The sequence below is a fragment of the Oryza brachyantha genome, chromosome 8 (assembly GCF_000231095.2).
Source record: "Oryza brachyantha chromosome 8, ObraRS2, whole genome shotgun sequence".
Taxonomy (NCBI): domain Eukaryota; kingdom Viridiplantae; phylum Streptophyta; class Magnoliopsida; order Poales; family Poaceae; genus Oryza; species Oryza brachyantha.
The window spans coordinates 12043085-12163123 of NC_023170.2; the positions used below are offsets into that span (position 1 = coordinate 12043085).

The window sequence follows — 120039 nt, forward strand, 5'->3', positions numbered from 1 at the left end:
TTTTTTTTATAATTTTATCTCTATATATATTCCCACGTCTATTCATTCCTTAGTTACTGAGACGTTTATATTTGTTTTTCTTAATCTTAACCATACAAAATAATGTAAAATTATTTATATTTAGAACGGAGTTGAACGCCAAGTACCAACGCGGAAGGAACAAACCACATGGATGAAAGGGCAACAACCGATGGCTATCTGCCGAGGGTGACATTTTCTGTTAACAAACAGTGAAACATCTGATGGCTACCTGCCAACGTATGGATGATCAGTCATGTCATGCCAATAAAGATGGAAACTACACTTACCATTATCGTATTACGCGTTTGGGGCCCTCTTCGGTTTGGAGGAATATTACAGGAGTTTTAGAGGAATTGAACTGTTTTCATTGAAATTTCTGTTATCCGAAGAAGCTCTGATTATGTTTATAAGCAAAAATTTAAGTTTTTAACCTTTAATTTTATGTTGATTTTAGAGTTTTCATCGTAGTTATTTTTTTTCAGTTTTTATCGTAGTTATTTTTCTAATTATTAACGTGCGGGCTAGCAAGAAACACGAAAGAGGCAAGACAGGGAGAGAAGAGAACGTTGTTTTGGCCCAGCCGGAATGTGCTATTGGGCCTTCATCTTCGATTGAATAACGCGCCCTTCTTTATTGTTTTGGCCCACTAGATAATACTACTCCTACATCCTATTTTATTTTCTTCTTATTTTGGATCCTCCCCTGACATAAATTGTATATATGGTCATCGTTACATGATCCACGTAGATTTTTCTGGTTGATGTGACATCTTACAGAAAGTGTCGAATTGTTTTGGCCCACCCCATAAATACATATAATGCATAACTATAAAACATTATTTTTTTTCATAAGACTAGTTAGAACATAAGACTACACAAAAAGATAGATATAACCATTAGTGTTTAGTGTGACCATCGATCCAAATTCTCTACTAGTGCCTCCAGTATACATAGTGAGACCTAGGAGTATAGATATTAGGCATCGATTGGGAGATTTGATAAAGCAAGACATTCAAGAGCGGAACACCCTTATGTAATATCGATTTGAGGTTCATATTAGCCATCCCAATATCTTATCACCAACATGCCATGTCACATGTACGAGTGGCATCCATATGATATAATTGGCATAAAATTTATCATCCTGATCTAATTTCGGTGTATATCAATATGAGAGGAAATTACATCAAACAATACAGTGGATCTTCCTACTAAAGGATTCATTGAGATGGAGGATGCTATGGCCCGGTAGGGTACCGGTACACGATGCCCAAGGTATTGATCAATTAACCACTTTGTATGGTATCATCGGTAATTTATTGATGTGATAATGCTAATATTTTACTTCCTAAAAATTTATATTGGGTTCATCTAAAAAAATATTAGACATAAAAATTACACACTCCTCCAACAGAAATCTAAAAATGAATAACTTGTATTAGGAACACATATTCTTGCCCTAAATTTAAGATACAATTAAGCTAATTTTATGCATGTGTAAATATTAGGAATAAATTTGGTAACATGTTGGAGATATATTTTCTAGCCTAATTCCTAAAATTAAGTTATAGGGATCAATTTTAGACATCTCTTGGAGATGCTCTACGAGCCCAAGAAAAAAAGAGAGATTGTAAAAGGAATAAGTCCACTTGAGGTCCTTAAAAAAAAAAGAGAGAGATTGTAAAATCTGTTAGTAATGTCTTAGCGCCTACACAACTTCCTGGCCTCAGCTCAAGCCCAGTGAAATGCATGTATGTTCCTCTAGTTCAACTGCCACGCATATTGCTCGAGTGACTTTAGATATGTGATATGTCCTTCAAACAGTCATGGCCAATGAGCCGAGCATATTCACCAGATCCTTGTATTATACTGTAAATATATAAATGAATTTTTAATCTTTGTCCAATCCAAAACTGACAGCTTATTGCGTCGAAACCTTCTTTACGGAAAGCCCTTGTCCGTGGTTATCTTCTACACTCTCCGTCAGAATAGCATTCACCCTTTTGAAGTGGTAACACTCTCCAATAACTAGTAATAATTAATTAATTTAAAATCTTAAAGCCCACAAGGATTTGAGGCCTCCAGAGCGATTTCGCTGGCATTGACGGTTCGCGGTTGCGACGCGTGGTCCTTGCCTGTCTGGGCTGCTGTGTGCGCTGCGTGCACGGTGTGCCGTCTCGCTCGACGGTGGGGTCAGCTGGACCGCTCTATGGCTGCTATGTTCGATGGCTCACACCAATTGCTTTCTTTCCTTTCTATTCATAGTCGCTGTTCTAGTTTCTTGCCTCTTGCTTTTTGCTGCTTCATGCTCTGCACTATTAGTCACTATTAGTCAGTGCTCTGTACTGTTAGTCAGCTTTTTCTTCTGCGTTTGCATGTGCTTGGTCCATGCGTTTTACCCCCTGCCATGTGGGCCTTGTGGTCACTATTTTTTATCTACCTGCCATAAACCTAGTTTATTTGGTTGGCTGCTCTTGTGTGTCCATGTCTGCGTCCTATTTTTCTGGTTTTTTGTGTAGACATGTTCCATGCATTTGGTTCTTTCCTCTCTTTCCCTCTGTGTGTGAGCTGTGCGCTATGTCTACGGGTTCACCATTTTTGCCCTCTCATACTGTCGTGTCCTATAGAGTAGTCTGCCTGCCTGTCAGAGGTGCTGCTTTTACTTTTTTTTTTGCTCCTCCCCGATGCAGAGCTTGCTCGCGATGTAGAACACGGCGAGAAAGGCGCGAGAGACAAGGAAAGAGAGGCGTTGGACAAAGGGAGAGAGATAGAGAGGGAGAAAGTCACCGAGGCCCGCCAACGCCGCCGCCCTCGACCTGTCGCCACCGACATCGCCTGGCGGCCGCCGCCGCCGAGGTCGCTCGCCCCCGACGCGCTGCCCCCGAGATCTACTGCCGGGACACGGCTGCCGCCGAGCTCCGCCGCCCCCGACGCGCCGCTACCCCTGAGCTCCGCGGCCGCTATGCCGAGGTTACGTGCTGCCGATCTCTACCGCCGTTGGGCGAGCTCTACCGCCCTGGCCCGAGCTCCACCGTCGTTGCCCGATCTGCGCTGCACGAGCTCCATCGTCGTCGCCCGAGCTCCACCGCCGTGGCCTGAGATCCGTCGCCCCGAGCCGAGCTCCACCACCGTCGCCCGATCTGCCGCCGCCGGCCGAGATCCGCCGCCCCGGCCCAATTTGCTCAACATGACACCGCTGATAGCAGGACATGTTGTACAAGAGACTGGACGAGACGGATCAGGAACAAATACAAGGCGATGTTTATCTTCTTCCTGGCACCATCTTTGAGATGTAGACGTCAAGCCTTATTTTGTTTCTAGGGTATCACCTTCCCTTTTACTACATTATGTTTGCTCTCCGGTTTTATGAACAGCATTATAAACTTGCATATTATTGCTTACATCCTACTTGCTACATGTGCAGATTGACTCTGTCCAACTTGAATTCTATTAATTGATGCTGAGGTGGATTTCCAGAGGCAAAGCCTTTTGGAAACCTACAAAGTGGATTATCTTGCAGCCATTTTACCTATTGCAAAGGCTTGCCTTCGGGTCAGTAAAGTTCTCCTATCCCCAAACTAAACTCAGATGCACTTTTTCTGTAACTTTTTTTATGCATGTTATTTATTGTTGACGGGCTAAATTGAGTGATAACCCCCCAGAGATGGTTTTACGTGTTCCTCCACCAAATGATCTTGAACTACAAGCTCCTTTGGATGTGATTCTCCAAATAACTTTTGTTTGCCTCATTCAGCTTTTGATATTTCGTTATAAGTTTACTCTTCTCTTATTTTTCTCTGCATATCTGCAGTCCTTGTGGCACATAAGGAGATCCCATGATACTGTCTAGAAGATTCCACGTGAATGCCCCGATTTTACAGCTGCAAACTTTCAAACTAGAAAGAAATTGCGTGAAATCTTCGATTCTTGGGATCATGAGAAAGACCGCAAACCATGTGACCAAGTGGTTCCACAAAACTTACAGATTTGACAAGCTGTATGGTTGATAGAAAGGTATGTTTCGCACCTATCTAATTGCAATCTGTGGCCCCCAGCAAAAGATAACAGCTCACTTTTGTAACCAAATGGTATCCCGTCGCTATGTTGTCTACAGTCCACTCAGTTATATTAGATAAATTGTTAACATAAATGATCTACATAGTTCCGTTGGGGCACTCTATTTTAGCCATTTTTTGTACATCTCAATCTGTAGTTCTTCGAAGTTGGTTAGATTAAAATCCTATTTTGCAAATGCTTCTGTAGCTAATTTGGTCCTTGTGTTGTCTTATTTGTGCCTAGGCTGAAAGCTTATGACAAAACTGGTTTTTGATTGCAGGATAGAAGAAAGCCTGCATCTAGAGTTGTGAAATCAATCCTTCAGATGCTGCAGTTGTCACAAGCTCCTTTGCATTTTAAGTTGAAGGGTGAAACTTTGGAACAACAAACAGTAATCAGGCCTAGATTGTTGGGTTGTATATGCCTAACGCATGAACTCTTTGGGTTACACATTTATGAAAATAGATGCAACTGTGTAAATAAGGTTGAGACCAAATTTGGGCACCATATTGATTGAGCATTGTTGGAAAAACTAAGGTACTATAAAGCGTATAATTTTCCTTGTCCTTTGCCCTTTTTTGTATTTGGTTCCATTAGTTAGTAAACTAACATCTTTTCACTTATTCAGTTGAAATATTCTAGTGAACTCTTGAAAGCTATTGAGTCTGGGACTGGAAGTTGTGGGCAGGAGGTGGCCTGGCACTCTCTTTTATATCCACCACATTTCTTCATGACCGGTAGGCTTGCCTTCTCATCTGACATTTCAATGTAAATTGTGTGTATATGCTTCCTCTATTTACGAGAAAAAAGGAAGGTCAATGGACGAAATCATTTGATCAGTATGCCATATGATCTTTTATTGCTCAAATGTGAAAACCAAATCAATCGTTGAATATAACCAAACCAAATCATCATAATGCACATTTTTGACTATTCTTTAAAAATTGTGATGTATATATATATATATAATCTCTTTTTTTTTCTCCAAGAGAGTTTAGGTGATTACACAACACCCCTCGGAGTGTCTTTCAAGACGGACACTAAAACGAATAGTTCAAAAACCACTTATGTTTTCTGCTTACTACTATCGTTTCCTCTTTAGAAGTTACCATTTGCCAACCAGGTTGCAAAGGAAAATCTTTTGTACTTGGGACAATTGTACAGACATGCTTCAAAAACACACAAACCCACAAGGCCATGCTTTAGGTGGTCCCTGAACATATTCATTATGTTCATAGTGAACAAAAATATGTAAAGAACGGACTTTTCCTTTATTTAAAGTAATTTATAATAGTTCATATTTATGGTTATAACCATTAAAAAAAGAATAAAAATGGTCCATCCGTAATTACGCGCCGACGTGCATCGTCTTGGTACAGTAACCTGAGCGGAGTGCTGCTTGGTTACCGTGAGGCGTGAGGCCTGTGACAAGCATAGTCATGCCAGCCAACATGTGGGTGCACCCTTTGCATGCATTGACCAAGGGCACTGCTTTGACTGCATGCCATGTGATTGTATGCATGCGTTCATATGGTCCCATTCTTCCTTTCTTTTTTATTGTTTCCTTCAGTATCATTCTTCCTTCTTTTTTCTGCCGTTTCCTCCATTTTTTATATGACAATTGATTTTTTATCCACGTTTGACCATTGTTTTATTAAAAAATTATAACTATTAATTATTTTGTTATAATATAATTTATTATTATTGGAACTTCAAGTATAACTGATAATTTTACATATTTGGGTTCAAAAATTGAATAAGACGAACAACCAAATGTAGATTCAAAGATCAACGACGCCATATAAAAAATAATAGAAGAAGTATGTCTAATTCCTATTGAGTATCATTGATCTGTTAAAAATATAAAGTAACGTTTTTTTTAAAAAAAAAACGGAGATGTGGCAAGAGAGCGTGCGTTGTCCAGTCTAACAACATGTTAGGTTCTACGTGTTACGCGCGCCTTGCCCTACCACAAGCACCAGCGACACCAGCAAGAGTTCCCAGTCAGGTTACACGGCCTAATTTATGCATCAACAAAACAACATAGTATATTACACATCACCTGCTGGTATAGCTCACTAATGCAAATAATTCTGTTTTTACAGGCACTTTCACTAAAGGGCATGGAACCAGGACCCAAACCAATGTAGGGACGTCTGGTACAGGTATCGCTCCTACTAATCTGGTTACAGCAAATAGCACATACATCTTCAAACGCTTAGTTCTATGCCATCTGGCTATATGCCAAGCAAAGCACATCAGTGCCCACACTATTTGATTGGCTGTGTTTGGAAACACTGTTTCTTTGACAAATGAAATGAAATGTTACCTGAAAGCCCACAGCTCAGGAACGCACCCTTTAGAGAAGTTGTATCTATCCACCATGAATAAAACAGTATTAATGGTTACTCTTTCTGTCAATATTTCAGCACCGACTTCACCGAAGCCCATATTAAGCCACACTTGATGGGTAAGACAACAATCAGAGTTGACACACCTAGAAGCGAGCCCTCAACGATGACAATCAACATATTGACTAATGGGCACTTCAACATTACAACCAGATGGACCAAATTTGTCATAAAGAAAAAAAACAATATTAATACAGTATGTGCTTTCTACTCCAGCACCTAGAATGAGGATCCACATGCAACCATCCATATACTTTAAACGCATCTTACATAAAGAAATCAATCATTTTTTGCCTATGTATATGTAATTACCCCCGTAGACCATGAATGTGATGGATTATCTATGTGTAATTACCCCCGTAGATCATGAATGACCGGCTATTGTAAACCAACCCTATCCATATATGACTGCATAGTGCAGCCATCTGTTTGACATCCATTTAGTCCTGCTAAATATGCTCCTCTGTGATCTCACATCATTCCGCGCGCATGGCGCGCGCATAGTAAGATATTAAAGTCACACGCATGTCTTCATGAGGTGAGTTTTTTAATTTTATTAGAAACTATTCTTTATATGCTCTTGGCCCACAAAATGATTCTAATACTCCGGTTAAAAGTATTTGTCATTCAGAACAAAATTCGATCAAACTTTTAAGATCCCAATCGTCGATATTTTTAAATACTTAATCTAAATATAATACAAATTAGACAAATAGATTTTTCTTGAAAAATACTGTCATAATATCATAAACTTATTATATTTTATAAGTTTATTTCAATATAAAATTATTTATCAATATTTTAGAAGTTTGACCAAATCTTATTCAAAACAACAAATATTTTTCTTAAGGATGGAGTAGTTGATAATTGTACCTTCGGCCTTCGCTGTCATACGATCGTATGACACATAAATTAGCCTACATGGAATTTATCAGCGCTGAGTAAATTTATGTGATATACATGGAGCTTTCCCTATAGCAATTGATGTTATATGGTGATCTCTGTTACGCTCAATGAAGATCTCCAGTTTACTATTGCCATAATTTTTTTTCAACACAGCGTCTGCCACAGTGCAGGAGGGAAGAAATTCACCTGTTTCTCCAAGTGGAGCAAACCAAATCCAAATGAAATTCTCATACATATGAAGGCTGAAATTTGTCCCTGAGACCTTGATTTTTTTATGTGATCTTGACAAGAGGTACCCGTTGGAAGCTCCCTTTCAGATGTGAAATGTGTCACATTTGTCACAACGCAACGCAACGCAACATGAGGAACAGAAGTTATGCGATCAATTTCTTCTTCTTCTTCTCTTTTTCAAATAAAGGAAGTAGAGCTTTTGGCCTCTGTAATCAATACACGCTATCCAGCTCCAAAAAAAAAAAAAACGCTATCCACGCTCTGTTTTGTCCTTTCACTCGAGCTGCACGACAGAGTGATGCTCGCCATGGAAAATGGCAAGAAACATTTTTTTACTTTTCAACAAAGTCATCCACAAATTACTCCATCTTTATTTTAATATACAAAGCCATTGATTTTTTTAGCGCACGGTAGAACTTTGAACATTCGTCTTATTTAAAAAATTTATGTAATTATAATTTACTTTGTTGTGATTGGATTCATTGCTAAATGTATTTTAATTATAACTTAAATTTTTATAATTTACACAATTTTTTAAATAAAACTATGGTCAAACATATGACAAAAAGTCAACAACACTGTCTAATAAAATACGAAGAGAGTATTAAAAAGTCTGTTTGGTTGAGAGCTAACATTGTCGTGCATTCTTCTAACTTTAGTTTTGCTATACTTATGTGACAAAAAATGATAAACTAAGCTTAGTCAAAGTTAGAGAAGAAAACATAGTGAATAACATGTGAGCCAAATGACTAAGGGGTTGTTTGGTTGGTTACCATAACTTACCTAAGCTTGCCACACCTTAAGCCAAATTTGACCATGTTAGGTGTGTGTTTGGTTTGTGCCACACTTGTGACAAGATTCCCTTTTCAATATATAGGACCCACATGTCAATGACACAATAAAGTATGTCAAACTTGTCACATGTTAGTTAAAGTGTGGCTTTATTTTGTTAGCCAAAACTTAGCCAACTTAGCTAAAATATTGTGGCAACCTTAGACAAATTAAGTATGTCAACCAAACACCCCCTAAGAGTTAGCTAAGTTAGTGTTGGGATAGAAATCAAACACTACCCGTTGAAACTATAGTTTACCTAAGGTTAGATGTAGCAAAGTTAGTTGTCAACCAAACATGACATAATTTATCAACAACAATATATGGCATCAACGAGCTATTCACGGTGAAATTTGGTATTTACGACCGCTAAAGACATGCGTTAATGAACGAACTAGAGGTTGACCAAGTCAAAGACAATTGGAAAGAAAGAAGGAACCAAATAGCAAGAAGGGATAGCAGCCGATCGAATCCGATTCAGACATGATCTAGAAGATGGTACCTGTGTTGAAAAGAGAGTCCAAGGAGGAATCGACTACAGGAGTTCATATTATATAAGTTGATTTAAGTTAATAAGACATGTCGAGTCTTTATCTTTAAATGTAAATTGGAAACAGATCCTAGTACGAGTTCAATTGGGACGGTGCCAAACCAACGGTATAAATATGTACATACTCAGTTCCCGAAACTCAGATTTTAATCAATACAACTTCGTTACGTTGCCACTTTAACACTTTTGATAGAGTGAGCTATCGACGTAGGACTACATCAATTCAGTTTAGTTTCCTGTAACTTAAGTTAGCTTTGTCACCCTATTTGTTAGATCGACCAGGACCTTATCGGTTAGGTTTGACATTCTAGTTGATTGATCTGATGGGTTTATCCAGTATTTTGTCATTATCTAGATTGTTTTTCATGTTCAGATCAGTTTCATTTTACCAATCACAACTCATATATGCTATCGACTTGTTTCTAGTTCGCAACTACTTCAAGCTTAATTCTCCATCGATTTGGTCCAATCAATTATTTGTTGATTAATGTCAATCTAAATCAATCTGTATGCATACATGATCTGTCTTATAAGAGTTTAGGCAATAATTTATCTAAGTGATTTATTGGCTAGGTATTTAAGCTAATATAATTAGTGGTTTAAACTTTGTTTTGTTAATTTCAACCCTATACTATCTTGGTTTAATCTGATCTGTCAGAATTATTTTTTAACAATATTAATGTTTGCTAAGAATTATATGTAGTTTAAAGATTCGGGCCATTAAATCACCCTGTTTAGAGTTTATCCTCGCTAATTCAATTTTGTATTATATCGGTTTAGTCAGATCTTCGAAGATTGTAATTAGTGATCATCTACTTACTAGATATCATGTGTTGTTTATACTTCTAAATGATAGAATAGGCCTTTATGCCTTAATTGTCTATTAATATAATAATATGTCAAGTTTACTTTTGTTAACTACCATCTTGAAGTGTCTCGGTTAAGTTCAACCTTTTAAGATCGTTTTTAATGATATCATGTTTTACAGTGGATTATATTTTATTTTAACCGATGATAGTTTTATTTACATTATTATATTACACATAATTTCATGCATGGCCAATTTCTGCAATCGACTAGATTTTGAAGTATCCATCGGCTTGATAACCGGTCAACTGCTTTTTGTTTAACATTATTTCTTCTTTGTGTTATTAGTCGTAGGATCACGTCTAACTCCCATTGTTCCAAGACTTAGGACCTGTACTGAAGCTAAGAATATTTTCATGGCCTTCCCGTAAATTCATCGCATCAAATCAATAGATTTGATGTTAACACAAAGGTTCTTAATTAAGATGGAGCTCATTGGACTTAGCTAAACTTTGAGAAATCAATGCCACATATAGGTTGCCTTCCTTTGTTAGACGAAGATAAATGATGAAAAATTATCTGATTTTTATGATAGCTTTTCATGTATAAATGATAGAAATAAATACTACAAAGTTAAAATCTACTTTCAAAATATGAGATGATCAACATTTATACAAAAACCATTTGTAAAAAAACATCGGTTGACAGTTCAGGAAGCGTACATGCAAATTGTGATAGGACATAGTTCCTCTCCTGTAGTCCCTATGGGTCTTTTTTTAATAGTGTGAACTTTTAGTTCTATGTTTGATCATTTATCTTATTTAATTTTTCAATGCAAATATATAACATTAAGGGCTTATTCGGTTTGGAGGAATTTCAACCCGAAGGAAATGGAAAAGTGGAGAAATATGGATGTATGACAGTATCAATGTATCGGGGAATTTTTTCAAAAGGTTTGAGTAGATAAAAATTTTCCTATATTTTCTCTCTATGTCTTGTAGGAAGGGAAAATTTTCTTTGACTTTCCTATGGTTCATTCGTACAAACCGAATAATTTTTAAAGGAATTTAATCATTAGGAATTGGATCCTTTGGTTTTCCTTCGAAACGAATAGGCCTTAAAAGTCACACATGTTTAAACTATCTTCAAATGATAAACAAACAACAATAAAATAATTATTAATTATATAACTTTTAAATATAAGACAAACGATTGACAAAAATCGAGCGCGTGAAATAATAAAAAGGGAGTTACTAATGGTTGCTAAATACAACACACTGTAAATGCGTGGTTATGTTCTCCGTGAACACCCAACAATGTTCGCGTTTACATAGCCACATGTCACACCCAAATCACAAACGAAACATACATAAACGGGAGAGAAAGAACAGTCGAGAGAATTTCGCAACCTGCTGAAAAGTTTAAAGACGATAGGCTATTCGGCTGAATTATGGCCAAATTATTCGAAATATAGTTTGTTCTTTTTTTTTTTGAGTTTACATATCACTTTAATTTGCAGTGGCAGCTTCTACCCCGCAGAAGGCCTTGAGCGGGTCGCTGAACTTGCGCCCTTCCTCGGAGTAGCGGAACAGGCTGTAGTCCTCGCCCTTGCACGGCCTGTACGCCGCCGGGTGGTCGCCGTCGACGAGCTCCTCCATGGCGCTCAGCACCGTGCCGTCCCTGTACCGGCAGCCGAACAGCACCGAGTAGCGCTCGCGGCTGCTCGGCGTCCTCACGCGGTGGAGGCACGGCGGCACGCGCCCGTTCGTCACGACCTGCAGCGCGCGGGGTGGGGGGGGGGGGGGGGGGTCAAATCGATCTCTTGCGCGGGCCGATGGATTGGCTCGCCGGCGACGGCGAGGATGGGTTTGGGGGGCGTACCGTGAACAGCTCGCCGGCGACGAGCGCGATCGTGTCCGGCTCCGGGGGGATCGGGTGCCAGCTCCCGTCGCTGGCCTGCACCTCGAGGCCTTCCACCTCGTGCTGCACGATGATGGTGGTCATGCTGTCGTCGCGGTGCGCCTGCATGGACACGGCGGTGGACGCGTCCGGCGGCGGGCCGTAGCGGGACAGCCGGACGCCGTGGCTGAGCGCGTCCAGGTGCGAGGCGATGTGCTCGTCCCCGACGCCGAGGCCCTCCAGGGTCATCCTCACCACCGTCCCCTCCAGCTCCCTCATCTTCTTGGCAAACGATAGGATAGTGTCACTGCAATCCCCCGGACGAACACCCACCATGAGAAGACCCCCGAGCTCGATGCAAGAACAAGAGAGGAGCTCGGCCTTACCAGAATTCCGGGTTGCCCTCCGGCCACAACAGGTCGGCGAACTCGCGGACGCGGGCGGCGTCGGCGGCGTCGCCGACGCGGAGGCTCTCCCAGTCCATCCCGGGGATGTTGCTGATGTACCCCCTGAAGGGCCCCAGCGTGGAGACGTTCCGCTGCTTGGCCTCGACGGGGAGCGCGAACAGCTCCGGCACGGCGCGGCCGAACAGCGCCTCCCGGAGCTCCGGCCCGACGGCGCCGTGCGCGACCACGACGCAGCCGTGCGCCACCATGGACGCGGTCACCGCGGCCCGGGCCGCCTCCCACCCCGGGGTGCCCGGCTCGACCTCGCGCAGGTCCACCTTGGGGATCGCCGTCGCCATGGGCCCGCTCGGCGCCGCTGCTCGGCGCCGCCGGAGCTCAGCTGAGTGACAGCGCAGGTAGCAGAGAGAGAGAGTTGGTTAAAAAGTCAAACGATGGTGATCTGTAGCGCAGTTGTTCATGGCGTGGCGGCGAACGAATTTATAATTTTATTATGATACTTTTATATTTGAGGTTGGTAGAGTCACCGATGTTAGTGTACTACCTGTTAACCATAATTTATACACACAAGTTTTTACTGGACATACGGCACACATAAACTAAACAATGTTATGTTTTCAAGAAAAATATGCATATATTTTTAGTCTTATCTTTAAATTTGCTATATTTAGCTGTAACTAAAAAATACATTTTGTCTTTTTAATATTCTCTGTGTATAAGAAAATCAAAAATGAAAGTTTACATATAGGTGTAATACTATTAAATTATACTCACTCCTTCCCTAAATGTTTGACACCGTTAATCTTTTTATAAACGTTTGACCATTTGTCTTATTCAAAAAATTTGCATAATTATTAATTATTTTTATATCATTTAATTTATTGTTAAATATACTTTTATGTATATATATATATATAGTTTTACATATTTGACAAAAAAAATTTAATTAGTATGTGTGATTTTTATATCATTTTACATATTTTACATATATATAGTATGTGTGATTTTTCCAGAACTTTTGTGCATGACTCGGTCCCCAAATCCACATTGAGCACTCTAAACGTTGACTAAACCCACGCTTATATAACACTCCTACTATCATTCATACTTTGTTCGTATAAAAGGGTGAACTAGGAATGCTATTGGTTAGAGTGAAAAAGTTTATATAAGCTGTGAATTAATATCACCATGGAACACTAGTGTTTAATAGCATCTCCAGCAGATCAACTATCCATCCTACATAAAAGTAAAGAATGAAGATTAAAAGTTCAGCTCTAGCAGAGCATACATCATATCTTCTATTTTTGGATGTTATCTATATTAGAAAAGAAAAATCATATTTAGGTGTTCTCTCTATCGTCCAAATATATATGAAGAATGTCATATATGAATGACTGCTAGAGTATAAAGAGATATCAAGAAATAAAATTGTTTTAGATTATTATCTAAATTAAAATATGGATGACGAAATTTAGATGAGCTGCTAAAATACTCTCTAATGGGTCTAATCTAGAACTAGCAAAAAAAAAAGCACACACTTGAACTGGGCCATACTAGTATTATCTTTTTACTTATGCTCACGTTCACATGTCAAAATTTAAATTTTAAAACTTAAATTTTGAATTGATTTTAGTGTTTTTATCATAGTTTATTTTTCAGTCATTGCTTCTAGATCAGTAAGAACATTTATATAAAAGTTTAACTCACAAAATACTCATTATTCATTAATAAGTTGTTTCGTTTATGGTTAAAATAAGTGAACTGATGAGGCTGTAGGAGTCGACCGGGGTATTAGAGCATCTTCAACAGCTCTTTCATCCTACTCTTCAAGTAAAAATTTAGACATTTTGAGCAAAAATCATATTTCAACGGGCTCTCCATCCCACTCTCTAAGTTATTTGGATGGACAAATGCCTTCCCTCACTGGCCAAATTTGTCTAGTCTACTCCACTTGCCAAACGTGGGCCCCATACATCCCAATCCAGCCTCCTAGGCTGATCGAACAAGATGGCTGCAGGTCGTGGTGCCGAGCAGGTGGTCGCTGTTGAGCATCGTCGCCGACGTCGCCGAGGGGCCACCGTCGCCGAGCAGCAGCCGATGCCGCCGAGCAGCCATCGTCACAATCCGCGGAGGCCGCCGCCGCTGCGGCATCTGGGCGATCGTCGCCACCGCCGCCCCCTTCCCCGCGTCGGTGCCACGCCGCCTTCTGCCTCCCGCAGCCGGCAACGTCACCTCCTTCCACTACCCCGCGCTGCACCGCCAGATCTGTCGCCGTCACAGCCCGCGGAGGTTGCCGTCGCCGCGGCATCCGAGCGTTGCCTTCTGCCTCGCCGCGCCACGCCGCCTTCCGCCTGCCTGCGCCATCACCCGCCGGCGCCGCACCGCGCTGCCCCGGCGCCTCCCTGTGCCGCCGCCATCCTCACTAGTGAGAGCAAGAAAAGGAAAGAGAAAGAAAGTGAAAAAAAAGAGGGAGAGAGAAAGAGGAAGAGGGAGAGAAAGAAAAAGGGCTAACGGGTAGGGCCCCAACGTCATTCACTCAGAATAGAGGATGAAATGGAGACACTGTTGTAGTAAAGATGAATTTGAGTGGCCAAATGAGATAGAGATTGACTAAATGTGTATTTAGAGAGTCTAATTTAGGCTCTTTGTTAGAGATGCCGCGTATACGGTGCTTCGTGTGCACAGGATACATCATCCCCCGTACCTGAATTATACTCAGCATTACGTAGAGGACATTACGTTATAAGACTACTATGCATATAAAGCTCGTATGTTTATTTTATAATTTACATTTGTTGTGATGTACCACACTCCACACATGATGTATGCTGACTTTTTAAGATGTCCCCAAATTATTTTAAGCCATCCATTTTAGAGAATCCAATGGGTATATAGCTCTTACTATGTAGGAAGGTAATAAGACATTTATGGTCTCTCAAGGGTATTAAAGACTTTTGACAGGGTATATAGAAGGAAATATATAGATGCTAAATTAAGAGTCCACCAAATATTTAACTTTTTTGACAGTCCATTTCCAATTAATAATGTATACTTTGATTATTTAATAATATCCTCCAATGTAACATGCAAGCATCAAACGTTGACAAAAATAATGAAATATATCAAAATTTGAAAATGTAATATTGGTGTTCGGACATCCAAGCATTTTTTCTTAATATATTAAAAACAGAAAACCAGTAAACATATGTGAAAGCCAGGGAATAAATTTTTGGTAAATTCAATCTTGATTTTCCAACATTCGTGTTTAAATTTAAAATCATTACCAATATAACTCATGTCCTAGGACAGCCAGGTTCAATATCTGAAAAAGAAACATTTACAATTTGTATTTTCTTTTGTCACGTCAATGTATATGTATTTTGAACTCCAACTTCATAATTGGATACTAATAAACCTAAGGGGTGATTGTTTGGTTGTTTTGTGAAAAAAGTCAAACAACATATTTATAAACAAAAAATAATTTGTGAATACACGTATACCTAGCAATTTAAAAGCCAATGTTGAAAAATAAACTTCGATAAAAATCCAAAATTAACTCTAAATTAAGGTTAAAAATTCAAATTTTAACTTATAAATATAAGCGAAAAGATGGAGACGTGAATGTTCTTCGTTTAGTGGTATGCTTGCCGTCGATCTATATAAAGAAATAGACTCATTCACTGAGTTGCCCTTTTTAAGCTCTCATAGCCACAGCCACTATTGAGCACATTTTGTTTCCCAATCTGCCCCTGTGCAATCCAAGGCTAGGATTGACCCAAATTATAACTTGGGAGGTAATTTGCGGTAATTTTATTTATTTGTTGCACCCCTTTAATATTTAAATTTAAAACAAATGCAAAAACTTATTTTCAAATATGTACCATTTAACCCGCCATCTTGTTTGCATGACAAAGATAATACTATTACACCATAATTCATTAATCTAGGAGTGTGATACGACAACACCCTTATCATGGGCATGTGGTGTAACAACAATTTTTTTTTTCCACACCAGCTAGATTGTGGTGGCAACCCACTGGCTACTGCCTGGGTGGCAATGTTTTTGTGCCATACCAGTTCCGCCGGGATGGATAAATTGTGTATTTTTGAAAATAAGTTTTAGCTAGATTGTTTTCAAAAATAAATACTTAAAAATATATTAGAAACAAAAAAAAACCGAAGGAGCGTCTTAGAATAATCGGTGGTGAACCACTGCTGCCATCTTCAGTTTCAACGAAATACATAAATCCCTACGTGATAATGCTTGTGCAGGAGCAACTGCTAACATAGTGATGAGACGATCAATTCACTACTTAATTTTTGGATAAGTTTTATGGTACTTAGGAAAATTAAAGTGTCTCTAGGTACCGAGTATTTAGAGGGTATTTTTATAATAGAAAATACTATCTCCATTCGTAAATATAACTGGATGAATTAATTTGGACAAGTCCCTAAAATCCTTACATTACATGACAGGGGGAATATAATATCTTCAAGTAACTTGTTAAGGATAGTAAAAAAGCCCTATTACATGCCTCTTATACTTTTACACCAGAGAATATATATTTTCAGGTTCTTTATTAAGAACGGTAAAAAGACTCCTCTAGATACCTAAGCATCTGAAAGTTTTCTTAGCTAGAAGATATAATATCTTCAAAAAAAAACTATTATTCTACACATGCTGTCTGCCATTTGGTCTAAGGAATGGACGTGTTTTCTGCATCGACCATTCTTTTTTCTTTTTACTTATGCTTACAAGTCAAATTTTAAATTTTAAATCCTAAATTTGGAGTTGATTTTAGGGGTTTTTTCACTGAAGTTTATTTGTCAGCCTTATTTTTTATGTCATAAAAATACTTATATAAAAATTTTATTCATAAATTATTTTTTTTCTAAATATGCTCACCCCCTATTCGGGCATGAAAATCAACAAATCCAAAGGCCATTTATTTTTCATCTCCATGGAACCTTTCCAGTCTACCTATTCGGTTGCCGGCCACATGATGTATGCATATACTACTTACATTATTAACAACATGGTCAAGCATCCTGTACATCCCTGTACTGCGTCGAATCTTCTAATAATAGTTTGGAGTGGTCCTATTGTAGTGACTCTCGTAGGAATCACGTCGATCATCATGTGACTTTCAGAGTATTTGTAACTCGGAATCGTGCTACCTGATTAAAATTAGGTTGATGAAGTCAATGGTCTTACATTTTATTTTACTCCCTCCGTCTCTAAATATTTGACACTGTTGACTTTTTTATACAGATTTGACCATTCGTCTTTTTCAAAAATTTTTAATAAAATATGTGAAGCTATATATATGTATAAAAGTATACTTAACAATAAATGAAACGATACAAAAATAATTAATAATTATGTAAATTTTTTAAATAAGACGAATGATCAAGAGTATATTAGAAAAGTCAATAGCGTCAAACATTTAGGGATGGGGTAGCAGTAATTAGTAACTTTCTTAACGATCCCGTGTTGAGAATGCAGTAATTGTTTATAGAACTTATTACTCCTCCTTATTGACCGGCTATATATAAAGACATGTGAGTACATTGGACATGCCATCTTATTTGTATATCACTCCCTACGTCGTTGACTTTTGGATATACGTTTAACCGTTCGTTTTATACAAAAATTTTATTTAAATATACAAAACTATAAGCCATACTTAAAGTTCCTATAATAATAAATCAAATTATAAGTAATTATTAATAATATATTTTTAATAAAAAATAATCAAACATGAACATAAAATTCAACGACATCATATAAAAATCATAGATGGAGTATTACTTTTTGTGCGGTTGAATAGAAGGCATTACTCCATAAATTATGGTAGTTTTGTACTTATTATATTAAACAACACTAAAAAACGAAAATTGATAAACACTGCTAAGAGAAATAAAATACAGTCAATTTAATTACAATTTCAAACCGCTTTAAAGAAAACCCATGTTTATATTCTGACGAGCTTCCTCTGTCGGAAATGATTTCCTTGCATTTGTAAAGTTACTTGGGCCTTGAATTAGGATTCCAGGAGGAGGTTAAGTGATTGGGTCCATGCAAACTTATTGGGCTGGTTGTGAAAGCTGGGTCGAACAGGCCCAATTAAAGAGCCCAATTGGCCTCTCGCTTCGAGCTAGGCGCTGTTTGATGTTTCCCGTCGATTGAATGGGCAATTTGTTTGACGTAAGATCGCTGATCTCAAATTGCAGATTACATACGATGATCTTCAAGCTGCTCCGGTTTAGTTGTCCATGTAATTAACATTCCTCTAATATAATCCTAACAGCAAGTTGTAGGGTTAAGAGCAGAGTTAATTTGGTTCTAGCTGGGGCATATAGAATGTTGGCATCTTCAATTATGATTTTTATGGCAAAAAGAATGGCCAGATAATTGATTCGTTATCTCACCAGATGTCATTAAATCATCCGTAGTACAACTACAACCCCCTCCATCAAGAGAGGCTCTGTTTCTTTCCACTTGAGATGTACAGAGATGTCTGTTTTTTCAGTTCAAAATTGATATTTCCTCTAATGATTTAGCTTGATAAACTGCTAGGTCTCAGCATGATCCACACACCGAAATAGTTTGGTCATGTAAACTGACATGCATTTGTCTTGTTTCAGTTGCTGACTTGCTGCTATATATGCTGAAGAGATGGTGTAGCAGATGAGATGGTCAGTCTGTGAAAAACCTTGAAGTCTTTGATGGTAGTTAGTTGCTCGTCGACGTTTTTTTTTTCTCAGCACTTAAAGAAGTGACGATGAACACTGTGGCCTCAGATTATCCTGTTCAGCTCAAAGGAGATTTTGATGTTTTGTTGTCTGCCTTTTTTTTTTTTATGTCGGTACATGAGACTTCCAATTTGTAACTACTTCATGTTTTCGTGTGACCGTATGCATCTAAATATCTGACAGATTTGGCCTTGTTCTAAGCTGTTCGTGGATGATCAAATTATTCGTGAGATGGCGTCAATTTTGAGGTCGGTGCAAATGTGCAATTATTGAGTGAAGCTTCTGTGCACGTTTGATTTTCCAGGAGGGGTGTCATGATCAAGTTCTGTTGAAACGATTTACAGTATATATTCTTCTTCCATTAAATCCTGTGGAGTCATTACCAACATGTTTACATGTGATTAAATCCCTAGGAAATCTAGATGTTTTCGCACCCTTTCTTTTGGATATTAAATGGATTGGCTGCTTCATGTTGTGGATATACATGTTGTAGTTGTCCATGTTGGGACAAAAAAACAGGGGAACAAAATTTGGTGGATAAATAGAGTTTGAGAGTAAACTGCAAACAAAGGCATACACATGCAAAGGATAACTGTTCAAACTGCCTAAAATTTAAAATAGATCAAAATAACTGAGTTTTCGGAGGGGGCAAAAAATCGCCAAAAAACCATAAAATTTCACCAACTGTCGGATGAAAAGCATTCCTGGCTAGACGACGGCAGTGGGACAGTCTCTATAAAAAAAAATTGTATTTTCCTACATCAAACTATTTGTAATGTACAGTCTACTATTGAACATTTTGAACGAGATCCTCTAGTGTAAAATCAAAGGGACCCTCACATGTCGCTAACGACGTCCCTCCGACTTTATCTCATAGGATTTGCTTTCAATCATTTTGTAGGTTCACTTAACTCTCTAACAAAAACCATCTAGATTTTTTATCTGATATATGATATGAACTTATATATAGTCAATAGTTCGAAAAACATATGTGCAAAAGCTAAGAATAAGCTTTAAAAGGAACCCAATCTAAGTTAAGTAGTAATATAAAACCGTGAATAGTCTTACGGAGAAATGGTGATGGGCTGACGGCGGGCAATCGGCAAGGAGCCTTGACACAGCCTCGCCACACGACGGCACGAGCGAATGCATCTATAGGGTGTTAACTAAGATGATAAAAATAAATCAACAGGAGTGAGTCTAAAAAATGTTTAGTGGGTTTAATTGCACAATGAAAATAGTTTGAGGTAGAGTAGCAGGCATTTTTTTTCCAATTTTGGCCAACCCAGCAGTGCTGGTATATGATATCGATTCTGGTGTGCGCCTAGCAAAATTTCTGCTCCACCCAGTCGGGTCGGGTACGCTTTGCAACCCGCTTAATCACGACCTGATAATAATCACTAAGCACAGCCACCTCCTTAAACCTCCTACTAACTCCTCCTTCTGCAGGAAGCTTCTAGAGCCTAGGGTTTTGCGCTCCCTCCCATCCCATGGCGGACGTCGAGGCGGCGCTGCCTCTGCCGGGGGAAGGTGGTGTCCTCCGTGGGCGGGACCCTGCGCGGGCTCATGGCGCTGCTGGCCGCCGCCGCAGCGGTGTACGGCGTCGTCAGTTAATTCGCCGTGGGGTGGGGTGGCTGATGAGCGCCGCCAACGGCGCGCGCCATGATCGTCGCGCGCAGGGCCTTCGGTTAGGGCTCCCCCGGCCGCGGATCCCTCCTTGAACCTCTTCTGCGTCTCCGTCATGCATGGCCATGAGTCTGCTCATGTTGGTTGGTGGCCCGCCTAATATATGGCGCTCCGCCATGGAGGCGCTGCCCGTGAGGTGCGTCGACTTCTTCCTCCGCTCCTTTCCTTCACCCGCCATCTCCCCCAAAATTTCCTTCTCCCGGAACATCTCTAAGGTTTGGATCCTGCGGAATTGGTTTTCTCTTGGTGCCCGTAGGCCGTAGCAGAGTGGTGATGGAGGAGGCGCCGCCAAGCCGCATCGCCGTGACAGCGCCGCCGTCAGAAATGGATATTGCGTAATCCCCGCCATTCTCATCGCCATCCTCGTTGCGATATTTGTGGGTGTGATTCTGTCAAGAGAGGCTTGGTTCCACATCGTAGGCCCGGCTAACTCTGCATTACCACCCTTCAGTTGCCAGCAGGGAGAGGTCTAGTAGATATATGCTATCTGCAGACAAATTCTACTAGAAGTTAATAGGTTCAGTGAAGAATATAACATAAGAAACGCCTTGTATAGTTGCATTCAATTGATTTTTCTTTACTAGCTTATGTGTCCCATAGCCAATTGTCCATAATTCCTGATGAATATTAATTCTTGTGTGTGCAAGATGGAACAAATAATCAGTATATATGGCAGCACGCATACTTTAGTTAATTAGAGCTTGTGTACAGTGGCCCCAACGATGTGTACATCTAGAGATTAAAATTTATTCAATAATATGAAATTGTCTTCACCTATTTCATTGGTCCGTTTTATCAGTTCCTTTTTTGAGACAAGTCAATTTTATCAGTTGTGTTAATTAAATTACCACTGTAAAAACTTCTGCTGAATGCCTTCTTTATATGGGCCTCAATCCTGGGCTCCTGGGCCATCAAATGCATGGGTTGAGATTTTGAACTAAAAATCCTGGCCCATGCACATGGATAGGCTGGATTTGTTGCCCATGCCAACAAGGCCGAAAGGAGAAAAAACAATTACGGATTCTATAGTTTACCATGAGGTAGGCATCACCTATATATACATATATTTGGTGTAGCCTGTTTTTATATTAATTTAATCAATGTAATTCTCCAATGTAGTAACATTGATTGCACAGTTAATGTCGATATATCCTCTCACTCAAGCAATATGATATGGTTGGTGTAGCCTGTTTTAATATTGTTTTAATTAAGTTAATTCTTTCAGCTGTAAAATTGGTTGCTTAATGTTCATATCGACATATACTCACTAAGTGATATGAATGCAGCTTATCTAACAATTTGGCTAAGCGAAGGGGAAACTGCTACAAGCTATATGAGTAGAAGCTTCACATTTCTGATTTCTGAAGAGTATCAGCTTGTTTAACATACTTGCAGCTTCCTCAACACCTAATACATTTTTAATTCTCTATAGCTATGAGCTCTATTTTGCCATTGTCACCATGCCTTATCAGTCCATCACTAGTTGGTCTAGTGATTGTACTCACTACTCGCTATGCTAATTTATCTTTGTGATATTCTGCTAAGTGCTGTACATGTTCGTATCCTGGCAATGAGGCTACGAGCCATGACTGCATGACCATTTTGTCAATGTTGTTATCAACGTCGTGTTCTAAGACATTTATCTGTTGAAATGAAATGGATTTTGTATTATGAACATGTTTATGGTCAGTGAAACGGTGGTCTGATGATCTCAATGTTGATTTGTGCGCATTGATCATGCTGCTCTCTTTGGTTGTCCTGCTATTGAATGCTAGCTTGATCAGCATTGCTATTGGACTACTGAGCAACACTGAATTTGGCCTCCATTTAGAGCCAATTTCTTTGGACCGTTCATGGTTAACAGACAGGCCGGCCCAGTCAAGTTGATTTTGCCATCCATTATTCTAGGAGCATGGCTAGAGTACGGCGTCCCGTTGGACGGGATAATTAAAAAATGGATATACAGCAGTCCGGCGTCGGTGCACGAGACAAAGTCATTAGTAAAGTGATTTAACAATCTCGTCCGAACGGAATGCTGTTTTTTAGTCTTTCTGTTATTCTAGAAGGATAATCAAAGTACAATATAAAAGACATACATATCAGTCTCTTCTACCGTGCCCTAGAAAGAATTAATTTTAAGCTTCTCCTGTATGTCACACGAAGACTTTGTTTTAAGCGATTATTATATCGGAGTTTGATAAAGTGGAAGACAATCATAAAAATGTGGGAAACAAATACATTGTGGTTTGAAAAGGTGAACAACATTTTAGTTTTTATAGTGGACTAAAAATAAAGTCTTTTTGTTGGCCGAGGGAGGAGTATCAACCATGAGGTATCCATGTCCAACCTAAACATCATCCGTCTAACCGTTAAACAACCGCATCCACTAACCCTATTCTATTGGCACAATCAAAGGAACATTACATCTACGCATTTCACACCAAACCATTGTTCAACATATAATAGTATGGTTTACATGATAACTTTTATAAATTTGTAACCTAGTCTGGAGATTCTAAACATTTGTGACCTTCTTTTCGTATTTGTTCTTAGAGCATTCCCAACAGCTCATCTATCCCATCCTCCATCCTAGAAATAGAAGATGAAAAGTAAAAGTTGAGCTCCAGCAGAACATTTATCTCATTATATATTTTTGGATGTCATCCATATTAGGAGGGAGAACCTCTATATTTAGATGTCATCTCTCCAATCCTCCAAATAGATATAGAGGATGTTATATATAGATGATCTGCTAGAGTACAAAGGGATATGAAGGATAAAAGTGTTTTAGATGATCATCCAAATAAAGATATGGATGACCAAATTTAGATAAGCTGTTGAGGATGCTCTTAGGGATCAAGTTGGATGTGCTTGAGGGTTTTAAGGCCCGCTCAACCACAACTTGTAGGTTTTTTTCATCCAATTATTTACCGGTGGTAGAATGCTACTCCTACCTTTTTTGAGCGAAACAGGAAGAAGAACTGCTGAGGAAGAAAGGTAACGGAGTTTGGTTTAGAGCAAGTTTAATAGTAAAGCCAACCTACTAGCTATAAGCTTATATTATAGTCAACACATATAATAGATTGGCTATAAGGTTGGCTATAATTTTTATCTCTTATCTCTTTCTCTTATCTTTGCATTTAATGTATTTTTTTAGAGCTGGTCTATAGCTGGCTCTTGCATGAGAGCCAATCCTACTCCTTTTTCATTATCTCTTTCTTCCATATCAGCTTATAGCCAACTTATAGTCTACTATTATACTTGCTGTTAGGGAGACGAGCTCCCCAAAACAACAACGAAAAACAACAGTGAATTACTCCCTAAATTCTAGCCTCCAATCCTGAGCTAATTATACTACCTTTTCCTGTCTCTAGGATAAGCATTCTAGTTGGAATTGAAAATCATATCATTTCACTCCAACCAGATGGATCACGCCATGCATACAAAAATCCCATAAAAAGAGCTTATGCTGGTAATTTACTATCCTTGATCAGTAGGATTTCCACCATTGTAGGTGTTCTCCCTGAAAGGTCGAGGCCAATGGCAAGTATACCCTAGGCGAGAGAAATCCGAGGCCTACACTTGTCTAGCAAATGCATAGTCCATGATTAGGTGACGTGCAGTTTCATTCTCTACGCAATATAGAGGGCAGACCATGCTGTTGGCCAATTTCTGAGCTAAATCTCGTCCGTCGTAAGGATTTTATTGTGCGTCATTAACCAGTTGAAGAATTTTCACTTTCCTTATGTCTTGGATTTCTAAATGTAGAGACACATGTTATCCGAAATCCCACCGATGAATTGCATTTGTAGGCGGAAGCGACAGAGTATGAACCGCTCGCCGACCAATTCCACAAGATTTTGTCCTTTCTAATGTGTTGGAGGTCAACCTACTGGAATTCAAATTGCATGTTTTGGTGTGCTTAGGGGCTATTTAGTTCCCAAAAATTTTCACCCAAAAACATCACATCGAATCTTTGGACACCTAAATAGAGTATTAAACATAGATAAAACAAAAAACTAATTACACAGTTATGTGAGAAATCGTGAGACGAATCATTTGAGCCTAGTTAGTACGTGATTAGCCAAAAATGCTACAGTAACCCACATGCGCTAATGACGGATTAATTAGGCTCAAAAGATTCGTCTTGTGGTTTACAAGCCAGCCGTGAAATTCGTTTTTTCATTCGTGTCCGAAAAACCCTTCCGATATTCGATCAAACGTCTGATGTGACATCCAAAAATTTTCATTTCACCGATTAAACACTCGACCGGATCCATCTGTTTTCATACAACTCCTGCTTGACCAACCTGTTCTACCTGGAAGCGAGCGTGAAGAGACATGATGCTAGCATCTACCTGGAAGCGAGCGTGAAGATGATCCATGTTGAATGGGATGATACTCATACCTGCTTGAGTCCCTGGTTTACTTTAGTTAAATAAACATCCTCCTTACATAAAGAAATAGTTAATCTTTTTCTAACTTAGCTATCATTCCTTATTCCTTTCAGCTTATTCAAGCATTACTAAAATGGATTGTTTGCTCCATGTTTTGAGAAATATGCTTTCTTAAAAAAAAACTTCTTTCTACCACACTACTTAAATCACTTGTTTCAAGTATTCATCAACTTTATTTATTGAAATATATCATTTATCTATGTAATCAAGTAGATAATCTATGGATTAGTTAATAATCCAATGAAAGACGATTACTTACTTGATTGTAGAAACAAATTAAATATTAATATATGTTTTAAAATGATCTAAGTAATGCAATAGTGGAAATAGTTTTGGTAATATTATTTTTAAAAGCATGGAGAAAATACTTCGGTGTTTTTCTTCAGTAAGCAAACTAAAATAACTAGACCTTAATAGTTAGTGCTAGTATAAGACAATATAGTCCTACTCCTTTAAAACGTAGTATTGAAAAAACATAACAAGGTTTTGATAGAAACAAATATGTAAAATAAAGGAGTAAAAAGGAGAAACATATAGGAATGTTTGTTTGAATATAGAAAAAACATAGAGTAGGAGTTAGAGAGGAGCGATACACTCGAACAAAAGTTTTCATGAGAATAGACTGTATGCTAACTTTATGTTAAAATCAGGGGCGGACCACGGTATAATGAGTGGGGTCTATGACCCCACTTAAATTTAATACTTAGTGTATTACTAACATGTAATTAAGTAAAAATATTTCAGCACACTAACAATCCTGATAAGATGCCTGGTCTCCACTTGATTTTTAGGCTAGGTCCGGCCCTAGTTAAAATCTCCTCTTTTTTTGAGCTATTAGGATGTCTTAGTATTTTTGAAAAAATTAAGGTAGAATAAAAGGTATATAATGTCCAGAGTAGAGAGTGCTTGAGAGTAAAATGTATATAAATTTAAATGAGAGGTAATCGATATAACAAGTACTAGTGTAGTATACCTCATATTTGAGGACAAAATTCAAATCTTAAAATCTCTTCTATGGGAGGTCGGAGGGGTATGAATTTCATAGGACTGTTAAAGGTAGCGGCATATTAAAAAATTATATATATATATATATATATATATATGTGTGTGTTTAGCGATATAAAAGCAAATGCTAAAAAATAAACTACGGTAAAAAAAACTCTAAAATCAACTTTAAATTCAAGATTAAAAACTTAAATTTTGGCTTATAAGCCTGAAAGGAACAAAAAGATGGACGCAAAAGTCTCAAAGAACATAATCGAAAATTTTTCTTTAGGATTTAAAACGTACAAACAATATTCTTAGGTTTGTCTGCAAATCAAACAAGCCTAGAGGAGAAAACAAGCAAGTACATTAGAGCAAGTTCAATAGTATAGGCAACTAGCTCCAATTTAGCTCCAATTTATCTATAGTCATACACACATTTTGTCTTGGAATCCGTGTGTAGCTGGCTACAAATTAATAGCCCATCTCTTTTCTCTCTTCCCTCTTATCTTTTTAAAATATGTTTATAACTAGCTTATAGCCTACTATTTGCTATTGTACCCGCTCTTAGAGCAAGATCAATAGAAGAGTTGCTGCTTACTCCAATATTTGTCCATGTCATTAAGAGTCAGCTAAGAGCTAACTCATACAATATATCAGCTGTAAGATGGCTACAAGCATCGGCATCTCTTTTTTCTCCGCCGGTGTGCCGTGTGTTCGCTCGTCGCGTGGATCAGATGGAAAGCAGGAGATCGCCTGGATAGCTATGGGACTCATAAAACCTGCTTTCTACCATATTTTCAGGCGCTACCATCCGACTGTAGATTAGACGTCCGTTCTCTTCTTTTCTCTCAATTCTCTCCGTTCTGTATATGTAATTTTCTGGAGCCTTGGAGCCTGCTACATACTACAGCGCCTAGTCGTCTGCATTGCATCGCGTGGTGAAAATTGTCAGATCGAGACCATGGCAGTGCTGCAGAATCGACGAGGCGGCAGCAGCAAAAACTGGACCTATCCTATCCATGGCGTTGGCTACGGTTTGAGCTGAGGAATGAGATCCTGACCGGATTCGTTCTTCCTAGGGCGCGGACACCAGCGAACGCCGAAAGTTGTCAGACCCAACGGAGCAAAAAAAAAAAAGGCAACGACTGGTTGCTGGTGGCCGGGATGGGGATCATTTCACCCGCCGATGGTCGTCGCCGCCGCTGCAAATTTTGGCGTCACACCTCACGAAATGCAACCAGGACTATGGGAAGACCTTTTCTCTTCAGAGATAGTAGTAACTCTGACAGGATATACTTCCCTTTTTTATATATTTTATGCTAATGCTACGGTTCAATTAAATAATGCAATTAAGATGTTATAAATTATTTTAAATTTATTCATACATAAAGCATACCATTAGAATTTGTTTGTCTATTAATCATTTATTAATCTGATTATTTAAACAAAATTCGATAAAATAGCAGCAAGCCACCGTTACTAGTGATAATTTTAATTAATTATAGGTTCGATCACACTGTAATAAATTACAAGCTTTCCAATTTAAACGGTAATTGCAGAACTTCCGAGACCAATTTCATATGCTAATTTCATAAACATTGCAACAACAAATTGTTACACTAATTTCATAATCACTACAATATCAAGTTCACACATTTCAAGGATAATTTTAATTAAATAATTTATTCACGTTATTTAATATTAACATAAAATTTAAACTCTATAAAACTAAATATAGTGAAAATCACTATATACAAACATGGGTTGCATCGCATACAACTTTCCGTCTTTTTATAATAAATGAATTTTTTTAACGTTTGTATATATAAAAATAACAAAAAAACTATGCAACTCTCAGATAATACGTAATTTAAAGTCTAAATTTATTATAAGTTTAAAAATATATTTCATCGTGTCTTCTTGTAATATATAAAACGATTCCACATATTAAGTGATCATATAGTACCTAGCAAATATTTATCACACAAGTTCTTCGTATTTTTTTACAAAATATATGGCAATTTTTAATAAAGTAAAATTACTAATGATATTTTTCATTAGTTCTACTTCAGGTTCATCATTACCAAGAGGTGCAAATATCTTTTGGTGATTTAAAAAATATTCCACATTCACGCATCATTTGACAGATCAAAAAATTTACATATTTCACGTAAAAATAGGGCGCTAACAAAAAAAATTAAAACACCAGATATCATTCCTATTTACAAGAAATTTATCTCTGTTATTTTTATTAGTGATTGGACTATTTGGGTGTCCAACAAAAGTGGTATAGAGCTTTAAACGATGTAATGTTTAGCACAATTGTCACAGTATTGATCACAAATTTCATTGTCTTGGTATTATTATCGATGCTCTAATGGTATGATTAAAAAAATTGTGATTAAACTTTGGCTCTACAAATATATATTGCATGTCTGTAGAAACTTTATTATAAAATATATATTTATCTTTATGTAGAATCTAATATATAGAAAGTGTTTTTAATTGGATATATATTTTCTAACATATGGAAACTCTATAATTGGTAAGATAATTTATAATTTAGAAAGTTTTCGATATATGAAAAGTCTACGAAAGGAGATGTGGAGTCCTCCTAGCCGTCTGATCTTACGAAGATGAATTTAGTCGTCGGATTTAAAGAATGGTGAATGAATGATGTAGAATGAGTAAAACACGTTTGTTCACTCTATGGGAGATGTTCAAGGTGCTTTAAATAATACCTCATATCATATTAAGTAATTATTATATAATTGTTTAACAATACAAATGAGATACACAAATAAAAATAGGAGGGGTGTATATATAGAGAGAGATATAGGGAGAGAATCTAGCTACGTGAGTCGCGACTCATGGGCTGCTCCGTGAGCCAGTGTCCAAAAATATATCAAATCATCTATAAATTTTTGATTTATGTGGCTCAATAGATTCTTCATATCAAAATTTTATAGCACACAAACATTTTTCATTTTTGGAGAATTTTAAGTATTTGGTTGAGATTTTTAAAAGTGGTTGTATAATATTAATAAAATAATTAATGTTTTATGATTTTAGGGATAATCCCTTGTATACCCTAAAATTTTAGCTAATGCCTTATGTGCCCCTTAATTTTGTTTGATTTCTTGTATATTCCCAAAATTTGATTTTGATCTCTTCCATGCTACTGCCGTCAGTTGACCGTTCTTCCATGCTCCTGCCGTCAGTTGACAGTTAGTTGACCGTATAATTTCTATAAAATTGACCATTTTACACTTTGAATGAGCATAGAAGTTTATTAATTAGATTATTTAAAATATAAAAATTTATCGCATGAGACTATTAGGGCATCACCAATGTTTATTACCTACCTTGTGAATAAGGGTGGGTCATGCGTCAGTAGGTATTAGTTGTTGTTGTAGCCACAATGGTGAAAGAACAAAAGTGGGGTAGTAAGCTAGACCCCACCATCACTAGCTTGAGAGAGAAAAAGGAAAGAAATCATTTGTTTATTCATTATGACTAGGTAGTAAGCATATTATCTGATATTAACTACTTACTACTCCCACAGTGTATATAACCTGGTAGTAGTACTATTTTATTCCTTACTACCTACCTTATATCCACATTGTGGATGCCCTTAATAGTTATGAGTTTGTTGTGTGATTCATTATTTATGACAAAACTTATTTTTAGATAATAAAATAAAAATATGTATTTATTTTATTTTATATAAGTCATAAAAATGATGTGTGTTCATACGAAGATAGGACTACCAATGCTCATGATATTTTTTTAAGAGTGCTCCAGGCTCTTGTATTTATACCAGCAAGTACCCTTCCCTAAATAGAACATAGTGAAGACTTGAGGCAATATGATTAGGTAGGTTAAATCCTACCTGGATTAGACAACTTATCATTCCTTGTCCGAGTACAATTTCCTTACTCTACCATATGTTTTCACAGTGTGAGGATACATATCCATAATCCATAACGATTCCTGAGTAAATGTTACCTTAGGTAAACGAGGTACCCTTGGAACCAAGAAGCATGGTGATGTTCCTCGTTGTATGAGTGTTCTCCATGCCTTTGTTTCCATAGGTGTAGGGTTTCGACATAAAAAAATATTTTGGCAACGAGTCACTCAACTTTGGAACCGGCATCATTGTTGTCTAGCTACATGTTCATTTTCTCAGTTAGGGGTTCTGATTGTAAAATAAGTTTTAGAAAGGACCAGGTTAAATATTTCAGCTGAGTGCGAAAAAATTCTGCATCGTCTAAAAAATATACTCAATCTACTTTATATGTAATAGTTTTTAGTATTGTCTAGATTTATATTGACGATACTAATAAATATATATCAAAGTTTTATAATATGAAGCAAATGGAGCATCTTGTTACGTGTATGTGCTCTTATGAAAACTTCATAAGATTTTCACCAATGATGAATTAATTGATCGGGGAACAAAATACTGGTGCAATAGATAAAGATAAGATCTGAACTAGCGCTTACGAAACTGTTATTGGAGTCGTTACCACCACCTGCTTGTGGCTAGCGCGGTAACCACAGGAACTACGACAAATTTGTCTTGAAATAATTTGAATTCAAACTCCACGGTGTGCGCAGTTTCACACCCAAACCGTGTTATTTACGGCTATTATCGCACAGTTTGGACACAAAACCTTGGCATGTTTGGTCCAATGGTAATATAAATGAAAAAAATATTAAAAGTTTAGAAATTAATAAAAACTAGGAAATAAAAAATATATTATATTTAAGTACATGTAGGGCATTTTAGTTGGTAAATAGACAATTTTGACATAACCTTTGCTAAAAAAATTTGATTTTTTTTCTAATTTTTGAATTTGGTCGAACTTTATTGGGATCAAGCCCAGCACTGGTGTTATGGAACACACGCCAGAGCACAACCGTTGAGACAAACACATACGGACACAGGAAATTAAGGAAGCATCAGTTTTATTCTGAACCAAAAGCAGGAAGCAGCAGAATGTTATGCACGGACGGCAAAACGAGAACGAACCGGAGGTGGACGAGGATGAGGATGCTGCTCCACATCCACAAATTCCACATGCACTGCAGCAGCAACATCGACGCATCTCTCTGCGTGCCCTACCTACGTGAAAAATTAACGAACCCGAGGTCGTTTCATTTTTTTTATAAAAAAAATCAAATGGTATTTTTATAAATCTTCTATACGCATGTTCGGAGTGGTTTTAAAGCAAAAGTTGAAAAATAAACTATGATAAAAAAATCTCTAAAATTAACTCCTAATTTAAGACTGGAATTTTAAATTTTAGTTTATAAATATAAACAAGCTTTCGATCACGAGTAGCAACATCAACGGCGCCGATCAAGCAGATTTCAACGGGGGACCACGGAGCATGCAACAGCGTACCGCAGCTTTACCCAAGTCCAAACTCCAAAGGGATGAAAACCATAGGAAATGACGTTAATCGTTTTCATGACCTTTCTTTTTATTCCTTAGAAACGGAATTAAATACTGTAAACCCAAAAATGAAAACAATATAGAAAATAACGAAAAATCGAAGCTGGTATTATATGATCAGAAACATTTAGCTAACTTAAGGGGATTATGTTATCTATATGGCCACGTAAATTAAGGGTTTGGTTGAGTAGTTGATAACAGGGTACCACTTGCTCTCGGAGCTACCGAAGCCGTGCAGGAGATTACTGTGCAGTTTTTTGAAAACCATGGTAAATTAAAATTTAAAAAAATTGAATTCACATATGACGTTACCTGCGGTTTGAATGAGAAAACCACATGGTTTTGGCAAAATCATGAGCAGTTCAGTCCGAGAATAAAAAATAAAAAAATTATAAATCAAAATAATAGTAGATAAATAATATAATATATTTGGAACAACTAGGTCATAGTATTTGTAAACAAAGAAATTTGGCATGACATCTATTAAAAAGGGGACATTCGAACCATTATATTGACAATTTATAATTAATATAGAACACAATTAGACATTATAATACATGCCTATATCATAATACACTAATAACTAGCATAAATATTATAGTTGTGCTAGCACAAATATTATAGTTGTGTCTTCATGGGTCATGAGGAAAATTCTATTATTCTTTTTTTTCATTTTTCCTACAATAACACTCTTTTGGACCTTAATCTCCATTAAAAATTCACATATTTCATAGATTTCCTTTACAAAATGGCTCTATAAATTGATCCCTATCACTGTTATTTTTCTTTACAAAAATTCTCAAATACTTTGAATTTGGATGAAATTTAGCAACTCAAACTGCGTCCTACCGTTATCGTGCCCCGGCGAAGCACGCGGTAACCGCAATTATCACGGCGATTACCGCGGTTTCACGAACTAAGCTTCTAAACTAACAGAGTTATGAGATACTAGTGGAATTATTTAGAAATATACTATCATCGTCATTAAATGTAAGGGATTAAGATGATTAATCTGAACAAAATCCCTTTAAGGATGGGGGTAGTTGTAATTACTGTGTTACCAAACCGGTAAGTTTCATGAAAATACTGGCCAATCGATATCACTCGCTAAGCGTGGGCAAGTGAGGTTAACGTTTTATATGAAGTGACGACGAAAGTGTAAGTGGGATGCTACGTGAACATGGATCCACTCACCATGTAGAATGGACTATGCGGATATGGGGCCTGGGTGTTACACCAACACCATGCTTATTTTGGCAAATGTAGTATTGAAGAAGGTGTGGTTTACTCATGTTGGTCATTAACAAAACCTAGATCCTTAATTTGGATCAAATGATTTTCAGAGAAATTACGAACGACTCAAATCCTATAGAAATTTTCCTACGTGGGTTGTTTAGAATAGAGAACTTGAGATAGTCACTTTTTTGGGGAATTACGCTCCTATGCCTCAATTCTATTAAAAAAAGCATATAAGCTCAAACATCATTTTATTTTCCTTCTCAAATGTCCGTTTCTCTCTTTATATCTTTTCTTTCTCTATAGAACCCTTTAGACTTTACTTATTATTTTTCTGCAAGCTATCTAAACACACGATCTTTTAAATTTCGTGCTTGTTTTGTTCTTGTGGAATTCATTTATGGGCCAATTCCCTACATGCCCCTGTAATTTCACCCAATCCCTTCTACATCCATGAAATTCTCTTGATCTCTTATATGCCCTTGAGTTTTAATTTAGATCCTTTACATACTCGTTCCGTTAGTTGATCATCAGTTTGACTGTTAGTTATTGTATAAATTACTTTATTGTCCTTGGTATATTGCTAAAAGCTAGAAATTTTTTATGTGTAAATTATTTGAGTTATCAAAACCAATAAGGAATAAATTACTAAATATTTGTTATGATTTTTTAAAAATAAAACATTATTATTAAAATTAAAAAGATTTATTGTAAAAAAAGTTATGCATCAAATTTAAAAATTACTTTTCAACAAATATGTAGTGAAAAAAGATTCATTGTGAAAAAACAAAGGGGATGTAATTAGTTTATCACAAATTAGAAAACATATTTAAAATTTTTAAATAAATTTTAGAATAAATTTGATGAATTTCGTATATCCTCCCAAAAATTTAAACCTAAATAACATTTAGTTTTAGTTCTTAATTTTCTGGTGAAACTAAGTTATGGATTTAATCATAATTTTTAAAAAATAAAAAGTTTTATTGTTAAGTTGAACAGTAAATGATTATATCGCTTGTATTTTAGTATAACATATTTTTCTGTCATATGAAAATTTATTGGGTAGGTAGCACATTTTAAAGTACTTAACGGTCAACTAATGGAGATGGGTATAGAGGAGATCAAAATGAAAACTCGGAGTTATATAAGGGATAAGGTAAAATTCAGGGGTATTGAAGGGATTGAGCAAATTTTCAGGGGTATGTAGGGAATTTTCTAAATATGTATTTATTCTGTCCCCCTACTTTTAAGTTGTGTGTTTCTATTAGGAAAATAGCTACCCTCTGATACCACTTGTTTAGAAAATAGACACATAATGGAGACACAAAATTTTTACGTGAAAACGCTTGCGCGATAAAACCATAGGTGCCAGCAAACAACAACTATTATCAGATGATTTTTTAGAGGCAATATGAGGAGATGATTACAACACAAGGAAATAACAATGGGTCGTCGCACCCATGTTGCTTACAAGACATATATAAAGGGGAAATCTAAAACTTATAGTAGAAAAAGACTACAAGTCTTATTAGGAAGCTCTAACAATCTTAATAAAAAATCTAAAGTTATATTAGGAAACTAATAATATAATCTAAATATATTGTATAATAAAATTCAAAACATATATCTAAAAGTCGACGAATTCCTCGTAGCATAAAATTCATAAGTCACAAAAGAAACCTCATATATATAAAATCACCATGAGTCATCTCTTGGACTATATTGAGCATGAACCAAACCTAAGAACAACGAGGATCTTGCTTGTTTTGAACATGAGCGGTAGTTCATACTTTAAACTCGCCACGAAAATCTGCTGGTATAAATTGTTGGAACCCAGGAGAGATACGAACCATGGTATACTTTTTTACACCGAAAAGAAGTATTTTGATCTCCTGATAAACCTCATGATAGATTGGTTTTGTGTTGCAATTAGGCTAGAATTGCATGAACGAAACAAGGGCAACGAACATACATCAAACTCGCAACGAGATTAAATTTTGATTCTGCAAGTACGAATTTGGTGAAACCTAGTAGAAACACCAAATGGTTTTGGTATAATCAAATATGATTTTCTGAATTTGGGTCTGAATGAACAGTGACATTCTAGGAACTTTTATTCATTTTTACGTTATTTAATCAATTTATCTTAAATTTTGATGGTAGAATTTTTTTTGCAAAGTTTCGTCACCAAACTAATCTGCAACTCCACGTGTATTACCATGTTTTTTTCCCACAAAATTTTCCAGTTTTTTTAGATTTGATTGAACTTTATTTGAATCTAACCGCCAGTAACCATGGCAATTACCGGTGGTTTTGCAAACCCTGGTTCAGCTAGGGTTAACTTTCAGAAAAAAAAAATTCAGACGAACACATTTATGTGAGTTCTACTCTGGTCCTTGTTTAGTTGCCAAATTTTTTTGATAAAATGGTCACGTCGAACGTTTGATCGGATGTTGAAAAAGGTTTTCGGACACGAATTAAAAAACGAATTTTAGATTCCACCTAAAAACCGCGAGTAGAATCTTTTGAGTCTAATTAATCCGTCATTAGCACATATTGGTTACTAGCACTTATGGCTAATCATGCACTAATTAGGCTCAAAAGATTTGTCTCATGATTTCTCTCGTAACTGTGTAATTAGTTTTAATGTTCATATATATTTAATACTCCATTTAAGTGTCCAAAAATTTGATGCAATGCTTTTGGGAAAAAAATTAGAAACTAAACATGGCCTAATAAAATAAAAGCTATCCAAATCACAAAATATAATAACAAGGGTTTTTTTACCATCCTTAAAAAGTACCTCAAGGTACCAAGAATTTTAGTATAAATTTTTATTATCTTAAGGTACAATATATTTTATCTTAATGTACTACACTTTTTACACTGAATAAGTGTACGTTAAGATATTTTTAAAGACGGTAAAAAAACTCAAATAACAAATGATATGCGGTGGCTGCAGCTGACGGCAAAAACACTCGTCCTGTCTTCTCAACTGTGCTCTGATTCCATTGATGGTGTGTGGGCGTGCTACTGTGCTTGCCCGCGATGACACAACCAAAGCAGCAGCCTTCTGCAGGAGAGATCCCGTGGAGCACTGCTAACGGTAATGGCTGCATTCATGTTTATGCTGTTTCCGTACGTCTCTGATCCTCTGCGCTTTCTTCGTCCCAAAATAAACTAATTTTCATCTTTTATCTATAATATTTAACTTTTATCTTATTTAAAAAATATTTATGAATAATATTTTTATTTTTATTAATGATAAATTACGAATATTTTTACTTGTGACTAATTCTTTTTAAAATTTCTTAAAAATTTTGCAAATAAGACAGATAGTTAAACTCTAGACACATAAACCTAAAACTTGTCCTCTAGAACGGAGAGAATATATACTAACTTCTAAAATATAATAATGTACTCGTATGCGTTCTCTTCTCAACCTATTATAGTATTATATTGGATTCCTTCGCATATTTTGTTCGATCAACTAAGGGGTGTTTAGTTGGTGAAATGAAAATTTTTATTTTTGATGTCACATCAGACGTTTGACTAGACGTCGGAAGGGGTTTTTTGACGAGAATGAAAAAATGAATTTCACGCCTGGCATGGAAACCGCAAGACGAATCTTTTTTAGCCTAATTAATCCGTCATTAGCGCATGTATGTTACTGTAGCACTTATAGCTAATCATGTACTAATTAGGCTCAAAATTTCATCTCACAATTTTTCACATAACTGTGCAATTAGTTTTTCGTTTTATCTACGTTTAATACTCTATTTAGATGTTCAAAGATTCGATGTGATGTTTTTGGGTGAAAATTTTTAGAACTAAACAGCCCCTAATCATAATATTAAACATCTAATTCCAACTGTTTTATGATATCTATATCCATAAATAAAACTTCTTATATTTTGGACGGCAGGAGTTTGTAAGGAATTTTTTTTACATCCTTTTATTTTTTAATTTTAAAATAAGTATCGTAAAACTTATTTTTATATATGGATCTTTGAGTCATGTTATAACATTATTTTTGTCACACCAACCAGAATTGTGTTGCAAAGCTATTTGGTCTGCTAGCAAGACTAACGTGATAGACGAATATTGTCATGCTAACTACTTATAACTGCAATGTTATTTGGTTATACTAGACCAAGTGACACGGTCAAAATATTCAAATATGGAAATACTAGAGTTTAATGTTATTTGGTTATACTAGACCAAGTGACTCGGTCAAAATATTCAAATATGGAAATACTAGAGTTTATGAATATTTAGTTTTAAAGTTAAAAACTAAAAAGTACAAAAATAATAAAAAAAATCCATGTTGGCCGACCGTACGCTTCAGTTTTATTCCTTGGTCTATGTTAAAGGCTTAAAGGCAAGATGCTTTCACCAAATCCTCTGACAAACTTGTCCTTGCAGATATAGTGTTACTCCAGTACAGCACTGGTATTTACTGTTACTCGTTGGAGCTTTACAATGTTTTAAGGGCTATTCACTGGGAGGAATTTCATAAGAATTTTAGAAATTGAGCTTTTTTATGAAAATCTAACTTTTGTGTTTCAAAGCTGGATACGACATATAACATACGTATGCATAAAATAAGTTCATATAACTCGGGATAGATTAGAATTAGAGTTTTGTCAATGTTTTATATATGAGATTCTCCACGTATATGGACAAATCTCGATGGAGCATTGCATTCAAATTTCTATTTATAAACAAACCCTATGGATACTGGCTATGGATAGAGCCTAGAAAAAATAATGAAGGTGTTCCCAATAAATGAAGAGACACAAACTCCTACTTAAACCTAACCAAAATAATTCGGATTGTATCTATACTTACATCATTAGTTCTACTTTAGAATCTAAAGAGAGCAACGAGGATATAAATATAGGACCCCTGGGGAGGGAGAGAGGAGGCCACAAGAGATTTGAACCTAAGATGAGCCAACACAATCTACATGCCCATTACATACATATGTGCTATATGAACAGTGCAATAAGGTCACATATAGCATAGACTCTCTTGATGATGGAGTTACCTTACCCTTAAGCCATGCTATTCCATGAAAAATGGCTACCTAACTACTTATTGACATCGTCTTAAAAGCTAAAGGCTTTTTCAATATAAAATGAGATCCTAGTCTTGGTGACACCTTTTTAGAGCCAACCCGAAGAAAGAGTAAAAGGGAGAGGCCACACCTGGCCTGAGGGGCATTAGCTCTAGATCCCGCCTACTTACATAAATGAATGAATGAGAAAACTTGGACTATATTTTTTGTTTGTTTGGAGGGATAAGATGGAATGGAGTGAACTTGTCACATGTTTGATTCGAGGGGTGGATGTGTGATGGTTGGATGTGATTATCTCTTCACAGTGATGATGTGATATCCAAAATAAAATATTGAATACTAGGATTATTAATATATGAATAACCTAGAGTAACTAGATGTATATTTATACTAGTAATATATTTTAAATAAATTTAATAAATAAAATGGAAAATCCCTCTGTACGTCATGATCATCCTATGATGGATCGATCTGGTTATTTTGGCAGGACGAGTTGGACCAGACCCGGATCTGAGAGGAATATTTTTCTCTAGGATCCAACCCATCCCACCCATCCCTAACCAAACATGGTCAAGAATAAATTGGCTATGTCTCAACCTATCCCAAGCCTGGAACCAGACACATCCTTAAAGAATCAGATTCAATCGGTTTTACCAGCCAGCTGTTTTCCTTAGGTTTTCCGGAGGAGACATGCTTTGAGTGAAGCGGACCGTTTTAAAGTATAAATCCTTATGCCTCTTAACTATTCAATTTATCTAAAGCATACGCACTTTAAAATCAAATATTTTAGATCGCTCATCTAGCTATTAAAACCATACAAATACTCATGTTTTCTCTTATGCTTATGTTTATATGCCAAATTTTGAATTTTAAAACTGAAATTTAGAGTTGATTTTAGGGTTTTTTCATCATAGTTTATTTTTCAGCATTTGTTTTAGATTATTAAGAATACACGTATAAAAGTTTTACCCACATTTATTTTTAAATCGTTAATAAGCTATTCCCTTTATGTTAATTTCATGTGTATCACATCTGGTTAATAAGAGATTATACATGTATAAAGGTAGTTCAATATTAAATTAAAAACATATATTTTGAATATGAAATAATATAAACCATAGTCAAAACCGGGTCGAATTGTTCTTAAAGGATAGTTCAGCCAGTTTGATGGTTGTCAGGTGTAAATTATCCGATCTTAGTTGAGGAGTGATATATTGATGAACCCTATAGTTCATGTTAATACGAATTTATCCCATATAAAATTTATAGTAATTGATACATAAAAATAATACCAGTAGATTTGTCATTAACAAAAATTTTCTACAGTTATACTTTCAATATTTTTATTAATATATAAGAAAAAGCTAGCTGTGAAAGAACATGTATGTCAACCAGGGAGTGATGCCATAGGGTATATAGGCTTCTCTTCAAAAATTGTAGACATATTATTGTAGTAGGATTACATGCTAAAGCCCAAGATTTGAGGCAAGATTACTTGGCTACTTGTGTTGTGTTGCTTGTGCTAAGTAAGATTCTGCATGTTTTCAACTGGTCAGTCCTCGCGGTCCTGGCTGTACTTCAACTGATATATTAATCCAGCAAGATTCTGCATGTTTTCTTCACAGTGGCAGTAGGGTCTACTCATCAGTGGGGCATTCTATCCTTGCATTCTATCCTGTCTAGAGAGAATATAAATTCCATGTTCCCAACCCCCTATTATATTAGAGAAAATATAAAAAATATTATTGACAAACGTCTAAGTTTATGAAATATTATTTATGAGAGAGAGTTCTACGAAATATTACTGTACAAACGACTTTATCTAAGAAATGTTATCGTGGTTGTTAGAGTTTCGTCTATTTCTGTTATTAAATACACCGTTCATTTTATATCACTTGATGAAGAAATGCTGATGAAACCTTAACGTTGATGTTATTTTTTAAATAAATTATTTTATACAATGACATTTTATAGAACTCGTCATTTGCTAGATTTTCTCATTATATTAAGGCTCGTTATATTCTGATTACGGCCGAATTATCTTGCACATAGTTTTCCAACTTTTAAAACAGTATGATTTCTTGTATAAAAGTATTAGTATTTCTTCAAAAATCTTTTTGAATAACCTACCAACTTTCTAATGTTTAGTCATTCATTTGTGTTCTCAAATAATTATCGTAAATTTAGTTTTCTCGAGCATCACTTTCAAATGGGTCCAAACATAGGATCTATTTAAAAATGATGTTGGATGAAACTAAATTTTATTATCAGGCTAACAAAATTTCCCAAAAAACTTAACTTCTATTTATTGCAACCAATAAATTAAGGCATGCACATTTAATTGAGTCTAGTAAATACACACCAAGAATATTAATAAGAGGCACCAGGTATTTCTTACAACTCCTAATTTGTCTAAACACGGCCATAAATGAAGTCGCTGTGAGGTTAATGGAATATTCATCTTATTGGGTTGCACACTCTTTTGCAAATTTATAAATAATTGATGTTATGACATATTATCAAAATATATTACATCATGAATGCACCCATGTAACTATCCTTGATTGCAATCTAATTATTTCCTTCCTCGGCCCTAAAATAATTTCATTTTTCGCGCATCTCATATGTACCAATGCGAAAGCAAAATATCAAATCTCAATTTAATTGTTCACGTATTTCTAGTTTCAATGCATTTATTCCCTACTTTTATAAACTTCAGTGCATTGATTGCTTAAAAGGTAAACTTGTTTTCAACAAATAAGGGAGTGAAGATAAAGTTACTAATGATCAACACCCTAATCTTTTTGCTTTTGCTTAAATTTGGAGTTGATTTTGAGGTTTTTTCATTGTAATTTATTTTTCAACTTTTATTTTTAAATTGCTAAAATTACATATATAAAAGTTTTTCATTAATTACTTTTTGTTCGTGAATATACCGTTTTAACTTTTGTTGTTAAAAATGACAAGCAATCACTCCCAAAGTTGGAACAACTATAAACAACCCAAACAAAAAGAAACAACACTTAGTTTAATTGTTGGCGACAAGGCGAAGACTATAGTAGTTTGACTTCATATAGTAGTTGTTTAAAGGAATCACTAATTTATTAAAAGTACGGTGACGAATAGTACTATGGCAGGAATGTTGTATTTTCCTCCAAACATGACCAGAACAGTTGAGACTATTGTGCGTGTGAATGTTTGTCTGCTCAGACATGGACTATTTGGAACATCTCTCAATGAAAGCACAAGAAAAAAATGGTACAAAATGTACACGGAGCAGTCCATTTTTACATCTATGAATTTTTGCAAGAGTCTAAGGCCTCAGTTAGTTTGCAAATTTTTTTTTTAAAAAAACATCACATCAAATTTTTAAACACACATTTGAAGTATTAAACGCAGTCTAATTAAAAAAATTTCAGATTCCGTCTGGAAATCGCGAGACGAATCTTTTGAGTCTAATTAATCCATCATTAGCACATGTTGGTTACTGTAGCACTTATAGATAATCACGTCCTAATTATGCTCAAAAGATTCGTCTCACGATTTTCTCCATAACTGTGTAATTAGTTTTAATGTTCATGTATATTTAATGCTTTATTTAGGTGTCGAAAGATTCAATTTGATGTTTTTGGAAAAGTTTTTGGGAACTAACCATAGCCTAAATTTCATCTATGATATTTAAACTGGAAACTATTCATTCATTAACTTTTCATCATTTGACAAATTCAAAACGGTTTTGGGTGCCATGTGCCCATATGCCCCTAACACGGCGCTATGGCAGCATGATATAATGCTGAATGTATCTATTTATTATAAAAACTACTCGTAAACGGCCAAGAAAAAAATTCTCACTGTCTTCCATGCTGCTTCGAAAACAACATGAAAAAACAAAACATTTCTCCACAAGCAACACGTAATATAATTTGAACAAAATTATATTTCAGGTGAAAATTAAAATTTATTCCACATTGGATCAGATCTCTATAGGTTCTAATATCTCTTGCAGGTTTTTTTAATTCAATCTCTAAATTTAAAAATTCAAATACATAATCTGTGGTTGAAAATGTCTGGATTTTTAAAATTTATAATTTAGTTCTAAAAATACAGAAATATCATCACCTGGCATTTTTGTATATTAAACTTAAATAAATTAGACCATTCAAAAACAACGGTTATCCAAAGCACAAAAAACAATTTTACATATTTTAGTTCGAGACCCAACATTACCCGGTGATGGGAGTGGAATTCATCGATTTAGAATTGGCCGTTAATTTTGGAGTTATGTTTTATTTGTTTAAGTAATGCAAGTACTACACTCAGTTTTAAGTAGTTTTTTAAGTCAAACTTATTAATTTGTAATTTGCAATCAATCTCTGTAATAACTGTAAACAACTTTTATAAAGAAAAAGCTGAAATGGATGAATTAGATTACCTAAAAACACACAAAGAAACAATTTTATATGCATCATGAAACTATTTTATTGCTGTGTGATTATTCTTTATATACTGACAAAAATAATTTAGGTTGTACATATTGTATGTAATAGATGATAAATTTTACACAATGTTTTCATTCATTCACATATTTTCAAAAGCTTAAAGATTTTTTATCGTCAAATCATAATGCCATCCATCAAAATTTTCTTTGATCTGGTCAAAGGATAAAAGGCTAACGATATGAAAAGTTGAGGGATGAATAGTGTCTTGTTTTCATGTTTAGAGAACAAATTTAGATTGTAATTGGAGTTTCAAGGATATAAAATAAACTTTTATCAGATAGGAACCCCCTCTTTCTAAAATATATATAAGCAATTAAAGGATTTAAATTTATATCATAACATAAACATTTATGCAACATTTCCTATGATTTCAAAGTCAATCAGGTGTTGAGAAAGAGTAGCTAAAAGTGAATATTTTGATATTATCCTATCCTTTGCTAAGCATTATAAAATGATTATATTTTGAAATGAAGGCATCACATAAACGCTAATAATACGGTTGTTTCGAATCTTTCAATAGCTTGTGGAGGAAAAACACTCATTGGTGTGAAATTTTCTCAAAATTTCTCTAATCCAAACTTGCATCTTAGAGCATCTTCAAGAGAATTACCAAATTTTGACTCTCCAAATCAAAATTTAGCCATTAATTTTAGTTTTGGCAACTCAAATTCTAATAGCATCTCTAAGAGACTATTCATCTCCACTCTCCAAATCTTGGCAAGGGGAGGATGACAAGAGGGTCCCACCTATGTAGGACCACGGATAGCAATTGTGTTAGTAGGGAAATGAGTTGCTAAATTTGGTGATTGATGACTTAAGTTTAGTCATTCAAATAGCATGACAAGTCAAATAGCCACTCTCTTGGAGAATATTTTTTATACAAAATTGCTAAATTTATATATAACAAGTGAGATATCGCTATGTTTTTTTTGCATGTACCCACGTAAAGAGCAAGTTCAAATCCTCTGCAATGCTGCTAATATATGGACCCTACGTGTCAGAGGTCCTATTTGGGGAAGAGCTGATGGTGGCAAAGGCAAACGCCAATGCGTGTACACGGTGCGTTTCGCCACGAGCAGAGGAGCAGCAGCACGTCGTCCATTTCTGCCAATGGATGTATGGAGGCGGAGGCATGCCATGCCATGGCTGGTCGCGTCGCGTCTCGTCGGTCACATGCGCTCGCAGCATTCAAGTCCACGCACCTCCCTCCCCTTCTTCCATTTTAGCGCAGCAAAAGCAGCAGCCAAAGCAGAAGGAAAAGCTTTTGCACCGCCGCAGTGGCAAAAAGTTCCCTGCTCTCTAGAGTCTAGAGCGAGAGAGTGAAATTTCTTCTTGGCGTTGCAATTTGCAAGCTGCAATCTTTTTTCTCTTTCTCTGCCATCTCCTTTCCGGTGGTGGGAAAAAAAGATTACTCCTTGGGAAGAGGAGCGGGGCGCGGGGTTCCGTAGAGGCGGTGGCGCAAAGGCGAACTCCGATCCCATGGCCAGAGAAAAGCAGCACCATTGCTGGTATGGTAGTAGCAGTAGCAGCTAGTGAGAGAAAAAAAAAAGCGAAGGGAAAAGGAGGCAAGAAAGCTCAAAGCAGCAGCAGCAGCGCCCTTCTCCTCTCTCAAGTCTCAACCGCTGTAGATTCCTTCGAGCTGCTTGCTGCTCCTTCACTCCCAGTGTGCACCGGGAGAGTGGTAGTGGTGTGGTGGTAGTGGTAGAAAGCAAGAAGCAGCAGTAGCTGCAGCTGTCTCCTTTTCTTTTGTTCTTGCTCCTCTTTGCACGCAAAGAATCGATAGCCAGCCTTTGTTTGCTGCTCTCTGAACTTGTGCTAGCTCTGCACTGCACTGTCTGGTTCTTGGGACTCGCTGTTCTTGGTTGCTGCATTTTTTTTCTTTTGCTTCCTTGTCCCATTTTGGATTTTTGGTGAGGTGAGGTGAAGAGATTGGGTTCTTGGGTGGAGGAGGATGGCCGGAGGAGGGGCGGCGCCGCCACCGAAGCAGGAGGAGCTGCAGCCGCACCAGGTGAAGGACCAGCTGCCCAGCGTGTCCTACTGCATCACCAGCCCACCGCCATGGCGTACGTCTCTCCCTCTCTCTCTCTCTCTCTCTCTCTCTCTCTCTCTCTCTCCAATACCATTTTTACCTTTTGATTTTGATGGTGGAGTTGTTAATCATTCACTGTACTTCGGCATTTATGTTATCTTGCCGTATGGTAGATTTGCAGCATTGATGCCGATGTCTCCTGTGTTCGTTCGTTGTAGTTCGTGGTCACTTTCACCTAAACTTATTCATGAATTTGGTGCAGCTGAGGCCGTCATACTTGGATTCCAGCACTACATTGTGATGCTGGGCACGTCAGTGATTATTCCTAGTGCTCTTGTTCCGCAAATGGGAGGAGGAAATGTGAGTATCCAATCACCTGAAAAATCAATGTCGCGTGCTCTGAAGAAAAAGTCTGAATCTTTTTCTTGCCTTCACCTGTCTGACATATGTGCATCTGAAGATGTTAGAGATAACTGATGACTGAATGAATGAACTGTACCTGCATTTCGTTGCTTTCCTGCTGTCAGGATGAGAAGGCTCGGGTGATTCAGACGCTGCTGTTCGTTGCCGGCATAAACACCCTCTGCCAGTCGTTCTTTGGGACTCGTCTTCCAGCTGTGATGGGTGGATCCTACACCGTTGTTGCGCCGACGATCTCCATCATACTGGCTGGCCGTTACAGCAATGAAGCAGACCCTCATGAGGTAGTTAGTCCCTGCTGGCTGTATCCACGCATTGCTGATGTCGCAGCCTGCCTCGAAGTGTGAATTTCCTTGTAAAGTTGATAAATTTTTGCTCCTGCTATGAAGAAATTCTTGCGGACAATGCGAGGAACGCAAGGCGCTCTCATCATCGCATCGACAATCCAGATCATACTTGGTTTCAGTGGTCTCTGGCGCAATGTAGTTAGGTAGGCATCCTTGTTAAACTTCTGAATGTGCATTGTAGAGTTGCATTGTTTCAGCTTGCAGGCTTGCCAACTGTAGTGTTTCAGTTATCAGGTTTGGCTAGGCCACTCTTTGCACATTGTATTGTTTTAGTTTGTGCCTTGACCATTGCTTACTGTTTGACAGATTTCTTAGTCCATTGTCTGCTGTTCCTTTGATCTCACTTGCTGGATTTGGCCTCTATGAGCTTGGTTTTCCAGGGGTAAGAGTTAGCTTAGAGATCCTTTTATGTGCCTACGATTCCTTATGTCTTTGCTGTTCCCTAGCTCATTGGAAGACTGATTGTAGTACCACTGTTTATCCAGGTTGCAAAATGTGTGGAAATCGGACTCCCAGAAATCATTCTACTGCTTGTGTTTTCTCAGGTGATTGCAGCAGTCATAATGCATTTTCACACAAGTATAGCTGCTGTTGCTGAAAGTTATGTACTAACTGCATGTGTCCCTTATGCAGTATTTACCTCATGTTATACATGTGGCAAAGCCTGTGTTCGACCGGTTTGCTGTCATTTTCACCATTGCTATTGTGTGGTTGTATGCATATATTCTCACTGCTAGTGGTGCATACAAGAATGCTCGACCGAAAACACAAGTGCACTGTCGTGTTGATCGGTCTGGAATTATCAGTGGAGCTCCATGGTAAGCAATTCATAAGTATTTCATCATTTCTCTACCTGGGGGCCCTTTGTTGTTAAAACTCATCATAGCAGCACTGAAAAAATCTTGTAGGATAAGAGTTCCTTTTCCTTTTCAATGGGGGGCTCCAACATTTGATGCTGGTGAATCTTTTGCCATGATGATGGCCTCATTTGTTGCTCTTGTGGAGGTGTGTCTGCGCAGCTTTACCTGACAGTTTAAAACAACTTTTAATTGTAACTCCTGGCTTATGCTACTGCTAGCAATCTAATACTCTGCTAACTTTCAGTCAACTGGGACTTTCATTGCTGTGTCAAGATATGCAAGCGCAACTATGATTCCTCCATCAGTTCTTGGTCGTGGAATTGGTTGGCAGGTAAATATGTAGACTATTTTTCCGGAGAAACTTCAGTTTTATCAATCGCTATGTTCTATTGAGCGCTACTGATTGCTGAGTATCATCTACAGGGTATTGGCACTTTGATAGGTGCATTTTTTGGGACAGCCAATGGAACTGCAGTTTCAGTGTAAGTGTAATGTTACCATCTAATGAGATTGGTTACTGTTTTTCTTCATTTTTGTCTCCTGAATATCTTATCATCCATATTGATCTTTGCAGTGAAAATGCCGGTTTGCTAGCTTTGACACACGTTGGCAGCCGTAGAGTAGTGCAAATATCTGCTGGCTTCATGATCTTCTTTTCTATCCTTGGTAATGCACAGTGGTTTTTCTGAACTTTAGCACACCATATCAATTTCCAGAAGAATCTATGTGCATGAACGAAACTTTAGTAGGCTGTGCAGTTTGTGACTATTATTGACCATGTGTTGTAGAATTGCATCTGCTATGGACTATAAGTTTATAGTTTCCTCGTTATCTCTTGTTGGTTTATTAGGCTGATAATGTTTATTATGCTAAACCAGGGAAATTTGGAGCAATTTTTGCATCAATTCCATTACCGATATTTGCTGCCCTGTACTGCATCTTCTTTGCATATATCGGTAGGTGGTGTAGATATCCAACACCCTTTACCATCGTTTGATTATTCCTGTGCTTTCATTTGCGCACGGCAGTTTCCAAAATCGTCGATGCTTCGATTTTTCAGGTGCCTGTGGTCTGAGCTTCCTTCAGTTCTGCAATCTCAATAGCTTCAGGACAAAGTTCATCGTGGGGTTCTCGTTCTTCATGGGCTTATCGGTTCCTCAGTACTTCAATGAGTATACATCCGTTGCAGGCTATGGCCCGGTGCACACAGGCGCTCGATGGGTATGTGAAAAAAATGAAAACGCCTCCAGTCTTCTTGTGCTACAACATGTCTTTCGGTTCAGGGTGGTGATTGCGAAACATCATATTTGCAAACGAAAAATAATCTGTGAATAAAACTTTTATATACGTATTCTTAGTAATATAAAAGCCAATGCTAGAAAATAAAATTCGGCAAGAAAAAACCTCAAAATCAACTTCAAAATTAAGGTTAAAGATTCAAACTTTATAAGTATAAGCAGAAGCGAAAAGATAGGGGTGTTCATTTTTCAGCTAAACCCTTTGCAGGTTACTGATGTTAATCATTTTGGCATTGCAGTTCAATGACATGATAAACGTACCCTTCTCGTCCAAGCCGTTCGTCGCAGGCCTGGTGGCATACTTCCTAGACAACACAATCCAGAGGCGCGACAACGGGGCGAGGAGAGACAGGGGCTACCACTGGTGGGACAAGTTCAGGAGTTTCAAGACGGACACCCGGAGCGAGGAGTTCTACTCTCTGCCATTCAACCTGAACAAGTTCTTCCCTTCCGTATGATCTGCATTTTCTCGGATTATGGCAGAGCTGCTGCTTGCATCTGGCATGTTTGTCTATGTCAATTGAATTCCATGGTTCTGTAAATCTTTGGATGGGTGAATTTTGGCTGGTTGGGGGTGTTCTAGTCTAGCTAGTTTGCCATGCCACATATTGTTTGCATTTTGATTCAGTACAGAGCTCAGTGAGGGACTGAAGTTTGGTTGATCTGTTTGTTCAGAGTTTCCTGCTAGGAGTTCCCCTTGTGTAAGGTAGATTCAGGCTTCTGTAGTTCTGTTTTGCCCAAGAAGAATCACAGTGCTTAGTTGCAACATGCCATCTTAATCTGTGCGTTTCATGGATATTAAACCCTTTAAACCCACCTTGATATGTATGCTTTCCAGAGATCACAAGCGATACATAAGGTTAAGTTAACAGCTTATGATTATCGCATGCATGAGATGTAAAAAACGCCTGTCAAGAATCAAGACTAGAACCAGCAACAGGTGCAAACGCAAATCTTGTCAAGTAGTGCTATGGGAAATACACAAGACTGTAAGGCCCAAAAAATCTAACCTAACCCCAACCCTGTTAGCTCTCTCCCACACGAGACCTCACGACAACGGGGGTGGACCGGCGTGGTGGCCGTGTTCGGGTCCAGGGACCAACCGGGATCGGGGAAGAAATTCTGACCCGCCCCGTTGCTGACCAGCAGGAGGATAGTTCACTTTATACACGCCAATGCTCTTCTAAAATAAGACAGAAAACTCGAGACCTCTGGCTCTAAGCCCATAGTAAGCTTTATTATACATCTAAAAGCCTAAGTTGATAGAAAAAGATGTGCAATTCACTTTATATAGCCACCGCCAGCGCGGGAGACGGCGATCAATGCGGGCATCACCGACGGCTCAATAATGTTTGCTGCTAATAAGTTTACTACTCCTAACTTTCCGTGTGAGTTTGGATATCTACCGAATTGAGTCTTACCGATCCTTTGCAAACTGGATACTGAGTTATCGATTATTTCCAATATAGGAGTACCAAATAGAAAAAAGAAGAAGAAGATTATTTGGTCTTATTTTGGTACGAGTGGAGATTGGCAGGGTTTTTATTTCTGTTTTTTTTTGGGATGTGAGATATTTTTTTTTTTGGTTTTTTGATAGGAGCATAGTACGCGCAAAGGGAAAGATGATAGATGCCTATGCTTTTTAAGCAGTAACTTTCTCCATCGCATAATATAAGACATAACTATCACTAATACAGAGACCGAGAGAGAATTATAACCACCTTCTCATTTAGATTATCTAGATACATGTATGTATGCATGTAACGTGGTTCAACATTTTGATAGTAAAAATGTGCTAGTTACATGCACGCCTTATATTATGGGACAAGAAAGAAATTAATTATGCATTATATTATGGGATGGAGGGAGTATAGATTTATGAATGTTTTGATTTTTAATTTTAAAACTAACAACACTAAAATTTATTTTCTGATCTCAACCTCTGACTATGCCAGTCTAAACAACTACGACACGCTAATTCCTCTTTAACGTGGCTAAACAGACATGTCGATGATGTTTGGTTGTGTCATTTGGTCGAGGAAGGCATGACCAAAAGATTGGCCATATATTCGCAATAAAACTTGATGAATTTTAATTCTAAAATTTAGAATAACAGAGTTCACAAAATGAAAAAAAAAAGTCCTCCGCGAGCACCACGGCCCATGGGCCACACAGCCTCTGGTTCGGGGGCCCACATTTCACCGCAGCTGCCGGAAATGTGGGCCTGCGAATGTGCATTTCAAAGTGGTTGACGCCTCTCTGTAGCGTCGTCCCAACAAGCCTACACGGCCCATCCAAATAGGCCCACAGTGTACGGATGAATTCACCGTGAATTCAAGGAAATGGGTAGATGACTGCAGAGGTGAACAGTCTAATGAATTTGGACTGGGTTTTTATTGCTGAATCAGAAACGGATGGACCAGATCTGAGCACTACAGCAATGTTATAGTATTACTGTGGAGCCAAAACTCTGCAGCTACAGTATTTACGGTGCTGTTCACAGAATTTTTTACGGTTGCACTTGCATGAACAGTGTTATCTGCTGTGATGCGGAGGATCCGGACCCGAATTCAAGTGACTAGCTCGTGTAAAAATGTTGTGTTTCGGTGCTCTGTACCCGCCGAATTACCATGCTTAAACTTAATGAAGGCTGTAGAGACGGTGGCGGATCAAGGAATTTTTTTAACCTGGATAAACTTAATAAAGACTATAAATTATACTTCCTCCATTCCTAAATATTTAACGCCGTTGACTTTTTAATGTACGTTTGATCATTCGTCTTGTTCAAAAAATTTACATAATTACTAATTATTTTTATATCATTTTATTTATTGTTAAATATACTTTTATGCATATATAACTTTACATATTTTATAAAAAATTAAATAAGACGAATGGTCAAACGTGTATAAAAATCAATGGCGTCAAATATTTAGGGATGAAGGTAGTACACTTTTATAGAAGGATATTTTTACCTGGCCTCTATATCCGGTTGGTTATATACAGTCATTTTCATTTTTTCAATTTTAGAACTTAGCCCCTCAAATAACCAACTTGAAGTTCATGTTCTTATAAAGATTTAAACCCGAAATCTTACGTGCTACTTAGATCATTTCAACCACTAGACTACATGCTATAATATAATATAGTACTAGATTTGTTATTCAAGGCTCGTAAGCCCTGGCAAAGGTCCATGATCGTCAGGCCTTGAATCCATCACTAACTCACTGGGTAGAGATTAACATAATGCGCGTGGCAGTGTGACTGTGAGCATGAAGTGTAATGGTACATTCATACCTTCCTCCCTCTACTCCATGCTACTATATCTCTTTTACGTATTATAGGAGATGGATTTCAATTACTCGAGAAGATATTTCCTCGCTCTTTTAAGTCGTCTAAATAGTTAAGAAAAAACTCAAAAAATTCACAAGATATATTAATACATGACATGTCACTTCATAGACATGCACGTCTAAATTTGAACTCTATAATTTATAATAAAAATAACAAATTAAATTATGATTAGTTTATGCACATTTATAATCATTTTTTTATCAAGTTGTAGAAGTTAAATGTGATATTGTCTGTTTATGTAGAGGTATGTCACACCTTAATCTATTTTATCAATTTTTTTCCATAATCATTTAGACAAGTAACTAAACATACCATCAAACTTTTTTTTTGCTCTGATCGAGTCTATAGACAAGTAACTAAATATACCATCAGAACGTATTTCATGGTGGATTTAATAAACTTATAATACTCACTCTGTTTCACGATGTAAGGCTTTCTAGCCCTGCCTAGATTCATATGAATGCTAATATATATATATATATATATATATATATATATATATATTCATCAATAGATGAATTTAGACAATGCTAGAAAGTCCCACAATATGAAATAGAGGTAGTATGAATCAGATTAGTATATTTGAAAGTAGAAAAATAGGGGAAGGGGGGCATGCGGTTGGTTAAAGGAGCCAGTCCCAATAACATAGATTTGACCAGTTATGATGTACAAATGATATGTGATCCTGGGGGAGCGTTTGTTTCTAGGGACTTATTTTTAGTCCCTAGTCATATCAGATGTTTGGACACTAATTTGAAATATTAAATATAGTCTACTAAAAAAACTAATTTCATAAATGAGAGCTAATCCACGAGACGAATTTTTTAAGCCTAATTAATCCATAATTAGCAAATGTTTACTATAGCATCACATAGGCTAACCATGGATTAAAGGCTCATTAGATTCGTCTCATGAATTAGTCCAAGATTATGGATTTAATAGTCTATGTTTAATACTTCAAATTAGTGTCCAAACATCCGATGTGACATGGAGCTAAAAAGTTTAGCCCCTTAGTACTGCTTTTATGGACTAAGAGCACGTACAACGCGTCGTCGACTGCCGTCGACATGCACGCCATTTTTGCAAAAACACCCCCTACGGTGTGAGTCAATGCCTAGCTGGCTTCTCGTTCGACTACGAGTCGAGCTCGTGCTCCCAGGCGTCTCGACGAGGAAGAAGGCTGTTGTACGGCTCGCTGCTGCGAGGAGACGACGGCGGCGCGGGATCTGCTGCGCACTGCGGGGGTTTTGTTTCGCGCCTTCCTCACCCGCGCAATCTCTCCCGCTCTTCACAAATACCTCCGCGTCGCCCATCCCGATTTCCACCATGTCGCGGCAGGCACGGAAGTAGGCGGCGGCGGCGACGCAAGATCTGCTGAAGATGGGTGCGGCTCGGAGGCGCAAGGCAGCTGCAGCAGCGGTGCCGATGCGGAAGGGTGCGGCGGCGCCGATGCGGAAGGCCCAGGATGGAGCTCGGGTGTCGATTGTGCTTGAGCAGAGCAGTTCAGGCCAGTTGGCAAGTCCACCACCAAGGGCCTTCACTGACGGCAACTGCTTCTTCAACGGGAACGGCGGCGGCTTCTTCAGCAACGTCGGACGATGGGATTCTCAATCTTCAGATCCTGCCACATGGTACGCACTCTCAATTTTGCTTGTGTGATGAAATTGCAAAAATTCGGAGATGCATCCATGATTAGCTATAGCAGATTATTTGGCTTTGTGTTGTACTGAAGAAACATACCAGATTAGTTGGCTTGGTGTTGTACTGAAGAAACTGAATTGCTTGTGTTCTGAAATTGCTTGTGTTCTCCGATTAACATGCTGGAGCCATAGCCTTTATGTATCAAATTTGGTAAAATTCCTGCAAAAATAGATGTATTTTACAGAACAAACAAACTGTGGTTCCTATGCCTATGTGCATAGGTTTATCAAATGGGATCATTAAGTTTCACAATAGCCTTTCTGCATCAACATTGGTAAAATTTCGGTGTATGCACTTGGTAAAATTCAGAGATGTGATGTAAGTTTGAGCACTTGGTAAAATTGCTTTCTTTGCTGATTAGACAATGATTAAATGTTATTTGCACATCCTGATTGCAGGGAAACAATGCAATACCTCCTGGAGGCTTCACAAATTATATCCAATCTAACTTCTCTGAACAATTTAATTTTGTTTGAGAACATTCTCAGCCAGAAGAATTCTCAACTCCTATTTCAGCTAGGGACAATACATATGTTTCAGTTGACAGTGGTGATGAGGCACCTAGGACTGAGAAGCGAATCTTTTGGACTCAAGAAGAAGGTGTCAGGATGGTGAGTACCATTGCAATGCCATGGTGTTTGAGGTTTTTTACTTACCATACTAGCCAGAACATAATATAAGCTTATTACATTTACAGATGAGTTCTTGGCTGCTCAATTCAACAGATTCAACTGTTGGTGCTGATAGGAAAAATGATCAGTATTGGACTGATGTTGAGGCTACTTACAATGAGACTACAGCAAGTCATAGGAGAAGAAATGCCAAGCAAATCAAGGACCGGTTTTATAAGGTAAATAAGTGGACTGACCTTTTGCATAGTGCTTTGTTGAAGGCTAGAATGATTTACACTAGTGGCTATAATGATCAAATGTGAATTGAGAAGGCCCATGGATTTGGTTAGAATTCCATTGGATTTGAATGAAAATCCAAGTGCACCCATTGTCCTACCACCGGAAGTGCAAACAAATGACAACCCTAATCCATGCTTTGTCGACGTGCTTAACCGAAACTTGGTTATTCGGGCTGGCTCTACACATCGACAACTCAAGAATGATTTAGTTGAGCACATATGGTAGCGTTATGGGCCAAGAGGAGGTTAGAGCCATGTGTCCAATGAAATGGTGACTTTATTATTATATCACATCATGTATTCCTAAGATCATTTCATATATATATATATATAATTATTATATATATGTTTATTTTACGAGTTATGTGGAATATTTGAATGTATGGTGCATTGTCTCATGTATGCAACAAAATGACTACAAAGATCAAGTATGCATTAGATCATCATGATTTGTGTGTTAAAGGATGAATTAAACACCGACAGCCAAACAGATAACCCATTGTATAAAGCTGTCTGTTTAGGTTGTCTGTTTGGCTAAAAAGACAGTAAGCTGTCTATATGGTTGTACTTGTCCTAAATAACATGTGAGGTCCGTAAGTTAGTGAACAGAAGATCTAGATCCTGCACGGATATGTTCTACCATGCAAACAACAATCTCCCTATATCCAATGTTTGAGCATCATTTACACCCCTGCTCATCAATCAACATTGGCAGCCTAGCAAAGAATCAGTACCTTTTACACGTGTTTTCCTTGTTTTTCACCGAGAGTTTCTTTACCCCTCATCACCACCATTACACAGGGAGCCATGGAAGCTACATTTATTTATTAGTTAGGGCACAATTCTCTTGTGCCCCCATCACATCATCATCGCACAAATCTCTCACATCGGCTGCATAATCAAATCCTCCACGAACCAAAAACCCCGGGGACCAGATTTGGTTGAAGCACATATCATACTATCTGTCGATCCCGGCTTGGACCTTCCCGGCAACTCTGAGACACGTGGAGACGCCGAGACAGGCCAGACAGCAGGTGAAAGTGCAGAGTAATTAACACTAATCCACTTCTTGACAGGAGTCCTCCCCAGTTTTTCTATTGCAAAGCAAAGTGATCGATTGATTCCTTTGAACCCATCATTCCTCTTCCAACACATGAATGGATAATTAGTAGTATAGGTAGACAGAGGGGAATGACTCACACTCGCAGATGCATCCTTGCAAGATGGAATAAGATTGGTAGCAGCAGCAGCAGCTAGGTAGGCAGGTAGGTAGATTAGATTAGATTGGCTTAGCCCTCCCCAGTAGTGTTTTATCTAGTCAGGGCTCAGGTGAAGATAAAGAAAAGAAATTCAGAACACCATGACACTTTGACACACACACACCAACACCTTCAGCCAAAAAAAACTTTTGTCAGAGAGAGACAAAATAAAATACATTGCAACAGATAAAAAAGGGGATGCTTGCAATTTGCAGCCAGGCTACACAACTTTCAGTCCCCCCAATAATTAGCATGTTGATTAATCAGCACAACACCAGTCAAATCCTTCTGCCATAACCCTTTTTTTCTTCTTCTTTCTTGAGGGAGGCTCAAAGAAAAACCCCAGTGTCATGCTGTGTCCCTAGCCTGCTCCCTGCAGCACCCCCCTGGGGAGGGCAGTCCATGAGGGAGATTTGCACTTGGGAAGGATCCATGTCCTCTAATGGAGACAAAGGCCAGCCAGCAGGAACACAAAAGAAGATTCCAGTGTCCATTTCTGCTTGTTGGGTTGCAAGCCATGCACAATTTGCAGGCCTAGTGTTATATATCACCAGCCAGGAACATACCCAACCAGTTCAGAAAAAAAAAATAATTATAAATTAGGAAAGAGACCTTTTTAGTTAATAGAGTATGGGTTTTGTAATTGGCTGCCTATGGTATTCTGTGAATGGCGGCCGGCTGTGCCATAACCGGCTAACACTTGGGATTAGTTTACTGGTTAATTGGGGATAAATGGGTTTGGGAGTCAATGTGAACCCTGCATGGCCTGCAATTCTCTTGTGCTGAAGATGAGACATGTGTGGTGTCAGTCAGTGTGAGACACTGGTTCAACTCTTACTCTAAGTGCTACCTCAAGCCAAATCAAGACTTCTTTGAAATGCAGTAATTTCTTTTGATTCATGTACAAAATAAACTATATCCTGATAAACACCTGCAGTCGAATGGAGCCATTTTTTCTGTCTCTATTTTTTCCATAGGCTGACTTCAGTGCATTTTAGAATTTAACGTTCATTTATTTTTATTGGATAACTATGGTTAAAATATACTACTAATAATATTATGTGTAGTGAAAATTTGAAGGGGGTAATATCATTATTTTTATTATGATCTTTATCGCCAAAAAACAAAATTATAAAATACTACTACTCAATTAATTAACAAAGTAAAAAATATCATTTTTAATCTATATGTGAGATTAGTTCATTTACTACTAGTAGTAAAATGCACAGAAGAATTGCCCTCTTTTCAAATTCTAACTGGTTTTAGTAAATGTCCCCCTTTGTTCTCTAGAGTTTGCCAAAATGGTGTTTAATTAGCAAGGTTCCAATGATTGTGTGGTTGTACTATGATTTTGGATTCCGTCACTTTCACGAAGTTGTGATAAATTGGTTGGCTCCTCCTACCATGTTAAGCTATAGGCCTTGGTTGTTCAGTGGGAATGTCACTCTTCTGGCTCCTTGTCCTGACCCAGAACACATTGCCATGTCTATCTATCTACCCAATAATTATCTGAAGAATCTTGCAAATTGGACCTGTCAACTACAAGGACCGTGTTTTTCTTTTCAGAGATTTTTGCATCCAGCAAGTACAGAGTCACGAGGAGACATTGATAGGTTTCAAGAATTTATGGCCAAAGACGCAGGATCCCTTATTCCGTTCTGTATCCCTTTCAAGCAAGAGGATTGGCACGAGCAAGTGAAAAACGAGAGAAGACATTAGAGGAGAATTAATGAGAGAGATTAAGGCAAGAAAATGTCTGAATGTGATGGCAGCAACAGCAGCCAACTTGTGGTTAATTAGCTGCTCTTAATTTGCTAAGTTGATCCGGCAGGCACCACACTAAGTACTAACTAACATGGTGCCTAGTGATTTAAGTACTCTCTAGGTATGGCAATGATCACAATAAAGTTGTGTAATGCAAAGGCAATTAGGCAAATGATAGGATTATTTAGGTTATTATTAAAAGGAATTAGGTGTGAGCATTTGCTAATGGCCCCTTTTAGGCATGTGGATTGGAGCCTCTTGGGCACTCTTGGATGGTCATGATTAGTTTGGGAGAGGTGGCTCCATCATGCCTGAACTCAAAAGTAAAATTTGATACCATATCTAATTTATTGCATTCATTAACCTGCAATCAACAAACAAATAAAACAGAGAAGGTGATAAAGGAAGAAAAAAAATCAGCCTATGCATTCAGAATGCACACAGCCAAATTCTTAATGTCCATGAGGCCATATCATTATAAACTTACAAGAATACGATTGATTTTAGAAATGTTATATCGTTTTTTTATTAGAGTGAGTTGTGTATTTGTCCCATCACTTTGTTTCTGTTTCTAATATAAGATTTATTGGATGTGTGCCTAACGGCAAAGGTTAGAGATGAAATGCATTTTTATTATATAAAAAACAAGAATACACGTAGTTAAATCAAACAGTTATCTGAAGAAGTTGGACAAGTCACTTTGTCGGTGCTGCAAATTAAGAGTGGTAAGTGTGCTCAAAACATATCATATTTGTGTTTAGGTGAAGAAGATAAATATGCAAAATTGTAGGTCATACTTAAAAGTTATTTTAGTAATAAATCAAATCATTAAAAAAATCAATAATTATATATTTTTTAAATAAAATAAATAATCAAATATATATCCAAAAGTTAAGGGTGTGTCAATTAAAAAAGATACCGGAGAGAGTATTAGAAATAATTATAATTTGGGAAGGGATCCGGACTAATTTGGGAAGGGATCTTCTGGGTTAAGGCAAGATCAGCAGCGGTCAGCGGAGCGCGTGCTGCCGTTGGCCAAAACGATCGGAAAACACAGGAGGGGAGAGCTGCACATGGCCTCGCGTGAAGGACGCCACTTGATCTCTTTTTCCTCGATTTGATTCCGTGCGTGGAAAACCATGCTGCTTTGCATGCAATTTGCTCGAGCTCCAGCATACTAATTTTTTGACCCTAATAGCTCATCCATCTCATCCTTCGTTCTAGAAATAGAGGATGAAGAGTAAAAATTAAGCTCCAACAAAACATCTATCTTATTATCTATTTTTGGATGTCATCCATATTAGGAGAGAAACTGTATATTTAGATGTTCTCTCTCCAATTCTTCAAATGTATATGGAGGATGTTATAAATAGATGGTCTGTTAGAGTATAAATGAATATAAAAGATGAAAATGTTTTAGATGATCATCCAAATAAAAATATAGATAACTAAATTTAGATAAACTGTTGGATGCTCTATACTCTCACGAGATTAATTACCTTCTCATCGATCCGATGAGAGCAAGAGATCAGGTCATAATTAACTACTAGTAACTTACGTACACGCCTGTCTCTCCGTACTATCCATTTTCAGGGCTTTGTTTATCACCGCACTTTTACAATGCGATTGATTAGAACAATATCTATAGAACTAAATGAAAGATAGCAAGTGAAAAAAAAACACATCATGCATTCATGTTCTCTACTGATATAGTAACAGAGTTATAGAATTAAATTTAAAATTAAATTTATAGTGTTTGTATTAAGAGTGCGGGTTGCATTATTTTAGGCTAGATTTTTCATTGGTTTTTATGTGTGTGCTTTCTGAACTGGTAAATAATATATTTTTAAATTGTTTCTGCATAGAAATTTATTACCTCATCTTTATAGGGTAAATTTATAATTTATAGTAGTTAACTTTTTTATACTGTTCAATAGCTATAAAAATCTGATAATATTTTATTTTTTATAAAAAAGAAAGAAATAACACAACCTTTTTTTTATGAGATTGAGGATACAGAAATCACCACTAGCATCTTATATCGTAAGTGCTCTTATAAATTTTATAGGATTTTTTGTGTGGATCAGTTCACTTCTTTTCTGAAGTCCTTTAAAAAATCCTCCATTCTGAATAGACCGTCAATACATATGTAGGAGATACACACAAGAAAACGCACCATCACACAATAGCACATACACCATATGCACATACTTAGGAGGACGGCTATGCTTAAGACACAATTAAAAGATACAAACTTTCTGGCATTACAATATTCTTATGAAAACACATCAATATAGACCTTACGATTTAAAACCTACTTTACTTGGTGATTCCTCTACCGCCATTGTTGCTGTATTATTTCTATATATATCTTGACAAGATCTTCCTTTAATGGCGTAATTGGTAAGGAGCACTCCTCTTTCGGAGTATATATATATTTTTTTGTTATCATCGCTGATTTTATTCTCTGGAAAAATTTCTTATGATGGAATCGAACTATGTTCCATATGCACTTCAAAAAGTATGCGTTGTTATCTAGATTTGTGTCATTGTCCCGCATGCTTCACAACGAGGATGGATGTTGCCTCGGAGGTTCATTCTAAAATGATTTAATCTGCAATTTGAACTTTGAAAACAGTATCAAGACAGACAAAGGTCGATCTTAAGCTAGCGATCTTTCTTCCAAAAAGATGAAAAATTAACACATCTTGCAGCTACGTCCACTCGTATGTATATGATGGATACATACGCCCAATAATAGATTCGTCCGGTGATTAAATGTTTAAAAATTTTAATTTCATCAATCAAATTCAGTCATTGCTATTGGATAATAATCTGAAGGTATTCACGCAAGTCAAAAAAAACTATACACACCCCAGCCCTCATGCATTGTGCGCGTGTTTGACAAAATAACAAAAATCAAACGTTTGATCAATAGCAAAAGTACACAATAATTGCATTGTGTCATGTGGCATATCTCCATTTTAAGCACACCATTTGTTTTCAAGCATATATGATTATCATGTAGTATATATGATACATACGCACAATAATTCCATTGTGTCATGTGGCATATCTCCATTTTAAGCACACCATTTAAGTAGTATTTCTTAAGCATGTATGGTATTTTTCTGAGCCCCTGGTCGAGCCAGCCCTGGGCTATTGGCTATAATGTTATCAGCTATTAGTATTTTTATTATTGGTATTATTATCGATATAGCATCACAATTATTAATTTAGAGTTATATTATTAATAAAAAATATTACCAACAATTGATGGGATAGCACAAATATATATCGTTAGACTATATTAGTTCTGCTAGTAAAGAACATATAAAACACCTATATGGCTCTATCAAAGCTATGCCAGCAGTCTATTGCAATGGGTTTCGGCTAAGCTTTACTACATTTTACTGGATCTGCCATTGAATAAAGTAATGCTTAACACAAATTATTGATTTGGTAGGCTAAGGTGGTATTTGGATGGGGCTAAATTTTTTTAAGGCCCTGTCACATCGGATCGGATGTTTAAACACTTATTATAAATATTAAATATAGACTATTGATAAAACTCATACATAATTTTAGACTAATTCGTGAGACGAATCTATTGAGTCTAATTAATCCATGATTAGCCTATGTGAAGTTATAGTAAACATGTGCTAATTATGGAGTAATTAGGCTTAAAAAATTTGTAACGCGAATTAGGTCTCATTTATGTAATTATTTTTATAAGTAGTCTACATTTAATATTTAGGAAAAAGTACGAATTACCCCCTAAACTATCGCGGTCGGCCGAATTACCCTCCTAAACCCAAAAACTAGACGTCTTTAACCCTGAACTTCCAATACTGGGCAAATTATACCCCTCGACCTAATCTAAAGCGGTTTTGTCCTATGTGGCGTACACGTGGCAGCTCAGTCAGCATTTTCTTTTTTTAATGGTAGGGTCCACATGTCATAACCCTCTCCCTCTCTTTCGGGCGAACAAGGCGTGGGCGGCACGCGCTCGGCACCGCACGGGGACGGCCGGATGGCGGGCGGGCGCTCGGCGCCATGGGGATGGCCGGACGACGTGCAGATGCCCGTGCCGTGTGGGGACGGCAGGACGACGGGCGAACGCCTGCGCTCGCGACGAGCGGCAGGATGGCGGCGGCGGCGAAGCTGGAAGGTGGTCACGACAGGCGGGGACGGCCGGACGGCGGACGGGCGCGAGCGTGTGGACGACGGGCGAAGGATGATGGCGGTGACGAAGCGGAGGACTCGCCGGCGGCGGCGGCGAAGCGGAGGACGGCAGCGGCGGGCGGCACTATCGATCTCGGCGTGCAGGGACGAGGGCGAGGGCGAGGACGGCGGACGGCGACGCACGGGAGAGAGGACGACGGACGGCGGCACCGCTGACACCGGAGCCGACCGAGCTCATCAACCCGACGCCCGTCCGCCTGCCGCTCGCCTACCTTCCCTCGCTTCGCCGCCGTCCTGCTGCTCCACCTCGTCGTTGTGGTGCTACCGTCCGCCCGCCCGCCGTCCGGCCGTCCCCGTGCAACGCCGAGCGCCCGCTGCCCTCGCCCTGCTCGCTTGAAAGAGAGGGTTATGACATGTGGGCCCCACCTTAAAAAAGAAAATGCTAACGGTGCTGCCATGTAGGACAAAACCGCTTTGGATTGGGTCGAGGGGTGTAATTTGCCCAATATTGAAAGTTCAGGATTAAGGATGTCTGGTTTTGGGTTTAGGGGGTAATTCGGCCGACCGTGATGGTTAACAGGAGTAATCCGTACTTTTTCCTAATATTTATAATAAGTGCTCAAACATCTAATGTGACGTGGACTAAAATGTTTTAGCCTCATGTAAACATCTCCTAAGTACATGGTGATAAATAAGCGCTTTTCATGGCTATGCATTGAGAACGCTGCAGATGGACGACCTAAACTACATTTTGTTGACCACCCAAACTTGGAATACTTAAACAAAAAAAACTTGTACAGTTGAATGCCTTTAGACCAAGGGATGATATGCTATTGTGCTAGCTTATAATAGTGGTCAAGCAAGATTAGCACTAGAAGTGGCATTAGTGCATCATTGTTTTTCTGGAAACTAGTAAATGATTGGTCATTATTTGCATATTAGCATCATTTAGTCAAACCAACATAATTATTTTTAGAAAAAACATCCCTGACATGATTATATTTGGGCCATTTTTATTCATAATTATATTTGGCCCTTTTTATTCATGGTACCATTGTTCCCCAGTCCCTACGCATGCGTGCAGCCGAGTGACATCATGGACATCCTTGATGGATTGGACGGCTCAGATCAATCTCTAGTCACATCCACTCATGCAGTGTTGACTTTTCCAACCGCGGCACGTTGATCGGATCCGTCCGATTCTGATCTGACGGCTGTAGTGCCTTCTGTACAGTAAGAAGCTTCTAGTAACAAGGATACCTTCCCCGATTATTCATCTAAACTGCGTATGCTCCGAGAAAAGTTTATAGAGAAGTTCATTATTTTAACATTATGGTATTTAAATTTTTTGTTTATATCTCGAAAAGTTTAGATAATGTTTCATTGTTAATCACTTAAACAAAGTATAAGTAAAGAATTGTTTTTACCACAGTACAAAATACAGAAAAGTAATACGAGTGCGTACGTCTACGAGGTTCCATCACTGACACGCTGATCTGCACAGTACAGCGTTGTGTCCTGGTACACTTTTTTTGCAAAGCTGCTAGTGCTAGCAGCATGGAAGCCGTACGTCCACGCCGTAGGTGTCGACACGTATGTGCGCACAGGCTACGTAAGCAGCCGAGCCCTTGCCTGCGGGGCCCACCGTTGCGTGAGCCTGCGCCACGTCAGCATGTCGCGCTCCTACTCCGTTGATCGGTTGGTGGCTATGGTTCTGTCCAATGTGGTCGTGACACGTGTACAGGATTGGAGGGGAGGATGCTATTTGGAATTAAGAGCATCCCAACAGCTTATCTATCTCATCCTCTATCCTGAAAATAAAGGATAAAAGCTACAAATTGAGCTCCAACAGATCAGCTATCCTATCATCTATTTTTAGATGTCATCCATATTAGGAGAGAACCTTCATATTTGGATGATTTCTCTCCATCCTTGAAAGAGATATAGAGAATGTTATATATAGATGACCTAGTGGAGTATAGAGATATAAATGATGAAACTAGTTTAGATGATCATCCAAATAAAGATATGGATGACCAAATTTAGATGAGCTGTTGGATTCTCTAAGGTCTGCCTTTTGGGTAAAAATATAGAGGATGGAATAATGAGGTTATGGATGTTGCACTTTAGATTGGAAGTTTAGGAGAACAATAGGCACAGGAATCCAGCTGAGGAAGGTACATGGAAATGTGATCTTAACATCCAAAACCCAATGCACAAAACGTGAATTGTTACTGTTACTACTATTGAGAATGCTTTAGGCCTCGAATAACCAAGGGTGATCGTTAAATGACATATTTATAAGTGAAAAATAATTAATTTTAAATTTATAACTTTTTCTAAAAATAAATTTTGATTTATAAGCAGAATCATAAATAAAGAGGATAGGAGGTTAAGATGAAATGGCTCTATGAAACAAAACAATGCTTTTCTATCTCAACTAATTAGAGTATATTTTAGGTCCCGTAGTTCTGAAGTCTGAACTACTAAAGAAATGAATAATAGTTGGATATTTAAATGACTTATTATAACTTTTGAGAGTATAAATGAATTAAGTAAATATTATAGTCAAATGATTTCTGATAATAATTGTTTAACGTACAAACCAGCCGTTAAATATCACAGCAAGGGAACTTTCTACTTACAAAATCAGGATTATCGTCAAATCACTTGTACCGTGAGAAAATCATAGACACTACACCAACAAACCATTTTCCCTTCGAACAATGACAATTATACCGGACTTTTAACTTTTTGCCACTATTTACATGCTCAGTTTAATCCTTCTTACAAGTCTTACGAGGGAAGAGTAGCAAATCTGTTGCCACGACTACTTAACAGAGGCAAAAAAAAAAAAACTAAATTTCCCCACTTATACGGATGTTGTTCCTTCGGATAATGAGAGTTTTACATGTATTTTTCTACCCTGGTTTGGAGACACACAAATGGCACGATCGAAACATGCCCTGATGCAGAGACAAAAACATTAATCCGGCCGGGCAGATAATTTTATTTATTTTCGTTATTCTTTCCCTGTTCATTCAGACGCCTGAACCTGTGCTCTAATTAACACGTTGACCCCTTCGTTTAATCACCTCGCTAACAGCCAGCCATTAGGATTAATAAGCCTGTTAATGATTTAATTAAGCTTAATTACTTCCCTAATCACTCTCGCGCTCTCTCTTGCTCCCCCACCTCTCGACCCGATATAAGCCACCACCCCCTCCCTCCCCGAGCGGCGCAACCACAAAGCTGAGCTGCAGCTCCGGCCACGACGCCGTCCTCTTCAGCTCCGTCGAAGCGAGCGAGCCGCGCGGGCCATCGGTGGCGCTGCCGAAGACGAGGTGCGTGCTGGCTGGGTGGTAGTAGAGGAGGGCGGCGATGGGGAACTGCCAGGCGGCGGAGGTGGCGGCGGTGGTGATCCAGCATCCGGGCGGCAAGGTGGAGCGGCTCTACTGGCCGGCCACCGCGGCGGACGTCATGCGCAGCAACCCCGGGCACTACGTCGCCCTCGTGTTGCTCCGCGTCTCGTCTTCCTCCTCCTCCTCCTCCTCCGGCGGCGGCGGCGGCAAGGTCGAACACTCCGCCGCCGCCGTCGTGGACGAATCCGGAGGGGCGGCCAAGATCACCAGGATCAAGCTGCTCAAGCCCAAGGAGACGCTGCTCCTCGGCCAGGTCTACCGACTCGTCACCTCCCAAGGTATCACGCGCATGGTTCTTGGATTGCTCCGTTTCTTGGTTCTTGCTCGGCTTCCTCCCGCTTCATATCCATGGCTAATCCATGGCTGCCTGCCCCTCCCCTTCTTGCGCGCAGAGGTGACCAAGGCGCTGCAGGCAAGGCGACAGGAGAAGATGCGCCGGTGCAAAGAGGTGACCGACCCCCACCCCCACCGGCAACCGCAGACCGGCGACTCTGCCACCGCCGCCGCCGCCGCCGCCAGCGAAGAACAGAGGAGACCCTCCGACCACGAGGTGAATTGCCCGCGCTCCATTTCTCGCGCCATCTCTTCTTACCCAGACGAATTTCGGTAGTTACCTGAACTCCTCTTCTTGGTAACGCAGGACCGAACGCCGGCGGAGAAAGACCGGCACCGGAGCAACGCCGCCGCCGCCGGCAGAGGGCGGAACTGGCGGCCGTCGCTGCAGAGCATCTCCGAGTCGGCGAGCTGACACGTGCAGGGCCGGATCATGACACACGGCTCGATCATACTGCAATTAGTACAGAGTGGGGTTTGGTTTAATTTGGTAGAAATGTACATTAGTTGGAGGAGAGTTTCTTCTTGGTAGGCCAGTGAAAGAACTCCCCAGCTTCAGAGTAGTTTGCTGCTACTGCTAGGATCGATCATCAAATCAGTTCATCAGCATGAGCTCTGCTTCCTGCTGATTCAGACATGAACTACAGAAAATTCCATGGCGTGATCTCTTTGTTGTTCGATCCGCTTGGTCTCTTGGAACAGAAAAAAGAAGAAAAAACAGGTCGATGTAATTGTATCTGCCTCACAGCTGAAATAGAATTTCAAGATGCTACAGGGCCATGCATCCCTTTAGCCATAGTTTTACGTTCGGCAATTGATTTATTAGTTAGCACGGAAAACGTAGCATTAAATTAGTACTCTTATATAATTAATAAATTGATTATGCCGTCGAGTTTTTTATTTTTTTATTTTTTTGGTTTGAACACATGAATTAAAACGCTTTCGGTTAATTCCTCGTGGGCAAAGAAATGCTGTAATATTTTCATTTCAATTGGTGAACATTGCCATTGCCATGCTAGATAGATCACCTCCTGCATATGCTCAACCAGCCGATGAAAGATGAGCTAAAATGGTGATGCATTCTCAGTACAGACAGCCACCCGCTAGTGAAAAGAAACGGGAGAGATCCGGATCAGCAGAGGTCACAGCAGCAGGCGATTTTATCAGGCCATGCACAGTGCAGTGACATGGCATCTAGCTTCACACCTCCCCATCCAAGATTCCTCGCCAGCTCGACCGAATGCGTCCCCAACCAAGCTTCTCGCGCCTTCTGCGAGGCACGCGTTCCTCGTCAGCTTTTTGGAAAAGTTGTCAGAGAAGCCGTCCGTCCGCCTTGCCGTGAGCTCCTCCGAGATGGGCGTGACGAGGTGAGGGAGAGAGTCTAGCCACCGAGCTCGTCCGCCGTCGCCAGGACGTGCTCCTCCGCCGTCGACGGGACACAGCCGGCCTTCGACGCGCTGCCGCCGGAACGCGGCCACCACCGCCTGGACACGGGCACCGCTGCCGGGACGCGGCCGGAACACGACGCGCCGTTGCCGGGACGCGGGCGCCCTCCGACGCGCCGCCGGGACAACGGGAGAGGAGAACTCGCCGCCCGGAGTGGTTCTGCTCACTTATGCCACAGAGGTTGCCGGCTCGGACTAGATCCGGCTGGATCCGCTCGCCCGCGTCGCCGAGCTCGCCGGCCTGCCGCTGAGATCCGTGACCACCCCTAGTGTCGCCGAGCTCCGTCGCCGTCGACGCCATGCCCAGCTCCGCCGCTGTGGGCCGCCGCCGCCGGAGGAGGCTCAAATCCGTGAGAGGGAGAGAGAGGAGAGAGCTCGGAGATAGATGGGAGAGACGGTTGAGTGGCTGAAAAAGAAAAGGTGTTTTTTTCCTGTGGGACCCACCTGAGGCCACTGTGGAGGGTGGGGTCTCATCCTACGTGGTATCTTCTTTTTTTATGTTAGAACCACTCCACGGGGATCCTTGGACTGTGTATGCCCTCATGTAGTGTCTGTCAACTGTGACCTGCTCCTGCTGCTCTGCATGGGGCAGAGTAGCACACCTTAAACAATTCTGCACACCAATCGTTTTCTTTTTTTTTTTGGTCTTGTTTAGGCCCTGTTTAGATCCTTCAAAATAACAAATTTGCTATTTTAAAGCACTTTTTGGCAAAATGAATCTAAACACTAGGGTAAGAAAATAGCAACTTTGCATTTGACATTTGGTAGTCTGGAGTAGCAAATTTCGTTAAAAAGCGCATAGGAATGCGGACCATCTCTCACATTTACCAAAAAATGGCAACTTTTGCATGCCTCTAAACACCATGTTGCAAAAATGCAATGCCAAAATTTTTATCACCAAAACTTTTGTCATTTGCCATTTGGTATTTCAAATGGATCTAAACAGGCCCTTAGATCCTTCAAAATGACAAAAGTATTGTTATTTTGAAATACTTTTTGGCAAAATGGATCTAAACACTAGGGTAAAAAAATTGACAAGTTTACATTTGGCATTTGGTAGTCTAGAGTAGCAAATTTTATCAAAAAGTACATAGGGATGCGGACCACCTCTCACTTTTGCCAAAAAATGGTAACTTTTACATGCCTCTAAACACCAACTTACAAAAATACAATACCAAAACTTTTACCACCAAAACTTTTGCCATTTGCCATTTCAAATGCCTCTAAACAAGACCTTTTTTCTTCTGAACTTCTTCGGCGAGAGATTATTCTGCTCCAAATATAGCTACTACATGTAGATATTAGATTTGAGAAAATATATCAGAATGATTAAAGGAATGCTACGATTGTTTAAGAAGAAAATATAAATGAGAAAATTAAATAGCAAATAATTACGATTGATTGAAGTGATGAACTTGGTGAAGGAATAGTTTTATTTTAAGATAAAGCATGGACGGTAGAAATAGTTTTATTTTGAAAGGGAAGAAGTCGGAAGTATGCAGGCTGTAGCTAGTAATTACTGCTGATGCGCATGGCTTGGGCGTTTGATAGCTTTGGTTCTTCGGTTAATTGCCCATATATGCATGCTACGGCTACGCAATGATGGGGGTGGCAAAAGCCCAAAAGCACACTTTTATAGCTAGTGTTTTTTTTTTACATGAAAGAGAAGGCAGAGCTAGCAATGCATCATGGTTGAGGAAAGACTGAACTTTTCTGACCGATCATCGTAATGCAGGAATTAGGGAAAGGGGAAAAGACTGAACAAGTGAGCATAGTTCATCTCCACTTCCAGCTTTCTCTATGTTTATTTGGATAAGAAAGTACTCTCTCCATGGTAAAATATAAATTTTTTAGGTTATTTAGTATGGATTAATATTAAAAAGAAAAGACTATGATGTATATTAATAAATAAGAAATGAGGAATAGATGGGAGTGTAATGCCAAGTGGGGATAAAATAGGAATAATTTTGATTAGGAAGCAACTGATTTGACTAGTATTACTATTTTATGTTAGAGATACTTTATGAGATCAGATTCAAATCATTACATTTTTAGAACAGAGGAATACAATTTTTCACCTTTTTGGGAAATAGGCACCATATTTCACTATTGACAAACAGATGTTTGGAAACTAGGTTCCATTTTCACTCTTTAATTTTTTTCATGGAAAATAGGTTCAGTTTTTCACTGTTAACAAACAGGTGTTAAAAAGCCTTATTCATTGATGTGCAAGTGAAACCAGCATTTTTTTTTGTTTTCTTCTTCTTGCGGAATAATGGAACTGATTAAGGCTGGACTTTTCTGAACAGCAAAATCTATATATATTACAGGAATTAGGGAAGGGGAAATACTGAAGAAGTGAGCACAGTTCATCTTAATAAGTTCCAATTACATTCCTTTATTTTCTTTTTGGAAAATAGGTTTGCTTGTCACTCTTTTGCTGCAAACAAGATCCATTTTCACCATTGACAAACAGATGTTTGAATGCCCTATTCATTGATGCAGAAGTGAAGCCAACAAATTTTGTTTGCTTCTTCTTTTTTCCTTCTTGCGGAATAATGGATTTCATAGTACAAGTGACTGGTCGGTTGCCACATGCTGAATGTAGCGTGAAGCACCCAATCAATGTTCAAATGATGGGTGCAGCTCCCAACAGTACTTTGACTAGGCATACATGTATGTTTAAGCAATGACGGCACTTCAGAAAATTGTAACACACCCCTTATTACGACAGAATTATATAATTGATAATATACTGCACACACCTATATAGAAAAAAACATTTTTTATAAAAAAACCACTTGATTTTTTCTGGTTTTTTAAAGACAGAAAAGGATGGACGACTCCGCTTTTAAGTAGCAGATATGACGGCACTTTGAAAAATTATAATATAAAATAAGCCATGAAAAAATATAATTATAAAATGGCATCTTGCTATGATAATACATTGCATGTAGCATTACATGCTCCCAACAGCTCAAGACAACAATTGATTTGGCCGGCACGTTTCAAGATCATGATGAAAATGGGCAATATTTAAATACTTCACTTGGGCGGCAGATGACATACATGTATCCTGGTTATTATTTAATGCAATTGTCTGAAGACCATTTGGCCTCATTTTTTAACACTGCACTTATGTTTAAAAAAACCAAAAATATTGCAATTGTTCCCTTGAGAGGCAGAGAATAGAGGACCAAACTTAGGGGTCCACCATTGGAATGCAATCATTTTTTTCTGAAAAAACCATAAAAACATTTTTAATTCGCATAAAGGCCTCCTCAGTTTGGATTATTTCATAAGAAACACACTGATTAAATTATTTCATATGAAATATCTATAAAATTCGAGGGTTTCAAAGAGACCCGAAAAATTGCAGCAATATTTATCAATTCCCAGTGAAGCCTACTAAGCACCAAAATGGAGGTACACGCTTAATTTGTACTAGATTTTTGTGGATGGTAGTCATTTGAGTACAAATTATTCAAACAAAGGTATAAAAAACAGTAACTATCGTAACATGTACTAGTATATACATGAGAAAGGTGAGATGAATCGGATACCTATGTCTCTGAAAGTTCGATCATCACTGTCAGGTTGTAGTTAGGGACGTAGACTTGCAAAAAGTAAACCCTCACCTGCTTCCTCTTGGGTGTACAAAGTAAACAAAAAAATAATAATGATAACAGTGATAGTTCGCATAATTAAAATTTTTTTGATCACTTGGAGCTTCAAGAAGAACAGAAATTTTTAATAACTTGACAAATTGCAACATTGTGTGGTTGACTTGAACTCATGGGCAGGTAGGTATCTTGTGTGTCATGAGAGCTCTTGTTGTCATGCATTCTTACTCAATTACCTGCCATCCTTGAGGCTGACGATGATGGGATGAAATTGCCATCGAAAATAGATAACGGATTAATAACGATAATAGCTTAGCAAAGCAGAGTGAGAGTTTTCAGAAAAAAATGATATGTGTAAATGAAGCCATTAAATCAGCACTTTGTGGATCTATTTGTGCAGTTTTTCCTCTTCTTTTCAGTGTAAATTTTAACGTTTCAGCAGAAAAAATGCAGGCCTGACCGCCTGAATCTGGCCCAAAACGATAGCGGCACAAACTTGTCAGGACTATGCATTTTGGTCTGGGCTGGCCCATACCAACCCATACCTGTTGCAGGAATTTGTTTGGAATGGTGGATCATATATAGATAATTGTTTAAAGAAATAAATTAAATATTATATGGGGTGTTGCTTTTAGTCGCTTAAAATTACTTCGCAGGAGTAGTAGTAACTTTTAGATGATCTAGACCGAGGTGAAATTCATGCTGCAATGGTAACCAGACATTTGTAGGGGTGCCTGCAAACGGCATATTTACAAACGAAAAATAATTTACGAATAAAATTTTGATATGTTTGTTGTTAGAGATCTAAAAGTAAAGGCTGTAATTTCCCAAAATCAATTCCATATTTAAATTGAAAATTCAAACTTTAGCTTATAATCATAAGTTTAAGTCAAAAGATGGGCCGATGCTTAATACGGATTGAGCTACTGTCGCTGCTGTGCCAGAACTCACCGTAATAAAAAAAAAAGCCGAGTGTCAACCCGCTCTGGTTATCGATTAACTGGTTGAACATACGTTTTTTATTAGTATTATGTTTAATTTGTATTATTTTAAAACAGAACCATCACAATAGGTGAAAATATCCATGAATAAACAAGTATATCTGTTATTACATTGTGCTGACGTAAAATTCACACCAATGTGATGGGAAAATTGTGCATTGAGCACACACGAAGCTCTAGAATATCTGCTTAACTCCATTGCGGGTTCTAAAATCTCCTGTTCAATGCCTGCAAGTCAATTTAACCCTGGAATTGACAAGGAGTAAATGAAGAGTAAATGAAGTTAAGTTCAACCAACCAATCGGCTTTGTAGACCAATGGTTAATATGATGATCAGTTGATTTGATCTAGAAGCCTGGCTCGGCTACAGACAGCTGATCAGAATCCTATCAATAAAGAAAAGAAAACTGGCACTATTATGAAACTCAATCTGTATGTAATTTGAAAACCATCGATGTTCCCTGTAGTCCCCCTCCCATACATGAATCGACTTTTCAAATCCTTGCAAAACATGCTTGGAAACTCTCTATCTTGCAATAGAATCTTCATCGTAAACCCATCAACTTCCCTTTTTTTACCTATTTCTATAACTGTCGGAACACTAACGACTATTAAATTCTATCGTTAACACATTGCCACGATATTAAAAAAATAAATATAGTGTGTGGTAACATAATAAAGTCACAATATCATACTGCCATTGAACAAATTAAAAACGGTTTGATTTAAAAAAACTGACAGTGGCTCACCAGTTCACCAAATAAACTGCCTTGATCACGGTTTTTACCGGTTCGATGGTAAGAACGGCCTTTGAGTAGAACCAAGCTTCTAATGTCACCGGTTCTCTTTTTTCCGGTTCAACCGCTGGTCTAATCCGGTTTTTTTACTGTGGTGGTCACTGTCCTGCAACTCCATGGCTGTGGCAACGGTGTTGCCGCCTAATGGTACCCATTCATCAACTGCATCTCGAAGTCTGAACGAAGTCTGCGAAAGTTTGGATGCCAGTTCCTTCTCCTTTCTTCTTGCCATCCCTGATCTAGAAGTTGAAGGTGACTGAAATTCAAATGAAACCTAGCAATCTCCGTATTTCATATTTTAAAGCTACAGTAACATATATTAGCTCATAATATGCTGATATATAAGGTTTTCGGAGTAATCGTGTATTTGGAATTGCGGCATAAGTTTGCTTGCACACAAAACAAAATCTATACATAATCTGCACTATAATCTAAAAATAACGCAGCAAGCTGATTCAGACAAGCATGCAAGAATGGTGTAATTTCTCATGGATTCCCTGAATTTTTTTTTGAAGGGAACAGAAGCACAATACGCCTATCAATTAGCATAGCCTCTGAATGATATACAGATCCAGAAAAAATAGCAAGTGGCTCTTACTGCATGACAGCCAAACACTGCTGTTTCAGACAGAGGCGGAACTAGGCCAAAAATCAAGTGGGGACACCTTATTAAGATGATTAGTGATATATAAAAAAAATTTACTTAACTATACCTCAGTGATATATTAATTATTAATTTTGAGTGGGGTCCTATGGCCCTACTCAGCGCAACGTGCGTCCGCCCCTGGTTTCAGCTAATCAGGGCCAGAACTACTGCAATATCAGTACAGGAGAGGCCTTGATAACTAAATGATGCCATCCAAATTGGAATGTCTGCCCACTGCAATTTCCCATCAGAGATTCAGAGGCACATACAGACCCTACTGAAACTGAACATATGTCTCTGATTGGGATTCAGGCTGTAGCTGTCCGGCCATTTCACTGAGACATGTTGATCTTGCCGACAGCCGACCAAGGGACAGAGTACACCGGCCGGTGGAATCTCTTCTCATGGATCGGTAGACGAACCAAGACCGTAGATCACATCATGGTTTGCTCACTCATTCACTCTGAATATCTGGTTATTTCTGCAAAACATGTGTAGAGATAGTGCAAGTCCCAATCAACACCCTGCGTTTTCAGAGTAAGGCCTTGCTCTTTTTTCTTTTCAATTTTTCTTTGCCCCCACAAGGCCACAAAGCACCACAGCCATGGAGCATTGGAGGCTGGCTAGGTAGGTCTTTCCTGAAGAAATTTTTTTTAACTCTTCCATATAGAAAGCATGAACGAAAGAGATGTAATGTCCATGATTGTATCGAGCTTCATGGGCCGGTATATAACAATCCTATTCTAGAGATATAGATGGAAACTAATCCTGTGATCCAACTGAGCGACGCTAATAAACTCCAATGATGTAGCATTCCACTTTGCCCTCTCAAGAACCTTGCACCTTTGGAATCCTGAAAGAGCCGGCCAGAGGCCAAAGAGAAAATATATATATATATATATATATATATATAACCACAGTCAGAGGCATTGCGTTTCAGATTCAGACGTGCAAATTAAAGAAGAGATGTGGTCATCCATGCACAGCACAGCACAGCAGAGCAGCAAGAAGATCAAAGGCAGCTCAGCCCAGCCTCACCTTTTGCTTGGTCCTGAAAAACCATGATGCTTTGGAGCTTGAACAAGTTCAGGCTGTCATGGCGAGGTGGCAGCGTTGCCGGTGGTGGCCTCTCGATCGTCGCAGGGACCCCGGCCGGCGACGGGTCAAAAGCGGAGATGATGGAGGAGTATGTTTGGATCTGCGTTGTTCTCTCTCTTTTGCGCCCGTGGGGAGCGCCGGTGCCCCAGTGTGATCAGGAGCTAATTATGCAAATCAAAAGCCTGTAGCTCCAGTTTTGTATCGTGTAACTTTCAGTTATGTACGTGGTTATTTGCTTGGTACCGTGGAAAATACTGAATAGAGAGCAATAGTATAATCTACTTTATATCGCGCTGACTCTTTTACGAATGTATATATCGTAATCAAATATTCTATCATATCTTTCTAGAATTTTACCTTTATCTCTAAAGTTTCTATTGGACCATGTTATCTGTAATTGTATATATCTATATCATTAATAGGTACCACTTGGTACAATTTCAGAGAATGCGAAAAAATGTAACATTAAATTGGACAAAATGTGAAAGAATGCTGATGAATTTGTTTATAGGGATAAATTAAATCTTATATTATAATCCTAATAAACAATAAAACAAGTAGTCTACACAATTGGGATGTAATTTTTTTTGAAAATAAATCACACCTTTAGAAGTTTGGTATAAATAATTCGCAAATTTAATAACCCGTACCAATAATAATAAAAGATCAGGGCAGCAATTGATAAGTACTTCCTCGAAAAGATGATTGATGATGAAAATTTTAAATCATTAACATAGGCAAAAAAAAAGGTTAGGATTTAATATGTGCGGATAATATTTACTCCCTCCATGTTTCATAATGGAAGACCTATATTGTAAAACGGAGGAGGAAGTAGTAAACTTATTTTGAAATACTTTTATATAAATATATTTTGATATTGTATAAATATATTTATCTCTACCACTTAGAAAACACACGTCCCCTTTTCCCATGCTCCAAGTATATTACTAACGCTATCACACTTTGTTCCTAAATAAGTACATTCCTACTTACTACTCTTTCCTCCAATCACCTTTTATTTAAATTTCTCATCATCTTACCCTCAACCATGGTCCCACCTCTAACTATTACTCGATAGGGACATCTAAATCATTGTTAACCCATTCGATTTTATCCATTTGTTATTAGAACTGTACTTAATATACTTAATATGGAACATAAGTACCTTTACTACTTTAAAAGCACGATTTCCTCCGTCATCCGTCCGTTCACCCCTCCCCTCCCCACCCCACGTCGCACGTCACCCCTCCCCTTCGCATGTGCGATCTTTGCACTAGCGGATAATTAAATTAAAGTTCAACTATACAATCAATTAGCTTCGTCGCTCAGTGGTAAGGTCCTCTTCTCTTTAAAGGGGTTCTGGGATCAATTCTCCCATGAAGCATCATTAAAAATTTAACCTTTTTATTATTGTACAAAGTTGACAAGCAAAAAAATTTCTACATATAAATATTTTATTTATGTATACAGTTTATGGACGGAAATATTTTATGTGTTTAAACTTTGTGAATAGAAATATTTTATTTATATATAATGTTTATGAATAAAAACATTTCGTTTATTTATAGAGTTTACCAATGGAACCTATTTTTCCTATATATAATTTTAAGTAGAATATTGATCTCTTTTACAGACACGAGACAAAAAGATACTTCATGAATAGTATTCTCCACAGTTCCATGCATTTTTAATTTGTTGTCTAGAAAATATGATTGGGTTTGATCTTTTAACAAAATATGGATGAAACCTGCTGTTGTCACATTTCTCCATTACGTTCTCTAAAATTTTAATTTTGTCAAAAATTTTGACACTTGGTTTTTCACCCAGTCACAACCTCTCTCCTATTTTGACTATACATGCACAATTTAGGGACTTGTTGAGTGGCATACTTACACTCGATACTCAACTCAACATATCAAATTATTTGGTGTAATCGGTTCATAAGATTTTCAAAACTTAGGAATATGAAAAGTGTCGGTATATGATAGGAATGCATGTGCAAACCGTAAGATTGAAAAACATGAAAATTTTCATGGAGTTGCTATGCAAGCCAGACAAAGGATTGAAAAAATGTGGTGGGAGAGGATTCTTTTTTCCTGTGTCCTGCCCTCCAAAAAATGAAGAAATAGGAAATTTTACCGTAGTTTCCTTTGGAATGAACGGTGGTATAGTGTTCATTTCAAAAGATTTGCATGTTCCTAGACTTCTTTGAAAAAAAAATGAGGCCCCTAATCCCAGTGAACATCTTTTTTAAACAGATTAGTTGACAAGTAATATTCATATTGATGAAATTTATCAACTAATGATCATAAACTATGGCAATGCCTCCAAAGGCCCTGATGATCTCCTTGTTTGCACACAAAATACACAAGGATCCAGCAGGAGATGGACAAAAACTTCTGGTTGCATGTGCCTCTCCCAGTACTAGCATCATGCCCCCCTTTGGAGGTTGGACTCACTTGATAACACACAGCAGAGAAAAAAAATTCACACAGGTCACTCATCAGGAGTAGACAAACTTTCTTTGATGAACATGACCAGATCTTGGCAGGGAGTAGGCCAACAATTTATCTGACCAAGACTTGGCTTTATGCCTCAATCTCAGCTCACTCCAGTGTCCTTTCCAGAGTGCCTGATTTTTATTCAGACTTCCATGTAAATTCTGTGAATCAGAGCACTGCTCCACACATTGCTACAGCCTAGAAAGCCACAGGGACAAACACAACTCTCCCTCATTTGCTTCCTTCACAGACTGGCAGTGCAGAGTTTGCAGCGACTAGCATGGTGGCTCAACTGTACCACTAGTGTTATCTACAAGAAGTACCCTCAACTAGGGCGAGACGAAAAGCACATGACTTGTAACTCGTTAGCTCGCTCAGCTTGTGCTGGCTCAACTTGTTTTACTTTCTTAATGAGCCAACCCACTCTTTTGTTTGGGATAACGAGCCAATTACAAGCTGCATCAAAGGAATTTTCTAGATTGTTTAATACTTTTGGTACTTAGAATATATGCAATCTTGATCATGCAATTGAATTTAGATTGTGTTTTTATATTTTTGCAATCATGGTAGATTTGCAGTGAAGCATCCGTCTAAATATGGTTACTCGCGAGCCTAATAGGCTAGCTCGAGCTGGCTAACGAGCCGAGCCAAGCTAACTCGCTAACCTGATGAGTTATAACGAGCCAAGTTGGCTCAGCGTCTAGCCATAACTCCAACTCTCCACGGTGCAAAGGAGAAAAATGCTATTATGCCACCTCAAAAGTAGGCTTCGCTTAAATGCCTGTTTATGAAATGAGTTTCACTAAAATGTTATTCTTAAGCGGTGTACGAACACTAGAATAACATTCTGAATGAGGTTGCCCGTGGTTCCTCCTTCTCCAGCTTCTGTTGCCCCTCCCAGCCTAGTTGTCGCCACCAAAGCAAAAGCATCAGTTTGCCGTCATTCATGGAGGCCTTGACCACACGGTTCCCATGGCAATAAAGGATGTGCCAAGTGTCATCTTCGCATGCGTGTTCGGGAGTTGGAGGATGTCAACGATGCACTTTGGGGCTCGAGGAGGCCGGTCTCCATGGAATGAGGTTGGCTGCCACAACTGGGCTTGAGGAGGCCGACGCCATGGGAGGAGGCTGGTGCGTTGAGGCTAGAGGAGGCGTGTCGGTGCCACGGGAAGAGAGAGAAAAATAGAGATAGGGACAATTCCGTTTTTTAATATGTCATACGGTATTGTAGCGTTTACACGCCACTTGAGGATGCCAGTTTAGCGATGCTCATTTTAGAGCCAGTATTTGGTCGAAGCCAACTTCTGATAATAGCATAATAATAATTTTTCTCGCATAGAAGTTAAAAGGCAGTGTAAAAAAAGTTGAGAACATGTAGGAACAGAGACCATCATCACAAAAGCAAAACTCTGCTAATTGAACTAGGATCCCTGTGAACCTGAATAATCTGCAATGCCCACCGGAGAACTAACAGTGCTGCCTCAAATTCTGCCATGCGTGCCTGGTGACATCTTCCTCCTCTTTGATGGCGGAGAAGAGGAGGATGTGGAGGACACAGCCTCCCCTGAGCTCACAGCAGTCGCCGTCGCCGTCGCCGCCATTGTTGTCTCTGCAGATCCTCTCTGAACATTGTTACCGATCATCATCAATTGCTGCATTTGCTGATAACACCTGATGATGGCATCCTAGACGGACATGACAGGCAAAGGTTATGACAGCACTAACATTATTCCCCCTGCTAGTGATGACCACGCCAAAATCTCACTATGATTACCGAAAGAGATTTGCTCCAGTCGAACAAAAAGTATTTCGAAATGCCGGTACCTCACGGTACCAAATCGTTTTTATCGTGGAATCTAACAATACGTATTCTACTCAGCTATATCCAATGATAAAAAAACGATTCAGTATCATGAAATATCGGTTAATTTTTTTTGTTGGATCGAAGTAAATCTCTTTTTGAAACTCTAACGCCTCTCTGCAGGTAAGCAGGTACTGTACCTCATCAAGGCCAACAATTCGCCAGCTAACGACCGTTCCATGATCAATGGAGATAAGCTGCATGATCTCAGTGGAGGCGCACAGCACCGCTGCTGCTGCGATCGACGATGGGCAGTGATCCAAGAACTCAGTATCTGCAGGATTTTGCTTGGTTAGATATGAACTTATTTTGGGCCGGCGGGAGTCGAATTTGTATCGAGACAGTATTTTTAGCGCATGTTCGCAGCTCATTCTGAACCAGTCATGTAAAGTACTCCCTCCGCATTTAAATGTATAACACTGCTAACTTTACTCCGACAAATTTTTAAAACTTTGATCATTAATAATTCGCTAAACATTTATATTGAGAACATAAAATTCAGTAGATTTTTCTCTGTAAGCACTTTTCAATGTTATAATTTTGTAGATATTACCATGATATTCAAATAAACAAATATGGTCAGATCTGCACATCAAAGACACAATAAAGTCAACTGTGTCATATATTTAAATATATAAAGGTAATGGATAGTTTTTAAAAAGAAAATCACTGTTATAAATTAGCCTTTGTTTGGTATATAAAATTTGACGTGCAATACCATGCATTGCAGCTAATGTCACTTGAGTTGCTTGACGGACCAGTTCCCTGATGTGCTTGCCAGTGGAATCGACCTTGTAAGCAAACAAGTACATGAAAGTGAAGGGTGTTATTGATCTCAGCCTCCAATCTAGTGCATCCAGGACTAGAAGCTCCATCCGAAAAATTGTCCTCGGCTCAAATATGTATCTTGTACCCTGTATCTGTCAATTTACAACATTGTAAATAGAGTTTTTTTACCGTCATCAAGAAGGTATCCAGATACAGTAAAAACTTGGTACCGAAATTTTATACTATAAACTTGGTCCCTCTGGGTATTTTCTCAAACCATATAATTTCTCTTGTAAATAATTATTTTTGTAAAGAAAGTAGAGTACTGTGCACACCCTCGGATGGAGATCCAATATAAGTAGACCATAAATGGAAAATTTTTTTAATAAAAAGCACTTCATTGAAATTAAAACATCAGTGTGATTGAGCAATTAGTTTAATTGCCTGTAAACATAGGATGGATGGCACTAGTGTTTCCTCCATCTTGGCAGCCAGGGAGAGGCAGGTAACTGCAAGCAGCTGCATTGCCCATCCATTATTAACCTGCAGTTCACATGGTAAACACACAAAGTACTAACATTAAAGACTAGAGCAAGGATCCAGAAATCAAGGGAATGGTGTTTGTACTGTTCTCTTGCAGTCCTTGACAACACCCTGCTAGCTAGGGCTAGCCAGCCATCCATCTTCACTGACAAGAGGAGTCATGGTATATACTCTCCCCTATGTACTCCCTCTGTCCTAAAAAAACAATTCTTTGGTTTTCGTGCACAGCGTTTGATCATCCGTTTTATTTGAAATTTTTATTAAAAATTAAAAAAATTAGTCACGCATAAAGTACTATTCATATTTTATTATCTAATAAAAATAAAAATATTAATTGTAAAACTTTTTTAAATAAGACGAAGAGTCAAACATAGTATGAAAAACTGACAAATTGATTTATTTTGGGACGGAGAGATTACGTCACATAACATAACTGAACAAGATGCATGCATCAATTGCATCATTGCATGGTCCTTGTGGGCACCTTTAATCTTGAAATGAAGTATGTGCCATGATGACCACCTTGTACTAGTGTACCATGTAGATTTTAATTTCATGTTTATTGATTGCCACATGATCATCAGCATATAATTGCATGATTGCCTCCCAAGGCATTTTTTGTTTGGTTAATAGGTTTAATTTTGGGAGAGATGTGGCTTGAGAGGGTACTGTCCGAGGAAATTAAGAGGGGCGGCATAAATTTGTTGCAGATCAGTTAATATCATGGTTCTGTCCTACAACAGCAGTTAATATTAGGTTTCTGTAGTGTATAATTATACCGTCATTTATGATGATTAGAAAGAATGTAGCATCGCAATAGCATTTTACATACCACAGCTTGCAAAGTAATTTGATTGTTACCTTCGTCCTAAAAATTTTCTATAATAATATTTTGAGACGATATCCTCCTACTATTAGGTGTAAGGTGTAGTTATTCCCTTCCCTTCATGTCTAAGATGTAAAAAAATACCTTCATACGTGTTTTTCTTTCACCCAGCAATACATAGATTGTATCGTACATCTGAGATTTAATGGTGTAAATTCTTTCCGCTGTGTGAGTGTAAAAACATGTATGATAGGTGTTTTTGTACTTTAAACGTGAAGAGAGTCAATACAGCTGGTAGTAAGAATTATCATATATATATATATATATATATATATATTTGACATTGGTTAGTTTTATTATTACTACTCATGGTTCAATTGTAAAAAAAAATTCTACTCATGAAACTACATGTATTTTGGACATCAACACTGATAGTATATACTATATGAAGTGCAATATTTAAGCGACAATTGTATTAAAATATCATTTATGAAACCTCATAAATATAGTAAAATACAATACTATATATATATATATATATATATATATATATATATATATATATATATATATATATATATATATATTTGGCCAGACTTAGGGCACGTACAAAGGTGTCTGTTAGCTGACTCTCTCAATCGCCACGTAAGCAAATTTGGTGATGTGGAGGAAAGAGAGGGAAGGAGAGAGAAAAGCGGTTGCCATGCATGGCAACAGCTTAGAGTCGACTCTTAGCATTTATTAAAGGAAACTTTCTTGCATTAGAATGTATAAAAAGGAAACTAGCTTAATAAAAAATTATTTTATTGCATTAATGAAAAAACCACATTTGACTATACCTTTGTACGTATCATTATAAAATAAACTCTGCTTGATGAAGTAACTTAAGATAGAGTTCACAACGAGCTCTACTTTTAAACATGCCCTTATGGTTCTATATATGTTATATATGTTATATGTTAAAGATCGAAAGTACTTCCTTATTACGAACTGATTAGAAATTAGCAAGGATTCTTGATATGAAGATCGAATGGCTACTCTCGGTTCGAGATTAAGATTTAGCACGGATATGCTCCTTTTTTTAGTTTAAATATCAAGAAGTAGTATGAAAACGGTGGTCCAATTAATCGAATATGAGCTGTGTGGACGTGTGGTGCGCGTGTGGAGTGAGATGATAATATGCCCATATCAAATAATTGGAATGTTGCCCTCGTCAAGATCTAAGTCCTATTTTATGTTTTTTATTGAACGCCGTTGGGCTTTTGGTTTTTATTCAAAAGTTTTATATAATCATTAATTATTTTATTATGATTTGATTTATTACTAAAAACTTTAATTATGTCTTATATTTTTTATATTTACACCAAAATTCTAAAGATGATTATTTGGCTTTTCTTCTGCCACCACCGCCAACACCTTATTTTTTTATCTATACACTATTAATTTTTAAAAAATAATCATGGATTCTATATATTAACCGTTACCACTAACTCTACTTATTATGAGAGAAGAAAAAAACCACGAGATTAATAGACTCATATATCAATAACAAATAACAAATATATGTAACAATTCAAATATGACACATAAAAAAATAATGTTAATAATATGCTATGATATTTTTTAAAATTAAATCCCGTTGCAACGTATGGGCAATCTGCTAGTTCATGAAAAAAGTCAATCAACATATTTCCAAATGAAAAATAATTTATGTATAAAACGTTTATATGCTTGTTCTTAGTGATCTTGGCTAGCCAAAGGTGATAAATAAATATGATAAAAAACCAAAATGTACTCTAAAAGTTTAAAAATTACAATTTTGGTTTAATCAGAAGCAGAAGCAAAAAAAGTGGGTTATAATAAAATAAACGGTCATAAAAGCCAATGATCTTTATATATACACAATATGATAAACTCCGTCAGAGTATACATATCTGAGATTGACCACGAGGAACACGCAAGTATAGACACTAAAATATTAAAATATTAAGTATTAATTTTTATGTGAGTCGTCTCCAAAATCGGCCGAAAGTAAGCAATTTTTCCTTAGATTTAAGTAACTCCGTGAAAAAAAATATTGTTTTTATGAGTGAACCGTATAACCGACAGAAAATACACCCATCGTATAGGATAGCTCTAGTGTAAGTAGATATATATACTGTCTAACTGAACGTATGCATGCGTGTTGGGATGATTAACCTATACGTACAAATGTACGTATATACGTACGTACCGGGAGACGGTGGAGGGAGAGGAAGCGGTCCATGTAGCTGACGGCGAGGTACGCCGTCACCGGAAGCAAACCATACAACTCTCTCACCTGCAGAATTAACACCACGTGCATATATGCTAATTAGTTACATTGTTCTAATCGTATCCTTGTCCTAAAATAATGACTAAATTAATTGCCATTTTGTAGCCTAAGTTAATTTGGAGTTTAAATTGATCCAAATATTCTTTATTAAATAAGGGATGGTTGAGTGAGACAATAATGACCGAGTGTGAGGTACTAATTAGGTAGAAAGAAATTGGAACGAGATTATATTAATTTGAGAAATAGTACTCTATTGATTATTTATTTTTGGAACGAATTTTGTATCAAAGTGGTATGGTATTAATTTGGGGTAGTATGTTATTTTGGAATTGATAGAACAAGCACTTTTTTATCCATTAACTATATATTAAGGTTTAATTTGGGATTAGAGATTCTCTGTTTTATATTATAAGACCTTCTAGTTTTAACTATTTATATATCTAGATTCATTAACGTACATACGAATCTAAATCTAAGTGAGGTTGTAAAAAAAATGGAGGGAGTAATAATTAATTAGCAAAGTTTAATATTACATTAAGCCACCTTTAGTATCCAATCGACGGAGTCGGCGCGGGCGGCGAGGTCGACGGGCAGGCCGGACTTGAGGCTGCCGGGGTAGTCCTCCCGCTGCGAGTGCGAGTGCTCCGCCTCGCCGCCGATGAGCTCGGCCATGGACTCCTCCTCCTCTTCTCCAGCCACCCCGTAGGCGCCACCAGCACAGCTACCAGCAGCAGCCGGCGGCGCCGTCGACGACGACGACGTCGGCATCGTCGACGTCGCCACGGTCCCCTGCACCTGGAACTGGATCAACGGCCCGGAGGTGTCCTCGGTGCAGAGGAGGTACGCCGCGACGTCGTCGTCGTCGTCATCGATGGCCACTGGCACCCCCATGGCCGCCGGGCCGACCCACCACCGTCAGCTAGCTAGCTGGACGTGGCTAGCTAGCCGTCTAAGAGCCAGGGAGTGAGAGAAGCCATGGCGATGGTCAGTTTTCGTATGTCAGGTTAGGTACGGCGAAGAAGTGGAGAAGACGGCGGGGGTAGTGGTACGTAGTGGGCTTGTTTGGTGGTGCAGAGCAGCAGCAGTGGTAGCTAGCAATCTAGCACGAGTCCAGAAAGGGCTTAGTTATGTAGGAGTCCATCCGTTCCATCATCTGTACCATACTAAAAAGACGAGTGGTGGTGGCACTAGACTCAATGACGAGTGGACCCCGCGTGAACCCGAAAAAGCCTACAAAGAGAAGGGGGGTACCGACTGCCGCTGGAGAGGGAGGCTGCGAGGACACCAGCCGCCGCGTGGGTCGCCGCCGCCGTGAGGCCGCTCGATGGTGAGGTGCCGCAAGACAGTGCCACCGGCGAGCAGAGGAGGCGAGAGGAAGGAGGAAGGGAAGAGGGGCGCTGGCGTGGGCCAGTCAGAGTACATGCGCCGGCGAGAAGCCGAGCGCCGCCGCGACGGGCGAAGATAGCTGGAGGATAGGGAGATGGAAGCGCCAGAGGCTAGGGTTAAGGTTTCAGGCGACGGGCCGCTGGATCGTGAGGTTTGTTCCCCTGTCTCGCCGGCCGACCATCTGATCGCCCAACCCTAGATCGGACGGTCAGGAATAAATGGGCCAAATACGACCCATGTGGGCGCACGAGAGGAGGGGGATTTTGCGGCCCAGGCACAGGTTGCGTCCTGAGTACGAAAGGGTGGTCACGTGATGAGTAGAAGGCCGAACCGAAAGTTGAACTAGAAAAAATCTAAATTAGACCCCGACCAAAGGAAATATAAAATCTGTATTAATGATATTTTTAAAATATAAAATCCTGTTGCAACTTCCTCTTTTAATTGATGTGAATGGTATATACACTATAAAATTACCTCAACTGAAGAAAATATTAAAATCTATATTATGATATTTTTAAAATATAAAATCATGTTGCAACCTCCTATTTTAATTGATGTGAATGGTATATACACCAAAAACTTATGTGTATGTGAGATTAATATGCTTATATTGATAATAACATATTAACGATACTTTTAAAAATAAAATCCTGTTGCAACACATGGACAATTTGCTAGTATTAGTGACGTGTCGATGCATTGCAACTTGCAACGGAACTAAATTTACCAAGAAAATATTTATCCTAAAGAGCAAATTTTATTTCTAGTAAATATTTGTCTTAAAGAAAAAAAATGTTTCTAGTATAGTAAGGGTGTGTTTCGTTCTAGGGTTGGGTTGGGTTGGAGCCGATCTATTTCTAACCCTGTTTGGTTTGATGATAAGTGAAATGTGTTGGACCCAGAAGAAGAATATTCCTCCCAGATTGGAGTCCAATTCGTCCACCAAAATCGGCCAGACCGAATAAACCCATAAGGACGAAACCAGTGTCGTCAGTTCCTGTGTGACGCATGCCACTCCCCGCCGCCAATGCCTCCACTGCGCGGGCACCTGTCCCAAGCGCAAGCGTCTCCGCCACACCGGCTTCCCTCCTTCTCACTGCCGGCTCCTCTCCTACCGCCTCTAGTGCCGCCACCGTGCCGGCTTCCCTCTTCTCCGGAGCCGTCTCCTCTCCATCCTTCGGCGCGGCCGCAGCGGCTTCTCCACAGCGCAAGGCATCCACCACGCCGACTCCTCTCCTCCCCGGTGCCAGCGCCCCCGCCACGCCGGCTCCTCTCCTCCCCGGCACTAGCATCTTCGCCCACACTCACTCCTCCGCCATGCCCGGAGAGGAAGAGGACAACGACGGCGATGGTGAAGGGAGTTGTGCCCGCATCAGAGCTGTCACCCACCGAGATGGATGAACGGGGACCGGATAAACGTTTTTCATACCATCCCTCCAACAAAACAAAAAATAGAATCAAACTCATTCTCTTAACCAAATAGAAAAATAGAACCAACTCATCATGCAATCCAGGGAAATATCCAACTCATCCAACCTCTCGTCCACGAACCAAACACGTCCTAACCTAACCAACAAAACAAATAAGCTTCTGAAATAATACCATGAATTGGCCCACTGGAATCTAGTGGCATCCTCCTTTCAGTTTCTTTCTATCTTCTTGTTAATTTCTTTGTTTGCTACATAGCGCACCACCACTTGTTGCAGCGGCGGCATCTGCACCAGCAGGCGTCTGTGGCGTAGGAAGCAACGGCGGCGACGGGGATCGGGCTGCGTCGGCGCAGGAATTTGTTTTTAGCTCAAATTAACTTAAAAGTTTAGGAAGCACGTACGCTAAAATCGTTTTTGTCTCTTTTCCTCTTTTGGTTTTACAGGAACGAACTGAGCCTTAGATACCAAACACATAGCAACTATATATGCATAAAGTAAATGTAAAACATGTATAATAAAACATGCATAATACTAACTTAAGAAATAGGAGTACTAGATGTGGAACCAGCATGATAATAAATAAACAGTGAGACTGAAATTAAATAAAATAATAATCACATTGCAATGTTACCCAGCTGAAAGAAATATATAGATTTATTCCATCAGAGAGGAAAGAAGTCACCGAAGCGGCAAACTGGAAGAAATTCTTCACGGTTTCTCGAGTTCCAGGATTATTTACACTCGTAATCGAGGGACTCGATTTACACTGCTATTAGAAGTTGGGGCACGTTTCATAACCGGTTTTGCGTTTGAGGAACGTGAATGAAATTCGACCGACATCTGAGGGACCTAGTGTAGACTTTTCCCTATGGATTGATCAGAAAACGAGAAGCCCAGGCGGTCCCCGTTTCGATGGGCCGTAACACTCACGGCTCGATGGGCCGGGCCCAAATCGCGACCCGCACTTCCTCCTTCGCAGGAGACGCGACTCGCAACCCTAAACCTCCCCTACTCCACGCCGCCTCCGCCGCCGCCGCTCTCCTCTCTTCTCCCCGCGCCGCCTCGCCTCGCCGCTCCACTCCGATCGACAGGGCGTCCCCTCCCGCGGCGAGGTACCTCCCTCCCCCCCCCCCCTTCTCTCTCGACCCATCTCGCGGTGCAATCCACCTGTGTAAAATCCGGAGCCGGATCGGTAGTACGTAGCGATTTCCTCGCCTAGCGTCGTAGCGAGCGCGATTCCTCTGGTTGTTTGCTCTTTTCACTGATCCATATCCATGCAACGATTTGGTGGTGGTGGTGCTTTGCCCATTGTGCTTCCATAGGACACGCTTCATGTTTTAGGGAAATTTTGTTCCGTAGATTTTGTTTTATCGGTTTGGTTAGTGTTCATCCACCTTGTTTTTCATGTCAGGGTTAATTATAATATTGTGTCATTTTTCTTGATTATAATTCTTCACCAGAGCTTGAAGCCAGCAGAAGTAAAAGAAAACGAGCAGCAGCCATGGCATCCCGTTTCTGGGGACAGGTACTTACTTGCCTTTTGATACGCGCCAGCACTGAAGCTTCTTTGCATCAATATTGCAGTAATAGGTAGTACTATAGAACCAGTTTGCGATAATTTTATACCTCTTGTGTGGATCTATCCAACTGTAGGGAGACAGCGACTCCGAGGAGGAAGAGCAGGATATCGAATCAGAATCAGGAAGTGAAAGTGAAGATGAAGGCGGTGATGCCGGGGGGCGCTCCGGAAACCAGAACCGCTATTTGAGGTCTACTAACGCGAGCGACAGTGACGAGTCAGATTCTGGTCAGCGTGTCGTTCGCTCCTTGAAGGATAAGCGCAATGAAGAGTTGAAAATTACTGTTGATCAGATGCGTAATGCAATGAAGATCAATGACTGGGTGAACTTGCAAGAGAGTTTTGAGAAGCTCAACAAGCAGCTTGAGAAGGTGGTTCGTGTCAACGAATCCACCACAGTTCCAAATATGTATATCAAGGCTCTTGTGTTACTGGAGGACTTCCTAGCTGAGGCACTTGCAAATAAAGAGGCCAAGAAGAAGATGAGCAGCAGCAACGCAAAGGCACTCAACGCGATGAAACAAAAACTAAAGAAGAACAACAAGCAGTACGAGAACCTGGTCCATGAGTGCAGAGAGCATCCAGAGCGTTTTGAGGATGATGATTTGGAAGACAAGGATGTGGATGATGACACAGATGATTTGGATAGTGATGCAGACATCGAGGATCCTGAAAAGATTGCTATGTCTGAATCAGAGGAGGAAGGAGATGATGAGGAGGAGGGTGACCAGGATGGTGGAGCCTGGGAAAAGAAGCTGAGCAAGAAAGACAAGCTTATGGACAAGCAGTTTTTGAAAGACCCAAGTGAAATTACATGGGATATTGTTGATAAAAAACTCAAGGAGATTGTGGCATCAAGGGGTAAAAAAGGCACAGGGAGGGTTGAGCGTGTTGAGCAGCTGACTTTTTTGACCCGTGTGGCAAAAACACCTGCTCAGAAACTTGAAATTCTCTTTCATGTTATTTCTGCCCAATTTGATGTGAATCCTAGCTTACTAGGTCACATGCCAGTTAACATGTGGAAGAAATGTGTTAATAACATGCTTCTTGTGCTTGATATACTGCAACAATATCCTAATATTGTAGTAGACACTTCCGTGGAGCCTGACGAGAAGGAAACTCAGAAGGGTGCTGACTATGATGGAAAAATCCATGTGACGGGTGATCTGGTTGCATTCCTGGAGAGACTGGATTCTGAATTTTTTAAAAGCCTGCAGTGCACTGATCCATATACAAAAGACTATGTTCAAAGGCTCAGGGATGAACCTTTATTTTTGGTTGTTGCACAGAATGTCCAAGATTACCTCGAATGTGTCGGTAACTTTAAGGCTGAAGCTAAGGTTGCACTGCGTCGTGTTGAATTGGTTTATTACAAACCTCAAGGAGTATATGATGCAATGAGAAAGCTGGCAGAACAGGATGAAGAAAGTAGGGAGGATGAAGATGCAGAGGCTGACGAGGAGCATCAAGGAACTGATGACAATAGGGGGCCTCCACCATTTGTTGTGATCCCTGAGGTTGTGCCTAGGAAGCCTACTTTTCCAGAGAGTGGCAGAGCTCTGATGGATGCGTTGATGTCTGTGATTTACAAGTATGGAGATGAAAGGACCAAAGCCCGCGCAATGCTATGTGATATCTATCACCATGCTATCTCTGATGAATTTTATGTGGCTTCTGACTTGCTTTTAATGAGCCATTTGCAAGATGGAGTTCAACTCATGGACATATCGTCACAGATATTGTTCAACAGAGTCATGGCGCAGCTGGGGCTGTCTGCTTTTAGGGCTGGTTTGATAATCGAAGCTCATGGTTGCTTGTCTGAGCTATATTCAACTGGGAGAGTGAAGGAGTTGCTTGCACAAGGTGTGCAGCAAAGCCGATACCATGAAAAAACTCCTGAACAGGTTTTCTTCTGAACTTTCTGCAATATGTACTGCCTTTTTCTCATATTACCTGTACACATGGCACTTCACCTCACAAATCACAATACAGTTGTTTTGTCGGAAAGAGATCACCGTAAATAACATCCTGCACTGGAATTAGCTATCATTGTCGTATTTCTAACATGTATATTGTATATGTTCTTGCATTTCTCCACCATATGTTTATTATTATTTTTGACTTGTTGCTGTGAGAGTAGAGACACACCTAGCACTGTTTTAAGGTTTATCTCTTTTCTCTTTGAACTTGGACTGACATGAAGGTTATTGGGCTCTGTGGGATGGTCTGCTAGGCTAATTTTCTTTCTACCTGTCTAATCGCTGCTAATCATGTAGATTGTGGAATAGCCAGCGATAAGGCGAGGTTTGGTTGCCTAACGTGACCTTGCCGCCTTAACAACCATGGTCTACATGGAAATTTATTTGCCACTTTATTTTTGTTATCTTGACCTAGAAAATTTTGAGATATATGCTGGACGACTGTAGTAATCCCAGAGCTGACTTTATTCTAGTTAAATTATTTATTTATTCTTGAATGGTAGTTTAACGAGGTGCTATACATCTTTTGCCCTTTTGATCATAAGTGCTAATATCGTTATTGCTCTAACCTGCAGGAAAGGCTTGAAAGGAGAAGGCAGATGCCTTACCATATGCATATAAACCTTGAACTTTTGGAAGCTACACACTTGATTTGCGCCATGCTGATTGAAGTCCCCAATATGGCTGCCAGTACATATGATAAGAGGAGATTTATGAACAGAACATTCCGCAGGCTTCTTGAAATCAGTGAGAGGCAGACTTTTGTTGGGCCGCCAGAAAATGTAAGGGACCATGTAATGGCTGCAACGAGGGCCCTCAGCAAGGGTGACTACCAGAAGGCTTTTGATGTCATTAACTCGCTGGAGATCTGGAAGCTTTTGAGGAACAGGGAGCATGTTCTTGAGATTCTGAAACTTAAGATCAAAGAAGCAGCTCTTAGAACCTATCTCTTTTCATACTCTTCTTGCTACGAGTCCCTGAGCCTTGGCCAGCTCACTACAATGTTTGACCTTAGTGAGCAACAAGCTCACAGCACTGTTAGCAAGATGATGATGCACGAAGAGCTTCATGCCAGCTGGGATCAACCAACCAAGTGCATTATTTTCCACAATGTTGATCAAACTAGGCTTCAGGGACTACTCTTCCAGATGGCTGATAAGCTCTCTGTCCTTGTCGAGAGCAATGAGAGGGCATATGAGGCTAAAACTGGTGGTACCCTTGAGGGGGCACCGCCCAGGCGCAGGGGTGATGCTCAAGACTCATCCAACATGGGGAGGTGGCAGGAGAACTTCCTATCATCACAAGGGCGGCAAGGCGGCGGGAGGTCTGGCTATGCTGGCAGAGGTGGAGGCTCTGGAAGAGGTGGTGGGTACCAGAGGGACAGGGGTAGTCAGGGTTCCCGTGGAGGTTATGGTGGTGGTTCACGCTTCCAAGATGGAAGGTCTCGCATGCAGTCCGGTTCAATGGCAAGAGGAGGTGATGCTGGTGCCCGCATGGTGAGCCTGAACAGGTCTGGGAGAGGTTAGAGGACAAAGTTCTCCAGGACAGTTTTTAAGGCCAAAGTAGAAGTTTTGAAGCACTGACCAAGTTTCTTGCATTTTTGAAGTCTCATCTGTTCTGAACCCTTGTTTTCTTGATCTCGTTGCAACTTAAAAACTGGTCTTTAGTACCATGGGAGTGAGGACCATGTATTCACTCCTATATTTGATATCATGGTGCCACTATTTTCTACTGTTATATACTTCCAACCTCGCGTTATTTGTTTCTGGGATGTGTGATTGCGTTGTTGGATTTTGAGCTGGGGTAGTGTTGTACCTGAAGGTCCATGGCTGAACACATGAAGCGATATTGTGATTTCGTATTGCCAGCTACGCGGCTGCGCCTATTTGTGGATTATGGGATTTCGCATATGCCAGCCGTTTGCTTCGGACTTTGTTTGCATTTTTTTTATTTAAGCGTGTTTCCTGTTACTCCTTAAATAAGCGTATTTTATTTAAGATTATTTATTTTTTGAGAGGAAGCGTTTCCTCTGATGCTAGGCCTTGGTTGATGGCCAACAGATTACGAGCTTGCCACTTTACCTGTGGCTAAGATTTATACCTCCATCTTTCCACTTATACTTATAAGCTAAAATTTAAATTTTTTAACTTTAATATTAAAGTTAATTTTAAATTTTTTTCATCAAAATTTATTTTCTAGCTTTAGCTTTTAAATTGCTAAGAATACATATACAGAAATTTTATTCACAAATTGTTTTTCGTTTGAAAATATGTCGTTTGGCTTCTTACTCGAAAAACCGAAACAATCACCGAGCTAAAGAAAAGCATGAACGTAAGATCAATAGAACCCTATTCAACTTCATATCATGCCCAAACTTCATCTATATAGGATTGGTCGGTAAGCCCTCGAGGTTGTGATGATCACAAGAAAGTTTGTGAAATTCTTGGCTTCGCCTCCTCGAAGGAAGACACAAGATAATGAAGTGAGAAAACCGGTTGAAATTAGCCTGACTTCCTAGAGAATTCCCTTAACGGAAACGTATAATTCTTGGTGGAGAATCCTATAAACAAATTGTTTGTCTTCGTCTCTATTGTGCTTTTTCCATTATTGTATTTTATATTGCTCGGTCTACTTTGTGGTTAATTGATTTTGTTAGCGATGCATCTTCCATCACATCTTGGTTCAATCTAAATTATTCACCGGACATTCTAAGTCTAGACAAGAACTAAAGTCCTTTCAACATATTTTTATGTTTTCGAACTGAATATTTCAAAAATTATTTATGCAAAAGTTTAACCACAGCTCACCTTAAACAGCTTTGCTGTAGTTCTGTCGAAAGAAAATCGGTGGAGAAAACTTATGTATTCTAGATCGTCAGATGCATTGAGATTTCGTGCTACTATGTGTTCTTTATAAATTTCAGCATGTTCCTTATGAATGTCAAATACAAGTTACCTATAACTTACACTTTATTTACGGTGTAGTTGGATTTAAATTATTTTATTATTATGATAGTGACATTAGTCAGTGATACGTGGATACTATTTTTTATTATGACTTTACATGTTAGTGACTGTAATGATAATGACATAATAGTAAATAATATAAGTCCAACGCAGATACCCTATAATTATATCATATATCATAGTTACATTTGTACGTTTTTAACCCATAAAAACCGTGGAATCTTGGACAAACAATCCTTTACCAAATATTTATGCCTAGACTCTCCTATAACAAACTTGTGCTATTTTTGAAATTCAAAGTCGGCGTGGTTTCGTATCAATATAATCACAACGGAAAATCAGCATTCAGTCTTGCAGAAAAATCGGGATTATATAACTGCTTCAGGACGTGTGCACCGCAATCAGCGAGGAGTGGCTCCACTATAGAAGCCGTAGTGACTGGGTGAAAGATTTGCGGCGAGCCGGCGGCCGACGACTTCGCCAAGAACACGTTCGCCGGCCGTCGCTGTTGGTTGTCTCGTCGGCTCTTCTCTTCGCGCGATGGCCGCGACGACCGTCAAGCCGCTCAACGGCGCGGAGGGGTACCTCCGGTGGAAGGAGTCGATGCTCCTCCGCTTCCACACGGCCGGCGTCGCCCACGTCCTCTCCGCCGACCCGCCGCCGCCACCGGCGGCGGCGGGGGGAGCCGAGGAGGACGGCGAGACGGCGGCCGCGAGGCGGAAGTGGGCGCGCGACGACGCGGTGTGCCGCGGCCACATACTGGCGGCGCTCTCCGACCGCATCTTCCCGGACTACGTCCGCCACGGCACCGCCAGGGCGGCGTGGGAGGCCGTGGCGCGCACCTACGACGTGCCCGGCGCAACGGGCGGCGTCGCGCGCAGGATGTTCGACGACCTCGAGTTCCGCGAGGGCGCGCCGCTGCTGGAGCAGGTCGCGCACGCCGAGGCCCTCAACGCCGCCGCAAGGTTCCCGCTCGGCGACGAGGACCTGGCCTACACGCTGTGCGAGATGCTCCCGGAGAACGTGGGCGGGCCGGCCTCGGCGCGCTCCGGCGGCGCCGGCGGCGGCACGAGCATGCACGACATCTGGCACGTCGCCCGGTTCATGGAGGCGCGCCGCGTCTGCCGGGAGGACATGGAGCTCCATGACAGGTGCTGGAACTGCGGCCAGCCGGGACACCATTCCGGCAACTGCAAAGCTTGATCGTGGCCGGAACGACGGCCGCCGACGAGCGTCGTCATGGCTTTCCTGATTGCTTAGTTCCAAGCAGTTACTTTTACGCTATTTAGTGGTCGCAGACTTACAGTTGTTTACGTACTTGTTAACAATTTATGCTTAAAAGTTAAAATTTAAACTTTTAATTTTAAATTTAGAGTTGATTTAGAGTTTTTTTTTTAAGTTTATTTACCGACCTTGCCTTTTTATCACGAATAATACTTATATAAATGTTTTATTCATAAATTATTTTCGTTTGTAAATATGTATCAACCCACCGACATACACAAAGATGTTACCAATCTTTTACTGGATCGTGTTAGTATGGAATAATTGCATTTTAGCTTTGGTCTAAATGCAATTGTAAGGGCACATCCAAAGTTGATTATTAGCCTAGCTCTCTTCATAGTCACCCAAACAAATATAATGATACAAAGAAAATATAGGGGAGATAACAAGAGCTGTTGATATACATGCTAACACCTCATAGTCGACTCTTAGTAAATAAATTAATTTTTACTAAATTTATTATAAAATTCTGATATCTTAAGATACATGATATTATATAATATCTCGAGGTAGTGAGTACAGTGTGGGCAATGAAGACGACCAAGAAGGAGGCTACCCAGGTGACGACGATCACCGGAACCCGAAACGACAGAGGAACGCCAGGGAATGCATAGGATAGAGCCGGGTCTCCTCATCTTTTGCACTACTAGTAAACATGAAATCAAGTTATCAAGTTATGTTACCGGCAATTTTAAACTTGGATGCTAAAGTAAGTTAGGCTTAATTAGGTTTCTTAATTAGTTATAGGTTTCTCGTTGATGGCTTCTTTGAGACAAAGGGGAAGTAGCTCTGGATTAGCAAGGGTCATGGGAGCTATTCTCATTTCTTAACAAGCTTAATGCTTCTGGCAAAGACTAATGCATTTTGGTCAGAGTCTGGGAATATCAACTTTTTGCTCAATGATCTAATTCTTCAGTTTGCTATTGATACCATTTGGTCCTTAATTTCCCATGGTGCATTCCAGATCAAAGTGTGAAGCAATGAAGTTAACATGTTGCATCCTACGGATGTTGCTGGCTGCATCAGTGCATCCTCATTCTTCACAGTGGTAATGTGTGCGGGTAAATACATGACTAATGACAATGTCTTTTAGATGTGATGCACAAGGATGCCTTGTGGATGTGTAGCACTAATGGAAGACTAATAGTGTTTGAACTCATCTAGATTGCTTGGATAATCCCCACTTTAAAAGTTGCATACTGATGTAAAATAGTGTTGTTACTAGCAACACGCGCAAACCACAAACAGAAATTTGAACTAATTTAGATGTTCTCCTACATATGATATATCCTTTTTTTTTTTGGCAGATTTGAGATAGCTGATGCTGTCCGTTTTCTGACCATTGTCTCCTGTACAGTTTTCACCTAGTTAAGAAGTGTAGCGCCCTTGTCTAGCAATCATGACTTCACATTTTTAGTCGTAGGACGCCACACTAACTGACTTTTGAGGGAAAGATACCCCGTAGACATAAAAAAATTAGCTCGTGGACATCTACTCTATTAGAATATTCATTTCTGGTTGAATATGATAGAGACCGTGTGAAAGTCCTGAATAACTCTAGGCACATATATTAGGTGCCTTTTTTAAAAGTCACTTATGTGATGTCCTAAAAAGCTAAAACCGCAAAGTCACAATGTCATAGCAAAAATTGCCTGATTGCAATAGTATCATGAATACAGCGTATATTGAACCACTGTAGCATACTTGTTCTCTGTAGGTTGAACAAATTTGAGTCAAATAGCATGCGTTATGCTCATAGATTGCAAAACGCACCCTACATTCTCGATGATAACACACTCAGCATTACATTGCTTATTACATGCTCGCAAAAGGCAAGCTCTCGGCGTATCTTGCTTACAAGAACATAAACAAAAGAGAAAAGGCAAAAGAGAGAAGGTACAACAATTCCTTCTGAGCATAAGCCATCCTGCCAAAGAAAACATCACACCAGGGGCTCCCAAAATCGCCAAGGCATCGTTTTAACACAAGGCTGCAGATTGTAGCAGACGAACCTTGCCGCCAAACTGTGGCCAGATCGTGACAGCCTGACCTTTTCAAATCCAATGACCACTTAGAAAGGCCTTCACCAGACTCAAATGCACCAAATGGATTTTGGCAGCTACGGAGGTTTTTGTTAGGGTCACACGAGTGGCAAGGCAATGAACTGTACTAGTATGGCCACCAATCGCTGACATTGTACAGTTATAGTCAAGTAACTCAAATCACCATTAGTCTTGTCCGGTGATATTCCCATTTCAATTCAGTAGACAGGATGGCGATCCCGTTTCCTGGTCAGCCCTCGACTCTTTGGCGATGGTGCTTTACCGAAGCTACTCAACCTCATCACTGTTGGAATTCAGAAACGAAATGAACACGATAAACATTTGTAAACCAGTAACAATTATTCATGTAAATATAGATTGTAGACAGTAAAGTGTTTGTCATTTACCCCTCCCGATCTCGAGTTCTTGGTCCAACTCTTCCTTCCACTTCTTCTGTCTTTCCGAAAAGCTGATGCTGCAAAAAATAATAGGTCAGCTATTAAAACCATGTATTGACTAAATCACAAGAGTGGAGCATATAACTGTAAAATGATTGCTGGGCAATCTACTCCAAACAAACCTGGGATGGTCTTGAATATCATGGACCTTGTCCTCAAACTTGTTAAGTTGAGGAGAAGCTATTTCTCTCAAAATTCGACCATTCTCCACACCACTTCTTGAGAAACGCCTAGTGCAACTCTTTGGACTAGCACTCTGCAGAATATCGCAGTTTGGTTCTACCGCTGCAATTCCCTCCATCTTAACTGGAGGTGATCTTCCTCGAGGGGGCAATTGGGAATTAGTTATGTTGTTTACTTGGCAGGTATCACTAACTCTTTGAGAAAGTCCAGCATTCACTGTGTTGTAGAACTCATACAAAGGTGTCTGCAGTTTCTTTAGATCTATGGCCTGTAAAATGCAAAAGAAAAAAAAAGTAGAGTAAGGACAAGTGGAAATGCAGTAAAAATGATTCCGTCAAACCATGAAAATACCTTTTCATCCAGAAATTCCTTTATTTTTGATTCTGTGACTTCATCATCCTCTTCACAGCCTCCCTCGCATGGGAAAGTAAAATCATTTTCAGACATGTTACTTTCAACATGTTTGGCTAATCCTCCAAATTCCCTTGGTTGACTAGATTTTTGTTCTGGGCTTTCCCAATCATCAAATGGTTCAGACATTGGGTTGAAGCTCTGGAAATGACATCATGTACTATAAGATACCATTTAGGGATAAATGTGCATTTTGTGTACGAACTAAAATTTAAGGCTAATGTAATCGGGAATAGGCACGGATACTTACTGATCCAACCATTACTACGTCATTGTCAGCAAACTGACACATGTCATCCTCGCTGTGCCCATCCCATATTGGTCTGGTGTCTGATGACTTATAGGAATTCAAGGTGCATAAGTTGCCAGAATGATTCAAGCCCCTACAAGTTGAAGAATTTGTTCAGTCAAACTGAAGATGAACGATCTGCCTGGCTCAGGATTACAAGGTACTTACAGGTCACCAGTTGGAACATCATACAAAGGAAGCTCAGAGGTTTCCTGTGAGTACAATATTTGCTTAGATTTACAGTTTGGGACAAACAGATGAGTAAAAAAAAAAGTTTATTGTAATCCAACCTTGTTCATTGCATGATTAACCTGATGAAGATCTTCCAATCCTCCTGTAACAAACGGGTGCTGGGAAAAAAAATGTGGCATTAGTCTTCAAGAAGTACAATAACATACCATTACAGCCAGAGAACATCCCCAACAGCTGAAATGCAAGAGAGAGAAACTTATCCCCAACAGCTAAAATGCAAAAAAAAAAAAAGAGAGAGAGAGAGATTACCATACCAGTAATAAGTCTGATGCAGTAGATCTCAATTCTGGTTCCCTGAAAAGAGAAGCAAATTGGTCAAGGCAATGGAATGGTACTTACTAATTATAGTTAGCAAATGCAGGAAATGTGACTTGTGCTGTTTGCCTAATTCCTATTTTGTTCATACTCCAGGATTTGTCTGCGTAGTTTTATGTATGCATTGTCCAATTAACAGCAGGTGTTCAATGGAATTTGTTGCATAATTACCATTTGTAAACTTTACCTAGAAATGACAAGAATTAAGCTCCAAGCAATTACCTAAGAGTAATGAATTACAATGGAAAACATAAGTTGTATATAACCTGGCTCACTAGGAATAGGTTATGACAAGAATATATAAAGCTATCACACCATTAGGGTGTAATGCAGTTCACTATCAGATGGATGTTACCTTCGATTTTCACAACTTCGAATACACAGAGCGTTTTATTTCTGCATATGCAATTCTAGGAATTCACAACCCATTGGAGTATTCATGTTTAACTACAGCTATAACAGATTACTAAGTTAGCATGACCAAATTATCTCAGCGCTTCTTACTAGATTGTCCATATCGATTTTTGTTCCTCTTTGTGGATGAACAGCCTTGAGAATAACATGTTCAAATTTTATAGTCCATTTTTTTTGGCAATAGTCATTTAAATTCGAAAGTGTGATTGTAGTCATACTTCTGTAAGCATTTTAACAGAAAATCCTTGGCTTCTGGGGAAAGATGCTCTGGTATTGGTGGGTGCGACTTTGTTGTCCCAACGTAATACAGAAGAGAAACCTGAAATAGCGATTGTCAGGACTAAGCAATGGTTATAAGTATTTTTGTAAATGCTGATGCCAAAATTTACCTCTTGAATTTCCTGATTCCACGGAGTTTTACCAGTTGCCATTTCAATTACAGTGCATCCGACACTCCATATATCAGCTGAACTGCAGATATAGATAACAAGGATTAATTCAAGAAACAAAACCATCATATAGTTTCTGGATATGGTATCAAACAGCAAACTTGATGAAACCTTTCCACTAATGAGTAATGAAATGGCAACTATAAATGGCCATTGGGGCTAGAAAAAGCAATCAGCTAATTGCAACATTCCATTTCTTGTAGCATGTATGTTACCTGCTTTAAGATTTTTTTTCACAAAACAAGTCATCTTCTATAGCCCCCAACATTAGTTTATGGTTATTCTTGTTCTTAAAGAAATAAGAAAGCGAGAGGATCACAAACATCACTAAGGATCTAGCAATGAAAATGCTAGTTAACTATAATAATGAGGGAGAGAGCTTTTCCACTTACAAGTCATGCCCACTCCCAACAATTACTTCTGGGGCCATCCAATATGGTGTTCCTTTCATTGTTTTCGCTGTGGTCGCCTGAAAAGTTAATAGTGTGCAAAGAAAAATATAAATACGTGAAACATAACAGTAAAGATGATCCCACATTCAAAGGACACAACAAGCAGCAGAACCCTGCCCTGTGAAGTGATGAAGTGTGTTCCAGTGTCCTACTGTTTTTCCTTTTAAGTGAATACTAGGATTCTATGGATAAAAAGGGAAATGTAAGGTAAACCTGGCATCTAAAAAGTTAACTTTAAAGCTAATAAATAGTTGAACAAATAAGCAAACTTGACTCTACCACACCAAACGAATTAAAAAATTAGTCCATCTACTCACCAACTTCTCCACTTGCTTAGATGCCCCAAAATCTGCAAGCTTAATGCATCCTTTATTGTCAACTAGTATATTAGCTCCCTGAAAATGAAAAAAAAATATAGTAATCCCACATTATCAGTTCATAGTCCATGCAACAAAAGCATTCAAGGCAACAAGATTCAAATACTCTTCATGCCTTTATATCCCTGTGTATGATTCCATTGCGATGTAAATACTCCAGACCATGCAAAATTTGTTTAGTGTATTTCCTGATGACCTGATAAGCAAATACATTCAATCAAAACCGCTCTGTAGTGGTTAAATTATCAAATATAGTAGATACATAACAATTAGTACTTACAGCCTCAGGGAATGATCCGAGCCTCCCAAGGAGTGACTGGATCGATCCTCCTGGCACAAACTCCAGCAGAATATTTAATGAGTTCTCCTCCCGCACCGTTCCAATATATCTCTGCTCAAACCATGCCAGATAGATCAAAATCAAACACCTTCACCGAAATGAAGAACACAAACAAATGTAGCTATGTAGCGCCTACTCACAACAATGTTGGGATGTGAGAGGTTCTTGAGTAGCTTCACTTCGTCCTCAAGCTCCCTTACGTGTCCCTAATAAAAGTTTTCCAATTATAAACACTTTAGAACATAGAGGAGGTCAAGGAAGAGTATCATAATTGCACAAATTGGTTAGAGAAATTAAAACAAGCAAGTAGTTGAGCAAAGGTACTCACTTGGGCCTTCTCCCTCGCCGCGTTGCTGCTTCCGATCAAAACCTGCAAGCAAAAAAAGGCACGATACCGATCAGATCAGAACAAATCGCCTTCGATCGAAACATCAGCAACTTTTGCAGAATCGTCCTGACCTGCTTGACGGCGAGGAGCTCGCCGGAATCGAGGTCCATGCCGAGGAAGACCGACCCGAACGCGCCGCTCCCGAGGAGATCACCCTTGCGAAACCGGATCGGCGGGTTCTCCTCCTCTCCTCCTACTCCGCTGCCACCGTCTCTCCCCTCGGACACCCGAGCCGCGGGCTGTGGCGACAGCGACTGTGACGGCGGGGGCGGGGGCAGGAGGCGGCGCGGGGGCGAGGGGCTCTTGGAGATGGATGCCATCCCGAGCAGCCCCATCCCCCTCGACTTGCGGAGGCACGTGCTGATCCGCCCCCTGAACCCCAAACCGGAAGCACCACCACCAGCACCAGCACCAGCACCAGAAGCACCGGACGCGGAGGCGGAGGCGGGCTCGTCGAGCGCGGCGGCGCTGCTCCCGGGGCGGAAGGAGATGGAGCGGCGGACGGAGTCGAAGAGCTCCTGGAACCCGCCTCCGCCGCCGCCGCCAGTGGCGTCGTCCCGCCGCATCGCCGTGGTAGTGGATCCCGCGCGGATCGTCGGCGACGGCGAGGGTTTGGGGGCGGATCGGATTGGGGGAATTGGGGGGGATTCGGTGGGAGGAGCGAGTGGGGAATTTTTTGAAAATGGTCGGGGGACGCGGTGGAGTGGGACGGAATTGCCCCTCTCGACCGTTGCAATTTGGGAGGGGAAAGTGTCGTCTGCTCACTGCTTTCTTTCCCACTTGCCACCCACTGTGCTCCGTTATAAAATTATAAGAGTGAAGTGTACCAGTGATCTCTAAATTTATATGCATGCGTCATCTAGGTCTCTAAATTCTTAAAATGCATTTTTGGATCCCCGAACTTGTCCGAAGGTGTCATATAGGTCCAAACGGGCTTCGATCCACTCCATCCGCTGACGTGGCATGCCACGGTAGCGCCTACGAGAAGAGATAGAAGAATAAGGAGGAGAGAGAAACCTATATGTGGGACCCACATGACACCACCAACATATAGGCGTCACCGTGGCATACCACGTGATGGAGCGGGTCGAAACCCGTTTGGACCTATATGACACCCCCGGACAAGTTCGGGGACCAAAAATACATTTTGAGAGTTCAGAGACCTAGATGACACATACATATAAGTTTAGGGACCGCTGGTGCACTTTTCCTTTGATGCTTCTTGTAATCGGAAATGTTACCGAACGGGCTCCCGCTTCCCGTTACAGGATCCTCTGATGCTTATTTTCCTTCTCATTTGCACGAGCTCTGCCGCCAACGACGACGATGCTGCTACTTCTCTTCCTTCTCATTTGCACTAGCCGATCTGTTCGTTCTCATGCATGCAGTAGAGGCGTTGAGGTTGCAGTACTTGATGTCGTTCAGCAGCGGCTGCGGCGACGACGACAGCGGCTGCTGTAGTGACGACGACGACGACGAGGGCGGTGACTGTGGCAACGACGATTGCGCCAACAGTGGCGACGGTGACGACTATCCCGACGGCGATGACTACGCCAACAGTGGTGACGGTGACGACTACCGCGACGGTGACGACTGCGGCAACAGTGGCGACGGTGATGGCCGGGAGCAACTAGCGACGGTCGACGGCACCTACAGCGTCGGCAGCGACGACCGTGACGACGGTAGTGACGACGATGAGGATTCGTACCAGATATGATATTGTTCGAGTATCATACATGATATATGTGAGATACTATGTTACTTAGTAAGGTACCATGTTACTTGAGTATACTATCTTAAAGTATCATATACGATACATATGAGATAGCATGTTACCTGATATGGTAACATGTCTAATACATTTGAGGTAACATGTTACCTAGAAAGTACCATGTTACTTACACAATATAACATGACTAGAGCTTATCCCGTTGCTTAACAGTATACTATGCCGTAGCAGCCCCCATTTGTAATAAGGAAAATAATACACGTCATTAGGGCATAAAGAAAGTTGTTTATTACATGACTCTTTTCTTAATCGTCACGTAAAATAAATTTGATGACATGAAGGGAGCAGAGAGAAGGAGAGAGAAAAGTCGATGTTATGTATGATAATGGTTAGGGTCGACTCTTGGTATTTATTTAAGATAACTTTATTGTACAATGGTAGATAAATAGGAAAGTATTATAATAAACAATATGTTATTATATTAATAAAGCAATCATACCTAAATATACATTTGTAGTACTATTATAAAATATGTTTTTGTTGTTTGATGTAGATCAGCCAAGAATCTATAATATGTTCTACCTTTGAACCTGTCCTTACCTTTGAACCTGTCCTTAGATTCTTACATACTGTTTGAAAACCTGACGTGGCAAATCATGAATGTATCTTGATTTTTATACCCACGGTTGAATAAATTAAATGGCTGGATCTTTTCTTTAAATAGTTTAGTAACAAATTTTTAAGTACATAAAGCATTACTCATCTAATAAAATCTTTTAGCTCCTCGAGAGAGTTTCCGACTATTTCAGGTTTTGCTCAACTCTTTAGTTCAGTTCATTTTTTACATATTCTACGAATAGATATATAATACACAAAATGAGCTAAAAATCAGACGTTGGAATATCAGTTTTTCTCATATTTTCATCATTAACTTCTAAAATATATGCCTCTCGTAATCTCAAGCTCCCTGAACATGGGATTTGGATTAGGGAGTTTGAGATTCTCGAGTGGGTGAGTAGCTAATTAGGGAGAACCTGAAAAGGCAAGGTTTCTCAACTTGGTAGATTTAGTTTATTAGATCTAGTTTAGTTTTTCGGTTCTGTGACTGCGTATTCTTACCATCCAAACACGAATAGAGACGAGTTTATGATTCTAGAATAAGTTCGTAGTGGCTAGAAACTCCTCTGATATATGGGACCAATGCCCCGTTGACAAGGCAGATAAGATATCTCGTTTTCCACACACACGTTTTATGAACTGCTAAATGGTCTATTTTTTAAAAAATATATATATAGAAAAGTTGCTTTAAAAAATCATATTTACTTATTTTATATTTTTAATAATTAATTAATTATGCAATAATATATTATTACGTTTTCCGCACCGAATAACTTAACCTCTCCCTTCCACCAGCCGAACGTGCCCCAAGTCCACAACCATCGATGCATCTATATAGTATCGTAGAGGATCCGTGTCTATTTTTGAAGATTGCACGTATCCATTTTCTAGAGGAGAAAAGGAAAACCTGACCATACGCCCATCACAGTTTATAAATTTATAGTAGTGCACATGCTTTTTTTAAAGAATTTTATTTGATAGTAGTATGTCAGTTTGAAACCTCCTTTGGAATTGGGGATTCTTGGAGTTGAATATGAAAATATACTATTTTTACGTGATTTTGCATGAATACACCAATTTCAAAAAAAATTGGAAAAAATATGCTGGATTCGCTGTCAATTCATCGGGCGACACCATGCGGTGCTCCGTCCACATGAACATGCCGCATTGTCGCCAAGTCATCAAGCAACACGCACGGTGTCGACAATTCAACCAGCGAATTAAGTATATTTTCACAAATAGTTTGAAGTCAGTATATGTGTCCAAAACCACTCAAAAATGATATATTTCCAAATTTAGTCCGGGATTCTTGTTCACGACAAGGCATACATAGGGTCTGCATAATGATCAAATGTTTGAAAATTTTAATTTTATCAATCAAATCCAGTTATTATTATTGAATGATAATCTGAAAACATGCACACAAGTCAAAAAGCCTATACACATCCTCCCCCATGCACTACGCACGTGTTTGAAAAAAAATAATCAATAGTAAAAGTGGCGTACATATTCCAAAATTTTAATAAGATGATCCGGCCCAGCTAGTATCTGTGTTGACTTGGCTCATGACAGGATTAGAGCTCCGTTGGCCTGCCAAGGGTTAGCTAGGATTAGAGTGTCCTATTTCGTCTTTTTGAAGGAAACATGTTAAAAAGATTTTATTGTAGTTAATTTTTAAATTTTGAATTGATTATATTCCTTTTTCAAGCATTTGTTTGGTCCGTAAAATTATTAAAATGATTGAAATAATGAGGGTCATTCTACAAATGCTTTAAGCATTATGCTTACATTACGATACAAAATTTGAATCATAAAAATGTTTATATTTTGGAACTGATGATAAAAACGTTTATATTTTGGAACTGATGGAATATTCAATCCTATTTTCACTAGTTATAACTCGACTTAGTACATGCACGACACAATTATATGACGGGGCAAGTACATCAATCAAAATATTCATTATGGTTTTACGAAGGACGGGACGAGTAACAAGTTAAACAAAGCGTGTTTATTTTTTATTTTCCCAAAACACAATAATAAAACTATTGGTTGTAGCATTGGTTTTACGAAGTATTGATTGTAGTAGTTTCTTTTGAAGTAAAGGCCATGTTTTTTCTGTTATTAAAAAAAGAGAAATTGTACCTCATGTTGTTCAAAGCTTTGAAAGTTTGCATTAACAAAGTTAAAGCATAATTGTCAATGGGATTTCAGTAAGATTAGAGATTTGTTGTTCTTGGTTTCTCTTTCTTTGAGCATGTGTTAGAAAGCGCATCTATGAGTGCTTATACAGTTATAGTATGGTTTGCATGTTTAGCGGTGTGTGTTCGTGTCTTCTGTGTAATTGAATAAAAAAAAAGTATATCTGCCCAAGAACTCCAGGCGGTAGAGAAATCCGTTTGATGCCCACTTTGCAGGAAGCTTCCCATATACACATTGTTTAGAACTTTGGTACACACAAAAACAACTGACTCAACTTTGAAAGCTTGAATAGAAAATACATAAATAAAAATCTTGAACGAATATTGTTTTGATAAAACAAAAAAACAGCCATGGCTGGCCAAACGTGTTCCAGGCAGCCCCATCCTCCTTTACAGCTCGCACGGGCATTTCCAGTTGATCCAAATGATATAGAGTATCAATTAATCAGTAAGCACTTTTACATCCACTGGACAGCTCCATTATAATAGGACACTTTCTTCTTATCGATCAATACTTAACATAATACTTGCACTTGCAGACATCAGTTTATCTTTTGTGCCGTCTTCACTACTCAGGACCATGTGTTATAAAATAATAAAAGAGGTTTTGAGTCATTGTACTCTCAGTGTCACTGGAAGTAAGCCAGTCAAGAAGAACACCCATATCTTGCATCCAAAACAAAGCAATGCATGACACATTGGGTCCAACCACCTTACTGCCTCCTCTCAATAAGCAAAGCTATGTTTATGGTTGGGAGTCTGCTCAGCAGACAACCAATCTAGACAAAGCTCTTCTTTTATCAGATGATCCAGTATTCAACTGTCAACTCACACCAACCTAGAAATAATCCTCTTTGGTATTCTATTAGTAGGAGGGTTTTAGCCTTAAATTATGCTTATGCTTTGCCATTACTACAGTACATAGAAGAAATCAAGAGTGCAATTATACAGAGAATGGCATGCACAAACTTGCAAGCAACAACCAACACTGAAACAGACATGGACACCTATGTACAAATTGTCAGACACACAATGGAACAAATTATCAGTACAGAGTGCAGACACACACATATATGCATCATATTCCAACAACTCACAATCTGTCTCTAGTAAGTTTAACCAGCCATCCAAAGTGACAAATCACCAAGCAATTATGCAAAAAATGACTCGAGAACACAGCATGATTGAACACTCTGATGAGCAGATAACCAAAAAAGAGTTTTTTTTTTTAGCTCCAGAACATAGCTTCAATCGATGCATACTGATCGCCAGTGATGATCACGAGCATCACTCGGTGGGGACGGGGCAGGAGGAGCAGCAGCCCAGCTCGCGGCGCGCCGGCGGTGGACCGGCGCCGATGACGCGGCGATGCCGGCGGCGGCATTGCCCTCGCTGTTCATGCAGCCCGGCAGGTCGCCGTCGTTGTAGTCACCTAGGCCCAGCACTACGCGCAGTGCCTTCCGTGCCATCTCCTTGTGCTCGCCGGCGGGGGCTCGCTCGGCGATGAGGGTGAGGGGTCGGTCCGCGCCGGCCGCTCTGGCGAGCCCCCGGAACCGCGGGTTCCCCCTGCTCATGCCGTACAACGCCGCGACGCACAGCTCCTCCAGCTCGGAGCGGTGGGTGTCGTCGGAGAGGACGGCGGACACCGTCGCCACCGCGCCCGTGTCCATCAGCGCGGCCCGGCCCTCCGCGCACTTGGCCATGTTGCAGGTCACCATGAGCGCCAGCCGGCGGATGTGCATGGGCTCGGCGGTGGAGTCGGACGCGATGGAGAGCAGGTTCTTGGCCGCTCCGGGGGCCCGCGCGAGCTTGGACTGGTTGACGGGGGCGAGGGAGAGGTGGTACAGCGCCATGCCGGCGTCGAGGCGCGCGCGCGGGGCGTGCTCTCGGGTCGTGAGGAGGTCGAGCAGCGGGGGAACGGCGCGGAGCACGCCGATGGCGGCGCGGTTGCCCTCGTGCAGCGCGAGGCCGAAGAGCGCGCCGGCCGCGTGCTCGCACGCCTCTGGTGATGCGGCGGTGCCCGAGGAGAGCACCTCGACGAGCGCCGGAACGGCGCCCGCGCGGACGATGGGGACCCTGTTCTCCGGCTCGATGGTGAGGTTGGCCAACGCTGCGGCGGCGTCAGCGTGCGCCTTGGCCGTGTGGCGCTTGGAGAAGAGCACGCGGCGGAGCGCGGCGAGCAGCCGCGGCACGCAGATCGCTCGCCTCCTCTCTGCGCTCTCCCGCGTCTCCCGCCGCAGCACCGCCATAGCCGTCTCCACCTGGTCCTCGTCCCCTGCCTCCACCACCTTCACCACCACAGCAACTACCTCCACCTCCTCCGCCGCCTCAGCGACCCGCGACACCGGCACCTCCTTCTCACCCGCCACGTCCTTCACGCGCGCCACCTCCACAACCTCCACCGTAGCCATCTCCGACGACGACCCGGACGAGGACGTCGACGCGGCGGACGCGCGGGAGGAGCACGACAGGTTCGACGACGACCTCGCGGGCACCATCGTCGGCACAGCCGGCGCCGCCATCGTCCGCACCGCAGCCGCAGGAACCGCGCGGAGCACCGCCTCCCGTGCCTCCGCGGCGGAAGGCGCCGCAGGCGCCGCTCGCCCCGACCGCTCGTGCAACGTCCCTATGGCCGCCTTGAGCGCGTTGTTTGGTATGGCCGCGGCGGCGGCGGCGGCGCCAGCCACCGAGGCCCCGGGAGGGCAGAGCTGGAGCTCCGCGCATGCCTCGACGCATGCGCGCTCGTACGTCCTCCCCGGCGGCAGGATGACCGGGTCAGCCATCGGCTTCCCGGAGATCGGGCACAGGAACTCCTCCGGCACCACCACCACCACCACCTCCTCCTCCTCCTCCTTCCGCGGGGACGGGACCGCAGCCAGTGGTGGCGGCGGCGGCGGCAGCGACGGAGGTGCCGGCTTGCGCTTGGCCCTGGGGAAGGGCGGAAGCGGCAGCTTCCAGCGCCGCGCGCGTGGAGCACCCATGCTACGGCGGGCGGCGGCGGCGTGTGTTCTTTTTCTCCAGTGAGGCTTTGGCCTTTGGGCGTTAAGTAGTTCTACTGCATAGTAGTGTGTTGGGAACTGACAGGTGGGGCCGGGAGGTGACTTAGCATGGAAGGGACGGAGGAGAGGAAGAAGAAGGCTGCGCCTGCGTTGCGGGTCCAAAGATGGCGATAAAGGTCCGATGTATATTTATGGGTTTTTCGGTTCCAGGATTTTTAAGAAAATTAGGAAAGTTGAACTGTTTTTTTTAAGTTCTATAAAATTTATGTGTTTCAAAATAGCCTTACTCTATTAAATAGATAAATAGATTGATTTTTATATCACGGGTATGCTAACGAGAAATATTTGTACTCAATAGGTTAGTGGGTCTAAGATATATAACCATAGCCTAATTGATAGCCATTAAATTAAATAAATATAAATTCTAAGCTTAACTCATCTAAAACTAGGTCCAACCAACTAAAATGATCAGCTCAAACAATACCATATAAATAAGAAAAATCATAACTCTTCTCGACAATCTTCATTCACTCCACCCCTCCTAAATCATCACTTATCGCCACACAGCACCACATCCGTACTTCATCTCCCTCTCGGCTATCGCCATTGTCCTAGATTCCACCACTGTTGTCTCCGCGTTGCTCCACCGGTCACCAACCGCTGTCATCTGGTTCAACTCCACCTTAGTTGACCAATCCACCGTCGATGTCTCTCTGACTCATCAATTGTGGATGATAATCAGGTATGGGTTACATGTCACGTTATATTTAACCTAAGTAGGTATAAGTAAAAAAATATATACCTACTAATCCCTAGGGATGGATATGTCAGTGAGTGTGTTTCGATTTTGTAGAGGCATCATATTCAGTGGATATAAACTCATCGTCATTTTTAGGCTTGTCAGGTCGTGGAATGTTGCGGTTTGGACGCGCGCGTGCGTGGGTCGGGGCCGCGCGGCAAAAGGTGAAAGAAAGAAAAGGGTGCGTGTGGCCTGGTGGGGTTTGCGTTGCGGTGCGCCCGTGCAGGTGCAGTGCAGGGAGGTGGGGGGAGTCGTTTTCGGGAGGAAATCGTAGCGGCTCCGCGCAGGAAAACCCGAGCTCGCCTCCCTCGCCTGACCACAGCGGGCGTGCTACAGTGCGTGCGTCCAAAGACTAGCCAACGATCCAAGCACCAAACCAAAAGTAGGCCGGGTTAGGTCCGTCTCTCCGATCCTCCTACTGATTTTCTCTAGGTAAACTGTTTCTTCGAGGCTAATATATGTGTTCTGTTCCAAGGCATGTTGGTGGATCGATGGACCCGTCGGGTCTTTAAAATCATCCGGTTCAAAAAATACTATGTTTGGTAGTCCACGTCGTGTTTGTTGTCTGCTTATCTATAAGTTATTCGTCTAATTGTGCCCATACACTTCTCAAACCGTTAAAGCAGGTAAACGGTGTGTTTTCTAAGATGTATACAAAAACTTTCGTTTATATATTAAATAGTTATAAAAGATTATATAATCTGATCGTTCCAGCCTCGTATTGGAACTAGGTTTGAATTGAGACATACACTAGATGTCTATATTTATTTCCAAATAACCACGACGAGCTATGTTGATAGTAGAGAGCACGAGGAGGAGACAACAAACGGTGGCACACGGGTGTTGAAGCAATTTTGACAAACGAGCCAGTAGACATGCGCTATCATTCCATCCAGATTACAACATCAAAACCTCGGATTCTAATTAACCAGGGTCTAAAGAAGGATAGCACCTGCAAGAAGACTAGAGAAGAGCCCATGGCACATTGGCACTGCCTGCCGTCACATCCATCCACAAAAGCCAGATCAGCCAACACCCTTCGCTAGTTAAGTGAGTACTCCCTCCATCTAAAAAAAATCAACTTTTCGGTTCCTGTGTCGAGCATCTGACTATCCGTTTTATTTAAAAAAATTTTAAGAAATTTTTTTAAAAATAGTCACACATAAAGTACTATTCATGTTATATCATCTAATAAAAATAAAATTATTAAGCGTAAATTTTTTAAATAAGATAAAGAGTTAAACATTGTATCTAAAAACTGAAAAGTTGATTTGTTTTGGGACAAAGGGAGTACTAGTTAGTTGTTGGCGAAAAACATCTCCAGGTGCATCATACTCATTCAGTTTGGCAGCTACTCCATCTAGGACCCATGGATACCGAAGAACCTCGTCTTTTTTACTTTTGCTTATATTTATATTTTAAATTTTTAACATTTAATAAAGATTTGATTTAAATTTTTTGTTATAGTTGATTTTTTAGCTTAGCTGCTTTTAAGTTAGTAAGAATATTTGTTTTTTGGTTCGTAATATGCCGATGAGACTGCGAGAGGGCAAAAGCATGCACGCATGGTGAGCGGTGATGAGCTGATCGTCCAAATTCCATGGATCTGGCAGTATGTTCCAGCGTTGTTGGTAGGCGCCACCACCACTCCACGTACGGCTCACCGTTCTGCTAAAAGCGCTCTACTACGTACCTAACCCTGCTGCATGCATGCCTCTGCTGGCAGATCTGTCCCCATGCGTCGCACACACGTACAGCCCGGGTCAGTCACTCATTGGGCATTGGTATGCCAGACTCGCGCCCATCAATAAAATTTTATACCATCAAAATACGCATACTCGTTATGAGTAGAAAATTTTTCCTAGACCTATACCTGTTTGGGTAAACCTTACCTATCGGGTCACCCATATACCAGCAACCGTTTAAAACAATCTAAATTGCATAGTTTCCATATAGTATATTACAATAGACACTAGATACTTAAGACATCACACATTCATACAGTATGGTAAAAAAATGTATGGATGGTTTAAATACCTAGGGTTTTGTTTAATTGGGCTAGGCTAATTTGATACTAGGCCATGACGTGCATTTAAACTTACGGGTATCTATTACCCATGGGTAAACGGGTATGGGGATCGTAAGAACATTTCCATACCGGCGTACCCATCGGGTGAAAGTATTTGCATGATTACTTACCCACAGGTGATATATTTAGTTCATACTCGTACCTTAATAGAGTAAATACCCATTGGGTCTCGGGTGGCATGTCCCCGTTGCCATCTCTAGTCACTCAGGTAATTACTCCTACATGTACAGCTTGTTTAATGTAAGCAAGCTCTAGAACATGTGTACCGGTCTCTATCAGGCCTTCACCGTGTAAATAAGTGATTTCACGTGTCACGTAGCCTCTAATCACCCATCTTCTTTTTTTTCTTTTATAGTGCAAGTGTTTTTAGGTGGTTTTTTAATTTTTCTTTATGTCAGCCCCTGCTATTAATTTATAGTTTGGTTCATTATTTTTATATAATTATGTGGGTGTCTAATATTTTATTTTTCCTTGGCACCGCATTTTTCCTCTATCGGTGACTTCTCTCACATCTCTACCTCTAGTGCCACTCCTCCCATACTCCTTCCCTCTAGAGATGCAGATGGAGCTTGGTGTGGAGGATTGAGCTTGGGTGACAGGCTACAAGATGTTAGATGGAGTATCCCATAGAGGCAAGCTTGGTTGAGGTTTTTATCGTTGGTAGGCCTCCCTCTCCTCCCCAAACGCCTTCTTGCCATCGTCTCCGCCGCCGTCGGCCGCTTGAAGCTCTGTCAAAGGTTGGTTGGGTTGGAGTGGGGACCATGTGCAGGGCTGCGAGGCTAGGGTGTGACTTTCCCAACACAGTTGTGCGAACGGTTCCCTTTGAGGTTCTTGACGTCAATACTAGCTATTCATTATTTGCGCTTCTCTACGGATAAAAATAAACCATGCGATGCTAGCATTGTTTGGAATAAATTAATTGTGAGATTTTTTAAACAATCTCATCTCTACAGATGACTTTCCATGATACAGTTGTATTCTGGAGATTAAATAATATATTAATAGTACGTGGAATGAAAATTTTATAACATTAAAGAACATGGTAAAAAAATTAGCATAGGAGATGAGATGGCAGATTCACCATCACCATTGCCTACTTTAAAGGAGCGTAGATATGCACATATTAGGCCCTCTTTGTTTGCTCTTGCATGATTATAAGCTAAAGAGCTTAAGTCTAAATAAATAGACAATATTTGCATTGACAATTTTAAAAGCAATAATCTATTCTTACAATGTTATGTTAATTATTAAAGTTAGGTTCTACTAGGCATTTTTTTTCCTTATATAAAGTTGATATATGAGTCCACCATCAAACTTGAGGCTTAAAATATAAACCATAAGAACTAAAATCAGATCAGCCTAAGAGTCTAAGTTAAAACAAAGGAGCTAGGTACTAATATTGCGCACATGCTTTAATTTGTATCATGTTCAAGTCTTGTACAGGTTGATTGGAACATGTTTTGCCCGAGCAAAAAGCCTGACAGTTGTTGGTACCTCACTGTCCCTCCGCCCACATCAGACAACCACATGTCGACATGGTCACTCCGATCTGAGCTGAACGTTCTGCACGCAGATCAGCAGCATCCGTGCCTTTGCCAGTAGCCCCAGCTCGCTCTCCTCTCTAGGACCTCCTATGCAGCCAAGGAGGTTAGAGGAGCTCTTTAGCCCTCTGTCCTGATTATATAGCGTGTGTTTTGTAAAAAAATTACATAGAAAAATTGATTTTAAAAATCGTATCGATCCACCTTTTAAATATTTTATCGCTAGTAACTTATTAATTATATATTTATTTGTTCCTACGTTTTTCGCTCAGTTAAGTAACTAACCAAAAGACATGGCCTTCATTTGAAATTTTATTTACAGGATGAAGTTCTCACTCAGATAAGAAACAATCATGTCATGGTAAAATCCTTACCGTGACATTAACGTGGAAAGTACGGTAACGCCACGGTTTATGGTGCAACCGTGTTATTTTTAAAGTTTTAAAAATAAAAAGAATCACAGAACGCACGGATTTTATAGAAGCTTTGGACGAATCATTTTAATCTTTTAGGTCTCGAAGAAATCGGCGTGTTTGCAAAGTGGTCTGGAAGCTTCTAGTTGATCTCTCACTGCTGCGTGTCCATGAACGGTTAATTCGGTATATAGTACTCGAAACACTATTCTGGCGTGACGAAAATGTTTATTTATAGAATTTTTTTAGCGGTTTGGTTTTAAAATTTTATGCTTAAAATTTTTATTTAATAAAAAAATTTGCACTATACGGTTCTCCCACTTGGTTAAAACGAAGAATCAATTCATGCATGTGTCTTCCTTTCCGGTCTTTTCTTAAAGGAAAAAGGAAACCGTACTCGGAATATTTTGTTAGATCCAGAGAATAAATAAAGTGAAGATTAAGGTCGTGTGCATTAGAGTAACCGAATGTGATCACTGATCTAATTGGCCGCTAGCCCAAGTGGTTACTGGGATACTGTAAATTTTTAAACTTTGCGTTCAGTGCCAGAAAGGCAGCAAGTGCAAGTACTGTACAAATAACTTCACGTTTCAGAGTTTTTTTAGCGATTCATGGCCTCAGATTTAACAGCACTGGCTGCCATCATTACACCCATCTTTTCGTTTATACTTATAACTCAAACTTAAATTTTTAACTTTAAATTTAAAGTTGATTTTATTATTTTTCACCGAAGTTTATTTTTAAGCCTTAACTTTTAAATCACTAAGAATACATATATAAAAATTTATTTATAAATTATTTTTTTTGTTAATACATCGTTTGATTTTTTTTCCATAAAAAGACCAAACAATTACCTGCGGGACTGCAGCATCAGCATGTAAGATCAAGACACCCGGATGCATGATTACTGACATACAGATAATCACATAAAGCGACCATTCCAAGGATGGGATCCCAGATGCACACACAAAGGGTGAAAAGCAAACGAAAGCGAACAAAAGCATTCAACTTTAAATTTAAAAGGCAGTCTAGCTAGATGCATGCTGCACAATGTGCTTGCAAAATATTGGTCGTTCACAATACACGGATTCTTTTTCTCTGTCTCCCAACTGTTATCTGCTGTAACTGTGACTATAAAACAGTAATAATCAGAATCTAGATATTGTTATATATCTCTAACATATGTCTATGTTGTGCATGCACGACCAATTAATACCACCGAATGGGCCAGAATCCATTCTCTTCTTTTGGAAAGAGAGATTCCAACAGGGACATTTTCAAACCTTGTTGAATTTGAAATCCCTCTAATCTCCCACTAGTTTTGTTTTGTTTGTTTTGTATATCATCATGCTTTTTTGAAGTTAATATGTTTTTTTTTCTTACAAGATGACTGGTAGACTGGCCCCGCAGATCCCAAATAAACTTTTCATCTAAAAATGTTTACAACTTTTCCTATGGGGACACTTTCCCCGTTCAGTGATATTCTATCTACATCTTCCATATTTTCACTTGTAATTGTAGATCCTGTATCAATGGTGGGGAAAGTGTGTATGTACTCTGAAATGCATAAAGCATTAAAGTTGTAACAATAACACACTTTATACTCCCTATTCTTTAACATAATGTAAGGTGTTTAAGTTTTATCATAAATCAAAGTTCAAAGTTTATAGAAAAAAATAGTTAAGACATAAATACCAAATAATTTGTCATTGTTGTCTCAATTTTTCTATTTCTACTATCTCTGTTCTACTTAAACTCGTTTCCATACTGTTGACACAAATTTTGGCTCGTGTTTTAATAGTCTATAAATTAATATGTAATCCTAGATACACTGTGAAATTAATAATGAACAGTAATCAAGACTAAATAATAGAAACAATTGAAAGGACAAATAAAATAACATCCAAAAAATGTGGTCATGAAATAGATTAAAATAGCATCCAAAAATGTGGTCATGAATAGCTAGACTTTCTAAGCGCAAACGTGGAGCAAGGAAGACTATTCCAAGGGATCATGGAGAAGGTCATCGACATCTGGTGGTTGATTACTTTGCAGAACAACCACTCTACACTGAGAGAATGTTTCACACAAGATTTCATATGTGAAAACATCTCTTTTTTACGTATTGTAGAAGCCCTAGGTCGGTGGTCACCATACTTTACTCAAAAGAGAATATTGTTCTAGCCGTACAGGCCTTTCTCCACTTCAAAAGTGTACAACAGCGATCCGTATGTTAGCATATGGAACACTTGCTGATTCTTTAGATAAATATTTATTAGTCGGCAAGAGCACTTCATTAGAGTGCTTGGACACTTTTGCAAAAAGGGTGATTAATGTATTTGGTAGGCAGTACTTGCGACACCCCATGAGTGAGGATTTAGATCATTTAATACATGTTAATGAGTTTCGTGGTTTTTCGAGTATGCTAGGGAGTGTTGATTGCATGCACTCGAGGTGGGGAAGTTGTTTGACAGCCTAGAGGGGCCAGTTCGCCAGTGATGACTATAAAGTGCTAACAATATTCTTGAAGTAGCTGCTTCTCATGATCTATGGATTTGGTATGCTTTCTTTGGTGTTGCAGGTTCTAACAATGACATCAATGTGCTGAACCAGTCCCCTCTATTCTTTGAAGCAGTGAGAGGGGAGGCTTCTCGTGTTCAGTTTTTTTTTGTCAATGGGAATGAGTACAACAATGAATACTACCTTGCCGATGGTATATATCTGGAGTGGATTGTCTTCATGAAGACTATATCAGCTCCACAAATAGAGAAGCATAAGTTGTATGTTGAACATCAAGAAGGGGCACAAAAAGATGTGGAACGAGCTTTTGGAGTATTGCAGGCATGTTTTAACATTGTGCGTCGTCCAGCAAGGAAGTGGAAAAAGAATAGTGTTGGCCAAATCATGCTCTGTTGTGTAATTCTCCACAACATGATCATTGAAGATGGGAGAGAGGATGCGATATGTGACTTTGACCCCAATAGAATTCCTAAGACATCAATAATTCTTCCTCCTGAAGTAACTAGTGGTGGTAACCCATGTTTTGCTGATGTGCTAAGTAGGAAATCTGCTATCCATGCTCGTTCAGTGCATACACAACTCAAAAATGATTTAATTGAGCACATTTGGAATCGTTTTGGAAATAGACACCATACATACTTAGGGTAGGTTAATAAGCTTATGGTTTTTCTAATTTGTGTCATATATAGACCATTTTAATTAATCATTGTATATGTTTTGTTTTAGGAACACATTTGCTCTGTTGTCCACTGAATTTTAATTTTATAAGTTGTTCATTGAGTTAAATTCTTAGGAGTTCATGATTTTTCCATCAATTTCTATAGTACTATTGGATTATCACATATGTCATTGTTGTTGGAACTTATCAATAGATTTCAAATGGTATTATGATGTGATACATTAAAAGTTGCAAAGTCAGCCCTAACTGTGATTGTCATATATATCACTCTTAGAAGCAAAAAAATTATTCCTATGGGATACATTATATTTTTTAATTTTACAAATAAATTATTGGAGTTAGCAGAACAATAGTTCATGCATCAAAAGAAATTGACCAAGATGTTAGCTTCCTAGAATTAGAAGTACACATGTATCAACTAGTTTTCTTTTATCTTCACTTGATTAATGCTACATTTTGCTCTAGTTCTTATAAGAGAGCAATGGCAACATAACAAGATGGCAGCTGGACAATGGAGATCAAGAACTTCTTTCTTGTTTTAGTTACCTTTTGATATCAGTATTCGTAAAAAATTGCCTAATGTGGCTTACTGGTGTTTAATTCGATCAAGAATATCTAAGCGTAAACTTATTTTCAGTATTCCTTTTGTTAAATGTCATGACTTTTGAATCATTGCTAACATTTAGGTTATCATTTGAAAGCATGCTCCATTATTTAGTCATCTGAGTAGGAATCATGTTGTGTATTTGTGGAGCACCAAAATGTCCACATAGATATATGCCCAACACTGATCACAACAATGGATATGCTAGTGTAGGTATTAATCGTTTCGATGCTTGGACCAAGGACAATTTGTAGTCTGCTTGTAGCCAGCATGTTGTATGAGCTGGCTCTAATTTTACTATTGCTAATATGGAGAAGTTTTGGAGCTAGTAGTTAGCTTCCTACTGTTGGATCCAACAGCCGCAAGATCATGCTGTTCAAAAGGAAGGAGGACTTAAGGAGAGGATGCATATCTGGATGCTTGAGGAACATCGTTCTCGCCGGTTGCCGCCATCATGGTCTTCCTCCTCTCTTTGCCGTCCAACGTCCTTGTCGCCCTCCCTTCTCTTTTCCAGCCATCAGATCTGGCAAGATGAGTGGAGGGGAGCATCGACGGGGAGGGTGTATAGCCGGTGAACCGGTGCTGCGGGGTATGGGCGGACCATCGGTGCAGTGGAGGATGGGATTGGCAACAATGGCGCAAGTAACAAGTTTCTTGACCACGACAACAAAGCTAACACTTATTTGACTATTCATCTCCCTTTCTTTTTTTTTATCGATTCGTGATGCTTACTCCGCTAAAAAAAATGTAAGGATGTAATTTATGGCCTTCTAGGCCATATCGATAACGGATGTAGCCATATATATTTTTTGCACTGGTCAATTGTTGATTGAAAAAAAATTGATGTGATGAATTTAGATGAATTTCACTGTGAAAATATTGATATAGAATAAAACTCAACTTACTTAAATGGTAGAAAATTTCATCCATGAGTTCTAGGTGGTAATCTCACCCTCAAAAGAAAAAAAAATACCCATATAATTTAGGATCGAGATGCCGATTAGGACAGTGTGAATAGACGATATTAAAAAACATAATTAAAACTAACCTAATTTACTAGGATTGGTGAAGGATAACTAAGCAGCTAGGTTATGTTTTGCAATCTAGCGTCATAAGGCCTCAAATATGTCTCTATAAATATAAATTGCACAAAAGTAAATGCAATAAGTAAATGAGACAAGAGATAAGAAATTTTTTTACCTGAGGTTCGAAAACTCGCTAGTTTCCTAATCCCTGTTGAGGTGAGCCCAACTTCACCGCTTAAACCACAAAGCCACTGTAAGCAAGGTAGGAGCCGGTCTCAAAGTGCACTAACCAAGTCTCGATCACTAGGGTAGTTCTTCCTTTGCTCCGAAGGTGGTGAACTCCAAACCATTCACAAACAACATGGGGCCTCCTCCATAAACTTCTCGGAGAGATCACCGGCAACTCTCCCAAGCCGACTAGAAGACAAAAACCTCCAATACTAATAAGTAACAACCCATCTCGGAGATAATCAAGTACCACACTAGCTCTAATCAACGAGAAGATACACTTTTCTTAGCTTAATCAATCCTCCAACACAACAAATGCATGAACACAAGCTCAAGAGGTGTGAGAATGGATACAAGGGGTGCATGCAAATGAACCAAGTGCCAAGAGAGACCCCTTGCTATTGGCAAGCGAGTATTTAATAACCCCACCTACAAAAACTAGCCATTGGGATCGAATTCCCCAACCTCAGTTGCCTGTCGATTAGACCGCCATGAAGAGATCGGTCAGATCGCCCACAAGTGTAACAACTAGAAAACTAGCCATTAATATGCATATAATGTGCTGGCAACTCCCTACCGGTCAGACCAGTGATGGTCGGTCGGTCAGTCAGACCGACAACAACTCTAGATCGCTAAGCCGTGGCCATTCAATTTGCTCACTAGGTGCTCGGTTAGAGCAAGCCATGCCCGATTAAACCATCGAAGATATGCCGGTCAATCTGGCATGAGGCCATCCGTCTGATCGACCTCAAACAAAAAGTTATGTATGAAATGTAATCAAACCATGCGACAATGCAAATTACATAATGTGGCATTTTGATCAACTCTTTGCTTAGTTCATTACCCCTCTTGATAGTACGACAAAGCTAGAAATAAACCTATAAAAATTGGATCGCCCAACGCCTCAATCAATTAAAATAAACACTATATTTACCACCTTGGTTGCATTTCTTTGCGCTATCAATTTCAATACTCAATGATCATCCATAACATAATCGTATGGCCCTAACTTGAAAAAATATATAACTCAAGTAGAATAGTTACTACATAATTAATGGTGGTTAGTAATTACCAAAATTAACAACGATGCCTAGATGCTTGCTACATATAGTCTATACAACTAACCAAACATAATATCTTTCAAACTATATCTCTCGTATAATCAACCAAACTAAATCTCATATGAGCTAGACTAAACTAATACAAACAACCAAACAGTTGTATATGCACCTCCTTACCAAGCCAAACTTAACCATGATGAGAAAGATGAACCATGCTAGGAAGATGTGAGCAACCAAACATGCTCTAAGTGAAAGTGCATCTAGCACCTAATCGGGTTTTGGATGATTAATAACAATGCTATTGAAGCCCTTGTGAGTTAATGAAATTGTGATGTAGAGAAAACGCTCAAGAATTGAAATTGTTTGCAAGTTCAAAGTGGTTGAGCACATCGAAGACTCAATTGATGAAGATTGAAGCATTTTATTTTTCTTTTGAGTCTTAGGTGTACTGTACTATCAAGAGGGATTGCAAACATCTTCTATGCATCTGTTTATGAACTCAAAATAAAAGAAGAGGGGTGGTAGTTTAGGTTTCCAGATAGCCTGGATCGGATACTCTGGTCAGGAACGGAATGTTTGTTTGCCCACCTTGGGCATAACCCAAGTGTCAGTTAGACGGTCCATCTGAGCTGGCTAGACAGTGCGGCCCAACCACTTTCCTAATGGAAACATAACATATGATAGCTTTTATGTAAACCCTCTACCCCTCGTCGTTATCTGGCCACTCACTTCGAACCAGAGGTCACCTAAGGTTGTTCTAGGACCTATTTGCTCTCCCTAACTAGTTCCATAATCATCTAGAGTGATTTTGGTGAGAATCTAGTGTTCTAGGGTAGGCTTCTTGATTAGAGTGTCCTAGAGTGATATTGAGGGAGTTCATAGATGCATATCACTGGTAGTGGGAGCTTATTTCTCTTAGAGGTTCATTTTCTAGACGGTTAGACGTTGCTCGGTAACATCTAAGGATAGCACTAGGCATAAAACCCGAAACCCGAAGACCGAACCCGAAAGAATCGACCCCAAACCTGAAAGAACCGAAACCTAATGCTCGAACTATATTTTCAGGTTCTAAGTTTGAAAACCCGAATGTTTTCGGGTAAATCGGGTTTGTGTCTCCGGTACCCGAAATACCCGATTACCCGAAATAAGAGAAACAATTTCTTGCTTTCTTTAGTTTATGCCTAGCCCATAAGGTGGAACCACCGACCCATGCACGCAGATGCAGCCCACCACGAAGGTGATAAGTCACGTTCAGACTAAATAAAATAACTAGTCATCGCCCGTCGTTGGTACCATATGCCCTCCTTCTAATCTATAGTCTTACACGCACCTCGCCATCTCGCCACCGCTTGCACTCGTTGGTGGCTCGTCGGCGGCAGCGCTGCAGTGCAGCACACAAGCCCCCACACCGAAACACTACTACTTTTTTTGTGCAAAAAGTCCTAAATATTTTTTTAAAAGTGTGTTGAACATTGTTCGGGTTATAACGGTGTTGACGCTGAAAATAATAATCAATGGTCACAGACGTAGACCTGAGAATCAATCTTAGACTATTTCAGTGCAGGACCTAATTCTTAGAAAAACTAGGCGTGTCAGTCAGTTTGATCCTGTAACTGAGAAGATATAACATGGAAAAATAGTTAACCCTGAAATCGCTATCGGCCAGATAGCCGATATTGTCCCAGGACCCTAGCTGATAGACTAGACGATCAGCTTTACAGGAATTTTTATTATAACAGTTATAAATATGCCCAATCAGCTGAGTTAGAAGCAGGATAAACACTAAATAGGCCAACCAACCAACTAATCTTAAAAAATCAAACCTAACCGAGACAGTCTTGAGATTAATCAGCCGATCAGACCGCTTCAGTACTTATCGCACGTAAAATAATTAGCCGATACGAGACTAAACATGAAATTGAGTATAAACCGGGATGCTATACTGATTATTGACATAAAACAATAACAACTAACCACATGCATACTCATACCAGATCTAGAAGATCGAATCTAATCGAGACAGTACAGATCTAGGCATAATCATACATGATATCAGCTAATCATTGTAATACATAAATAACAAGATGGCAAACCAGCGTAATCCACGAATCGATTCATTAAACTCGGCCGATCGGACAAGCTTCTATGAACAGATCGTATCAAAACACGCACAGATCGGAACTAACCGAGATAGTATGCAGTCTAGCACAATATAACCATAGAAACATGAAGATCAACAAAATTTACTAAACCAACCAACGGATTACTTAAGATAATGCTGGTTAGAACTCTAGCGATAAGCCCCCATGAGCCCTCGATCCAATCCGACAACGCAGATCTGGCAAACCAGATTGATCGGACCAAACCGAGACAGAACCAGGTCAACCAAAACAACGTTAACAAATTGAAAAGAAGAATTCATCGAGACTTGGACGAACACTGATACTACTTCAAGCTAAAACAAGCCAAAGTAGTAATAGAGCTCAGCCCGGCGATCAACCAAACAGAAGATCGGATTTACCCGAGACAATCCTGTCTTAGTCGATCGACGGGTTTTGATAAACTAGAACTTACATTGCGAAGCTGACAAACCCCGCACCGAAAGCTCAAGCAAGTCAAAGATTTGAGGCGATTGATCTGGAGATCATTTACAAGGACCCCGGGTACACATATTTATAACCCTAGGTGATAACTAATCTATCCGGACAATAATCCGTTACTAACTAACTTACGGAGTTTGGACTCTAATTAAATAACAGAATCCCAACCGAAATCTAAGATAAAACCTAATTAACCTACACGGACTCACAGCTAACATCAAATCTATCTCTATACTCTGGGCCCAATCGGACTCCACTTCTTGTCCGATTCGGGCTCCATCAGCTGTAGCCATACCACATCCAATTTTCTACCCCTAGCCGATTCGCCTTCTCTTAGCCGATTCATTTTTTTTATCT

The 120039-nt window shown here is 39.6% G+C and overlaps 9 protein-coding genes and 1 long non-coding RNA gene across 10 annotated transcripts; 6 read left to right on the forward strand and 4 right to left on the reverse strand.

The window, feature by feature from the left end:
- Positions 1-11209: 11209 nt before the first annotated feature.
- LOC102720172 (2-oxoglutarate-dependent dioxygenase AOP2-like) lies at positions 11210-12554 on the reverse strand. The gene is made up of 3 exons (XM_040526985.1): positions 12098-12554; positions 11694-12018; positions 11210-11587 (listed from the first exon to the last, which is right to left on the reverse strand). The coding sequence occupies exons 1-3, from the start codon at positions 12454-12456 to the stop codon at positions 11321-11323; spliced, it is 951 nt and encodes a 316-aa protein (XP_040382919.1). The 5' UTR covers positions 12457-12554; the 3' UTR covers positions 11210-11320.
- A 7955-nt stretch (positions 12555-20509) lies between these two features.
- LOC107304809 lies at positions 20510-22173 on the forward strand. The gene is made up of 3 exons (XR_001550857.2): positions 20510-20693; positions 20814-20892; positions 21844-22173. It is a non-coding gene; the product is annotated as an uncharacterized LOC107304809 (long non-coding RNA).
- Positions 22174-43604: 21431 nt separating this feature from the next.
- On the forward strand, positions 43605-47806 carry LOC102706675 (nucleobase-ascorbate transporter 6-like). Its single transcript, XM_006659339.3, has 14 exons — positions 43605-44340; positions 44569-44666; positions 44834-45010; positions 45116-45216; positions 45380-45455; positions 45559-45618; positions 45707-45891; positions 45982-46078; positions 46178-46264; positions 46357-46415; positions 46508-46599; positions 46812-46889; positions 46994-47154; positions 47471-47806. Exons 1-14 carry the CDS (start codon positions 44229-44231, stop codon positions 47687-47689), a joined length of 1602 nt encoding a protein of 533 aa, XP_006659402.1. The 5' UTR covers positions 43605-44228; the 3' UTR covers positions 47690-47806.
- Positions 47807-63655: 15849 nt separating this feature from the next.
- On the forward strand, positions 63656-64957 carry LOC102706958. Its single transcript, XM_006659340.3, has 3 exons — positions 63656-64104; positions 64219-64376; positions 64467-64957. Exons 1-3 carry the CDS (start codon positions 63786-63788, stop codon positions 64572-64574), a joined length of 585 nt encoding a protein of 194 aa, XP_006659403.1. The 5' UTR covers positions 63656-63785; the 3' UTR covers positions 64575-64957.
- An 11599-nt stretch (positions 64958-76556) lies between these two features.
- LOC102720453 (cyclin-D1-2-like) lies at positions 76557-82600 on the reverse strand. Its single transcript, XM_040527004.1, has 6 exons — positions 82126-82600; positions 81502-81588; positions 78344-78442; positions 77850-78051; positions 77272-77405; positions 76557-76955 (listed from the first exon to the last, which is right to left on the reverse strand). Exons 1-6 carry the CDS (start codon positions 82471-82473, stop codon positions 76752-76754), a joined length of 1074 nt encoding a protein of 357 aa, XP_040382938.1. The 5' UTR covers positions 82474-82600; the 3' UTR covers positions 76557-76751.
- A 2815-nt stretch (positions 82601-85415) lies between these two features.
- On the forward strand, positions 85416-89722 carry LOC102707233 (eukaryotic translation initiation factor 3 subunit C-like). The gene is made up of 4 exons (XM_006659341.3): positions 85416-85510; positions 85859-85923; positions 86052-87881; positions 88532-89722. The coding sequence occupies exons 2-4, from the start codon at positions 85900-85902 to the stop codon at positions 89480-89482; spliced, it is 2805 nt and encodes a 934-aa protein (XP_006659404.1). The 5' UTR covers positions 85416-85510; positions 85859-85899; the 3' UTR covers positions 89483-89722.
- A 1614-nt stretch (positions 89723-91336) lies between these two features.
- On the forward strand, positions 91337-92326 carry LOC121055222. Its single transcript, XM_040527206.1, has one exon. The coding sequence runs from the start codon at positions 91463-91465 to the stop codon at positions 92123-92125; it is 663 nt and encodes a 220-aa protein (XP_040383140.1). The 5' UTR covers positions 91337-91462; the 3' UTR covers positions 92126-92326.
- A 1535-nt stretch (positions 92327-93861) lies between these two features.
- Positions 93862-99142, reverse strand: LOC102707512 (mitogen-activated protein kinase kinase kinase NPK1-like). The gene is made up of 17 exons (XM_006659342.2): positions 98648-99142; positions 98517-98558; positions 98329-98394; positions 98129-98239; positions 97964-98044; positions 97789-97866; positions 97412-97488; positions 96960-97041; positions 96789-96889; positions 96096-96135; positions 95880-95939; positions 95758-95801; positions 95551-95683; positions 95241-95441; positions 94829-95157; positions 94656-94723; positions 93862-94552 (listed from the first exon to the last, which is right to left on the reverse strand). Exons 1-17 carry the CDS (start codon positions 99140-99142, stop codon positions 94467-94469), a joined length of 2094 nt encoding a protein of 697 aa, XP_006659405.1. The 3' UTR covers positions 93862-94466.
- Positions 99143-99954: 812 nt separating this feature from the next.
- Positions 99955-100293, forward strand: LOC102720732 (secreted acidic protein 1A-like). The gene has a single exon (XM_006660070.1). It carries the CDS (start codon positions 99955-99957, stop codon positions 100291-100293), a length of 339 nt encoding a protein of 112 aa, XP_006660133.1.
- Positions 100294-103853: 3560 nt separating this feature from the next.
- On the reverse strand, positions 103854-106129 carry LOC121055172 (U-box domain-containing protein 39-like). The gene has a single exon (XM_040526998.1). It carries the CDS (start codon positions 106103-106105, stop codon positions 104372-104374), a length of 1734 nt encoding a protein of 577 aa, XP_040382932.1. The 5' UTR covers positions 106106-106129; the 3' UTR covers positions 103854-104371.
- Between the last annotated feature and the right edge of the window lie 13910 nt (positions 106130-120039).

Excerpts from the sequence above, each read along its gene's own strand:
- LOC102706958 (XM_006659340.3), top strand. The coding sequence starts at position 63,786 with ATGGGGAACTGCCAGGCGGCGGAGGTGGCGGCGGTGGTGATCCAGCAT. Across the intron at positions 64,105-64,218 it reads CCGACTCGTCACCTCCCAAG|AGGTGACCAAGGCGCTGCAG; the intron begins GTATCACGCGCA and ends TCTTGCGCGCAG. Across the intron at positions 64,377-64,466 it reads GGAGACCCTCCGACCACGAG|GACCGAACGCCGGCGGAGAA; the intron begins GTGAATTGCCCG and ends TTGGTAACGCAG.
- LOC102707233 (XM_006659341.3), top strand. The coding sequence starts at position 85,900 with ATGGCATCCCGTTTCTGGGGACAG. Across the intron at positions 85,924-86,051 it reads CATCCCGTTTCTGGGGACAG|GGAGACAGCGACTCCGAGGA; the intron begins GTACTTACTTGC and ends ATCCAACTGTAG. Across the intron at positions 87,882-88,531 it reads ATGAAAAAACTCCTGAACAG|GAAAGGCTTGAAAGGAGAAG; the intron begins GTTTTCTTCTGA and ends TCTAACCTGCAG.
- LOC121055172 (XM_040526998.1), bottom strand. The coding sequence starts at position 106,105 with ATGGGTGCTCCACGCGCGCGGCGCTGGAAGCTGCCGCTTCCGCCCTTC.
- LOC102720172 (XM_040526985.1), bottom strand. The coding sequence starts at position 12,456 with ATGGCGACGGCGATCCCCAAGGTGGACCTGCGCGAGGTCGAGCCGGGC. Across the intron at positions 12,019-12,097 it reads GAGGGCAACCCGGAATTCTG|TGACACTATCCTATCGTTTG; the intron begins GTAAGGCCGAGC and ends GGGGGATTGCAG. Across the intron at positions 11,588-11,693 it reads TCGCCGGCGAGCTGTTCACG|GTCGTGACGAACGGGCGCGT; the intron begins GTACGCCCCCCA and ends CGCGCGCTGCAG.
- LOC102706675 (XM_006659339.3), top strand. The coding sequence starts at position 44,229 with ATGGCCGGAGGAGGGGCGGCGCCGCCACCGAAGCAGGAGGAGCTGCAG. Across the intron at positions 46,079-46,177 it reads CATTTGTTGCTCTTGTGGAG|TCAACTGGGACTTTCATTGC; the intron begins GTGTGTCTGCGC and ends GCTAACTTTCAG. Across the intron at positions 46,600-46,811 it reads GATCTTCTTTTCTATCCTTG|GGAAATTTGGAGCAATTTTT; the intron begins GTAATGCACAGT and ends ATGCTAAACCAG.
- LOC102720732 (XM_006660070.1), top strand. The coding sequence starts at position 99,955 with ATGCATGCAGTAGAGGCGTTGAGGTTGCAGTACTTGATGTCGTTCAGC.
- LOC102707512 (XM_006659342.2), bottom strand. The coding sequence starts at position 99,142 with ATGCGGCGGGACGACGCCACTGGCGGCGGCGGCGGAGGCGGGTTCCAG. Across the intron at positions 98,559-98,647 it reads AGCTCCTCGCCGTCAAGCAG|GTTTTGATCGGAAGCAGCAA; the intron begins GTCAGGACGATT and ends TTTTGCTTGCAG. Across the intron at positions 94,724-94,828 it reads GATATTCAAGACCATCCCAG|CATCAGCTTTTCGGAAAGAC; the intron begins GTTTGTTTGGAG and ends TATTTTTTGCAG.
- LOC121055222 (XM_040527206.1), top strand. The coding sequence starts at position 91,463 with ATGGCCGCGACGACCGTCAAGCCGCTCAACGGCGCGGAGGGGTACCTC.
- LOC102720453 (XM_040527004.1), bottom strand. The coding sequence starts at position 82,473 with ATGGGGGTGCCAGTGGCCATCGATGACGACGACGACGACGTCGCGGCG. Across the intron at positions 81,589-82,125 it reads CCGTCGATTGGATACTAAAG|GTGAGAGAGTTGTATGGTTT; the intron begins GTGGCTTAATGT and ends TTAATTCTGCAG. Across the intron at positions 78,443-81,501 it reads TCTCCCTCCACCGTCTCCCG|GTTAATAATGGATGGGCAAT; the intron begins GTACGTACGTAT and ends TGTGAACTGCAG.